The 144,179-nt window shown below is 33.3% G+C and overlaps 7 protein-coding genes and 2 pseudogenes across 8 annotated transcripts; 5 read left to right on the top strand and 4 right to left on the bottom strand.

The window, feature by feature from the left end:
* Positions 1-39,200: 39,200 nt before the first annotated feature.
* Positions 39,201-57,042, top strand: LOC120196801 (anaphase-promoting complex subunit 5-like). 2 transcript variants are annotated; one of them, XM_039198519.1, is made up of 21 exons: positions 39,201-39,204; positions 44,482-44,679; positions 44,772-44,931; positions 45,013-45,134; positions 45,774-46,014; positions 47,761-47,932; positions 48,008-48,101; positions 48,204-48,289; positions 49,819-49,945; positions 50,504-50,536; positions 50,668-50,916; positions 51,486-51,563; positions 51,655-51,917; positions 53,211-53,270; positions 53,382-53,449; positions 53,946-54,051; positions 54,141-54,282; positions 54,784-54,882; positions 55,253-55,517; positions 56,514-56,581; positions 56,810-57,042. In XM_039198519.1, exons 2-21 carry the CDS (start codon positions 44,509-44,511, stop codon positions 56,963-56,965), a joined length of 2,760 nt encoding a protein of 919 aa, XP_039054450.1. In that variant the 5' UTR covers positions 39,201-39,204; positions 44,482-44,508; the 3' UTR covers positions 56,966-57,042. The 2 variants fall into 2 exon arrangements, with proteins under 2 accessions (XP_039054450.1, XP_039054451.1); XM_039198520.1 differs by lacking the exon at positions 39,201-39,204 and having other exon boundaries at positions 44,509-44,679; positions 48,023-48,101; positions 56,810-56,965.
* Positions 42,734-43,742, top strand: LOC120196802 (glutathione S-transferase F9-like). Its single transcript, XM_039198521.1, has 3 exons — positions 42,734-42,909; positions 43,003-43,051; positions 43,147-43,742. The coding sequence occupies exons 1-3, from the start codon at positions 42,766-42,768 to the stop codon at positions 43,599-43,601; spliced, it is 648 nt and encodes a 215-aa protein (XP_039054452.1). The 5' UTR covers positions 42,734-42,765; the 3' UTR covers positions 43,602-43,742.
* Positions 57,043-58,377: 1,335 nt separating the features above from the next.
* Positions 58,378-59,554, bottom strand: LOC120196452 (receptor-like protein kinase FERONIA). The gene has a single exon (XM_039198256.1). The coding sequence runs from the start codon at positions 59,471-59,473 to the stop codon at positions 58,484-58,486; it is 990 nt and encodes a 329-aa protein (XP_039054187.1). The 5' UTR covers positions 59,474-59,554; the 3' UTR covers positions 58,378-58,483.
* A 1,793-nt stretch (positions 59,555-61,347) lies between these two features.
* On the bottom strand, positions 61,348-63,407 carry LOC120196864 (CBS domain-containing protein CBSX3, mitochondrial-like). Its single transcript, XM_039198559.1, has 5 exons — positions 63,253-63,407; positions 62,435-62,546; positions 62,268-62,349; positions 61,707-61,780; positions 61,348-61,473 (listed from the first exon to the last, which is right to left on the bottom strand). Exons 1-5 carry the CDS (start codon positions 63,405-63,407, stop codon positions 61,348-61,350), a joined length of 549 nt encoding a protein of 182 aa, XP_039054490.1.
* Positions 63,408-67,557: 4,150 nt separating this feature from the next.
* Positions 67,558-81,780, top strand: LOC120196862 (annotated as a pseudogene).
* A 6,367-nt stretch (positions 81,781-88,147) lies between these two features.
* On the bottom strand, positions 88,148-89,325 carry LOC120196659 (receptor-like protein kinase FERONIA). Its single transcript, XM_039198408.1, has one exon. The coding sequence runs from the start codon at positions 88,992-88,994 to the stop codon at positions 88,482-88,484; it is 513 nt and encodes a 170-aa protein (XP_039054339.1). The 5' UTR covers positions 88,995-89,325; the 3' UTR covers positions 88,148-88,481.
* A 21,282-nt stretch (positions 89,326-110,607) lies between these two features.
* LOC120196726 (REF/SRPP-like protein At1g67360) lies at positions 110,608-111,404 on the top strand. The gene is made up of 2 exons (XM_039198462.1): positions 110,608-110,814; positions 110,950-111,404. Exons 1-2 carry the CDS (start codon positions 110,632-110,634, stop codon positions 111,097-111,099), a joined length of 333 nt encoding a protein of 110 aa, XP_039054393.1. The 5' UTR covers positions 110,608-110,631; the 3' UTR covers positions 111,100-111,404.
* A 10,602-nt stretch (positions 111,405-122,006) lies between these two features.
* On the top strand, positions 122,007-122,622 carry LOC120196781 (60S ribosomal protein L27-3-like). Its single transcript, XM_039198499.1, has one exon. The coding sequence runs from the start codon at positions 122,088-122,090 to the stop codon at positions 122,475-122,477; it is 390 nt and encodes a 129-aa protein (XP_039054430.1). The 5' UTR covers positions 122,007-122,087; the 3' UTR covers positions 122,478-122,622.
* Positions 122,623-127,485: 4,863 nt separating this feature from the next.
* Positions 127,486-132,126, bottom strand: LOC120196779 (annotated as a pseudogene).
* Positions 132,127-144,179: the final 12,053 nt, after the last annotated feature.

The raw sequence follows: 144,179 nt of genomic DNA, 5'->3' as shown, positions 1-144,179 counted from the left end.
TTTCGATAAAGATGGATAAGGGAGTTAAGGAACACCTGTTATAGTCAATTTCACACAAGAACTCAGGAATTTCATTTTTAGACCGATATTTCAGCACTGCCTTTGTTAGAGAAATTTACAAAGCTTGAACAAATGGAAGATTTCAGAGAACTGAATGGAAGTGTTCCAAAAGTCTAGCGATTGAATATGCTAGTTCTTCCTTTTTTTTTGCATCCACTTAATGCCAAGACGAGAAAAAAGGAATGTCACAAGGTGTACACGGGCGTATAAAAAAGATTGATGAGTATTAATGGCTGAAACCTTAAAAAATAAGAAAGCCAACTAATCAATTTGATATTTATCAAAGAGCTATAACTTTGAAATGTTAAAGAGCAATTGATTCTTTGATATTCTGTGAACTCGTGTTTGTGATTTGATTATGCCTGAATTAAGGGGCAATCCTTTACAAAATATTTTATTCTTTGATTTCTAAAATAAAGAAAGTAGAAAAACATTTTCAAACAGGACAGTCTCAAATGCGAAAGGTCCTTGAAGCATGTGAGACCTATTCTGCCTCTATTGGAGAAAAAGAGTAAGCAGTGTCAGAGTAATGAAGCATTCTCCAATCTCGAAAGTGAATAGTCCGAGAGACCAGAAGAACTGGAGGATAGAACTTGAAGTATTTCCTCATGACATTGTCGGTAACCCAGTAAGAAACAAATGATTGCCTTGTTTGAAAAAGGGCACATATCCCAGTGTATAACAAAAATGCAAGAATATGACCAGTCAAGGTAAATTTGGCACCCAAGTGGAAAAGCCATGAAAATGCCCACTTTGGAGCATGACCAGAAACCTAGATCATGTTGAGATTATAAGATTCAAACCAAAAATATATTGAGAATGAGTCTAATAACTTGGAGTGTCAGGAGCAGAACATGAATTTGAGAGGTTATCTTGTAAAACAAACTAGCTGAGCATTAATTAATGGCAGAGTCCTGAAAAACAACTCTGATGATGCATTTGAGCCAAAGGCATAAAGGAGCATCAAGATCATATTACTGACCATAGCAAGAAATAAAACATTTCTTCTGAAATTTTAATGCAAATGAGGGGAAAAGAATAAACAAACTGCACAATATGATTAGGAAGATCTTTAGAAGTTGCAAACTACTACACCGATATCTACGTAAACCCTAGAGAAGAATGATCAAGAGAAAGAAGACCTAGTTACCCACTTTGGAGCCAAAGGAAAATTGAATCAGCATTTATGAATGCATGAGAACATCAGTTGCATAAAAGAAAATGCATTGCATTCGCATTTCACACATAAACATTTGGTTTTTACAGATCTTCTAAGGAAACAGATTCATGGTATTAAAAAAACCAAGTGAAATCTAGAATTCAAACCTAAAATGCATTCATCATGTTTAAGAATGCAGAATCTGAAGAACAGGATGGGTCCTATCCACAAAGGAAGCATTACTTTGAAGTGGGGCATGTTCCCCAACCATTAAGTTGTTTTATAAGTAAAAATGAAATGAGAAAGTTTCTCATTGAAATCTTAAATTTGAGATTTTGAAGTAAGAAAGGTTCTTACCTAGTAAAATATTTCCAAAATTATAAGTCATTCGGCCATCAGTAAGTCTTTCGAGCATGATTAATCCTTGGGTCATCTTTAAGTCTTTCGATCAAGATGATAAGTCATTCGGGCTATTCATAAGACCTTTGGACAGGATGTTTTCACATGTCTATCAAAATATGAGAAAGGTTTCTCATTAAATCTTAAATTTGAGATTTTGAAAAGTAAGAAAGGTTTCTTCCCTAGTAAATATTTCAAAATTTATAAGTCTTTCGGGCCATCAGTAAGTCTTTCGAGCATGATGCTTAAATCCTTCGGGTCATCTGTAAGTCTTTCGAGCAAGATGATAAGTCCTTCGGGCCATCCATAAGACCTTTGGGCAGGATATTTTCACATGTCTATCAAATATGAGAAAGGTTCTCATTTAAATCTTAATTTGATATTTTGAAAAGTAAGAAAGGTTTCTTACCTAGTAAAATTTTCCAAATTTATAATTCCTTCGGGCCATCAGTAAGTCTTTCGAGCATGACGCTTAATCCTTCGGGTCATCTGTAAGACTTTTGAGCAAGATAAGTCCTTTGGGCCGTCCATACCTTCGGGCAAGATGTTCACATGTTTATTTAAATATGAGAAAGATTTCTCATTTAAATCTTAATTTGAGATTTTTGAAAAGTAAGAAAGGTTTCTTACCTAGTAAATATTTCTAAAATTTATAAGTCATTCGGGCCATAATTAAGTCTTAGAGCATGATGATTAAATCATTCGGGTTATCTGTAAGATTTTGAGTAAGATGATAAGTCCTTTGAGCCATCCATAACCTCGGGTAGGATGTTTCACATCTATGAAATATGAGAAAGATTTTCATTGAAAAATGAAATTTGAATTTTTGAAAAGTAAGAAAGGTTTCTTACCTAGTAACTATTTCCAATTTATAAGTCCTTCAGGCCATCAAAGTCTTTCGAGCATGATGCTTAATCCTTCGGTTCATCTGTAAGCCTTTCGAGCACGATGATATGTCCTTCAGGCCATCTATAAGACCTTTGGGCATATTTTTTCACATGTCTATCGAAATATGAGAAAGGTTTCTCATTTAAATCTGAAATTTGAAATTTTTGAAAAGTAAGAAAGGTTTCTTACCTAGTAAACTATTTCAAAAATTTATAAGTCCTTCGGGCCATCAGTAAGTCTTTCGAGCATAATGCCTAAATCCTTCTGGTCATCTGTAAGTCTTTCTAGCAAGATGATAAGTCCTTCGAGCCATCCATAAGACCTTTGGGCAGGATGTTTTCAAAGGTCCCTCTTTTCTAAGACTTGATATTCCCTGAGTGACAGCAGAACAAGTCTACCCCATATCTAATATTCCCTGAGTGACAACAGAACAGATCCCTTATCATATTTCAACCCATGAAGTTAATCGAACGAAAAATGTATTGTTCGTCTTTGCCCTCTTTAACACAAGAATGGGCAAGAAAGGCAGCTGTCGACACTCATTTTTTGTCTGTCTAATATTACCACTATTATTATTATTATTATTTATTTTATTATATTATATTATTATAATTGTAGGATCCCATAATAACAACCCAATTGGGCCCAATTACAAAAGTTCATCTGACCCAAACCCGGAACCCTACAAAGACCCAAAACTGGAGCCATATCCAAACCTGATTTGACCCCCGAGATGTTTTGAAGCATAGTCCACCGTCTTTTTCTCCACCGAATTCTAGTTGGATCTACCAATAAAAACATAATAATATATATAATTTACTTTCATCATTGGGTTTTAAAGAAAAAGAAAAGAAAAAAAAAAACACAATGATTTCAATCATTGTGTTTAAAGAAAAACAAGAAAAAAAGGAAAAAATCATATTGTAAAAATCGGACTATAACCCGAAGCAAAAAAATGTAACGGGAGAGGATTTTGACAAATATCCACAGCAAAGCAATAAAATCAGATTTCCAAGATAATTTTAGTGATATTTTATTGTTTTATTTATTATTTATTTAGCATTCAATATAAAAAAATATAAATAAAAGAAACGGGAAGAGTACCTCAACTTGTGTCGTTTCTGCGGTGGAGAGATCTGTTCGAAGATCCCAACGGTGAAAGGGAGAAGAAATGTAAAGACCAACAAACCTAAAATCGGTTCGATCCAACGGCAGACAGCGGCGATCAGAGCCTAGGAAGTCCGAACGGTTGGGGAGGCTGAGACGGACCTTTCGATGAAATTTGGTGGCCATCGGCCACCGGAGATGGTGGCGACAGAGTGGCACCACCGGCCGAAATTCTAGAGAGAGCTATCTCTCTCTAAAAAAATAAAACAATTAATGAATCAAAATAACAAATAATGGTATATATATATATATAATTGTGGGGTTAATTGCATTTTAAACCCTCCAATTTGAAGCGTGTTCTACAAAAAAGTCACATATAGGGACCGAATATGTATTATCCATTTTTACGGTTGCCTTAGTTTATTTGGCATAGTATAATTTAGTCTTAGTTTAGGTGTGTTTTGCATGTTAGTCTTGTAGAGATGTTCTGTAATTTACCTGTTATGACTGATATATTTTTAGGTATATTCTTTAAAAATACCTTATATTTGCGCATGTTGTATTTCGAACATCAAATATGTTTTTTATTATTTAATTCATCTATGTAGTGTTAATTTCTTAATTTAGCACCATGTTTTGTTTATTTTTATTTTAGCACTTAATATTGAAAATGTTATTTTAGTCCCTAGATTATTTTAGTTTATTTTAATTTTGGCATAATAGTTTGACTATTTATGTTTTAGTCCTACTTTACTTTTATTTTAATTTTTTCATGTTTGCATATTAGTTCATTTAGTCCTTATTAACTCGTATATTCATAAGCATTCTCTGACTCGAATCATAATAAATTGACTAAAGGTAAAATTCGATCATTTAAATATTGTCGTAAAGTGACTGTCTTAACGTATAAGAAATTTACTTTCGATAATTTTAAAATGAAAGTCTATCCCGTTAAGTGACACCATTAAATTGAATCCATTTTTAAATTCAGGGATTGAGAAAAGATCTATATTTATATTAAAATCGAGAAAAGACTGCTAGATCGAATCTAAGGTCTCGTCTCGAGATATTTAATTAATTAAATATCCTTATTCTCATTAAATTTTGGTAAAATAATGATTAATCAATTGCTTGTAGGCTTTTAATTTGTTTTATTTCTGCATGTGTTTTCAAAGGGTTTTTAAAATAAAAGTTAGATCATAAATAATTAAAAATTATTGTTTTCACTCTTAATTTTTGGTGTTATTTGGAAATTTAAAATGGAATTTTAATATTTTTATTTCAATTAGAGTAAGAATTGATTGCTTCAAGGTATGTTACATTGGTCTTCTCAATAGGAAATAATTAATATATTTCTTTCATTCAAAATTTGAAAAATGTTATTTTAGGAGATCTGAATTGAATTAGACTCGAACTTGAACTTGTAAATTTATTGTGAAGACAATTAATTAATCGACTATGTACCGATTTAGGGCGTGTGGGGTGTTAATCCTTCCCCACACGTAACCGACTCCCGAACTCAAATTTTGGTAACGCAGACCCCAAGTTTTTTAATTAAAATAAATATTTTATTAAAATGGAAAATATATTTTTGGGTGCCCAATCACATCCTAATCAAGGATTGGTGTGACTCTGCGAACTACGTTTTCATAAACTGGGTTCCAAGATTATTTTCGAAGCACCCCTTTTCCCCGGGTAAAAAGACCGTTTCAATAGCTTGATGGATCGTTCTTTAATTCAAGGGGACACACACGAAAATTGAACTCACACATTAACACATTGATTATGTCATGAACATGTGATGCAAACAAAAAGGAAAAAAACATATAAACTAGTTAGTACGAAAAATGATAATAAGATTACAAGAATTATTATAGGAGCAAATAGAAAAATAAATAAATTAATAAGCTAATGCAAAACGAGAATGCAAATGCAAAAGTGTTAATTCCAAAGTGACCACCATAGGACAACCTTCTTTAGAACAAGATTTCATTACACCATGTACTCAAAATACAATTGTGACTCTTTATTTCTTTTTCCTTGAGCCATACTCTTCATGGAATCTAACAGTGTACCCAAAGTTTTTGGTGTACTTTATCACATTTGAAGATGCCCGATGTCCTTAAATTGAATCTTGAAATCTCCATTTTTACTTCCAATGCGAAGTGGTCTTCATGTCTTTGTGAAGGGTCTTCTTGTCCTTGGTATGACTATATCTATCTTCTGAGGGAATATCTTAGCCTTTTCTCCTTTAAATGAAGTCTTCAATCAAGTTCATATTTCTTGATTCATCAGATGTTCTTCTTCATGGATCGCATTTGAGACTGTCCTGTTTGAAAATGTTTTTCTCATTTCTTTTATTTTAGAAAACAAAGAATAAAATAATTTTGTAAATGATTGCCCTTTAATTCAGGCTCACAATCAAATCGCAAAAACGAGTCCACAGAATATCAAAAGAATCAACTACTCTTTAACATTTCAAAGTTATAGCTCTTTCACAAATATCAAACTGATGGGTTAGCTTCAAGTTGGCTTTCTTATTTTCTAAGGTTTCAGCCATTAAGACATCGTAATTCTTTTTTATACGCCCGTGTGAACCTTATGCCATTCCCTTCTTTCTCAGCTGGTATATTAAGTAGATGCAGACAAAAGGAAGAACTAGCATATTCAATCGCTAGACTTTTTGGAACACTTCCATTTCAGTTCTCTGAAATCTTCCATTTGTTCAAGCTTTGTAGACTTCTCTAACAAGGGCAGTGCTGAAATATCAGTCAAAAAATGAAATTCCTAAGTGCATGTGTGAAATTGACTATAACAGGTGTTCCTTAACTCCCTTAGTCCATCTTTATCGAAACTCCTTAATTAGTCAATTTAATTTAATTTTCCTTTGTTTGGCTAGCTGAATTCAGCTTTATTGTATATATATATATATATATTAATTACCTTTGTTCGGCTAGCTGAAGGATTCATGGCGTCACAAAGTCTTTGACTTGACAATCATATGGAGCAAACACCGAATTACCGAGTACCCGTTCGATGTCATGGTTTGAATGTAATCTATTCATAAAGCCAGGGTTTTCAAATTTCCTCTATAACCAATTGTTTTAGCGAAATAGCTCTACTTTATTGTATAAATATATAATTTCATTATAGGTATACATATTCAATTTCTTAAACTTGTCAACGAGAACCTGTTCTAGTTTAGGTGTTGTTGAAAGTCAGAAAATCTCATCCTTAGAGTTCAATTTCCAAGCAACTAACTAAACTAGATTCATCTTCTTGACTATTCCATTTGTGAAAATCATGATCATCATTGAACGTCACCAACAAAAGTAAAAACCAATCGACTTTACAATCTCATGTGCAAGATGTCCCATTTTGTTCGCAACCTTACATACTTGAATGACAAGCCTTCAATTGTCTTTTCATACGTAGAAAGGGCTAGTTCGATCCCTACAAGAGAAATGTATGGTGTTGAGTATATCTTCTAGGGTAAGGTCCAGGGTCATGTTTTATCAGTTTTCAATCTTGGCACTTTGTCAAAGATTTATAACTCTAATCATTTAAGAGTTTTTAATTCAGTTGATATTCAAAGAATTTCAAAATTGCACATTTGATTCAATGCTCACAATCCTTAAAGTAGCATAAATTCATTTAAATATCTTTAGAAGAAAATTGAGAAATGAAAAAAAAAACAAGTTCAAACAAGATACTGCAAATGACATAAAGTTTCATGATGAATGAAATGATTTCTGCATAATTAGGATGCCCCATTACTCATCTGATGCACTGGTATTTAACTTGATCGGGTGTTACCCCCACTCAAGCTCATCATCCATTGTTCCACCAATTTTTGTGTCAACGTCCCATTTTCAACAAGCATCTCTATCTCCTTTAACAGTGGCCTGCAATTCCCCATAGAATGCCCAGATGCCCCCAAGTGGAAACCACAGACTCTCTTGATCATAGCTTGGGTATAAGGTTTGGTGGGACTTTCGTTGGCCTCGGTGAAAGGTATTGACCTTTAATCAAATGGGGGTACAAATATGAGATAGAAGTTTGGAACACCTTCAAAGTATTCTTGATCTCGAGACTTTTTTTGGTCGGTCTGAATGACTAGCTGCTCATTTTCTTTTCGGTTCTCGGGTTTGGACCGACATTCATTTATATCATCAGTCTTCACTTTTTGATCAGTTGAGCTTTTGGAACTGACTTTTAGTTACCTTGCTGATTGCATTTTCAATTAATTCTCCATCTATCATAAGATCCTTGAAGTCCCCTACTGATTTTGCCATCATTAACTCGAAGAATGATATGGGAGAGAATTATAAAACGTATATGATATCTCTTCTTCTAACATGGGAGCTAAACTTGTGGTGCCACTCCTCCCATCTTAAGGCATACTCTTTAAAGCTTTCAGTGGCTTTCATCCTTATTCCCTGAAGATCCTGATGCTTGGATCTAAGCCTTTAACATATCGATATTACCCAAAGGCATCAGCTAGATCGACCTATCTCTTGATTTTCTCGATTTAAATGGTTACCACTATAGCTGGCACATCAAGACTATGCGGAAGTAGTGAACTAGTAGATTATCATTATTTAGTACCCTTCCTATTTCTGCAAAACATTTTCAGATGACTTAGGGGACAACTGGTGCCATCAATATTTTCAAATTAGGCATCATAAATTCATGTGGGATGACCAAATCTGGACCAAGCTTCATAGATGACAATAATATTATAGGAGCAAATAGAAAAATGAATAAATTAATAAGCTAATGCAAACGAGAATGCAAATGCTAATGCAAATTCACAAGGAGTTACCAACATATAACACCTTCATTTAGACAACAAAATTTATTACACCATGTAGTCAAATACAATTGCGACTCTCATTTCTTCATTTCCTTGAGCCACACTCTTCATGGAATCTAACTGTGTAGCCAAAGTTTTTGGTGTACTTATCCATTTGCGATGTCTGATGTCCTTAAATGAATCTTGAAATCTCCATTTTTACTTCCAATGTGAAGTGGCTTCATGTGTTTGTGAAGGGTCTTCTCGTCCTTGGTATGACTATATCTATCTTCTGAGGGAACATCTTGGCCTTTGCTCCTTTAAAGGAAGTCTTCAATCAGGTTCAGATTTCTTGATTTATCAAATGTCCTTCTTCATGGATCGTTCTTTAATCAATTCAAATTTCTCATTCATCAGATGTCCTTCTTCATGAATCATTTGAACATCTTTGAATCTTTCGATTTGACTACATGGTTAAGAATTTCTTGCCTCATTATAACCAACCTTCTTATTATCAATCACTTACGAATTAACCCTTTGGATTACATGAAGATGCAAATGCAATAAATCCAAAATAAAATAGACATAAAGCCAAAATGGGTTAGCACGCATAATATAAACAACAAAATAATAAGTATCTTAAACATCAAATAAAACCTCACATACTGGCTACCCAATCATGCTTTAGTAGATCCTACCCAAATAGGATTTCTACCCACATGTTTTGTTTATCCTAACCTCATGTCATCTAGTTCGCATTCTTATTCAAAAAAAACCTAACCGCATGATCTCTAGTTCGCATACATTTATTCAAGAAATTAAAATTACACTAAAGAATTCTAAAATAAGATTTTCCTTGTGTACTCTCCTCACAAGATTATATGGTATGGGTAAGGTTATCTGGGTCTAAGTTTACAACATGTTGGGTTCGGTTCTAAAGTAAGAGGTCCTCGAATTATCCTTTGTCGATACCCCCTTGGGCTACCGAAAATCTTGGCCCATAACAGGCTTTCATTGAGTTCAATTCGAGGGACACACTTCCTTATGCACATACGGAGGTGAAAACCTCATGAGGACACGTGAGCCCAAGGAGTGATTCACTATCCCGCACGGAGGTGAAAACCACACGAGAGTAGTTTCTCACTCCTACTTAAATAGATAGAGCGGGTTTAGCTCATGTTATGCAAATACAGTTGTGCAGTGTGAGGAAGCGAAACAAAGTAAATAATAACAAACAAAAACTCTGTAAACATCAGCAAACAGATTAGTACAACTATTAGTGGTTAATCAAACACTAATTTAAACCAAACAGGGATCAAATGCCACATTTGAGTGAACTTATAATTTATTTGCAAGACAATTTTATTAATCGACTAATGGCCTGAGTCTCTAAAACGTTTTCCCCAGTGGAGGAACTGATTAAAGAATAATCCATGAAGAAGGACATCTGATGAATCAAGAAATATGAACCTGATTGAGACTTCATTTAAAGGAGAAAATCAAGATGTTCCCTCAGAAGATAGATATAGTCATACCAAGGATGAGAAGACCCTTCACAAAGACATGAAGACCATTCACATTGGAAGTAAAAATGGAGATTTCAAGATTCAATTTAAGGACATCAGACATCGTCAAATGTGATAAAGTACACCGAATACTTTGGGTACACTGTTAGATTCCATGAAGAGTGGCTCAAGGAAATAAAGAAATGAAGAGTCACAATTGTATTTTGACTACATGGTGTAATGAAATCTTGTTGTCTAAATGAAGGTTGTTCTATGGTGGTCAATTTTGGAATTCACCTTGTGCATTTGCATTAGCATTTTCATTCTTGTTTTGCATTAGCTTATTAATTTATTTATTTTTCTATTGCTCCTATATAATTCTTGTCCTTTATTATCATTTTTCGTTTTCAACTAGTTATATGTTTTTTTCCTTTTTGCTTGCATCACATGTTCATAACATAATCAAATGTGTTGATTTGTGAGTTCAATTTTCATACAAAAGAAAGTGTGTACCCTTGAATTAAAGAACGATCTATCAAGTTATCGAAACGGTCTTTTTACGGGGAAAGGGGTGGTCCCACTTTGAAAATGATCTTGGAACGACCAGCTTGTGATTTAAAACGTAATTCGCAGAGTCGCCACCAATCCTTGATTAGGGTGTATTGGGCACCCAAAAATATATTGTCATTTTAATAAATATTAATTTTAATTAAAAAAAACAAACTTGGGGTCTGCGTACCAAAACTGAGTTCGGGTGGGTTACGTGTGGGGAAGGATTATCACCCCCACAACGCCCTAAATCAGTACCTAGTCAATTATAAAATATACAAGTTCAAGTCTAATTTAATTAAAGATCCCCTAAAATAACATTTTTTTGAAATTTTGAATGAAAGATAAAAATATTTAATTATTTCCTATTGATAAGAACCAATCTATCATACCTTGAAGCAATCGATTCTTACTCCAACTGAAATAAAAAATATTAAAATTCCATTTTAAATTTCCAAATAATAACACCCAAAATAATTTTAAGAGTGAAAACAATAATATTTATTATTTATGATCTAACATTATTTTAAAAACCTTTGAAAACACGTGCAGAAATAAACAAATTAAAAGTCTATCAAGCAATTGATTAATTATTATTTTTACCAAAATTTAATGAGAATAAGGATATTCAATTAATTAAATCTCGAGACGAGACCTTAGATTCGATCTAGCAGTATTTCTCAATGAATTTAATATAAATAATATGATCTTTTTCTCAATCCCTGAATTTTAAAAATGGATTCAATTTAATGTGTCACTTAACGGGATAGACTTTCATTTTAAAATTATCGAAAGTAACTTTTTATACGTTAAGACAGTCACTTTACGACAATATTAAATGATCGAATATTCCTTTAGTCAATTTATTACGATCGAGTCATATGCTTATGAGGATATGCGAGATTATAAGGACTAAAATGAACTAATATGCAAACAACATGCAAAAATTAAAATAAAATAAAGTATGACTAAAACATAAATAGTCAAACTATCATGCCAAAATTAAAATAAAACTAAAATATACTAGGGACTAAAATAAACATTTTCAATATTAAGTGCTAAATAAAAATAAACAAAACATGGTGACTAAATTAATATAAATTAAAACTACATAGATGAATTAAAAAATAAAAAAAACATATTTGATGTTCGAAATACAAACATGCGCAAATATAAGGTCTATTTTAAAGAATATCTCCAAAAATAAATATCAGGCATAAAAAGGGTAAATTACAAAAACAGTCTCTACAGGACTAACTTGCAAAAACACGCCTAAACTAGGGACTAAATTAATATTATACTAAATAAACTAAGGCATGCGGAAAAATGGATAAATAACATATTTGGTCCCTACAAGTGACTTTTTTGTAAAACACGCTTCAAATATGGAGGATTTAAAGTGCAATTATCCCCGAAATTATGTCTATATATATATATATATATAGCATTTATTTGTTTTTTGTTATTTTGATTCATTTTAATCGTTTTAAATTTTTTTAGAGAGAGAAGCTCTAGTTTATCTCTAAAATTTCGGTCGGTGGTGCCACTCCGTCGCCGCCGTCTCTGGTGGCCGATGGCCACCAAATTTCACTGGGAAGTCCGTCTCAACCTCCCAAACTCATATTTGTGGTCGTTTGCTAGAGGAGGCTCCGTTTGTCGTAAAAAGGCTAAAACCGTTCAGACTTCCCAGGCTCCGATCGCCGCCGTCCGCCGTTGGATCAAACCGATTTTAGGTATGTTGTTCTTTACATTTTCTTCTCCCTTTTCACCGTTGGGATCTTCGAATGGAGATCTCTTCCGCCGGAAACGACACCGGACGAAGGCAATTCCACCCGTTTATTTTATTTATATTCTTTATTTCGAATGCTAAATAAATAAATAAATAAAGTAAAATAATCACTAAAAATTACCTTGGAAATCTAATTTTATTGATTTGTTGTGGATATTTCTCAAAATCCTCCCCCGTTACATTTTTTTTCTTCGGGTTTATAGCCCGGATTTTACAACATGATGGTTTTTTCCTTTTTTCTAGCTTTTTCTTTAAACACAATGATTGAAATCATAGTGTTTTTTTTCTTTTTGCTTTTTTTTTTCTTTTTCTTTTACTTTGAAACACAATGATGAATGTAAAATATATATTATTATGTTTTTATTAGTAGATCCAGCTAGAATTCGGTAAAGAAGAAGACGGTGGTTTGTGCTTCAAAACGTCTCGGTGGTGCCACTCCATTGTCGTCGATGGTGCCACTCCATTGTCGCCGGTCGCCGCTGTCTTCGATGGCCGATGGCCACCGAATTTCACCAGGAGATCTGTCTCAGCCTCCCCAAATTGGATTTGTGGTCTGTTTCGCGAGTGGAGGCTCCGTTTGCTGTGAAAAGGCCGAAAACCGTTCGAACTTCCACGGCTCCGATCGCAGCCGTCCGTTGTTAGATCCAACCGATTTTTAGGTATGTTGTTCTTTACAGTTTCTTCTCCCTTTTCAACGTTGGGATCTTTGAACGGAGCTCTCCACCGCCGGTTTATTTTATTTATATTTTTTATTCGAATCCTAAATAAATAATAAATAAACAACATAATCACTAAAAATTACCTTGGAAATCTGATTTTATTGTTTTGATGTGGAAATTTCTCAAAATCCTCCCCCGTTACATCTTTATTTCCTTCGAGTTTATAGCCCCAATTTTTATAACATGATGGGTTTTTTCCCTTTTTTTTTTTGTTTTTTCTTTAAACACAATGATTGCAATCATTGTATTTTTTACTTTTTGCTTTTTCTTTTTTCTTTTACTTTGAAACACAATGATAAAAGTAAAATATATGATATTATTATATTTTTATTGGTAGATCCAGCTAGAATTTGGTGGAGAAGAAGACGGTGGCCTGTACTTCAAAACATCTCGGGTCAGTCAAACCAGGTCTGGATATGGCTCTGGGTTTTGGGTCTTTGTGGGTCTTTTGTAATTGGGCCCAATTTGGGTTATAATTGGATCGTGCAATAATAATAATAAATAATAATAATAATAATGGTAATATTATACGAGACGAAAAATGATTGTCAACAGCTGCCCCTCTTTGCCCATTCTTGTGTCAACAAGAATAGGGCAAAGACGAAGAGACAATGCATTTTTCGTTCGATTAACTTCATAGGTTGAAATATGATAATGGATCTGTTCTACTGTCACTCATGGAATATCAGATCTGGGGCAGACTTGTTCCACTGTCACTCAGGGAATATAAAGTATTGGAAAAGAGGGACCTTTGAAAACATCCTGCCCAAAGGTCTTATGGATGGCCCGAAGGATTAATCATCTTGCTCGAAAGACTTACAGATGACCCGAAGGATTTAGGCATCATGCTCGAAAGACTTATTGATGGCCCGAAGGACTTATAAATTTTGGAAATAGTTTACTAGGTAAAAAAAACATTTCTTACTTTTCAGAAATTTCAAATTTCAGATTTAAATGAGAAACATTTCTCTTATTTCGATAGACATGTGAAAACATTATGTCCAAAGGTCTTATGGATAACCCGAATGACTTATCATCTTGCTCGAAAGGCTTACAAATGACCCGAACGATTTAAGCATCATCCTCGAAAGACTTACTAATGGACCGAAGGACTTATAAATTTTGGAAATAGTTTACTAGGTAAGAAACCTTTCTTACTTTTCAAAAATTTCAAATTTCAGACTTAAATGAGAAATATTCTCATATTTCGATAGACATGTAAAAACATCCTACCAAAGGTCTTATGGATGGCCCAAGTGACTTATCATCTGCTCAAAGTCTTACAGATGACCCGAAGGATTTAAGCGTCATGCTCGAAAGACTTACTGATAGCCCGAAGGACTTATAAATTTTGGAAATATTTTACTAGGTAAGAAACCTTTCTTATTTTTCAAAAATCTCAAATTTAAGATTTAAATGAGAAATCTTTCTTATATTTTGAAAGACATGTGAAAACATCCTGCCCGAAGGTCTTATTGATGGCCCAAAGGACTTATAAAATTTGGAAATATTTTACTAGGTAAGAAACCTTTCTTACTTTTCAAAAATCTCAAATTTAAGATTTGAATGAGAAACCTTTCTCATATTTTGATAGACATGTAAAAACATCCTGCCCAAAGGTCTTATGGATGGCTCGAAGGACTTATTATGTTGCTCGAAAGACTTACAGATGACCCGAAGGATTTAAGCATCATGCTCAAAAGACTTACTGATATTTTCAAAATCTTTGGGTAATATTTTCAAAATTATCTACTATCCTCATAAATTTCTTGTTACTGGCTCTAGTGGCTTCTAGCTCAGCATCAACCTCATGCTTATGGCGCTGATATGAAGCCTCCATGTTGGCTATGGACAAATTCAAAATCTGATTCTCGGCTTGACATCTTTCCAAATCATTAACAATTATATCGCACATTTTTCTGCAATATGTAAATCATAAGAGAACTTCTTGGCTCGATCTTCATACACCTTGCAATTCTTTCTCCATTGTTTAGCGTCTTTCTTCAGTTTAGTGACCCCTATTGTCCACTCTTCTGAGGTATTTCATATACCATTATTTTTAAAAGATATATTGATCCTTTGAAAACCATCACACATGGCTTTCATCTCTCTATTTAGTTTATTGTTTTCATTCCTCAAATAACAAACTTGAGTTTCATACTTTAACAAATATTCTTCCTCCTGGATGCCCCTACCGATATCCTTACCTTTGAACACTTTTGGCTCCACCTTAACAGGATATCAGTCACCAAACCCAGTCTGGTGTACTCTCCTTACAGGATCATATGGTATGGTAAGGTTGTATATGGGTTCTAAGTTTAATACATGCTGGGTTCGGTTATAAAGTAAGAGGTCCTCGAATTGTCCTTTGTCGGTACCCCTTTGGGCTACCAAACCCTCAATCCTGGCCCATCACCTTTCAGATTGAGTTCAATTCGAGGGACACAGTTACTTATGTCCATGTGGAGGTGAAAACCTCACGAGGATCATAGGCGTGAGCCCAAGGAGCGATTCACTATCCCGCACGGAGGTGAAACCACACGAGGAGTAGTTTCTCACTCCTACTTAAATAGATGGAGCGGAGTTTTAGCTCATGTTATGCAAATGCAGTTGTGCAGTGTGTGAGGAAAAGCGAAAACAAAGTAAAATAAAAAATAGAAAACTCAAAATCCTGAACAATTATTTACTCTATAAACATCAGCAAACAGATTATACAACTATTTAGTGGTTAATCAAACACTAATTTAAACCAAACAGGGATCAAAAGCCACATTAGAGTGAACTTATAATTTTATTTGTAAAGACAATTTTATTAATCGACTAATGGCCCGACTCTCTAAAGTTTTCCCCAACGGAGTCGTCAAGCTGTCGAAACGGTCTTTTTACCCGGGAAAAAGGGTGGTCCCACTTCGAAAATGGTCTTGGAACAACCAGTTTGTGATAAAACGTTCGCGGAGTCGCCACCAATCTTTGATTAGGGTGTGATTGGGCACCCAAATATAATTGCCATTTAATAAAATAATTTTAATTAAAAAAAAACTTGGGGTCTGCGTTACCAAAATTTGAGTTCGAGAGTTGGTTACGTGTGGAGAAGGATTAACATCCCTACAACGCCCTAAATCGGTACCTAGTCGATTAATTATTTTCTTTGCAATAAAATATACAAGTTCGAGTCTAATTTAAGATCCCTAAAATAACATTTTTCAATTTTTAAATGAAATATATAATATTAATTATTTCCTATCGAGAAGAACCAATCTATCATACATTGAAGTAATCGATTCTTACTCCAATTGAAATAAAAAAATTAAAATTCCCTTTTAAATTTCCAATAATACCCAAAATAATTTTAAGAGTAAAAACAATAATATTTAATTATTATGGTCTAACATTATTATTTTAAAAATCATTTGAAAACACCTGCAGAAAAAAACAAATTAAAAGCCTATCAAGTATTGATTAATTATTTATTTTACCAAAATTTAATGAGAATAAGGATATTCAATTAATTAAATATCGAGACGAGACCTTAGATTCGATCTAGCATCTTTTATTGATGAATTTAATATAAAGAATACGATCTTTATCTCAATCCCCAAATTTTAAAAATGGATTCAATTTAATTGGTGTCACTTAACGGGATAGACTTTCATTTTAAAATTATCAAAAATAACTTTCATATACGTTAAGACTGTCACTTTACGACAATTTTAAAATGATCGAATATTACCTTTAGTCAATTTATTGCGAGTCGAGTCAGACAATGCTTATGAGGATATGCGAGATTAATAAGGACTAAAATGAACTAATATGCAAACAACATGCAAAAATTAAAATAAAAGTAAAAGTATGACTAAAACATAAATAGTCAAACTATCATGCCAAAATTAAAATAAAACTAAAATATAATAGGGACTAAAATAAACATTTTCAATATTAAGTGCTAAAATAAAATAAACAAAACATGGTGACTAAATTAATATAAATTAAAACTATATAGATGAATTAAAATAAATAAAAAACATATTTGATGTTCGAAATACAAACATGCGCAAATATAAGGTCTATTTTAAAGAATATCCCTGAAAATAAATATCAGGCATAAAAAGGGTAAATTACAGAAACGGTCTCTACATGACTAACATACAAAAACACGCCTAAACTAAGTACTAAATTAATATTATACCAGATAAACTAAGGCACGCGTAAAAATGGATAAATAACATATTCGGTCCCTACAGGTGACTTTTTTGTAAAACACACTTCAAATATGGAGGTTTAAAATGCAATTATCCCTAAAATTGTGTCTATATACATACCATTTATTTATTTTTTGTTATTTTGATTCGTTTTAATTATTTTAAATTTTTTTAAAGAGAGAAGCTAGAAAATTTCGGCCGGTGGTGCCACTCCGTCGCCGCCGTCTCCGGTGGCCAAATTTCACCGGGAGGTTCGTCTCAGCCTCCCAACTCGGATCTGTGGTCCGTTTCGTGAGAGGATGGTCCATTTGCCGTGAAAAGGCCGAAAACCGTTCAGAATTCCCGAGCTCTGATCGTCGCTGTCCGTCGTTGGATCGAACCGATTTTTAGGTACGTTGTTCTTTACATTTTCTTATCCCTTTTCACCGTTGGGATCTTCGAACGGATCTCTCCACCGATGGAAACGACACCGGCCGAAGGTAACTCCTCTTGTTTATTTTATTTATATTTTTATTTCGAATGCTAAATAAATAAATAAATAACAGTAAAATAATCACTAAAAATTACTTTGGAAATCTGATTTTATTGATTTGCTGTGGATATTTCTCAAAATCCTTCCATATTACATTTTTTTGCTTCTGGTTTATAGCCCGGATTTTTACAACATGATGATTTTTTCTTTTTTCCTTGCTTTTTCTTTAAACACAATGATTGAAATGATTTTATTTTATTTGCTTTTACTTTAAAACACAATGATGAAAGTAAAATATATATGATATTATTATGTTTTTATTGGTATATCTAATTAGAATTCAGTGGAGAAGAAGACAGTGGCATGTAGAGCTGGGTATATGGGCTAAGGCCCGTGGGCTACCCGTTTAACTCGCGATTCGTGCGGGCTTCTGGCCTCAAAAATTGAAGATCGTTTAAATTGCGGGCTTTTTAGCCCGGACCGTTAAACCCGCGGGTTTAATGGGTATAACCGCGGGCTACCCGTTAAACCCGCTAAAGCCCGCTTAATTTAAAATTTATAAATTTTAGAGAAAATAAACTTAAAGAATTTTATAGAAAAAGAAAATAAATTACCTATAAATATGATGTTACTTATAACTATTGTAGTTCTTAAATTTATTAGGGCGTTTGTCATAATTTTACCGTTGCTTGATATTTTTTTCATTTAAATATACATCATTATCATTTTGGTATTTAAAGAATTTTTTATTTAATTTTGACCTTTATTTTTTTCATGAAGTATGTTATCCATTTTGTTCTTTAATTATAAAAAGTCACGTGATATTCTAATAATATATCATATGACACGTAATATTTGGATTAAAAATAAGAAAGCAAAGTAAAAGAAAAAGTTGAAAACATACTTTTCAACTTTTAAAGATTTTTACAAAATAAATATATTTTAACAAATTATTGACTTATATTTTCAATTTTAGTATGACTGTATCTTTCAAATTTACTCTTATACTGTAGGTATTTTATTTATATTTTCATATTTTTTAGTATTTCCTAAAGTATCCATAAAATACAATTATTAGGAACACTTGACAACTTTCTTGTTAGATTTGTATAATGTTTGACTTTGTTGAATTTTTATGTTTGAATTTCTACTTTCAGACACTTCTGTGTCTTCATATTATAGTCTTGAATAATCGTGTTTTATAAAAGTATAATGTGGTTATTGTTTTATTTTTTTTCAATTTGGTGATATAAGTGAATATTGTTTTTTTTTTAATTTGAGTTTAAGTAATTATATCATTATATATATATATATATATTAATGATTAAAAAATTAAAAAAATATTATTTTATAATATTTCCGGCTATTTAAAATAAAATTTAAATATTATTTATTATTTTGACGGTGCTACCTTCCTTTTCAAGTTGCTCGATCATTTTTAAAGGTGTAGTAAGTTAAACATTATTTTTTATTGCATTTAAAGCATTTAAAATTATTTTTATTAAACAGGCCGTGGGTAAGCCCGTTTAGCCCGCGGGTTAAATGACGGGCCGCGGGCCTTAAAATTCAAAATCGTTTTGAATGCGGCTTTTTAGCCTGCTATGTTTAAGCCCGCACCGTCAAAACCCGCGGGCTAAACGGCGGGTAACCCGTATACCCACTCTAGGCATGTGTTTCAAAACGTCTTGGGTCGGGTTAAATCGGGTCTGGATATGGCTTCAGGTTTAAGGTCTTTGTTGGGTTTTGAGTTTGGGTCATCTTTTGTAATTAGGCCCAATTTGAATTGTTATAAATGGATCCTGTAATAATAAAAAAATTAATAATAATAATAATAATAATATAATAATATAATATAGTGATATATTAAGAGACGAAAAGTGAGTGTCGACATTAATATGATAATGAAAAGAAAAGAAGTGTGCAACGTGATGGCACTAACTGTATCCCGGTATGACTACACAGCAAAAGAAAACAAAGAATATGAAATTAGACAAAACAAAAAGCTGACAGGTCAATTGCAATTACTCAGTTATTTGGCAGCAAATGCTAAAAGTAGATCATTGAATCCACTTGGTACATCATTGGATTTTCCTCAGCGCTTTATACATCTTTATTATAAGCTATGGTGGAGAGAATTTGGAACAGAGGAAAACATGGGATATCACCTTGAAAGGAGTACTTGTCTATATCTCGCAATTTTTCTGTTGCTGACGATGACGACGACGATGGTAATTCCTCGAACGCAAGCCACACTACAATGGGTTCACCAGGCTTATACTATTGCAACGGATCATCCGTGGAATGCTTTGGTGTCAGAATCAGGACGACATTGGATTTGAGTTGTTGATGGAGTCGGAAAACAAGACGAATCGTGCAGCAGAGAGGTGGTAGAACTACAACAAACACGCTTAATTTTGCAAACGCAGCTTGTAATCGTGATAAGATCAAGGCCTACTTATGCACTCCGTCGGCAAATAAAGGTGTTAAAAGATCAGAGAATTGCGGGGGGGAAGGTGTACAATCGTCTCTGCCACAATACCCAGATGAGTTGTTGATTTGCCGCTATTCAGCTATCTACTTTGCAGTGATCTCTTAAGTGTAAAATCCTCTGTTCAAGTTGGATTTTAGACGTTCATCGTGATCGTTTTGCAAGTATCACTATCTGTTGAAAATTATTATGGTGTTCGGATAAGTCTTAATTTTTATATGGTGATTGTTTTATTGAATTATGAGCTATATAAATAAGATAAATTATTTTGTATTTTAGTGTTTATTTTGTATTTTAAGAAAATTCTACGAATAACTGTTCAGATCCAAAATTTTAAGAAAAACTTCAAGTCCGGTCCCAACACCCACATCATCTATCGGGGGTCTTTCGACCCTTTCGTCCTGCAAACAACTCTCGTAACTTTGATAAAATTTTTCAGACACTTGGGTGCAATCTTACCCGTCAATAATGGATCAATGATTTTTTTAAAGGTTCTATTTCGGATTTTTTTCTGTCTTCTTTATAATTTATTTATTTTTTTGTTATTCATTTTCTAAAATATTATTAATTACCTCTAAACATAAAATTATGCATAACATAAAATTACACATTTGTCTATAAATATCTATAACATAATTAAAATCTGACGAGCTATAAATAATGAAAAAGATGGGGGAAACTTCCACGTTAATGTATGGCCAATATATTATTTCCCAAAATAATATACTCATGCTATTATTTCTCCAATGGGGTGTTCGCTACAGAAAAGTAAGATTTCCCAGCGTCTTCAGAGGTGTGGGATTCACTATCGGATATCTCGGCGTCTTCTATATATGTTAGTTCAAAAGATGTTCATGGGAGCTCTCGGCGTCTTCTTATATGTTCGTTCAAAGATGTTTATGGGAGCTCTCGGCGTCTTCTTCAGCCTTGGGGTGGAGTTCTTGGCGTCTTCTTCACCTTGGGGTGGAGTTCTCGGTCGTCTTCTCATCATGCAGTCCACCAATAATGCATGCTAATGAGTTAGTTTTGGAAGCCAATAATTCTAGCAGTTAGAAACCGATAATGCCAAAGGAAATTTTATATAAAAGCATACACTTTATAAATGTTGCAAAAGTATTGGGCCCTAGCAATAAACAAAATCACATGTTTTATAAAAGAAAAGTTTGGTCCCTCGCAATAAACGAAAGCAAGCACATGTTTTATAAAAGAAAAGTTTGTTGTTATTAGAAGAAAATTTATAAAGTATTAATTTTATAAAGTGAAAGAAAGAAAGGTGACAAGTTAAGCATAATGCTTGGAATATCAATAGAAATTTTGCATGGTGGTGTAGTAATCGGAAATCACTCCATAATGTGCGCATGTGAAGTAATAATGGTGTTGTTAATACACTGAATATGATTTATAAATAGGAGGATAGTGGTGTCTGGGAGAGTGAGAGAGTGAGTTCGAGGAGAAGTTAGAAGAGAATAGAAGAAAAAGCTTACATCGAGATTTCGAGAGTTATTCGGGAAAAAAGAGAAAAAGTTTGAACAAAGGAAGAAATAAATCGGATTTATAGTAAGTTTTATGTACTTTTTATAATTCGTCCATTATTTTAATTTTAAATAGAAATTAATTAGATTTTTTTTTTGATTTTAAAGAATGAACTATATTTATGATTTTGTTATTGAGTAATAAATCGAGTATGTTAGTGGGGTTATTAATAATCCATTAACATCTCGTAGGTTGGTGGTTGCAGGTTAAATTATCCATATAATTTAGAATGTAATTTATTCTAAATATCTATATTTTTAGGTGTAGAGAAAATGAGCAACAAATTTTTCATGATTGTCCATTACAATGGACACATGATGGAAAACGAGGCCGGTGTTATTTTTCAGTTTGAAACACCTATAAATATGATGTTTAAAAGGGACATCACATTTGTAGAGATGAAGGCGAGGATAGAAAGAAAAATTCGTGCTACTGTTGATGGTATGAGGTATAGATTTATGGTATGTCCCAATCCGGTCAGGTATGCTGCAGTACCAGTTGTAGAAGATGATGATATAATAACTATGGTTGAATTACATGACTCGACAAATATTCCAATTATTGAGTTACTTGTTGAGTTGTGTAATATATCTAATGTGCCTGGGTTATCGAGAATGCGTTGGAACTTCATCTCAAATGGGTTTTGAGAGACAGTTCGATAACCCGACATATAGGTCGATGAACAGCTTTGTGGCGATGCTGGAAAGTGCAAATGAAGTTGGTGGAACATCTGGGAGCCGCACAGTATGACGCAGAAAAATCGATGGGAAGAAATACTTAAGATTCCAATGAAGATGAAGAAACTGATGAACCTCATTTGGGTGAGGAAGACGTCATGTTCGATGGTGATGAAGCTGATATCAATATTGGTGAATATCCGACACCGTATCAACCTACCCCTCACATGCAGGAGATTGATTATGAAGCAATGAGGGCACCTGAATTCCCAGAGATGCCACATTTAACTTCAGGTTACATGATTGAAACGTCTGATAACTCTGGTGAATTATCAGTTGGGAAGCAATATAGAGGAAAAAAGACACTGGCGATTAAAGAGTATTTCATAAGAGGTCATGTAGATTGCAAGGTTGTAGAGTCCAACCAGAAATTTGTACGTGAAGTGTGTTAAATATGGGCCTGAGTGTAAGTGGTTGATCAGAGTGTCCAAATACAGAGGCAAGATGCTTGGGTCATCACAAGGTACAATGGTCCACACACATGTTTGCAAACTCTATCGAACAATATCACCGACTACTGGACTCCGATGTAATTTGTCAATATGTGAAGGTTTGGTTGAACAAAATCCAAGGATCCCTTGCTCGGTGTTAGCTACATCTATTCGAGACCAGTTCGGATACAACGTAAAATACAAACCTGTTGGCATGCGAAGGAGAAGGCAAGGAGGTTGGTATATGGTGATTGGATACATCATACAATGAGTTACCTGATTTGTTACGAGCTATGAAACAATTCATACCTGGAACCATCGTGAAGTCTCAGACCATGCCTGCATACAACTGAGAAGGTCAACTTGTTATATGGGAAAAGAATATTCCATAGACTCTTTTGGGCATTCAAGTCATGCTAAAAGGTTTTCCATTTTGCAAACGTATGGTCCAAGTATGGCACATGGTTATACGATCAATACAAACATATATTATTGATAGCAGTTGCGTAGGATGGTCAACGAAATATATTCCCAATTGCATTCGCCATCGTTGAAGGAGAGACGACAGAGGCTTGGGACTTCTTTCTGACTAATCTACGTAATTATGTCGTCCGAGAAGAAGGAGTTTCCTTGATATCCGATCGAGGAACAGGCCTTTTGGCAGCAATTGAACGACCGGATAGTCGTTGGACACCTCCGCACGCATATCCCGCATATTGTATCTGTCATATTGGTAAGAACTGTATTGAGAAGTTTCATAACGGCCGTATTCGTAGGGAGATAGTCAGCATGGGTAAGTTTTATTTTCAACATTTGTACCCATTTATGTGTTTGTCTATAAATTGACTTTAACACAATATCTAATTTGAAACAGGATATGAACTACGCCAACCAAATTTCGATAAGAGATTGGAAGATTTGAAGGCCATAGATGAGCGCGTTTGGAACTGGGCGTCGAAAATCGAGCGGGAGAAGTGGTCACAAGCATACGATGGGGGTCGAAGATACGGACACATGACTACAAACCTTGCTGAGGCCATTAATTCAGTACTAAAAGGTACACGCCATCTCCCAATAGCGAGTGTGGTGAAAGAGACATACTTAGGTTGGCTAAAGTTTGGTCTGATAAAGGGAAATAGATCGAGTGTCTATTAATCGAGGTAAAATCTGGGCTCCGACGGTGGTAGAAGCAATGGATATACATATTAGAAGTCCACTACTTCGTAGAAGTCTTACAGGTCGACCGGAATCTACTCATATTCATACCAGTATGGATATACATATTAGAGAGAAAGGCCAACCGAAGAGGTGTGGATTATGTAGAGGTGAAGGTCATTCAAAAAGAAATTGTCCAAACCTTCCACAATACAGACCGCAACAGTAATCTTATTATTTTATAAATTTGTATTATTATATTTCAATTACGATTTAACTTTAATGATTAATAATAATTACTTTAATGATTTAATTTTAATGATTTAATAATAATTACTTTAATGATTTAATAATAATTACTTAACTTTAATGATTTAATAATTGCTTTAATGATTTAATTTTAATGATTAATAATAATTATTAACTTTAATGATTTAATTTTAATGATTTAATAATTACTTTAATTAACTTAATGATTTAATAATAATTATTTAACTTTAATGATTTAATAATAATTACTTAACTTTAATGATTACCTTTAATGATTTAATAATAATTACTTGACTTTAATGATTTATATTTAATGATATAATATAGTAAATATATTCGATTCAATTACTTTAATTTGATACAAATAATTAAAATAAGGATTACAACTCTTGTCGATGTCGGGGTGTTGTTGAGTAATAATGTTGAGGCCCACGTCGGTTTCGTTGTGGTCGTTGCACTTGTTCAGGAGTTTGTTCAGCATAACCAACCTGTCATTCATTGAGGGCATAGGTTCTGGTGTTGTAATATGCCCACCACCACTATGCTCTCCCATCTGAGGACAACACTCGTACTTGTCATCATAGATGTCATCTGATCAAAATCATTTGTTGCCCCAACATAGGAGAACATGAGTGATTGATGAGGAACATGCTGAGGAGTGTAGGGCGTAACACCAGAATCACCAACCACTTGACTAAATGATCTTGTGTGATCAAAAGATTCTGGTGTGATATTATCCATTGTCTCTTGTTCTGCTCTACGGTGAGAAGAACTCCTACTCCCACTCCCACTCCCAGTCCTTCTTGGTTTCTCGGGTTTACCGAATTTTTTCGTATACTCTATAAATTGTCGTCTTGCTTATCGTTGTCAAGAACGGCGTTCCATGTTTCCAAAAATAATTCAGGTAATCCGAACTCTTGAAGTCAAAGTCATCTGCTTGTATGGAAGTGAGCGTTGGCAAGTATGAACCCCTATTGTTCCAATGATTGATATGGTTGGCATGCCTCACCGACCAATCCTCACCGACCCTACCCCGCCCATCTAATCGATGGAGAGCATGATTCTCTGGAATGACTGGAATATGTTGGTGGAAGAAAACTGCCTCAACACTCTATCGGCAAATTGGAACTCCACAAACATGAAATGGATCAATGGTAACGCACACCAATATTCACAACCCTCCCAGACATGTTGCGGTACGCACGGCATAATTTCTTGTTCATCGTACGGCCTCCAAATAAACTATAAAAATAAAATTATTTAATTATTATTTAATTAAATAATTATAAAAATCAACAAAATAAATCAATAACAATATTATAATAAAACATAATAAAAAATAAATTCACTTATTAATTTATATATACCTCAACTTTGCATTTGATGTCAATCTTAAACTTAAACTCTTTCACGTTGTTGTGCGCCAACCCCGTTCTTTCTATTTTATGCCTTCATCTGTATACCAATCAAAATAAAATTATGTAATTATTTTTTATTTACAAAATATTCTTTATTTAATTTAAGATAAATATTTTAAATCAATAAAATTACCTTCCGGCAAGAGGAAAGTCAACTGCAGTTCGGCTAATCGGTGTTAACCATGGAATTCTGTACCACGCCCATGATTGTAATAACATCGTGCATCCACCGATTTCAGTCGTATACGCATCATTAACAATTAATGACGCCTTGCACATCTCGCGATACAAGAATGCCAATATTGCTGATCCCCAACTATACTGACGGGTCATAAAGAAGTTCTCCAAAAACGGAAGATATTGTATATGGACAAGATTACTGGATTTACTGGCATCAAGATTCCGCCGATCAAACGTAATATATATGCGAGTTGCATATAATGTCTCGCTCACTACATTGTGGATCGAGCTTAAACTCATTTGCCAACCAGGATAATCTCAGTCGTGACCCTTTTGCTATATCTTTGTCTGGTACCTTCCCAAGGTAACGCTCACATGTTGCAAGCACGTCAAGATCTGTATTTCCCACCACTGCCATTCCATTTGTAGGAACCCCGAGTTGTAAAGCCACATCCTCCAAAGTGATCGTACATTCACCACAATTAATGAACCGGGGATCAACCGAAATTCTCTTAAAAGCAACATCATAAAAACCCACTGTTTTCAAATTATCAACAATACGTTGATCTGGCATCTCACAGTTGATAAGTCGAAGACGAAGGACTCGTTGTTCGTCATCCTGTAATTTATTAATCCATGAATTAGAATTAATTCACTTCTCAAATAAAAAAATAAGTCGATCATATTACCAATTCTCCAAATGACTCGAAATATGTCGACCATCTAGCCTCAAAAGAACATTTTCTTCTGCCGTGTTTCAACAAATCTAGACAAAAAAATTAAATATTACAATCAAATATTAAGTTGTTTTTTTTTCAAATAACATGTTATCTAATTTAATAAAAAAATGAAAATAAACTTCAAAGATAAATTTCAAATGATAACTATTTGGTTCTCAAATTTTCAAACTTTGCAATATAATCCCTAAATTATAAATTCTATCAAATTGAACCAATTATGCATACTAATACTAAATTCCAGCATAGTATAACAAACTTTAATAATTTACATCTTATTCCTTAAATTCCACAAATTTGCAAAACGGTCACCATAACTTGCAATGTTCCAAAATGATCCAAAGCTTATTTCAAATTATGTAACAACTATAATCATTATTTCAAACTATGTAATGTAATAACATATAATCAAACATATAATCACTAAACCTTAAAACAAGAAGAAAATTAGATCTAGGGCTTGAGTTTAAATTACCTCAATTTTTTTGACTACGATGATGATCCTCTCGCTCTCTTGCTTCTGATATCCTTCCTCTCACTCTCTTTGCTTGTGTTATCTCACAATGAAGAAAGACGCCGAGCCGAGCACTCTTATAAAGATGTTTCAAACTCTTGTGCATGCATTATTATGAAGAAGACGCCGAGACATCCCCTCCCATGTGAAGAAAACGCCGAGCATTCCACCCCAAATGTAAGAAAACGCCGAGTAATCCACCCAAAGTGAAGAAGACGCCGAGACATCCTCTACTTAATCACATGCCATGCCCTATTATCAACTCACCCCGTGAATTCCCTGCTCACCACGTGAATTCCCTTTTGCGTGCATGATTTACTTTTGCATAAAATAGATCCTGTAACCTTTCTTAATGTTTAGTGCTACTTTATAAAATTAATGTTTTTATATAATAAATGTATGGATTTGTTTAATATTAATCATGGGCCTAATGTTTTTGCTTTTGCATAAATTTATAAAATGTACGTTTTATCTTCCCTTGCTTTTGCTTTTTGTTTAAACTAACTCATAAGTTGGAAAGTTTTCACGTTGGACCCTACAACCCATTATCTTCCCTTGCTTCCTGTTTTGCTCAAAAATCTATGGCTGCCAACGAGACCTCCATGTTTGAATGGAACAAGCATGGAAACCAAAGGAAGACGCCGACAGATCGACGAGCATGGAAATAATTTGAAGACACCGAGACCTCCATGTTTGAATGCAAATTGTGTTGAAGACGCCTAGAGATCTGATTTGCATGCAATTGTATTGAAGATGCCTAGATCTCCCTCGAACGAATGAACCAACCTGAAGACGCTGATAAATCTGCTAAAGACGCCGAGAGATCCATGTTCCTGTGTCAATTGCCCCATTTGAGGAAATAATCACATTACAACATTATTTTGGGAAATATATATTCCCCAAACATTATCGTGGCAGTTTTGCCGAAAAAGATGTTTGTGACGTATTATATTCATAAATTGTAAAATAGTCACATTTTTGTTGATATTATTTTCGTGTCTTGAAATTAGATCTATAAATACCACGGCCCACCACTCTTTTACACATTAAGAAAAAAATCCGCTTTGGCCTATCATACATTTACAAGACATCGTAATTTTTGTCTGAGACAAAAATTAAATTATATATAAATTTGATTAAATAATATTTAGATTTAAATTCGTTCAGTTATACATATGTAATTTTTACAAGTTATTAAATTATTATTAATATAATATTATTTTACTTTAATATTATATAAAGAAATAAGTTATCTATTCAATATATATAATGAATATATTCATTTTTTAAATGTATATAAATAAATTAAAATTTAGTAGAAATAATTAAATTTATATATTATTATTATATATAGTTGACCATATTTCCATATGTAATGGGGTAAGGGGGAGGTAGGGTAATAGGTTGCCCCAACGCTAGGTTGAGAGCAACTTCCGTAAAAGACCTTCGACAATTATGAATTGCTCACCGTGGGACTCGATCCCACGACCACAAGGTTAAGAGTTTGCGCTCTACCAACTGAGCTGGACGGGCAATTAATTATATATTATTATTATATGTATAATAAAATTAACCGAATTAACCGACCAAACCGAATTAGTTTGGTTAATTCGGTCGGCCACCGAATTAGTTTGGTCGGGGATCAGTTAATAAATTGTTTAGAATTCGGTTAACAGTTAATTCGGTTCGAAATCGATTAATTAACCGAAATTAACCCAATTAATAATTTAAGATCAATAACTTTTAAACCTAAATCAATATTAATTAATTAAAAAATCCATATAAAATTTTTTTTATAATTATATATTATTTAAATTAATTGTTAAATGTTTTAATTAAAAAATATTCAATCCTTATATAAATTAGAAAATTTAAAAAAATTGGTTAATTCGAAAATTAACCGAAGTAACCGAAATTTATTCGGTTCGGTTATATTTTCAAAAAAAATTCGGTTCGGTTACGGTTAAAGAAAAAATTCGATTAATTCAATTAATAGTAATTCAGTCGGTCGACCACCATTTTAACCGATTGAACACCCCTAGTGGAGAGAATTAATTTCAGTTGCCAAATTCCATGCAAATGCGGTGAAGATTCTTTATATAAAAGAATGGACTAGTGGATAAAGACAATATTATCTTTTTCAAAAATTATGAATTTGAGTAACTGTGCTTATAAAGTATAATTAAAAACATTTCAAACAAACACTATATCTTTTTTTTGAATTATAAAGAAGACTATTACAATGAAATACTAAATGCGAATAAAAGCAGGACCATATAGGTTACGGTGTATATGAGATATAATCTCTTGGGGTTTAGATAGGTTTGTGGCTGCTCATTGTAACAATGGTAGATTTGCAAGGAAATCTGCTGCAACATTGGCTTCACGGTGAATGAGAATGAATTCAATTGTCCACTGTTTTGATATAAGATTTACAATGGAGCGAACTAGTGTTATGAGGCTGTAGTTGGCCGTTGGCGAAGACACGAGATTAAGAGTTTCTGCAAAGTCTGTTTGGCATTGAAGACGTTCAATTTTATGGGATAGCGCCAATTGAAGTCCTTCAAAAATTCTCCAAAGTTCGGCTTGCAGTGGAGTTGAAATTCCAACCGGTTTATTAAATCCAATGATCAATCACCATTCATATTTCGAATGAGGCCACCCACCGATTCGAGAGAGAAAATATTGTGTATTGCTTCATCCGTGTTAAGGGTGTACCAGTCAGCAGGCACGAGTTTCCATTGGATTAGTTTTGGACAAGTGGCAAAAGAATCGATTGGGGAAATAGACTTTGTTGCGATGATATAGAGGGACTAATTTTTACTTAGGTAGAGGAGTTGTTCATTGTGGATGAACAAATCAAAAAATATGAAAGAATTTCTTCGCTTCCAGATCTGCCAAGCTATGGAAGAGAATAAAATTTTCCATGGCAGGTTTGTGCCAGCAAAAAGACTATTAGATTCAAGGTTCATGTGATCCAATCAGTGGCGTTAGTGGTGAAGAAGTCTGGTAAGAGTTGCTGTCGGATAATCGGTTGCCAAAGAGTAGCAGTGTGCTTGCAATCACGTAGAACATGCAACGTATTTCGTTAGCTAAGCCATATATTTGACATAAAAGATCATCAGTAAGATTCTTGCACACGATTAATGTTCGTAAGTGAGCGATCTTATATGAAAGCCATAGAAAATGTTTAATGCGCTTCAAGATAGTCATACTCCAAAGCTTGGTCCATTTGATATCTTTGGAGTCCCAAAGGTCTTTGGTCACAAGATCATAAGCATATTTTACTGTGAACTCACCATGTTTACCATGAGACCAGAAACATAGATCATTACCAACATTCGGATTAGATATAAAACAAACACTATATATGTTGAGTAATCGATCGACAGAATCGGCCAAGAGGGGGTGAATTGGTAATTAAAAATTTCGGTAGAAGCTTTGCAGAAAATTGAAAAGATTTGCACAGTGATTTAGAGTGGTTCGACTTTCTCAATCAAAGTCTACGTCTACTACCTTAGCTATCCACACTAAGGATTTTCCACAAATTCACTAATTGTCTTTCTTTTGAGGACAAAGAGTAACCTTACAAACCCTCAAGAATTATACCCCAAATTCTTGAGAAAAACTCTCTCCCAAAGAGAACAATACAAATTTGCAAACTTACAAGGAAATCCTCACAAGGTAGATTGTTTGCACAATTCTAGAACAAAGAAAAGAACACTCAAGAATAAATACAATTGAGCACAAAAGTGTTCTTGAAAGCAAAATAAATATTGAATGAAAAATAGGCTTGAAATGCTCAAACTTGAGGTTTGATGCTTTCTCTTTGATTCTCTCTTGATTCTAGTTGCTTGATGTTTCTTGTTGTTGATCAATGGCTTCTAAACTTGTTTAAATACTCCTTGAATCAATTCTGAATATTGGTGATAATTAGTGGAGTCAATAGAGCCGTTATTGTGTGAAAACAATTAATTTTCTGGGTGGGAGCATCTCATGCATCGATGCATGACCATTATGCATCGGTGCATCAGTGTAAAATTTCAAATATTTTGATCGTTGGACTCCTAGTGCATCGGTGCACTAAGAGTGCATCTATGCATGAAGTGCATTCGATGTTTGAAAAATAGCCTGGTGCATCGATGCATGGATTGTGCATCGATGCATCAAATGGATTTGATGTTTTAATTAAATCAGAGTGTATCGATCATGGAATGCATTCGATGTTTCAATTTATTCATTGATGCATCGATGCATGGTATTGATGCATCGGGCATGCCTTTGAAAATTGATTTAAGGCTTGATTTTGGTTCAAAATACTTTGTGAAAATTGTTTCAAAAATAGTTTAAGTACAAATCATAATTTTACACATTTAGTAAGGATTAAAATTGATCTTCAAAGAATTGGAGTAATAATTTGATATTCGATAAATTGAATCTAATATAAATTGTAAAATCATTTGTAAAAATCTTAAAATTCATTTAACTTAATTTGTTATATCGAAATATCAAAAATGTTTTTAACAATCTCCCCCTTTTTGATGTAACAAAACACTTGGGAAATTTTAAGATTTAGAAAATTATTTTTGAAATCAACTTTTGAAAAATTACTCCCCCTTACTATGACACACATCTTCTCCCCCTTTTTGTTAAATCAAAAAGACTCTATAAAACGTTTTAAACAAGAATGTTTTGAAAAACTTAAGCCAATTGATTTATTAATTATAAGCTACTAAGATCACAATCAAAAGAGAGGTTGGCCATTAGTTTCATAAATCAATATTCATATAACATGCAATGGATAATTGGTCATATATGTCAAATGATGTAAAAATAAGAAAATTTAACCAAACCAAATATATATATTAAGTTCAAGCATCCATAAATATAAAATAAGTCCAAACATTCAACAATCAATCAAAGTCAAAGTATCCAAAAACAAACAAACCAGAAATATCAAAATCAATCCAAGTTTTAAATTTAAGAAAGCATGACAAGAAATACAAATCTACTCCATCGGAAAATCGGGAGGAGAAGGATAATGAGCTCGAACTTCTAGAGTCAGAGCATCCATACGATCACGCATCTCCCTCTGAAACTCAGTAATCTGAGACTCCATGGAAGCAAATCGTAGATCAAATGCCTCTAAAAAAGATCAGAAATAAGGTGGTGTTTGATCTTCTTGCCTAGCGGGTTCCGGTGCATTAGCTGGATCGTCAATATCTTGAAATATCCCTTGAAGCTCGGGATCAATATCCGCAGCCGGAGGAGGAGGAGAAGCACGAGAAAACTAGCTCCCGGAGTTTGTTTATTTGGTCGGAAGACCCAAAAACCGGTGTGTTCATCTTGAACCAATCCGCTTTCTTTAAAGAAATGAGATTGATTTGATTTTGGAGAGGAATGGGAGTGTCGAGAGAAACGTCTAGACCAAATTTGATAAACGTGTTACTAAGTAGACATCCGTAGGCTAATGTTTCAACATGTTTAGAAGGAACAATGTTTACGATGTCTACTAGTTGACTAAAAATGACCTGTGGAAGATTTATTTTGATTTTATTTTAATACAATATATCCACCATAAATCCCTAGCACGTAGAGTGGAGTACCTACTAGCAGAAGAACGAAACCACCAAGAAATAATAAAATGAAGGAAACGGTCGTGATGGGTTCGAAGGGTACTGACACTAGTATTAGGAGTATAGGGATAAGCCACAGATTCTTTTTCGTCAAACACACCATCATCATCTAACCCGAAATGAGAAGCAATAGTTGCGGAATCAACAACAATGTATTGTCCTAGAAGATAGGATCTAATTCCGATGGTTCCACATTGGGTTTGATTTTGAATACAGACCGCATTGGAATAGAAAATGCGGACTAATTGGTGGAAGACGATAGGTTGAAGCGAAAAAAGTTTATCAAACTTCCATTGTTTAAGAATTGGGAGGTATTCAAAGTCAATTTTGTTCATGGCATGAAGTGAGGGAATACGTTCTTCCCGAATTCTATAGGAATGAAATGACTCAATGTATCTATTGTAAAGGTCGTTTCTACGACGCTCTGGCATATTGAAACATGAACTCAATAGGCCACTAGAAGTTTGAGGAACGAGATTAGGAGGTAGAGGAACGGAAGGACGATGTGAACGACTAGAGGAAGTCCTAGGACGTTTAGGATTACACATGGTAAAGGAGTCGGAATAAGAAATATAACCTGCAAATTGAAAACACATGTATGTGCAATAATCAATCCCAAAACTCAATTGAGTCCTTAATAATTCAAGGTTCTCTAAACCGAATCCTAATGGGCAAGGTTTTGAAAAACTATTTGAAAATAATGTTTGTAAAATTATAAGATGTATCAAAAACATAAATTTAAAAATTAATTTCATAATTTCAATTTTTTTTTATTTCAAAAATTAAAAAAAATCTTGAAAATTTGTGAGTTTTTGATGAAATTAGTTGTAAAATTGAGTTTCTAATCATCAAACAATCAATGCCCGATATAATGTTCATCCTAGAACTAATCAGAACTAGTTCTAAAATCAAAAATCAATAAAGTAGAGGTTTTTGAAATATTACCTTGAAAATTTCGGATTGAGAGGGATGAAGAGATATTTTGCACGATTTGATGATAAAAGCAGGTTTGGGAGATGAAAAACTTGAAGAATCCGACGAAAAATCGTTGATTTTGAGCAAGAATCGAGTTTTTAGATAGAGAGGGACGAACGGCTGAGGGAGTGTTTAAAGGGTTTTGAGAAAAATAAAGAGAATCAGTGTTTTTAACCAAAAACCTGACAGATGCATCGATGCATGGTCTTGTGCATCGATGCACATTCAAGGCATGCATCGGTGCATCATGCGGATGCATCGATGCACATTCAAAGGGATGTATCGATGCATTGTTAAGTGCATCGGTGCATTAAGCACAAAAATGTCAAAAATCCATTTTAAACACTTAAAATGCTAAATTATTTGGCTTTAGTGGTATTGGCAACTCATATCAAAATTAATTATGTTCAATCTATCAAATTAATCTTTAAACTTTATTTGAACATAATTTTAATTTTTACTAAGAATCATAAACTCCCTAACTGATAGCAAGAATGTAATCAAAGATTATTATAAGCAATTTTCAATATTTATTAAAAGTGCTAAAACTATTTTAAACACTAAGTGAAGATAGGTCAGTTAAACCTAATTCTCTCCTAAGTGTCCAAAATCTTTCCTTATCTAAGGGTTTTGTAAAAATATCCGCTAATTGGTGCAAAGTATCAACAAATTCTAGAGCTACATCTTCCTTAGTGACATGGTCTCTAATGAAGTGATGTCTAATTCAAATATGTTTAGTTCTAGAGTGTTGGATGGGATTTTTAGTGAGACAAATAGCACTAGTATTGTCACACTTGATAGGAATAGTACTTACTTCAATTCCATAATCTAAAAGTTGTTGTTTTATCTATAAAACTTGTGCACAACAACTACCAGCTGAAATGTATTATGCTTCAGTGGTAGATAATGCAACACAATTTTGTTTCTTTGAAAACCAAGAAATTAGCATATTTCCAAGGAATTGGCAAGTACCGGAGGTGCTTTTCCTATCTAATTTGCATCCTCCATAATCCGCATCTGAGAAGGCATGCAAGCTAAAGCTAGAGTCTCTAGGATACCAAAGTCCTATACTAGGAGTGTCCTTAAGGTATCTAAAGATCCTCTTAACAGCTAGTAAATGTGATTCTTTAGGACATGATTGAAACCTAGCACACAAGCAAACACTAAACATAATATCCGGTCTACTTGCGGTTAAATAAAGCAATGAACCAATCATGGATCTATATAATTTAACATCCACACATTTACCTCCTTCATCCAAGTCAAGCTTTGTAGAAGAACTCATTGGAGTGGCATAGGGTTTCCCATTTTCCAATCCAAATTTCTTGAGCATATCCTTGACGTACTTAGCTTGATTGATGAAGATGCCATCTTTTCTTTGCTTGATTTGGAGTCCCAAGAAATATGAGAGCTCCCCCATCATGCTCATCTCGAACTCACTTTGCATTAGCTTAGAAAATTCTTGGCAAAGAACATCATTAGTAGAACCAAATATATATCATCAACATAAATTTGAACTACTAATAAATCTTTACCTTTTCTCTTTAAAAACAATGTAGTGTCAACCTTTCCTTTTGAAAAACCTTTTCAATTAAAAAATTTGATAATCTTTCATACCAAGCTCTAGGAGCTTGTTTTAAACCATAAAGAGCTTTTGTCAATTTTAAAACATGATCCGGAAAATTTGAATCTTCAAAACCTGGAGGTTGTTCCACATACACTTCTTCTTTTATAAAACCATTTAAAAATGCACTTTTAACATCCATTTGATATAATTTAAATTCATTGAAACATGCAAATGCTAATAACATTCTAATTGCTTCCATCCTAGCTACGGGAGCGTATATTTCATCATAATCTATGCCTTCTTCTTGAGTATAGCCTTGAGCAACAAGTCTAGACTTGTTCCTCACTATATTACCACTTTCATCAAGCTTATTTCTAAATACCCATCTAGTACCTACAGTAGTTTTATTACTAGGCCTTTCAACTAATGTCCATACTTTACTTCTCTCAAATTGATTTAATTCTTCTTGAATAGCCATAATCCAATGTCATCTTTTAATGCTTCTTTGATGTTCTTAGGCTCTATGCATGAAATAAATGCAACATAATTACAAATATTTCTAAGAGAAGATCGAGTAGTTACCCCTTTAGATGGATCACCTATAACTTCACCATCCTTGACATAGTTGTACTCTCTTGGATAAGATACTTCCCTTTCTTCAATGGTTAGATTCTCGATGGGATCATGAGTTTCCTCATCCTTTGTTTCTTCCTTTGATGATGATTCTCCAACGTCATGTCTAACGTCATTTGTATTTACAATGCCTACATCATCATTAACACAAGAATCCTTCCTCGGAAGGGGATTATCATCGAAAACAACATGAATAGACTCTTCTACAAAGTTCTTTTATTAAATACACGATAAGCTTTAGAATTAAGGAATAACCCAGAAAATTCCTTCATCACTTTTAGCATCAAATTTGCCAAGGCTTTCTTTACCGTTGTTTAAAACAAAACATTTACATCTGAAAGGATGAAAATAACTAATGTTAGGCTTTTTATTTTTGAAAATTTCATATGGAGTTTTCGTTTAAAATTGGCCTAATCATTACTCGATTTATAACATAACAGGCGGTATTTGTGGCTTCCGCCCAAAAATATTTTGGCAAATTATTTTCACAAAGCATGGTTCTAGCCATTTCTTCTAAAGTTCGATTTTCCTCTCAACAACTCCATTTTGTTGAGGAGTTCTAGGTGCTGAAAATTATGGTTAATACCATTAGAATTACAAAATTCAATAAATCCAAGATTTTCAAATTCAATTTCATGATCACTTCTAACACTAGTGATAGAGTAACCTTTTTCGTTTTGGATAATTTTTGAAAATGTGATGAAATGTTCTAATGCTTCATCTTTTGTACTTAAGAATAGAACCCAAGTATATCTAGAGTAGTCATCTACCAAGACAAATGCATATTTTTTTCCACCCAAGCTAGTAGTTCTAGTTGGCCCAAAAAGATCTAAATGGATCAATTATAAAACTCTACTAGTTGATACATCATTAATGGATTTAAAAGAAACTCGCTTTTGTTTTCCTTTAGCACAAGCATCACAGATTTTATCATTATCAAATTTAAGCTTAGGCAACCCTCTTACTAGGTCTCCTTGAATTAATCGTTGCAAAACACTCATACTAGCATGTCCTAGTCTCCTATGCCATAACCAACTATCATGCTCATCCTTAGCAACTAGGCATAAATTAGTCATATCAAAAGAATCAAAATGCACCATGTATATGTTTCATATTCTATGACCAACAAGCATAATCTGATTAGATGCAATGTCAATGACTTTACAACCATTAATTTCAAATAAGACATTGAATCATTTATCGCATAATTGACTAATACTCAATAGATTATGCTTTAATCCATTCACATATAAAACATTTTTAATTTGTATGGAAGAGGTATTACCTATTGTACCAATACCTTCAATGTGACCTTTTGAATTGTCTCCAAATGTCACTTCTCCTCCATTTTTGGCGTTAAGCTCAATGAACCGGCTTTTGTCTCCGGTCATGTGTCTTGAGCATCCACTATCAAGGTACCATGGATTTGAATTTGTTTCTCGTGCCTTGTAGCAATGCTCCTTTCCCTACAAACATAGATTAATTTTTTATTTTTGGTACCCAAATTCTTTTGGGTCCATATTCATTAGTTTCCAAAATCCTAGTCCCCTTAGGTATCCATTTGTGTAGGATATCTTTATCTTTAGTAGTAATGAGTTTTTTAGGAACCCACATACTTCTAAGGATTTTTCCATTAGAGGTTCTTGGGGATCTCTATGATTGTAGTTTCTAAAACTTTTTGTAACAAAGTTGGATTTTGAATTTCCACCTTTTTCAAAATGTTTTGTTCCAACTTTATCAAAAGAAATTTTAAGATCATCAATTTTCTTTTGATGATCATCATTGATCTTTGAAAGCAAATTTTGCAAATCTAAATTTTTCTTTTCAAAATCTTCTAGTTTGATATGCAAATCTTTGATTTTACTTTCAAGATCGTTGTTGGTTTTGGATATGAGTTTGTTTCATTTTTCAATTTTGAAACATCATTTTTATATTTTAAAAATAATTTCTCATAATTCGAAGCCAAATATTCCTCTAATAACTCATCATAGGATAAATCATCAAAATCGGATGAGTTAGAGGTTACCTTAGAATCTTCCCCGAATGCCATCAAGCACAAGTTAGCTACTTCTTATTCCTCTTCATCGGAACTTTCTTTATCGCTCCATGTAGCCACATGAGCCTTGTGCTTATTCTTTGATTGACCCTTTTTCTTCAATTGTGGGCAATCATATTTGACATGCCCGGCTTTTTGCATTCATAGCAAATGATTAGGTCATTCTCTTTCGGTTCATTTTTGAGGCCTTCATTTCGTTTGAATTTTCTTCCTCGATAAGGTCTCATCATTTTTCTGAACCGTTTGGCAAACAATGCCATTTCCTCGTCATCGTCATCGTCATTCGAATCACTCTCATCTTTTGTGGATTTGAGAGCAACTCCAATATTTTTCTTCTTATCATTCTCCTTTGGTGTCTCGTCAATCTTGTCGAGGTCCACCTCATCTTCGAGCATCATTTCATGAGTGATGAGTGACCCAATTAGCTCTTCAATAGTTAAGGACGTTAAGTCCTTAGACTCGATGATTGTTGTCTTCTTTGATTGCCACGATTTTGGGAGGGAGTAGACAAACTTCCTCACAAGCTTTTCATTTGAAATGATCTCTCATATGATTTGAGACCATTGACAATCGTTGAAAATCTATCCGTCATAGCTTTGATATCTTCATTTGGTTTCATCCTAAAATTTTATAGCTATGTGTTAGAATACTAATTTTAGATTTCTTTACCTCATCGGTACCTTCATGAGTGACTTGAAGTTTGTCCCATATTTCTTTTGCGGTTGTACACGATGAAACTATTCCGTATTCATCTGGTCCAAGAGCACAAAAAATGATATGGATGTCTTTGGAGTTGAGCTGGAACATTCTTGTCTCTCCTTCACTCCACAACCTTGGATGAGTGAGAGGTTTGATGTATCCTTCTTCTACGGCATTCCATGATCCCATGTCACTTGCATGAATAAAATACATCATCCTATTCTTCCAATAGGCATAGTTAGCTCCATTGAAGAAAGAAGGCTTGTTGACGGGCATCGAATCGAGACCGGAGTCGAAATTTGAAGCGGAGGCCATTGATGACTTAATAATCGATGTAACTCTTCCCGAATTGACTCAAGAGGCGATTAAACCTTCAAATGAGTAAGGCTCTGATACCAATTGTTGAGTTAATCGATCGACGGAATCGGTCAAGAGGGGGGGTGAATTGGCAATTAAAAATTTCGTTGGAAGCTTTTGCAGAAAATTGAAAAGATTTGCACAGTGATTTAGAGTGGTTCGACTTTCTCAATCAAAGTCTACGTCCACTACCTTAGCTATCCACACTAAGGATTTTCCACAAATTCACTAATTTGTCTTTCTTTTGAGGACAAAGAGTAACCTTACAAACCCTTAAGAATTATACCCCAAATTCTTGAGAAAAACTCTCTCCCAAAGAGAACAATACAAATTTGCAAACTTACAAGGAAATCCTCACAAGGTAGATTGTTTGCACAATTCTAGAACAAAGAAAAGAACACTCAAGAATAAATACAATTGAGGACAAAAGTGTTCTTGAAAGCAAAATAAATATTGAATGAAAAATAGGCTTGAAATGCTCAAACTTGAGGTTTGATGCTTTCTCTTTGATTCTCTCTTGATTCTAGTTGCTTGATGTTTCTTGTTATTGATAAATGGCTTCTAAACTTGTTTAAATACTCCTTGAATCAATTCTGAACGTTGGTGATAATTAGTGGAGTCAATACAGCCGTTATTGTGTGAAAACAATTAATTTTCTGGGTGGGAGCGTCTCATGCATCGATGCATGACCATTATGCATCGGTGCATCAGTGTAAAATTTCAAATATTTTGACCGTTGGACTCCTAGTGCATCGGTGCACTAAGAGTGCATCGATGCATGAAGTGCATTCGATGTTTGAAAAATAGCTTGGTGCATCGATGCATGGATTGTGCATCAATGCATCAAATGCATTCGATGTTTTAATTAAATCAGAGTGCATCGATGCATGGAGAGTGCATCGGTGCATGGAATGCATTCGATGTTTCAATTTATTCATTGATGCATCGATGCATGGTATTGATGCATCGGTGCATGCCTTTGAAAAATTGATTTAAGGCTTGATTTTGGTTCAAAATACTTTGTGAAAATTGTTTCAAAAATAGTTTAAGTACAAATCACAATTTTACACATTTAGTAAGGATTAAAATTGATCTTCAAAGACTTGGAGTAATAATTTGATATTCGATAAATTGAATCGAATATAAATTGTAAAATCATTTGTAAAAATCTTAAAATTCATTTAACTTAATTTGTTATATCGAAATATCAAAAATGTTTTTAACAATATCTAATCTTCATATACTATTAAAAAAATTTATACGAACCAAACGACTTTAATGGTTAAAAGAATGATTATTATTCTTAAAGACTTTAGGTTTGAGCATCAGTAACATCAAGATATTTAAATATTCATTATCAAATAATTAAGTGTTTTTAAAATAAATACTACAACTCTTAAGAATTCTATATTAATAAAAAAAAGTTTTTTTCATAATATTTATATTTGCAATTATATTATAGGACAAAAGAAGCCACCTTACTTTTCCTGATTCTCCCATTGTAAGTAATAAAGTCAAGTGGCCGTTCTTTCATTGGAGTAGTAACCTCCCAAACGTTACAAAAGAGTGGGCGTTACTTTTTAGGTTAAATATACAAAAAAGTATTCAATGTATGTTTATTTTTTCAGTCTAGTACTTTACATTTTTTCGTTTTAGTTTGGTGTCTAACGTTTCATTTCGTTACTCAAAATGGGTCATATCGTGACGGATCGTTAGTTTTCTCCGTTAAGTGACACGTGTCATAATTTGATAGTTTTAAAAATTTATTTTTAAAAATAAATATTAAAAATATTATTATATTTATAAAAACCCATTATTTCTTTTAAATTAAAAAAGCCCAAATTCTAACATCGAAACTTACCCATTGCGGCGGATAGGGAGAACAACGACTACGATGTGACCCACTGGTTGGGTTTTGAACGGACGACGACGAGGAACCTAAATATGGTGGCGGTGAGGCGAACGGAGGTCCGAGGCGGCCGGGATCGTCCAAAATCCAAGGTGTCGGGTGGGTTTTCAGCGAAACTTCAAGGGCTCGATTCCAGTGAACGGTGACGACAATCCACGAATTGTTTTGGGGGCTTTGATCATGACAGCGAGGTGCTTCGATTGGGTTGGGCGGTGATAGACACGGACGAGCGACGGCGGCGGTCGGTGTGGGTTTAGGGGTTGAATTGAAGGTTTTTAAAGTTTTAGGGTTATTTCGAAATTAATGTGTTTTCTTTTTTAAAAATATGTATAATTTTTTATTTTTTAAAATATATTTAACTGAAAGACGATTTATACGTAAAAATATACTCTAATCAAAGTATTTGATTTTAATCCAAAAATTTATAGTAAGTCGACTGATATTTCAGACTTCAAAATTAACTTTAATTTCTTATTCAAAATTATTTTTATATAATTTTGAAGTTAAATATAAAAAATAACTTCAGACTTTAAAATTATTTAAATATTTAACTGTATAAAAAGAAATTAACTTTAATGCCGTGAATATTTAAATATTTTTTATATTTAACTTTGAAAATATATAAAAATAATTTTGAATAAGAAATTAAAGTTAATTTTGAGTATGAAATATCAATTGACTTACGATGAATTTTTGAATTAGAATCATATACTTTTTTATTTAAAGTGTCTTTTTACGTATTAATCGTCTTTCGGTTACATCTAATTTTAAAAAAAAATTAAAAATTATATATTTTTTAAAAAAGAAAACACATTAATTTGAAATAACCCCAAAACTTTAAAAACTTTCATTTCAACCCCTAAACCCACGTTGATTGCCATCGTCGCTCGTCCATACTAACCACCACCCAGCCCAATCAAAACGCCTCGCCGCCATGATCAAAGCCCCCAAAACAATTCATGGATAGTCGTCGCTGTTCGCTGGAATTGAGCCCTTGAACTTTCGTCGAAAACCCACCCCGACGCCTCGGATTTTGGACGATTTCGACCGCCTTGGACCTCCGTTCCCCTCATCGCAACCATAGTTAGCTTCCTAGTCGCCGTCATCTCAAAGCTCCCAAAACAATTCGTGCATATCTGTCGTTGTTCGCTAGAATCGAGCCCTTGAAGTTTCGTCGAAAATCCACCCCGACACCTCAGATTTTGGACGATTCCGACCGCCTCAGATCACCGTTCGCCTCAACACCACCATATTTAGCTTCCTCGTCGCCGTTCGCTCAACACCACCATATTTAGCTTCGTAGTCGTCGTCCGCCGTCGTGGGTAAATTTCGGTGTTAGGATTTTAGTTTTTTTTTGTAATTAAAAGAAATAAAGTTTTTTTATATAAATATAATAATATTTTTAATATTTATTTTTAAAAATAAATTTTTAAAATTACCAGATTGTGACATGTGTCACTTAACGGAGAAAACTAACGTTCCGTCATAGCGTGACCCATTTTGAGTAACAGAATAAAATGTTAGACACCAAACTAAAACAAAAAAACGTTAGTCATTAAAATGGAAAAATATGCATACGGTGAACACTTTTTGTATATTTAAGTCTTAATTTTTCAACAACCAAAATCCTCTCCTATACTTTAAATTACCGTTTTAACACTCAAGTTGTAAAATATGAGGATTAGCCATCTAGTTCCCACCTACAACAATGGGGGCAAAAAGGGGAAAACGAAGTATCACTGCAGCAGTCCAGTTCTATATAAATTGAAGACGCCACAAACTCTGGTAACATGCACTGAAACAGTTCAGATACAACAACATCAACAACGATGGTGGTGAAGGTTTACGGCCCAGCTTTTGCTTGCCCAAAGCGAGTTCTTGCATGTCTGATCGAGAAGGAGGTCGAATTCGAGGCTGTGCCACTCGATTTTCTTAAAGGAGAGCACAAAGACCCTGAATTTCTCAAGTTGCAGGTTACCTTTTTTCCCTTTAATTTTTTGTTGAAAAGCTCCATGTCCTCACTCAATCATCTCCATTTCTTATTTTTTTTCTTGTGTCCTTTGCAGCCTTTTGGAACAGTTCCTGTCACTCAAGATGGAGATTATGTTTTATATGGTAATTTAGATTATAGCTTCTCCCTAGTGTTCATAACAATTCATATATAGCAGGAAATGATGATTTGTGTTTTTTTAACAACGTGGGTATTGCAGAATCCCGTGCAATCATGAGGTACTATGCAGAGAAATACAAGTCACAAGGGACTGATCTGCTGGGGAAGACCATAGAGGAAAGGGGACAAGTGGAGAATTGGGTTGAGGTAGAGGCACACAATTTCAACCCACCAATTTTCAACCTGACCCTTCATGTTATGTTTTCGTCCAAGCTGGGGTTCCCTCGGGACGAGAATGTGATCAAGGAGAGTGAGGAGAAGCTGGGGAAAGTGCTGGACATTTACGAGGAGAGGCTGTCGAAGAGCAAGTACTTGGCGGGTGATTTCTTCAGCCTCGCCGACCTTACTCACCTTCCGTTCACTCAGTACCTGGTAGGTCCGATCGGGAAGGAACACATGATCACCAGTAGGAAGCATGTGAACGCTTGGTGGAACGATATCAGCAACAGACCTTCATGGCAGAAGGTTCTCCAGCTCTATGATGCTCCTCTCTAAGAACTTATCAAAATGATGCACAATTTCGGTTGGGTCATTCGAATAAAATGTTTATGTTGTTTAACAGTTTGCTTTCAGGTCTTGTTTCATCTTGTCTGTTTTAAAGACAACTTAATATGGTGCTGAAGGCTGTTTCTACCATTACACTCGTGTTGTCTTATGCGTGATGTTTTGAATGTGATTTTAAGGAAATTAATAGTATTGTTGTTTAAATTATAACTATATTGTAAAATTTTAAAAGTTATTAAAATTATAACTATGTGAAAATAATATTTAGAAAATGAAAATGTGTGTTTAACATAAAATATATTTTTTTGTTCATTTTTAATTTTTATCGATATTTTCTTAATCAATAAACAATTTAAAATTGATTATAATTTAATTATGTAGTATATAGACCAAATTTATCCTGCACCAATAAAGAGGCAGAAATGGCATTCAAATATATAAATGGGAGTTAAATGATTTATATATTTTTAAGAGTCGTATTAATTTGACAAAGAATATCAACTTAGTACTCAAATGTGCCATATCAAACTTTTGTGATTTTGATAATAGTTATTAACGGGTGAGTGATTGATTTGTTTAAAAACGATAATATTAGTGATATTTCTATTATTTTTAAAATTTTAATGCTGAAAAATGAACTTATTCATACTTTTAGTGACCATTTATGTAGTTTACACTATTTTGTATTTGTTTCGTCGATCTTAAGCGAGAGTGATTGTCAAGAGAAGCGTTGGTGCGGTAAAATTTAGGCGGCACTTTTTTGAAACCCACCCGAAACCTAAAATACTACTGCTGAAAGGATTTGGGTTTAAAAAAAACCCAGAAATAAACATCTTCCCTGTCTCACTCGCTTACTAACTCGCTAACTCAGTTACAGATTTGTGGAAGTCTATTAGAAATGGCAGGGGCAGTGAAAGCACCGGGTGTCTTTGCCATAACTCCACACAAAGTTTCAGTGTGCATTTTGGTTCATAGCTATGCTTCTCCTTCTCAAATCTCCGTCCCTTTCCCTTTCTCCTCCGTTTCTCAGCACAGCCGCCTCGGGTTGTATTTGTTAGCTCTCGCCAAGGTATTTTCCACCGTTTCCCCTCATTTTCTTCGCTTTTGTATCTATATTTTGCTTTTCGAACCAAATGGATGCGTCGTGTTTGCGTATTGCAGTCATGTGATGACATTTTGGAGCCGAAATTAGATCATCTCATTAACCAATTGAGAGAGATTGATGGTTTAATGGATGATTGGTTAACTGATCATGTAACTAGTCGGTTATCATCTTTATCATCGCCTGATGATCTGTTCAATTTCTTTAATGAGTTGCGAGGTTAGCTTTTTATTTATTTGTTTGTTGTTTACTCACTTTATCATCTTCCTTTCCGCTGCCATTATTGTTTTTTTTTGGTAGAAACACTTGGGGGACCTGATTCAGGAGTAATGGACGATGACCAGGTTATTTTGGACCCAAACAGTAACCTGGGGATGTTTCTTCGCCGTTGCATACTGGCTTTCAACCTCCTGACTTTTGAGGTATTTCTTTATTGCCTCGTAAACTATAAATATCATGTATTGAATTGTAATTATATGCTTTTGTTGGAATAATCGTTTGTTTGCTATGCTTAAGATATACATTAAATTGTGGGCAAGAATCATTATAGAGATAGAGCATTATTGTTGGTATCATCATCACCATATGGTCTTCATGTTGGACATTGAATTGAAGTATAAATCTGCCGTTCTTTACCCTGATATTGATGTTTGGATGCATATGTTTATAGAAGAATTTGGGAATTTAATTAACATTATACTCACTACTGGTCAAATGAAATGAAGTACATACCTGTCATTCCATATCCTGATATTGATAGTTGGATGCATATTCTTAGTAAAGAATTTAACGGTTGGGAATTTAATCAACATTCTACTGCTGCTGTTCAAGTGGAATTTAATTAACATTCTACTGCTGCTGTTCAAGTAGAATTTAGTTACATTCCTCACTTATGTTATACTTTGTTAGAAGCCCTTGTTCTGTGCTTTTCTTTTAAGTATCTATTTTTTTTCCAGTTAATTTTGATTCTCTTTAGGTGTAAACGGAAGGTTGAATGTAGAGTATGATGGGCTTTTGTTTAAGCATAGATTATATTTATGGCACTAACCTTGTCAATGCAGGGTGTCTGCCATCTTTTGACTAATATAGGGATCTATTGTAAAGAAGGCATTTCGAGTTCGTCTTATGAGCGTCGGTTAGACTACTCTGGCAATGACTTGGAATCTTTATCTGAGTATGAGAATATGGATCTCAACCTTGTTTTCAAAAAAATAAATGAAGAAATGGAAGCAAGGAAAAGAGCCACTGATCAAGTAACTTTTCATCTTCATCTTCCGAAGGACCTTTCAACATTGGTAGAAGGTAGTTTTGTTCTTGTAAATATGTTTTTGTGTTTGTAAGTTATTAATTACTCTCTGTTTGAACAGGAGACTAATGGTTACAGTTGTGATGATGATATGATTCTACTGTAAATTTTTGTGGACATATTGCAAACAATATATCTAGATTACAAAAATTGTGCAGCAGAAACCAATGAATATAGTTGTAGATTCGATTTAAGGGATCTTTTTATGGGAAATGTTTAACAATGGGAAGCTGATAAGTAATTTTTTTTTTTGATAGGAATAGGAGGTCTCGTTAAAAACCTCCGTCATCGTTGCCTCTTTAAAAGAGGCAACAACCTGAAGGAGGAAAAGAGTACCTCAATTTTATTAATAAACCGAATTACATAAGATACACTTTACACTGACAACTCCTAACAGAAACACAACATACCAACGATGACACTCAAAACGTTCAACCTATCCCCTCCTTAGCTAGCTTGTCCGCCTCACAATTACAGCTCCTAGGGACCCATCTAACCAAAATGTCCTTAGCAGAAACTAGGGCAGCAATGTCCCCGACCAAAGTTCTGAAAAAAGAGGGTGTCAAAATAGGCCTCAAGATCCAATCCACTACCTTAGAACAATCACTCTCTATCACTAATCTACCTTTCCCCGCCCAATGAGATGAAAGAAAAACAACAATTCCCTCTTTGATTGCTTTCAACTCAGCAAACAAGGGCGGACCAGGACCCACAGCAGTAGAGAAGGAGATAAGCTTAGAGCCGTTCGAGTCTCTCAGAATTCCCCCTATTCCTCCTTGTAAACCATCAGACCTTACCGCCCCATCCACATTGAACTTAAAGATATCTGGTGGAGGGGGGTGCCAACACGTATCCTTCCTCAGCTTAGGAGGGCACACTCCAATAGTGTCAGCAAGCCTTGGATCCCCTACCAATAAGTCGACCTGGATATTTGCCTTAGGATATTTTGCTAAAAACCAGTTCGCCAGCCTGAATTTGGAGATGAAAAACAGTAAAGCCAAGTCAAGTTTACCGTTTTCGAACACCACCGAATTCCTAGCTATCCAAGTAGACCATAAAACAACACCGGGGATAAACTTCCAAATAGAAGACGAAGCCATAAGATGAGGCCAAGAGCACAGTAGAGACTTAGGGTCCTTAGGCAGAGCAGTTACTACATCCCAAAGACAAAGGAACCTGCTCCATAACTCCCCCGCAATCGGACACACAATAAAAAGATGTTGAATTGTTTCATCAGCCTTAAGACATAAAGGACATAAAACATTATCCAATGGTACCCCTCGCTTTATCAGCTCTGCTCTAACAGCCACTTTATAATGAGATACCTGCCACAAAAAAGTTTGAACCTTTGGAGGAGCCAAACCAGACCACACCCAACTGCTCCACTGGAAATTCCATCTAGATCTGCCCGAGATAGTCAATCTACATGATTTAGCCGAGAACTGACCGTCACCAATCCCAGACCAGGCCAAAAAATCATCGACTGACTCCAACAATCCAATGATGTCCAGCAAGGACATTAGGGAAATCCACTGATCAAGTTCCCAGTCACATAAATTAGGTCTTTTGTTCTGCTGTCTATACTTTTCGCTTAGGAAAAGTGTCTTGAACTGGAGTTGTTGATTTTGAAATTTGCTTTATTTATCAAAGTTGAAGGATTTTGAAGTGATTTTTTGGTGAATTTATGTAAAATCTGTACCATTTTACTGCTGTTACTTAGCTGTTCTGAATTATGCATGCAGATGTCGAGGTTTTTGCTGATCCTAAAGCAGAACACAATGACAAAGGCAGAGAATCTTCTTCATATGCTTCTGGTGATTTATTGAGAAATGTTGATCCCGATAATGGGGTATTTTTGCGCACCAATTGGCAAATACAAGGTTATTTAATGGAGCAAGCTGATGCAATTGAAAAGTAAACCACTTATCGACTTAAAATCTTTTGCATTCAACTTTTGAAATGCCCATTAAATTGAGCTAAATTGCTTGGGTCTTCTTGTGGCAGGCATGGCAGTTCTTTCACTTTGAATGCCTTTGAACTGACTCTAAGGCAGCTTCAGAAGTTGGCTCCTGAGTTCCATCGTGTAGGTTGACATGCTTTTTCAACTTGCACATACTGTCTTTCATCTTGCTTTGAGTTGGTAGTATGACACATTACTTTTTGCCACTGGTTCCTTGTGATGCAGGTTCACTTTTTGCGTTACTTGAATAATCTATATCATGATGAGTATTTTTCTGCATTGGAGAATCTTCATCGTTATTTTGATTACAGGTGACTTGAAAATCTTTTTCTTTTTTTTGGAGTGTGTGTGGGGGGGGGGGTTAAAGGGCAAATTTGCCACCATTATAGGTGGATATTGAAATTTGGCACTTTATTTTACTTTGATTGATATTTTTCATTGTACTTCCGAGATTAAGATTAAGTTTATTTAATAGTAACTCATCATTGAATTTTGTCACTTTTTATGTTTGATTGAATTTTTACACTTAACTTTGATTTTTTATTGAATTTTGCCAGTTAACTTTAATATATTTTTTGGACAATTACTTAACTTTAGTTTAGAATAGTTTGATGACAAAATTTAATATATATTTTTTCAAATATTTTATGCTAATAGTTAACTATATTAAACTAATTAATAAAATATTAAAAATGAACATAGAATGTGTCGTAAAAATATATTTTATTTTTTTCTTTTAGTTTCTCATTCAATTCAAAACCGAAATTTAGCTGCAAAATTAAATCAACTTAAAGGAGAGGTAAATGTAGACTGTATCTGTGTGTAATTAGTAATTAGTATCCTAATTAATCTGTAACAGAGTTATTTATTATTTAATTTGTACTGTAGATCCTATCTAAGAAGAAGACTTGAGAGGAAATTGACTAAACCAGTTAACCTCTATTAGGACTCTAAGCTAATATCACTTTAGAACTGTATCTCTATTCTACTCTTTTGTAATCTGCCTATATTAAGGCTTAAACCTATGTAATTGATGACGAAGAAAACTCAGAGAACAAGAACAATTTCTCTGTTCCAGAACTCTTCTTAGTTTCTACAGTAAAATTTTCCCAAATATATTTGCCTTTTACCTGTTTATATACGAGTGTTCCACATGATGAGTTAGTAACACTTTCTAGCGTCCTGTACTCCTTGATTTTTATTACCAATTAGAATATTGAGTTTTTGTCCAACTATATTTGGCATCCTTCTATTCTGCTAACACTGTTATTGTATTTAGGATATGTTGTTCTTTGGTCTCTTATTTAAGAACTGGGTTCTGTTACTTGCAATGACTCGTCACTATGAAGCATCTTTGGGCTGAGATATAGTTTCTTAAATTATGTGCATAAAAATTAGAGCTTCTTATACAAATTAACATCTTTGGATTTGCATATGGGAATAGTACGCAGAATCCTGTTTCTTTAGGAGGTCAAAGAATCTATACTCATCAGTGCTTTTGATTGAGGGATAGCTAAACTTGTAGAAATGCATGTGAAAGCCATTATTGGCTTTTATAATTTGTTTTGAATAGGGTTGCATGAGCAATAACATTATCTGATGCCTTAAAATTTTGTAAGAGTTCATATGGGTTATTCTCCTTAATTATTGAACCCTTTTTTGTTTTCCTTCATGAATATCCACCAATATTGGTATGGTCCTCAGGTTCATATATGTCTGAGAATGTGTTTCTTTTCTGACTTATCTATTTTTTACTATTCTCTTGGCTTCCCAATATGATCTTGGATGGAAGAAGCTACTTGCTTGAAATAAACGATTCTGATAAATTTTGCCACAATAGTGCAGGAACCGAGGGATTTGATTTTGTTCCATCGGCTGGTTGCAATGATTCCGGAAGATTTGAGATTGCTCTGTTATGTTTGGGGATGATGCAGTTTCATTTTGGGCATCCTAAGAAGGCCTTGGAGGTAACAGAAGAGGACTTTTTCCTTCACAATATGCTTGGCTTGCACATAAACTGGCAATTATGAAACAATAGTTATGGCAAGTAGGGGCTTTCTCCTTCACAATATGCTTGGCTTGCACATAAACCGGTCATTATGAAACAATAGTTATGGCAAGTAGGGCTGTCAATTGGCTGAGGTGACTAAGGCTTGTCCATCTGTCCTGTTTTTTCGGGTTGTGCATTTATTAAGTTGAGGGGGGGGGTTGAGTTTGTCAAAGATATTTGTTGTAAATCAACGATGCCTAGTCTAAGGTTGTCTCAATATACTGCTTTGAGTCTCAATGCCTGGGCCAATCAGATTTGCTGATGTTATTGCTTTTGGTCAAAGAACTCAGTTGAAGTAGAAGATGACAATTGAGATGCCTGTGTTTGGCAAGAATTTCTTGTCCCAAGCATATTTGTGAAGACCATTGTAACTTGCCCCAACCTCAAACTTAGCCCAGACTTTCTGACAAGATCACTAGAAGCTAACTTTCTTGCTATATTTCTTTTGAAATGGTGATTTTTTGTGATGATTCAGGTCCTTACTGAAGCTGTTCTTGTTTCCCAACAGGTTATTTCATCCTATCAGCTTGATGGTTTCGGATTTTTTTTAGAATAGCTTGATGGTTTTGAATGTTAACATGCCATATATTTTCAATTTATTTTCATACTATTAGGCCTGATGGTTTTGAATTTTTGCAGCATTGCAATGATACTTGTCTGGCATACACTTTAGCTGCTATCTGCAACTTGTTGTCTGAGATTAGTTTCTCAACAGCTAGTGGAATACTTGGATCACCATTCTCTCCTATGACCAATGTAGGCACTTCTTTGTCTGTTCAGCAACAACTGTTTGTTCTTTTGAAAGGATCTCTAAAGAGAGCAGAGAGTTTGAAATTGAAGCAACTAATAGCTGCCAATCATCTTGCAATGGCTAAATTTGACTTGACGGTAAGAATGTATCCAATTGCTTTAGAAAATTTTCTTTTACGACTTAATTACACAAGCCCCTTTCTATATATGTGATTCATGTTTGTCTTTCATACTACCCTCGGTTTAAATAAAACTATTTTCTTAGAAACGAGTTTTGCTGCAGCTATGTTCTTGTCTAAATTGAACACCAGTTTTACACTTTCTTTGTGCATAACAAATTCTCTTATTAGTGAACTGTTCCTAAAAGCTGAAATGTTCTGAATTATATAATTTCTTTATCTCAAAGATTCCTGTTCAAGACAAGAGTGAACTTCCTTGCATATCATCAGTCTGTCTTTACCAAATTAGTAGCTGCTATGTTTTTGTTGATGGGGTTCATATAAACCTAGATGATATGCAAGGAATCTGTTAATTTCTGTTGTACGTAAGGCTTTTCTCTCCCTGGGTTTTTGCTCTCTTAATTTTTGAATCTTTTAATTTCTAAATCTTTTTTTTTTGGTTCTAAGATATTTAACCTAATTTTTTAATCTTTAATTTCTATTTTTTTTTGGTTCTAAGATATTTAACCTTCTTATTGTCGCATGCAGCATGTGCAGAGACCTCTTCTGTCATTTGGTCCCAAGACTTCCATGAAGCTCAGGACATGCCCTATTATTGTTTTCAAGGTAAAGTCACGTTGTTTATGGCATGCTTGTTTCTTGTATAAATGAGGACTACTGCAATTGAATTTTATTTCATATGATATATTCTTTGCAGGAACTAAGATCAGGTTACCACTTAATCAGTGATTTTTGTTGTGAAGGCTCTACAATGACAACAGATGGTGCTTTTAGTACTGCATGGCTTAAGAACTTGCAAAAGCCCATGGGTTCGTTAGTGATGTCTCAAGATAGTGGTTCTAGGAACAATTCTAACCCTTTTCTATTCTTTTCACAACCAATTTCAATTCCTGGATCAGTTCTGCAGTTAGTAGGTTCTTCATATCTACATCGTGCTACTGCATGGGAGATGTATGGAAGGTGACATTTGGCACGCACTTGTTACATATTCTTTTTTTCTTTGTTGCATTGCTGACTTAAGATCATCCCACTTTGACTTGTCATTCTTGAACCCCTCCTGACAATTCGTATATTTGTGTGTGTTCTTGTTTCATAATCATAATTAAGTTATTTTATATTTATTTATTTTTGGTACATAGTTATTTTTTATTTATTAACTTGTGACAAGTTAATAGTTTGCATTATATAGATTTTGGCATGCTTGTGTATTCTTGTTGTTTTCGTGCTGTGTTCAGTATCTTGCTTTAATTGTTTACTGTGTCATGTTTCTGTCGTTCAATTGTGCTGTGTCAAGCATTGCCAGGCCGGTAATTCTTTTATTGCAGACATTCTTTCCAAGTAATTGACATCAAGGAATTCCTTTTCTAGAAGTGATTGTTTTAGACACCGTTTGATAAACTCAATAAACTTATTATTGAAGATTTAAGTGCTACATTTTTCATTCTGAGAATTCTAAGTACTGAGCAGATATAAAAGTTGTTCGATATGGTATTGAAAATTAAAATTGTGTTAGATTTTTCATATAAAATATGTAATTTCCAATTTGTAAAACTTCAAAAGGAAGCAATTAGTAATGGAAGTAAATAATATAAGCTCAATATTCTTATAAAAAAATATAAGCTCAATATAATTGCATACAATTTTCTTCCTTGAATACAATTTTTTTACATTATGTATCTGGAAACTACTTAGTTATTTTAACATTTTTCTTTGAAAATATTCCATCAAGTGATTTCTTAAAATGATTTACAAATGCATTAAGAAAATTGAAAATTTTGAATGGTTTATCAAGCATACCCTTAGTCTACAAGTACAAATTAATCCAATGATGTAACCTACTGGTTCTTTTGGTAATACTGTCAGTGTTCTTTATGCTAGCTTGATCCTTTGGGCGTCTTGGTGTTTCACGATTTCTTTTCAACTTTCTTTTATTCATTGTATATTCTTGTGGCAAGATCATTAAACCTAATAATTTTCTCTTTGCATTTATTACCCTCATCGCTCTTTATTTTGTTCACTATTTATTTTACTTAATTACCTCTTTTTGGTTCCTGTCCCCACTCTTTCTGCATTTTCTGAACACGCAATGTAGCCTCACTCTATCATCTGTTGGTACGATTGGCTAAAGCAGGAAGATACATATTTGAATTATATGATTGTGTGTTTAATTCCTGGTCTTGCTCAAATAATCTTTTAATTGCTTTTTACAACTGATTGCTTGATGTTGTTCTTTTTATTGTCTATACTTGTTAGTGCTCCACTTGCTCGGGTGAATGCTTTGGTTTATGCAACTTGTTTTGCTGATGCTTCAAGGTAATAATCACGCTAAGAATCTAGCATTTGGATAGGTACTATATATTTATGTTTTTGCAATATTACTGAGTCTTTCTTAACTTGAGGTTTACCAAATGTTGGACATTACAGTTCATCTGATGCAGCATTAGTGCATGTGAAGCTTATTCAACATCTGGCAGTTTTTAAAGGCTACAAAGGTCAGAGAAAATGTTTGAATGCTTTACCATTTGCATTACATTCCTGCATTTGTTTTCCCTACTCGGCGTTTTGCTTTTTTTTTAAATTGATGATTGTGTATATGTGGTTCCAATTTTACTGGATATTTGTGACTTGCTCCCTACTTAATATTTGCAACTTGAAATATTAGTTAAATATCTGGTTTTAAATAATATTCACTTTAGGCAGAGTACATGGATATGCTATCCAGATATGTTTGTCTCGCGTTCATCGTGTCAACGAGACATAATCATGAGTGTCAAATGGATAGAGAGAACGAAGTGAATTGATCTATCTTTGTTTTTGATAAAAGTGAATTAATCTATCTGATTATTCCGATTTTGTTGAAATGCTCGTACTTCTATAGAAGTTCTTGATAACAACCATGTGCACCTTCTGTTGTTGTCACTGCATTTATTTTCACATTATTTATATATTTAATTTTTATATTTACTTAGTATTTCTATACGCTTCTAGAGGCTTTTGCTGCTCTTAAAATTGCGGAAGAGAAGTTTTTATGTGCATCCAAATCACGGATATTGATACTGAAGTTACAGCTGCTCCATGAGCATGCATTACATCGGTAAGGTTGCATAGTAAAATTTATATATGCAGCATTTTCCCCATATTTATTGCAAGTTTTCTATTGCTTTCATTTTAAAATGATACTAGAGGACATCTCAAGCTTGCCCAACAAGCATGTGATGAGCTTGGAGTTTTGGCATCATCTGTCACTGCTGTCGACTTGGAGCTGAAGACAGAGGCAAGCCTTCGCCATTCTCGTACATTGCTTGCAGCAAAGCAATTTAGACAGGTTTGTGCTTGATATGCATATAACATTCTTGTGTGGAGCTAAGTTGCTCTATTTTCAAAATAGAAGTATATATTATAATGCAATCTGGTCATTCTTTGATTAAAAGTAACTATAAGTTTGTAAAGGAATGCAAACAGAAGCAAATCCCAGGGCATGGGCTTTCTGATGCATATTAGTCCTCGCGAAAAATTTCATTGTTATGTATATTTAAAATCATGCAACATTCAGAAACCTGTGAGTTAATAAAACTGGACTCAGGAAAATATCGAACGGAAGTGATTTGAGATTTTATTGAGTATTTATCGAGAGTTTGACAACTTAGGTGTCAGCAAAGGTAGAGAATACCAAATGCTATTCATAGTGAACAATAATAATTGATTGATTTTTCTGATTTTAGTGTTATTAAATTTCACAGCCATTTTTCGGGTCCTTAATTTCTAATACTGACCAATATATTCTGCCTGTTTCTGGATTTCCTTCTATTATCAATTATCGGTGCAGGCAGCTGCGGTGGCGCACTCCCTTTTTTGCATGTGTTACAAATTCAATCTTCAAGTTGAAAGTGCGACTGTTCTTCTTCTGCTTGCTGAAATTCACATGGTATGATCATGCATGTGATAGTTAGACATGCAATTTGAGATGGAGTATAGCTAGTATCCCTTTATTGTACTATATAAACCAAGGAGAAATTGAACACCATACTTTTAAGGCATCTCTTTGTGTCACATTCATTTTGATTATTTGGCCTTCCTTTCTTCCAGCGTAGGTATCCATCATTTTGTGTTCATACTATCCCTACCTTCTACAAGCATTTCTTTCCCTAGAAACCAACAGATTATTTTATACGATCCTTATCTCTGCTATATGTGTCCATGATGAGTACCTTGGGGAAGAAAAAATGGATTATTGTATTGTAGACTAAACGTCAAAGCGTTGAATTGTTTAAATTTTCTTTATTTGGTGTCACTAGAAATCAGGAAATGCTGTCGCAGGCCTTCCCTATGCATTAGCAAGCCTTTCGTATTGTCAGTCATTTAACTTGGATCTTCTTAGAGCATCAGCAACTCTTACACTGGCTGAGTTATGGCTTTCACTTGGATCCAATCATACAAAGACTGCTTTAACACTGTTACATGGTGCTTTTCCAATGATTCTTGGCCATGGAGGTTTGGAACTCTGTGCTCGGGCCTATATTACAGAAGCAAAATGTTATCTCTCTGATCCAAGTTTCTCAGGTATTATTTTTATCATCCCCGTCATGGCATTTATACCTTTTTTTTTAAGCAGAGCAAGTTTGATATACTTTTTTCCCTCCCTCTTCTTCCATATCAAGAGATTGAGATGTAGGACAAGTTTATCTTCAGTTCATGGCTTGTTATATTGAAAAGTATTTGGCTTGTTTACTTTTCACCAATTCCTGTATGAGTTGACTTCTCACTTTTGGTAATTTAAATTAATTTGATTAGCGTTGAGTGTTGTAGATGTGTGGAATAATTGCTTTTTGATCATTATAGAAGATGCACCTAAGAAATGCAGTAACAAAATAAGGATTATTCAATTGAATTTGAAATTATGAGAAGGAAATAAAATGGTTTTGATTTGTCTGGTTTAAGTTTTAACAATGAAAAGGATGATGGTAAAGGCTGTGAGAATCAGGTTGTTTCTTCAACTTTTATTAAAGATACGCTTACAAAGAGCTGAATAGTCAAACATGATGTAATTAGATGTCCCGATAAGATGGATTATTAAACCAGTCATTTTTCCAACTACCTTGTATGGTTTAGGGTGGTACATAAAGTGAGAAGTCTTGTCAAAGGCACTGGTTTACTGCTCCTGGTCAGATGGTATTAGTCAGTGGCAGGTATATTAATAGGCCATTCTGAATTGAGCTGCAAACATATTGTTAGAAGTGTTTTAGTTCATATTCTTTCAGAACAGACTTTGAAATAGTCAAAAGTAACTTTTTTATATATGAAAGGATGCTACAAATCACTAAATGTAGTTCATCTGATCAATATTTCAACAAATAAACAATTATCATTTCAAAGTACGGAGTTCTTTTTTTTTTTGTAGAAGACACCAACTTTTAGGATCGGATGAAATTGACCTACAGTTTTTTTCTTTTTCCTCCATTCTGTATCGCTTTGTATCCTCTTTTTGTTAAGCTTGTTTGAATTGGAAATGTTATATACTTGCTCACACTGCACTAACTTGTTGAGTTTCCTTATCAGTTTCCGACAATCCAGAGCTTGTACTAGATCCCTTGAGGCAAGCTGCAGATGAGCTGCAAGCTTTGGAGGTTAGTGAACTTTTGATATGGAATGGCTAGATTCTCTTTCTCGGGCGAATTCATTTTGGAACTAGATTCAAATGAAACAAGAACATATGCATTTCATTGAATTTTAAGTGTATTCATATGATCCAATTATGGGTAGAATAGCAGCAAATCATCAAGTTTGCTTACTTTTGTTCTCATAGCAAATATTGGCATTGTTATTAATGGGATGGAACTTGTTTTGATCCTCAGTATCATGAATTAATGGCTGAAGCTTTCTACTTGATGGCCATTGTATATGACAAGCTGGGGCAACTAGAACAGAGGGAAGAAGCTGCGTCCTCATTCAAGAATCACGTAATGGCTCTTGACCATCCTCATGATGTGGATGATCCAATCCTCTCTTAAACACCTGAGCCCTGAGGAGTATAATTAAAGTAGGGTAAGCGGGTGTTTCTCCATTCTTTATGATGAATTAATTATGTATTGTGCTTAAATTATGCGATTGCTGAAAATTGGATGATCTTTCAAGTGATTGGAAAAAAATGTTAATCATATATCGTAATTAGATTATTGTGTTTGCTTAGGTGATGTTGGTCATCTATTGTCATGGATTTGCTTTGCGTTTGAGATTTAGTTATTAGTATTAGTATCTTTTTAATCGTCTTTTTAATATGGTATTAAATGTAATTTAGTACAAATATAATTAGGTATCTAATATTTTTAATTACACATTAAAACACACTAGTAATTTAGAGGTGGATACTATACCAATCGAATTAAGCTTTCTCCGTATCTTGTGTTAACTCTTTAAATACTGATTTTAGTTCTTTTATTTAAAGATCACGTAAAGCATTTTAAAATATGAAAACATAATAAATTGTTATATGTGAACTTTTATGAGATGTGAAGTGTTGATTTTCTTTAATTTTAAGGATATAATTTTAATTTAACTTCGACAAATTACTAACAATAGGTTCGTTAACTGAACACCATTTAACATTTATATGTAACATATACAATTGATTATATTTATTTAATACGAAAATAAATTGATATATTTATTTCTTTAAATGTGTATCATTGAATTAAAATTAATTTTTCATGTGTAAAATTACAAATTAAATCAAAATTCATGTCTAAGGTGTTTATTGAACGATTTGATCGTAAGTCAAACATTGCTCGATTTGTGTTTGTTAAAAAATTTAGTATCCGACTCGTTTGTTAATCTTGTTAAAATTTTGTCAGCTCTTGTTTCGTTAAAAAATGTTGTTGTTCAACTCAACTCATTGCTTGACTCATTGATCGTGAATAATTTAATAATATTTAATAGTTAATAATTTAGTATTTGGGTGTAGAAAATTAATAATTAATAATTTAATATTTTTCTTGTTGTTTATTAGAAAATTAATAGATTAGTAGATTAATATTAATTATTAATTTACTATTTTTTATTATATATTAATAAATTTGTAATTGTTATTTAGACTTTTTTTAATGAAATAATTTTTTACGGTAACTACTAAAATATTATAAAAAATTTAACGAATTACTCGTGAATTTATCGAGTCAATTGACCCCGAGTCGAATATTGATCGAGTTTTGACAAAATCAAATACGAGAGTTGCTCAACTCATTAAGCATCCATATTCGTGTCTAAATTTGATATTTTAAATGCATTTATAGTATTTTACACCTGATTAACCACCCATATAACTAATTCAAGTACGAATTTTAATAGAAGATAAATTAAGATTTTGGTTCCTTATTATAGAAAAATTTAGAAATTAACCCTTTTATTTTTTAGTATAACTATTTTAACATCTATTTTTATTAGTTAGTCATATGCACCGGATCGGAATCTGCTTTCTGTTGCAGTTCCAAAGCGCGTTCCAGCATCACCTCCACTTCACCCATCTCCGGCCGTTAATCTCCAACCACACGAGTACAGGAACCGGCGATGTCCACGAACAACTTGAAGCACTCCGGTGCAATCCTCCCCTTCAAATATGGATCAATCATATCATAAATGGTTCCTCCTTTAATCGACTTACATGCCAAATCAACTAGAGTCGTCGTCTTCATCTCCCCATCATGCTCCACAAATGGCCTTCTAGCACACAAAACTTCAAACAAAACAACCCCAAATGAGTACACGTCGCATTTTTCCTCCAGTTGCGCTGTTTCTAAATACTCGGGATCCAAATACGCTAAATTACTCTGCACTAATGGATCTATTCTTTCCGAAGCTTTCGGCTTGCAACTGCGACGGGGACGCAGTTTGGAAGTCCGGAAATCGGAAAGCTTGCAACCCCATTTTTTATCCAAAAGAATGTTTCCGCTCTTAACGTTACCGTGAACTATGGCTCGCTTTGCTCCAGTGTGAAGGTAATGCAATCCGCGAGCTGCTCCGATGCATATCTCCAGCCTCTGCTTCCATGGAAGAGGATCATATCCAGAACCATAAAGACGATCGGGCAGTGTTCCGTTTCTCATATCTCCCATGTATTCGTACACGAGGATCATCTCGCCCATCTCAAAGCAGAACCCTATAAGAGGTACCAGATGTTGGTGGCGCAGCTGGCAGAGCATCAGCAGTTCAGTTCGGAACTCTTTATAACTTGCACCTGGTTCTGATTCCAGTTTCCCTCGTTTGACGACAGCCGACTTCCCGTCATTGAAAAACCCTTTGTACACAGTTCCAAAACCACCTTCACCGAGAATCAGATCTCGGTGAAAATTGTTAGTTGCAGCCTTGATCTGGGGTAAAGAAAATTGGTGGTGTATTTCTTCAGGAAGAGCCACTGGATTTTGGAATCTAGTCTGCTTTTTTCCATTACTTTTTCCTTTCTTAAACACACCGAAGAAACTTGAGAGAAAACGTGGAGGATCTCCCATGGTGGACTCAGACAGCATCAAAGGAGTTGGGGAGGAGCAACTTTGGACTTGGTTGGTATTTGTGGTGTTAATCTCATCGGCAAATGGAGCTGACCTTGACTTGATTTTGGCTTTTTTTTAGGCTTAATGCGAAAGTAGTGTAATAATTATATTGGGTCATTTTTCGTTAAAAATATATGTTTAAAGTTTTATCCGTTATTATTTTAAGTGTTTAGATATTAATTATAATTAAAATTCTCTGTTAAATGATACATGTCATGTTCTATAATTTTTAATAAAAAATTCTTTGAAAAAAGTATATGTATTTTTCACTAATTTTTCACTGGAAAAAAGTAACACCCTACCTAAATTTATTGAGAAAATTGACACTTGCTAACTATTTACGAAAATAACATCAAAGTGTAATAAAATAGATATATATGTTATTTAAAAAAATAGATGTATTTAAATTAAATGATATCAATGTTTAAAAATATTGTTATTATTCTTTAAGATTTTAGATTTAAGCATCGCGTATGTTGAGATATGAACATATGATTAAAAGTTTTTAAAGAGATATTATGATATTTATTTTTTTTGTTTTTCAAGCATGTTCTGTTTTTTGTAAAATTATATTTTTAAAAGGTACAATCGACGGACGCGTCTGTATCTTTTATGGTACTCTCAGACAATATTTAATTTTTTTCATAAAATAAGTTATTAAAAATATATTATTGTCCTTTATCGCTTTCAAAATATTTAGTTTTTTCTTACAATTTTAATTTGCTTTGAAATCTGGTGGTTTAAATTTGAAATATTACGACGTTTATAAAAAGAAGAGAGCCGTTGGGTAAAATACAAATATTCTCTCTGAATTGGAGTTGGACTCATTTCTAAAATTAAAGAGTTGGTAGATTCTAGAGTTGAGAAATAATCTAAATTCTACACAAGAATCATACAAGTGTTAGTATTTATTTATTCATTTTAGCATTCGTTCCTTAATTTATTATGATATTAAAAGTGTATATATTAGTAATAGTGGCGTAGGCTATTGTATGGATGTATTATTTTTATTATTATCATAATTTTTTATGTTTATTAGATAAAAATATTCTCGAATAATATTATTAATTATTATATGATTTATTTGTTATTGGACCACCTTGAATGCGTGACACCTTATGTATGTATTGTTATACTATATGATTTTTGCCTGTAAGCATATTCTGTATTTTGTTATATGTTATGCAAGCATGTTCTGTATTTTGTTACGGTTGTTATTTCGTCAATAAATATAAAATACAGAGATAAAATATTTGTTAAAATAAAATATTTATTTTATCACAAAAAGTAAATTTTGTCACAATTAACTTAAATTATGAAATCAAATAAAAAATAATTTGTTATTGTGAAAGAATATTACTTCGTCACAATTTTTTATATTGAGAAATTAATATTTATTATAAATTGTTATTTTGATTAAATAAAGTTGTCACAATTTTTTATTTTAACAAAATATTGTGACAAAATAAATTTGACATAACTTTTTATTTTGACTAAATTTACCATGTTATTGTAACTAAATAAATTTGTTACAATTTATTATAGTGATGGTGAAAGAATGTTATTTGTCATAATTTTTTTATATTGAGAAATTAATATTTGTTATAAATTGTTATCATGACTAAACAAATTTGTCAAAAAATAACATAATTGTTATTTTGAGAAAAATATTATGACAAAATAAATTTAACATAAATTTTTGTTTTGATTAAATTTAATATATTTTTTATTAAATTTAATATGTTATTGTGACTAAAATCACCATTTTTATCCATATATGCATTAAAAAAAGAAAGAAATCAAATACAAATTTGGGACATTTAATGCCTAGTAATAGTCCCAACAATGACTCATGAGTAACCCCAACAACCAAAAAGCACACCAACAATCTTCCTCTCCTTGCCACGCATGCAACAATAGTCCTTATCTGCTTTAACAATATGTGCATCCAATGCTGGTGTCCATGCCCTTTGCTGCTGGTGACCATGCTCTCGACGTAATTGTCAGCAAGTTTCTCACAAGCAAACTAGAAAAGAGCAGAACAAAGAGAAGCAAGTCAAAGGAAGAAAAAAAAAAGATTTTTCATTTCATTATTTGATTTTTTTGTAATAGTAAGGGGTAGGCTCTCCCTTGATTAAAAAAAGAAAGGAATACAAATAGCCATATATGATGGAAGTAAACCTATGAATGTACTTGAAAAACCCAATACCTCTTCAGTCATGATGTCCCCAACTTTAGTTGACTTGGATGATCTTCCATGTACTATTATCTTCATAAGATAATCTGCAAGTATAACATCAAACAGCAGAAATAAACCAAGAATCAAAACTGTGTCGCACCACAAAATCCTTCAAAATCTCTTCTTTGATATTTAAGAAACGCAAAATAAAGCAAACTATAATCTTAGCAGAGCAGAAAGAATTTGATGGGCACCCTACATTTGGTATATGCAATGCTCAAGAAAAGGGCAGTATGTGATTGTTTGACATGAAACAGCAAGAAGAAAAATCTGCACCAAAGTTTATAACTACATTCAATGGCAAAGGTGAAGGGTGACATTGGGTGGAACAACCTAACTATCAACATGCTTTAGCTTATAGGTTCTAAAATCTACTTCAATCTTACAGAACTTAGTTTTGCTTGATTGAGATCAACAAATAAGCGACAAATAACACAAAAGTCCTAGCATAAGTATACTAAATCCATCATTCGTTTAAAATTTAAAATTTTGGTTCCAAATTGATTTTATCAAGGTGTACTAGTTAACTACCTCGCTCTGTGATGATACCGGCAATTGATTTATGCTCTCCAGGTTTTACCATCATCAGGGAACCAACATTGTGTTGAGTAATCTGAAAAAGCTTGAACTCAATAAGCATGTAAATCAAGTATTCTATGAAGAAGCCGAGAATCTACGAAAATTGTAAAGATGCATACCGACTTCACGGCATCATAAACAGTGTCATCTGTAGTGGACCAAAGCCAGAAGCCATCTGCAGCTTTACCTTGGGCTTTCAAAACGTCTAATGCAGTTGTATTAGAATGGACACTTCGAATGGGAAAAAAGGTTTAGACTTTTGTTAATGTGATCAATGCCAATGATGCTAGTAATTTGAAGGTAGATAAGTAAATCCGAAAGTATAGTCTTGGTGAACATATATACCTTATGCACTAAAAAATGGGGCTAATGGCTTCTGTTAGTTCATTTCTTTATTAGCAAATTTTGATTTCCTTACGCATAAAAAATAAGTTCTAAAACAGATACCTTGGTGGAGCCTTTGATGTGGAGTCTCTTGCGGAGAATATCTTCTCGGGCAATTTGCTGGAAATCAAGCAATTCTACTGCATGTATATGACATTACTAACTCTTCTGATCACCTGATCATTTATGGTCACCAAGATCAAGGTGGTTACTTGGCTCTGTTGTATGAAAGCAAGCTCGATTTCGGAGATCGGTTCAAGAAGCTGTTGATTTTATAAGTTCTTAGTCGTTGGCTTTTTCGAGCAGATATCATCAGAAGGCACCGACTTCATGGACAGCGCTGACCACTGCATTCTTATTCTTTGTGATCTGCTTATTAGTTGGATATATCCTATATGGTTCAGCTATACACATTGTTAAAGTTGAAGACGATTTCCATGAAATGCAAGAACTGAAGGTTCGAGCCGAAGCTGCAGACGTTGCCAAATCACAAGTATGTTTTTCAAGATATATCTTTAAACACATTGTTGATTACCGATTTCTGAGATAAAACTAATAGCAATGTGTTCTTGTTGCAGTTTTTAGGCTTTCAAAACATCTGGAAAACATAACGGGTCGCATAACCGGATTGACAACCCGAATGCAATGCAATACCGCATTTTTTACGGTGTTTCCATGCACCGAAAAAGGTTGAACCGCTCGCTGCATTCTACCAATTACAAGTGATGTTCTAATCTTTTTAAGGTTAGGGTTGGCAAATGGTAAAAAAAGAAAAGAAAGAGGGGAGGGGAGGGATGCGGTGCACAAAGAAAATAAATGACCAAGTGAAAACAACACGCGTGAAAGGTTAGGGTTTTTGTGTTCTCCTAAAAGTTTTGGTCTAATTAGGAAACGGGTCCTTGTATTATTTCTTATTTTCATATGTGGTTTCTTGTTTTCTGTTCTTCCAATTTAGTCACTGAATGTTTCTTTACTATTTCTGATCGTGGCTCACTTTTTTGTTTTAGTACAATTTAGTCATCATTTTATGCTATTATGTTTTGTTTTTAATTAACTATTGCCTTTTTATTTTATTACATTTTAATCCCTTTGTTCTTTTTATTTGCATTTAATTTTGTTGGATAATTTATATTCCTTTCAATGTACTCATAGAATCTTAATTTTAGATCACATCCTTAGGTTTAGATTTCTTTTAAACAAATCCCTACTATAGTAATTAGACATAATATCAAAGAAAAACTCGTTGTTTTATTTTTTGACTTCACGATGAAAGAAGAAATATAAAGTTGGAATAATGGTCTGATACAATTAAACTGAGGGTTTAAAAAAAGTATATATGAAATAAATACAAATAAATTTCTCTAAAAACTAGTTTCCCTTTAAAAATCAATTTCCTTTAAAATAAAATAGAGGGAAACTTCCCTCCTAAATAAAACCTAGGTACCCGTATTTTCGGGTCATCGATACACGATTAATATTTATTTCATTTATATAAATTTTCAGAAAAAAGATACCTAAGGCTCTTGTACATTTTTTGAAAAAAATCAATTTGGCCATCAAATTACTGTTGCATTCAATGCGACCCTCAAGCTTAGGGAAAAAAACAATTAACATGACCCTTTAACCAAGAACTTCTATTGTTAACCATTATGAAACTATATAATAAAAAATATTAAAAATAATTATACAACTAAGAAGAGTATTGTAGTGAATATAACATGATAAACGGAAGTAAACTTTACCTAAACTTAATGTAAAAATTTTAATAGGAACTTTGCCCAACTATGGTTAATATATATTGTTCAAGACTTACACGGACCACCTTACCTAAGGGCTTAACTTAGCTTGTTCATTCCCAACTCAATATATTTATATTTCAATTTTTTAGTAATTTAATTTTCATTTTTACTATTTTTATATTTTATTTTTTGTGTGTTTGAGATTTTAAATTTAGAATAATGATTTTTTAATAAATAAACAAGCCCATGAACTTTTTGATAATATATTTTGTTATTATATTTTATTTGAAAATGCCATTTAATTATATATATATATTATCAGTAAAAATTAATTTTTTGAACATTTTATTTTTTATAATAATAATTATATTTTCATTATAATTAAATATATAACTGTAAAATAATTTTTTTTATAAAAAAACTTGAATATTTTATTAATTAAAAAAAAATTATTGTGATAATTTTTCTATAACAATAATTATTACATATAGTTACAAAACTTGTCACTATATAACATTTTTGCACCAAAACATAGGGAGAAATATTTCTAATAGTATAAGTTTTCATAATGATTAAAATATATAACTACAAAAATAATTAATTACAAAAAACTTAAATTTTATTAATTATAATATATTTTGTTACTATATAACATTTTTGACACTAAAAAATAGGGAGAAATGGTTATGATAGTATAATTTTTCATAATGATTAAAATATATAAGTACAAAAAAATTATTAAAAAAATTGAATTTTATTATTTGATGTGATAATTTTTTTCTATAACAATAACTATAAATTATAATTATAAAAATTTTCAATATAACTTTTGAAACAAAAAAGTGGAGAAAAATATTTATGACAATTAATATATGCTATAGTTAAAATTTATAACTACAAATATATTTTGTCACAAAAATGTGAATATCATTATTTTTTGTGACAATGTTTTTTGTAATAATTATTAACACTTATAGTTACAAAATTTGTTACTATATGACTTTTTTGGCTCAAAAAAATATGGAGGAAAATCTTTGTGAAAATATATTTGTCACTATAATTAAAACATATAACGACAAACATTATTTTTTTACTAAAAACTTAAATCTCATTATTTGTTGTGACAATTTTTTTTGTAACAATAATTATATTTTATAGTTACAAAACATGTAACTATTTGATTTTATTTTTGTACCAAAAATTAGAGATAATCATTTGTGACTATACATTTTGTCACTATAATTAAAATATATAATTACAAACAAAATTTGTCACAACAAATCTAAATCTCATTATTTGTTGTGACAATTTTTTTTGTCATAGTTACTAAAACTTTTAGTTACAAAAGTTGTCACTATATGCCTTCAATTTACCGCCAAAAAATTGGAGGAAAATATTTGTGACAAAAATTAGTAATAAAATTTATTTTGTCAAAAGATGTTACACATGCTTGTTAATTGTGACAAATTATTATGACGATTTTAGATTTTGTCGTAATTTTATATCTTTTTTTAATCTAATGTAACAATTATTTATTTTGTCACCAAAAAGCTACTAATAGTGACAAAATTAATTTTGAGAAAATTAAATTTATTACAATAGTAGAAATTTCTTGTAGTGGTTGAAGGTGTAGTCTCATTATTGTGGAGTCTAAGAAGGTAAGTTCTTGTTCTATCCTTTTCTTTCAGATTATTCATATGTAAAATTGATTTGATAATCGAAGGTGTAGTCTCATTATTAATTAAAGTATGAAGTTGTGAACTTTCTAAAATATAATTAATTATGATATGTATTCAATTTATATTATATGTTTATTTAAATCTTAAACAATTCAAACACTTAATTTATTTTTACAGGTTATTTCGGTGATCAATATAATCTTTACGATTTGGTCATAACTTCTAAACCAGATTGTTGGGTTTAAAACTTTTCTCGTGTAATATTGATTCTAAATTACTTCTGGTTCAAGATACTGTTTCTATATGCATTAATTCACCATTTATAAAAGAAATATCTTTTATTCCTTTGTGTTCCTTTCTATATATATTAAATTTATTCATGAACATCTATTCTTTACTATCAACGTCTTATTGTAATGAATATCCTTGATCTTTTATTCACGTCTTTTTTATGAACTTAACCAGGTGTAATTTGATATATAATTGAAGGGACTAAACCACCTTTTAAATCTCTAATTAATACAACTCGGTAATGAATCTAACAAGACAATCCATCAACTCATTTGTCGGGATAGTATTAATTTTCTTTTATTACTTGTAAACTATGATGATTCAATTGATTAAATCAACAAATTCTTTTTTAGAAAACAATGATGTAGCTACAGACTTCCAATCAAATGAAAGAAACGATAATGATCTTGATTATGCTTCAATGATAATCCTGGAAAAGGTTAAGAAATCATTGTATGATCTAACAATCCATGTATTTGTACATATTTTTTTAGTGTTATATCTAAGTATTTTATATTTGTACAATTACAGCTTACTACTTTATAAGAATGAGAAGATATTGTGCAATAAATACAACTAAACAACCAACAATATATGTCCAAATACTAATGAATGAAGAGGGCCACAATCTATAACAAACCAGTAGTTACTCAAATTCAAAAGGTTTCATTATGCAAAAACTATCAAGTTAATGATGAATCTGTAACCATATGCGAAACCTAATTTACTCTTTGCTTTTGGAATTTGTGAGCAACCATCCAAACCTTATCAGTTTTCCTTATTTCATGATGCACATATCTTCTAACAGCTCCCTTGAATTTATGGTAACAACAAATAATGAACAAAGAGTAACCTTAACCCACGTGATTTGACACAATGGTTATCTTCTCGACTTTGCAGTCTGTGTAATCATTCATGGTAAGTGAATCCCCACATGGTGGAATTTCGAAGTTGTAATCTATTCCCATTCCCCACCTTTTCTTTTTGAAGTCAGCTTATCATAACAACATCGACAACACTTTTCACCCGTGTCCTGCGCTCTATTTGTCCGCTCACAAACTTAAAATTCAGAGATTCAATGCCAGCTTAAGAGAGAGTTTCTCCACTCTTTGTTCTTTGTCCTTCACCATTCACTAGTTGAAAAAAACAATGCATGTTGTGGCCGGGAAACTATTTTTTTCCACCATGCCTATAGCTCTTATAATCATAAACGTTGTACTATTTGTCAGCTCATCTCAACAACATGTGAATCCATTGGCAGCCCTAGAAACAATGAAGAAAACATTCTTAAGGTGGTACTGTATATTCATGCTCTTAACTTAGAGGCTTTCGATTAATGGAGTTTAATCCTCTTTGAAATCACCATGTCTGGTGCTTTATTTTTTTATCTGGTTGTGCTGTTTACACAGGTGAGTCGTAAAGTGATGTTTGAGATTGCAGTACATGGAATCATCCTTTGGGCATCAATGGGGTTTCTGGTACCTGTTGGGATACTTGCTATCCAAATGTCAACAAATAGAGAAGAATGTGGGAAAAGACAACAAGTTCTTTTTGTTGAATGATGGAGTTAGTAGTTGATGAGTGTGGTTAGTTGTGTAGTAGGAAGTTGTTATATTAGTTGTTGTGCAGTTACACGGTTACATAAGTTTGTTGTAAACTCTTGTATAAATAAAGTATTATAGCTCAATAAAGAACACATATTCTGGTTCAGTTCTTTGTTATTGTAGATGCTTTCTCATATGGTATCAATCGCCATAAGCTCCTGGAGCCATGAGTTTCTTGCTGCGCAACTCAAGGTGTGTTGATTAAGCTTAGAAGGCAGTTGCTTAGTCGCCTGGTATGGTGTTCGTGGTTGATTACCATATCCTTAATCGTTTTCTTGTTCTTTTTCTACTAGAAACTGTGATTCAATGTTTACTAACAAGAAAATCAATGTGGTACTCGATGAAACAAATTTCTTTTGTGGAAACAACAAGTCTTGCTCACTGTTCGCAGTCATAGGCTTGAACGACTCCTCACCGGTGTATTGCAGTCTCCGCCAGAGATGACAATTGATAAAGATGGCAACTTGGTTCCAAATGAAGCATATGATGACTTTGTAGCTCAAGATAGTGCATTAGCATCTTGGCTGTCTACCATTAGTCCACACCTCCTATCTCAGTTTGTGGGAGCTGAGACAGCTTCATCGATATGGGTCACGGTGTTGCAATATTTTTCAACGAGGTCTTCAACCTCGGTAATGAGTTTACACTGCACACTACAGTCTCTCAATAAAGGAGAAGACATTATGAGAGTTTACATTGCTAAAGTCAAAGAGATTTGTGATGCTTTGGCCTCGTGTGGGAGCTCGATTGCACTTGTAGGATATATTACTAGTATTTTAAAAGGGCTACCCCATGAATATTAGCCATTCATGGCTGTTATTACATCAAGTGGTGACATGCTGCCCTTGGATAAGGTTTGCACTATGTTAATAGATGCAGAAACTCAAATTGTTGGCTTCGTTGCTCAAGAAGAAATGGTGATGGCTGCGACTCATGTTGCTCGTGGGGCTAGACCAAATGATCACTCCAAACGGTTCTACTTGAACTATGATAGAAACCATGTGACCACTGCTCGATCAGGTGGCAGAACAGGCGGTCGTGCAGGTCGAGGGCAAGGTAGACCACGGGTTCAGTGCCAACTTTGTGGTAAAATTGGACACCTAGTTAACAGATACTGGCATCGTTATGATGAGTCATTTCAAATAGTCAGTAACGCTCAGTTGAGGTATGATGAAGAATCTGACCAAGCTCACATTGCTGCATATGACAAGTGTGCATGCATGTGTTCTTCGAAGGGGTCTCAATTACATGCTTCAACCAGTGTTGATAACTCTGTAGCTGAGCAAGATCAGTGGGTCATTGACTCCGGCGCCACCCACCATGTTACCCCAGATGCGGATGTTGTAACTTGCGAAACTGGATGTAATGGTCCAGGTAAGTTAGTCGTGGGTGATGGTGTTTCATTACCTGTTGGTTTAGTTGGCAACACAGTAGTGAAATCTGCTTCTAGAATACTTCTGGTTAATGAATTGCTTCATGTACCTGGCATAACACAAAACTTGTTGTATGTGTCCAAGTTTGCTAGGGACAACAACGTGATGTTTGAATTCTATGCACACGGTTGTTGTGTTCGTGATGCAATTAATGGAGAGGTGATTCTTCAAGGAAGAATGCAAGACGGGCTCTATATGTTTCCTAATACGACTGTCTCAAGTTCTTGTAAAAATGTGTGTGTAAATATTACTTCAGCTAGTGATACTTACAATCTTTGGCATAGAAGGTTAGGACATGCAACGTTTGAAACAGTTGCTAGTGTATGCAAAGCTATGGATGTACAAGTAAGTAAAAATATGAATAAAGTCTGTGAAGCTTGTTGCATTGGTAAAAGCCATAAACTGCCATTTGTTACTCTAAAACTGTATATATTAAACCCTTTCAACTAGTATACACTGACATATGGGACCAACTCATGTAGCCTCAAATGGTTTTCGCTATTACTTATCTTTTGTTGATGCTTACTCAAGGCACACTTGGGTCTATTTTTTGAAAGATAGATCACAGGCTGCACACACATTTAAGGTATTTCAACAGATGGTGACAACCCAATTTGGGCTGGCTGTGAAGGATGTGCAAAGTGATTGGGGTGGAGAGTATCGCAGCCTTTCAGCTGTGTTGCTAAGAGAAGGAATTGCTCATTGTGTTTCCTGCCCGTATACATCTGAACAGAATTGTGTGGTCGAAAGGAAGCATCGACACATCATTGAACTTGCCTTGGTTTTGTTAGTACAAGCTGTCATGCCCTTGCGTTACTGGTACTATGCAACTGTTACAGATGTATTCCTCATCAACCGACTTCCTACTAGAGTTTTAGAAGGACTTTCACCCTATGAAAAGTTGTTTGAACAGAAAACAAATTATGATTTCATGAGAGTTTTTGGTTGTAAATGTTTTCCTCACCTAAGATTGTTTCAATAGCACAAGCTTGTGTTCCATTCCCAGCCTTGTACATTCCTTGGTTATAGCCCTCAGCACAAAGGCTACATGTGTTTAGCAACTAGTGGTAGGATATAAATTTCCAGACATGTTATCTTTGATGAGTTTACCTTTTCATTTGCAGGAACTAGAGGATTGGGTGATATTAATCAAGTCAATAAACTAAGGTCTGCAGAACTTGAAGTTGTTGCTGACATGAAACAATTTCGAGATAATGCAACTGGTCCAGGCTCAAGAACAATAACTAATGATATGAACCTCATCGGCTTAGCTGAAGCAGTTTCGCAAGAAGTGGCCAGTACAGATGGTGATACTGTTGGTGAAAACTCTGGCCACACTGACCAAAATGTGACGACCTGGGTGAATCTTCACTAGAAGCTACTGCTCATGAAGATATGCATGAAGAAGGTGGCACGACTGAAGCTGTTGAGTCAGCAAATACAAGTCAGCCTGTGGCAGTAACTGCTCTAGTTGATAATATTACCTCCTCAAGAGATGACAATGTTGCTAGTGTGATAAATCGTCATTCGATGATGACGAGGAGTAAGTGTGGGGTATTTAAGCCTAAATTATTTGTGGCCAGTTATGCTGACATGAACCCCTTAATGTTCATGAAGCGTTACAGTCACCTCACTGGAGAACAGCTGTGCATTCTGAATTTGAAGCATTAAGGAAGAATGACACGTGGTCATTAGTAAAATTACCTGACGGTCGCTCGGTTGTGGGGTGCAAGTGGTTGTTCAAAGTGAAAAAGAACCCTGATGGCTCTATTAGTAGGTATAAAGCCAGGTTAGTAGCTAAAGGTTTCTCTCAAATACCAGGACAGGATTTTGGAGAAACGTTTAGTCCAGTTGTTCAATTTACGACGTTGAATGTGGTGCTTTCAATAGTTGTTACCAATGGCTGGAAATTACGCCAGGTTGATGTGAACAACGTATTCCTGCACGGTGATATGTATAAAGAGGTTTTCATGTAGCAGCCACCAGAATTCGAGCAAGTGGCGGCTGACGATAGTCCTTTGGTGTGCAGATTAGAGAAGGCCTTGTATGGTTTACGCCAAGCCCCTCAGAATTGGCACGACAAACTGAAAAATTCTCTACTTAAGTTCGGTTTCAAAGAATCTTCAGCAGACACCTCTCTGTTTATTTGCTGGGAATGGGGATACTGTGTTTACATACTCATATGTAGACGATATAGTTCTGACTGGGAGTTCAGTTATACATATTGAAGAAGTGGTGAAATTCCTTGGCAGGGAATTTGCACTGAAAGACCTTGGTGAATTACATTACTTTTTGGGTATAAAAATTAAACGTTGTGGTAGTTTGTTAATTCTCAGCCAAAGGAAGTTTATCCTTGAATTACTAATGAAGACCAAGATGAGCACTGCTAATCCTGCTGCTACACCAATGCTTGCATCTGCCAAGTTGAGTCATGATGCGGGGGCGCTGCTTCAAGATGCATATGAGTATCGAAGCGTTGTAGGTACGTTATTGTATGTGTGTCACACCCGCCCAGACATAACCTTCAGTGTCAACAAGGCAACACAATATATGCATGCTCCAAGGCAAGAGCATCTTGTTGCTGTTAAAAGAATGTTGAGGTACTTAGTGGGAACAATTAACCACGGCCTGGTCATTGCACATGCAGGAGCAGGATTCAATGTAGTGGCCTTCGCTGACGCTGACTAGGCTGCAAGTACTAATGATCGCAAGTCTATCTCAGGTTATGTGTGTTTGTTGGTGACAATCTCGTGATGTGGAACTCTAAGAAACAAAAATCAATTTCCAGGTCGACTATGGAAACTGAGTACAGAAGTGTAGCAGATGTTACTGCTGAAACAACATGGGTGGATACTCTTCTAAATGATTTGGGCGTTACAAGGTAGAAAACTCCTATAGTTTGGTGTGATAACAGCAGCGCTGTAGCCATGTCAGCAAATCCAATTTATCATGTGAAAAGTAAACACGTTGAACTCGATGTTCACTTTGTTCGTGAAAGGTAGCATTGACGTAAGTGTTTGTAAACTATGTGCCAAGAAGTCACCAAGTTGTTGATAGTTTCACAAAGCCACTAGCAGCTGCTCGGTTTGAGGTGTTTAAGGCCAAGGTGAATGTACAGCCTTTTCTTTGGGAGGAAGAAGAAGAAGTAGGGAGAATATTGAATGATGGAGTTAGTAGTTGATGAGTGTGGTTAGTTGTGTAGTATGAAGCTGTTATATTAGTTCTTGTGCAGTTACACGGTTACATAAGTTTGTTGTAAACTCTTGTATAAATAGAGTATTATAGCTCAATAAAGAACACACATTATGTTCAGTTCTTTGCTATTGTAGCTATTTTCTCATACTTTTCTATGTTCATGCAGTTTCACAGGCAAGCTTAGTTTGGATAACCCTTTTAACTTTTATAACCATAACAATAAAGAAACATAAGATGTTTCCTAGTTTCACAATAATATACAGTACAATGAATGAGGTGGCCTTATCATATATCATGTATTGAACAGTTAATTTATGTTTTGCAGATACTTTTTGTGCTTATGGTCACAGCAGGAGCAGTACTCATGTCTATCAAAAACTTTAATAACTCATTCAACAATTATCACCAAAGACTAGGGGTAGCTTTATATGGTATCATATGGGTGCAAGCTTTGACCGCCGCTCTAGGTTCATTCAGGTAAACCAATATATATTTATGACTCAAGGCCCAATTGATTACTTAGTTACTAGTAAACCTTGAGATATAATATGGTGTTTTGTGTACAGGGGATCCAAGGCAAGAAGTGTATGGTTTTTTACACATTGGTTAGTAGAAATCGCGATGCGCATTTTAGGTGTAATCAACATTTACATTGGACTGAGAGCCTTGCATGAAAAGACATCGGCAAGCACAAAGCTTTGGACCATAATTTTGACAGCACAGATCAGTTTGATGGTTTTCATTTATCTGTTTCAAGACAAATGGTTGAGTTACAGTTGCAAAATCAAGAAGAATAGGTTCTCCGCTGTGAACCTGTAAGACCCTACCCCTACAGAATAAGACAATACGCATCAAGAATCAACTACTGTGAAATCAAATTCATTAGTTCTTTTTAACCATTATTTTCCAATACATGGATTATCATCATTCATATGGGTATGATTTGCTTACGAATATTGTAAATCAAACGATGATATTAAACTTGCATTAGGTATTAATGAATAAAAAAATAACGGAGGGTGGTGTTATAGCTCGAGAGAAATAGACAAGAATTCGAGAAAAAGGTAATAGGAAGAATAAGAGAATTCAGAGAAAAAGAAATTCATTCATTCATAGCATGAGGAAGAAATGCCTTAAGTCAGGTATTATTTAGTTACAATTGTTGTACGGAAAATCTAAGGATGCCAGGTGGCTGTCATTCTTAACAAATTCTAACAGACTCTGCTTATCATTTCTTCTCTTATGTAGGTATTGGGCCTTCAACTCGGGTTGCTCCAACTCTTCCTGGATCCGCTTAGCCTGCTCCAACTCATCCAGAAGTTAATCACCTGCCCTTCATGTGCTTCAATTCCCAATTCCTCCTCTTCAATCCGTAACCCTCGCTCCTCAGTCCCCAAATCTTCATCGTTGTCTCCAAGGATCAAACATAGGAAATTGGCCTTTTAGAACCGAATAATCTTCCCAAGTATCATTTGCTTCATCCAAATTATCCCATCGAACCAAAAACTGAGTCACGGGTTTGCTGTTTCGATTAACGATACGTTTGCCCATTATTTTTAAAGTTTTGATTCTTAACTGTCCATCTTCATCTACTGTAGGAGGATCTATTACAGAAGTTGATAAGTCCCCGATGAATTTCTTCAAGAGGCTAACATGGAGTACTGGGTGCAGTCGCGATGTTACTGGTAAGTCCAATCGACCTACCTATTTTTTCCATAATTTTGTATGGACCACAATACTTGGCTGCTAATTTCAGGTTCTTTCGCAGGGCAAGTGAAGTTTTCCTGTAGGGCTATAATTTCATGTAAACCATGTCCCCAATTTCAAAAACTCTTTCTGATCATTTTTTATCTGCATGTTGCTTCATTCTATTACTAGCCAATTCCAGCTGTTGTTTGATTAGCTTTCGAATTTCCTCTCTGCTATTCTTCATACCATTCACAGTTTGTACTTGAGTGTCTTTAGGCTAAACCATAGTTGGGGGTTTGTATCCATATAGGGCATGAAAAGGGGTAGTCTTAGAGCAGTGTGGTAAGTGGTGTTATACCATCACTCTGCATGGGGTAGCCATTTAGCCCATTGTTTAGGTTAAAAAAAATTAGAGTCCTCGGAGATTCTTTTCCAAACATTGATCGACTCTCTCTATTTGGCTATCTGTTTCTGGATGATAAGCAATGTTGAATAAGGTTTTAGTGCCCAATTGTTTCATCAATTCCTTCTAAAAGGCACTAGTGAAAGTCTTATCCCTGTCTGAAATGGCCATTTTAGAATGGCCATGTAATTTATAAACATTGTCTAGGTAAAATTTAGCTACCTCAGCTACAGAATAAGGATGAGATAGTGGCAGGAAATGACTGTATTTGGTAAATTTATCCACTATCACCATGATGCAATTTTTTTCTTAGGGAAGTAGGTAGTCCCTTTATAAAATCCATAGTAATTATTTCCCAGGCTTGATTAGGAATAGGCAGGGACTGTAGCAAGCCAGGCTTTTCTATATGTTCCACCTTAGTTTGCTGACAAATCTCACAACACCTCACATAAGTAGCTACTATAGCCTTAAGTCTAGGCCAATAAAAAATTTGACTTTATCCTGTGATATGTAGCCTGTGCTCTTGAATGACCTCCTTGAGGGGAGTCATTCAAGGTTTGAAGGATCTGTAATCTAAGACTTCCAGTAGTCCCAATATACACTCTTCCATTGTATCTGAGGACACCCTTTGAATATTTCCATCTAGTGTCAACAGTAGGATTGATAGTTAGGACTGAAATCCAATTCTTAGCTAGGATATCCTCCTTATAACTGTCTTTTACCTCTTGAACCCAACTAGGTATTAATAAGTTACCCCTAAGCAAAACATTGAGCTTGATCTTCCCATTTTCTGGATAAAGCATCTGCAACTACATTTGATTTTCCTTTTCTATATTGTATAGTGTAGTCCAATCCCAAAAGTTTAGTCAACTCTTTCTTCTGGTTGTCAACTTTTGCTCTAAAAGATACTTTAAGGGTTCATGGTCAGTCTTGATAACAAAAGGTCTGCCTTTCAGATAATGTCTCCACTTTGAGACAACTAATAGGATAGCAAGATATTCACGTTCATAAATGGAAAGTGCAGAGTGTCGAGGGCTAAGAGCTTTACTCAGATAGGCAATAGGTCGACCATCATGTGAAAGTACAACCCCTATTCCACCAGAACTATCATCTGTTTCTAAATAGAAACTTTTAGAAAAATCTGATAATGTTAAGATTGGAGATGAACACATAGCTTTTTTAAGGTCTTCAAAGGCAGTATAGCTTCAGAACTCCACTTAAAATAGTCTTTCTTTAGCAGTGTGTCAAAGGCCTGCTAATAACTCCATAGTTTCTGATAAATCTTTTGTAGTACCCTGTTAAACCTAGAAACTCGTGTAAAGACTTAAGGGTTTTAGGTCTAGGCCAAGTCTGCATTGCTTCCACCTTGCTGGGGTTAATAGCCACCCCTACAGTCGAAATGATGTGGCCTAAGTACTTCACCTGAGTCTGTCCAAAAAAATATTTGGATAATTTTGTAAATAATTTATTTACTCGAAAAACTTTTAAAATCTTCTGCAAATGATTAGTATGTTCTTTCATACTACTGTTGTACACCAAAATGTCATCAAAGAATACCAAGACAAATTTTCTAAGAAAAGAACTAAATAATTCATTCATAAAAGCCTGAAATGTAGCAGGAGCATTAGTAAGGCCAAAAGGCATCACCTTAAATCCATAATGACCTTGATGTGTTCTAAAGGTTGTCTTGTAAATGTCCTCTGATCTAATTCTAATTTGCCAATAGCCTGATCTCAGATTAATTTTTGAAAAGTAGACTGCCCCATACAATTCATATAATAAATCTTCCACCATAGGAATATGAAATTTATCCTTTATGGTCATGTTATTTGACTGCCTGTAATCCACACAAAATCTCCAAGTGTCATCATTCTTTTTAATAAGAAGGCAGGGAGATACAAAATGGCTCATATTAGGTTGTATAATAGAGGAAGAGAGCATGCTTACAATATGTTTTTCTAACTCAACCTTCTGATTGTGAGTAAACATGTAGGGCCTTAAATTAACAGGTGTAGAATTAGGCTTAAGTGGAATGACATGGTCATGACTTCTCTGTGGTGGTAGACCTTCAGGTTCAGCAAAGCTGTGTTTGTACTTCTCCAATAAATGTTGGATTTAAGTAGGAATAGGATGAGGATTCCTTGTCATGTTTAATAGAATAATGTGGTCCAAAATATCTGAATCCCATGCAGTCATTTTTAGTAATGTAGTCCCTGAAATCTGTTATAGTTCTGTAGAGGGTTGTTTACCCTGAATAAGAATTTGCTCTCCTTAGTGGTCAAATATTAATGTCATATTGTTAAAATCTATTAGTATTGGACTAAATAACTTCATCCAATCAACCTCTAAGACCATGTCACTTCCACCCAATTTAAACAGTCTGAAATCATGATAAAAGTGTGACCTTACATTTGTCATTCAAATTTGTTGCATCTAGCATAACTAAAAAGTTATTGTCCATTAGCTAAATAATGGCCAAAGGGTAAGGTGTAGTGATTTGTATGCCAGCATCAGCCCATTTTTGGGTTAAAAAAACTATGTGTGCTACCACTATCAATTAAAATATTCAATGGTTTACCCTGAATAGTTCCTTGAATTCTCAATGTATTATGGCCAATGCAGTCAGTAATAGCATTCATATAAATTTCTAGGTTCTCTTCTTCTTGTTGTAGAGGTTGATCTGAATCAGTAGGAAAAACCTTTAATGGAGTAGTGGTATCTTCTTTAGTAATCATGTTTAGGTGCCTTGGTTTACACTAATGACCTGGAATAAATTTCTCACCACACTTAAAACATAGGTTATTTTGCCTTTTATAGTCCATGAGGTTCTGTTTTGGTGGTAGTAAGGATGTGGTCTTGAGAGGTAATGGCAGTGAATTTGTCTTAGAAGTATTAATGGGGTTGGGTAGGGTGGGTTTTTAGAAGAATGTCGCATTCTTCTGTTCTCAAACTCAATAGATAATTCATAAAGCTTAGCTTGTTTGCATGCTTCATACAGGTTTTTAGGATCTAGAGATTTGACCTTATGTTTGATGTCTTCCCTAAGCCCACTGATAAAAAGTGATACAAAGAAATCCTCACTTAAGGTAGGATTTTGTAATAGCATGTGAGGTTGTAACTCTTCAAATCTTTCTTGATAATCCTCAATAGAACCTTTCTGAGTCAACTTTGTGAATTCCTCTAGTATATCAGAAAAAGACCGATCACTAAATCTGTGACAAATATTTGCTTCAAATTCATGTCATGTCACATAGTGTTTCTGCATGATATATCCATCGAACCAAATCTCTGCTTTGCCTGTTAGATACATAGTGACTACTTCTACCCTCTGATCTACATGAACATTACAGAGGGAAAAATATTTAAGACATTTTTGAAGTCACCCCCTAGGATTGATCCCTTCGAAAAATGGTTGTAACACCCCAAAAATCATACTAGTGACTGAAATGAAAGTTTTTGAAATTTAGTGAATAATTTAAGAAAAATGGAAAAGTTTAGGGACTTAAATATGAGTATTTTGGTATTAGATTAAATAGTAAATATGGAAGGAGTGAAGGGCATTATGGTAATTTTATCTTAAAGGATATTTTATCTCTTTTATTAAGAGATAAACACATGGGATTGAGAGAGATATTTGGAAGCTTATTTCTTCTTGCTTTATTCTTCTTCTCGTTTACTCCAGCTCCAAAGGTGAGTTAAGATTTAGTTGTTTATTTCTTGGATTTTAAGTTGGGTTTTGTTCCTTGAGTACTATTTAAGCTTAAGGAAAGTTAAGTGGTTTAAAAATTAAAAGATGAAGGAGTTAGGAATGATTAAAAATAAGAAGTTTATAAGTGAAATATTGAAATAGAGTTAGTAAATAAAGTTTGAGACTAGAATTGACTTGTCATCAACTTATTTAAGAAATATAAAGTGTTAGAATTGATATTAGAACATGTTAGAAATTTGGTAGGATTCTTAAATTCAAGATATATGAGGAGATTTTGAAGATAAAGATGTATTAGATGAATAGAAATTGATTTGAGTATGTGTACTTGAGTTAAGAGTATAAAAGGGAATAAGACATGAAAGATTTAAGTTGATATGGGTTAATTTTCGGGTTTAAAAAGTGAAATATGGGCTATGAGTATCGGTACTGCTTCATTCAATACTGATACTTTAAGAGTAAAATAGTGATTTTTGGTATAGGGGTATCGATACTGGTTGAACAGTAACGATACCATAAACCTGAATTTGACAAAGACATTCACGGGGTATCAATACTTGGGAATGTAGTATCGATACCAATGTTACCAATGTATATTTATATAGATATGGATCGGAAAAAAAGTTCCGACAAGTCGCCAAAGTAGGAATTTTTTAGAGAGCGGTCAGAGATTAATATTGTATAGTGAGACCAAGGTGAGTACATGATTATATAGTTATGTTAGGGAATTAAGATTTGCAATGAGTCTAATTCCAATATTAGATTACATGAGTATCGAATACAAGCATGTAGTGATATGATACTTATGTATACCTGAGTATATGCATATGTCTAGATGTTAAGTGTGTATCCATATGTGATCTATGTGAATGCATGTATGTATGATAAATATGTGAATATGATCCAAGGGTGAAAATAAATTATATGGATATAAGAGATAAGATATATGATAAAATATATGTGAAAGGGATATATGTGATTACATGTCTATATAAATACAAGAAAATGTAACATGACATATATGTTATATGAGATTCTACGAGAATGTTACATGATATATGTGATACAAAAGTATGAACTTATATGACTATGTGATATGAATGTGCATATGTGACAAACATAAAAGATAATGCCCATGTTATTTGTTATGAGAGCTAGGGGTATAGTTTGCATGCCAAGAGTCGAGGGTTCTACGTGGTCCTTCGGGACATATATGTAATCCTTTGGAACATATATGTGGTACTTTGGTACACCTATTTGGTCCATTAGAATATGTATATAGTCCTTAAGGAGTGGTCCTTCGGGACATATGTGTTATATGTGGTTCTTCGGGAGATCTATGTGGTCCTTCGGGACATTTCTATGCAGTCCTCTGGGACAAATCCTATATGCCCCTAGTGGGAATTATACGAGCTGTGGTGACAACATTAATGCACAACCTCTATGTACTCACATACCTTAAGTTCTCAAATGTATACATGGGCTTTAAATAAAGAATAAATAAATAAGCCTAGTATGATGTTATATGTGTTTATTTGTCAAAATAATATATGTGTTTTATGATATATATAGAAGTGATAAGTACAAGATCATATAATAAAAGGAATGAATGATAATAATGATATTTGTGCATATAAGTTTTTTTGTTGCATGAAACGTACATGCATTTATTAAGTAGTTATAGTTTCCATTATTTATTTACATGTCTCACTAAGTTTATGACTTAGCGTGTGAGTGTTTCACACGTAGGATCCGAGAAGTTCCGTAGAGAAGATAAGTAGAGGAGGCAGCATAACTTCTGCAAAGATCAGATCAAAAGAATTAACAGTAGGTTTTCTTGTTGTATTATAGTGTTGACATGTATTTAAAGAATTAAATGGTAGAAGCTCTGAACCGTTTTGTAAATTGTTTTAGTAATATATGTAAATTGTTTCGTATCTTTAAATTATATATAAATTTTCCTCTATTTTTTTATAAGAAATGGTTTGAAAGGTTAATGTGACATCTTAGACTCGTATTCGGGTCGGATACGGGTTGGGGTGTTATATTTAATGGTATCAGAGCTAAGGTTTAGCCGATTCTAGATTTAAAACGAAGTCAAAAGTGTTTTAAAATGTGTACATGCCAATAAAATGTGATAGTTTCTGATCTGATAGAGTCATGAGTATGTTGTCTTCTAATAAAGTTATGTGGTTATGTCTTAGATGTCTGATCGTGAGAGTTATCGAAGTGAAAGGATAAGTGATAGACCTGAAGGTATTAGCAATTCACCTGCCCTGGCCAGGTAGAATGAAGATCGAACACCTCCAATAGTACCAGTGCGAGATCAAGGGTTGTTTTTTGAGACGTTAAACACTATTTTGTCACATTTTCAACCTCCTGCTTCCTCAGCTCCTCGAATGAATATAGCTAAGGAATTGAAAGGTTTAGGAGCACACGAGTTCAAGGGGGAAGCTAAAGAAGATCATGTTGTTGTGGATCTTTGGTTGAACGATGTTAAGATAATGTTGGATGGATTCTACTGTTCTGACATGGAGAAATTAGATGAAATAGTTTCGCTGTTACGCGGTCAAGCTAGAGTTTGGTGGACAAATGTCACCATGAGATTGAGAAGTGATCAAGTGACATGGTTATTCTTCTTAGAATAATTCAAGCATAAGTATATTGGTGACCAGTTTATTAGACAGATGAAGCAAGAATTTCTGAATATGAATGTGAGTTTAACAAGTTAAGTCGTTTTATTGCTGAGCTTATTCCGACTGAAAAAAGATGTATGTGACTGGTTTGTGGAGGGCTTGTTCCCTAGGCTAAAAGAGTTATTGCTAGCCTTGAATTTATCATCATTTCAAGAGGTGTTCAATCGAGCTAAAGCTCTAGAGAGAGCTCAGAATGAGATATTTAAAGAACAGAATGTTTAGAAGTCTAAGAGAATGGGTACTTCGTCGAGTTCCTCGCTACCAAAGAAAAGTATAGATTTGGACTCTCAAACTCAGACTATGTTTGAATCAACTACTTTTTTGGCTAAAAGATCAAATCTAAGTCAATCCAGGCAATGTTCATATTATGGAAAGAATCATACGGGAGGATGTTGAGTGATTTCAGTAGCTTGTTTTAGATGTGGTGATGTTGAAAAATTTATTCGAGATTGTCCGTTCATGATTGATGAGACTGTACAGAGATATATCTATTATGGTATCTCAGAGAAGTAGAGATAGAGTTCGTGGAAGAAATCAATCTGAGTCATCCACTCAACATGATATGCATCCAACTGCACGAGTTTATAATTTAAAGATAAATGAAGATTTTGAGGATCCAGAGATTATTGCAGGTAAATTTCAATAATGTAGTAAAGTAGTTTTGGTTTTAATAGATTTGGGATTTACATAGTGATATGCTAGTGGCAATTAGAATGAGAATTGAAAGAATTGATTTGAAACGATAAGTAGCAAACTGCTAGAGATTTGTTAGTATGGCATGATTTTTTAGTGAATAAGTTATGTTGAATTAGTATATATTAGAAGTAGAAGTTTAAAACCAGATGTTGTGCAAGTAATGGCAATTATTGTCACACCCCCAACCCGTATCCGACCCAGATACGAATCTGAGGTGTCACATTGACTATTCAAAACATGTACTTTTATAAAAACCACAGAAAATTTAAAACTTTCATTACTATAAGGTTATTCTTTTACACAAACATGTTCAAAACATTAACAAACTTCATCAGAGCATACACACTTAATAACTTTGTTTACATGCCAACATGCTAAATTACATAACATGACATACTTTACAAAATATTTCTGATCTGATCTTTGAGTGGAGATATGCTATTCTGCTGGTCCTAAGCTTGATCCTCTTACTCATCAACACCTACGTGTAAGACACTTACACGCTAAGTCATAGACTTATAGAGACATGTAAATACATAATGAAAATATAACTAATTAACAAATACATGTACATATCATGTAACATAATGCTTATGTACATACCTAAATCATCATTAATATACCTATCATTGCTTATATTATTGTCTCTAATTTCTTGTTATCATATAAGCATATATATATACTTAACATTTCTATACACATCATCGAACACATATGTCATTCCACAAATGAGCACATATATAATGTCATACCAATTGATTTATTTATTCTCTTTAAAGCCCATGTAGACTTCTGAGAACTTAAGGTTGTGAGTACATAGAGGTTTTGAACTAATGTTGTCACTACAACTCGTATAATTCCCACTAGGGGCGCGTAGAATTTGTCCCTAAGGACCACTATGTCCCGAAGGACCACATATCACATATCACATATGTCCCAAAGGACCCCGTAGAACCCTTGACTTTGGCATGCCAACTATACCTATAGCTCTCATAATACATAACATGGGCATTATCTTTTATATCATTTCACGTATTCACATAGTTTACTTTCACGTAGCACATTTCCATATAATTCACATTCACGTATCACATAGCTTCTCACATTTACTTGTATTCTTTTTCACATAGCTCATAGTCATGGGTCTTATCTCATAAACATATATTCACATATACATGTTCTCATCTAATTCATATCATTTCTTATACAATCACATAATTCAATTATATCATTTAATATAGCTTATTACACTGACATGTATTCAGATAACTCATTAAACATACATAGCATAACATGTCATTCTAAGAGAGTCACATCATTTATCACACATACATACATTCACATAGACCACACGTATATATATATGCACTTAACATCTAAACATATGCTTTTATTCCTATACATCTAACATCATAACACTACATGTTTATGTTCCAGTATCCATATAGCCTAAAATCGGAATTAGACTCATCACAAATCTTAATTCCCTTACGTAACCAAATCTTAAAATCATGTACTCACATGGGTCTAAAATGACATTACTAAGCTCTTGTTCCCTTACGCGAATCTTACTCTGACGACCTATCCGAACTTTGCTTTCGATTAATATCTATACGAATATAGTTCAATTAATATCGAGATTGAATTACTTGACAAAATTTATATCAAAACAAACTAAATAAAATACTAATTTCCATTTTCATGTTTTGAAGTATCGGTACTACACTAACAGTACCGATACTACCCTTCAAGGGTATCGATACCTTCACATGGTACCGATACCAAAATATCATTCGATGTTCAAGGATATCGATACCTCTTCAAGGTACCGATACCAATCTGACATTCGATGTTTCAAGGTATCGATATCATTCTTCAGGTATTGATACTACCCCTTACAGTATCGATACCTCTTCAACAGGTATCGATACTACCCTTTCAAAATACTCCTATTAAACCCAAGAGGTATCGGTACTGTTCATAAGGGTATCGATACTCGAAGTCCAGAATTGCTATTTTCACCCCAAAAATTCTCCCAACTCTCTCATCTACATATACCTTAAGCTTTTGAACTCATCTTTACACTTCCAAACCAACTTGTACCCATTTACTACTCTTAATTATCCAAATTCCCGTTTGAACACTTGGATATGAAAATCATACCAAAATTTCAAACATATTATTAACCAATTCTAACCCTCCCAACTCTTAATTTAAAATATTGACAAGTCAAAAATCTCATCAAAACTCTGAAAACCAAACCATATCAAAAATTCATCTTAAAACCCATTTTACAAATCCCTTCCTAATTCACTCATCTTATTGTTTAAATCCTATATAAGCTTTCATTAAGCTTATATAACACCCAAATAATCAAAACTCACCTAGAAATCCAAGAATTAAACAACAAAATTAAACTCACCTTTTAAAGCTGGAGCCAACGTGAAGAAGAAAGCAAGAAGAAGAAGAGAGCTTCTAGATAACTCTCTCATACCCACATGTTTAACTCTTAGTAAGGGAGAAAAATATCCTTTAAAAGAAAAGACCATAATACCCTTTCAATCTTTCCATAATTACAATTTAATCCAAAACTGAAAATATTCCTATTTAAGTCATTGAACTTTTAAATTTTCCTAAACTGATCCCCAAATTCAAAAAATTCTCATTTTAGTCACTAACCTGGATTTTGGTATGTTACAATTATCAAGGTATCGATACTTGGACAGTATCGATACCATAAACTTGAATTTGACAAAGACATTCATGGGGTATCGATACTTGGAAGATAGTATCTATACCAATGGTACCGATACCATTAAGTCAGTATCGGTACCATTTTTGAAACGAGGATTACAGAATACAAAATGGGTATTGATACCCAGGCTTGGTATCGATACCACAGCTAGGGAAGTATCGATACCATACCTTGGGTACCGATAATACTTCAAGTGGAAAATAGAATTAAGCCTTTCTTTTAGTTGAATTATTAAGGATCGAATTATGATATTTAGAATGCTGATGTGAGTATCCAATGTATATTTATGTAGATATCGATCGAAAACAAAGTTCCGACAAGTCGCCAAAGTAGGAATTTCCGAGAGAGCGATCTTAGATTGATATTGTCTAGTGAGACCAAGTGAGTACATGATATTAAGTATAAGTTATATTAGGGAATCAAGACTTGCGATGAGTCTAATTCCAATATTAGATTACATGAGTACCGAATACAAGCATGTAGTGGTATGATACTTATGTATACTTGAGTATATGCATATGTCTAGATGTTAAGTGCATATCCATATGTGATCTATGTGAATGCATGCATGTATGATAAATATGTAAATATGATCCAAGGGTGATAATAAATTATATGATCATAAGAGATAAGATATATGATAAAAGATATGTGAAAGGGATATATGTGATTACATGTCTATATGAATACAAGAAAATGTGACATGACATATATGTGATATGAGATTCTACGAGAATGTTACATGATATATGTGATACGAAAGTATGAAATTATATGACTATGTGATATAAATGTGTATGTGTGACAAACATAAAATATAATGCCTATTTTATTTATTATGAGAGCTAGGGGTATAGTTGGCATGCCAAGAGTCGAGGGTTCTACGTGATCCTTCGGGACATATATGTAATCCTTTGGAACATGTATACGGTACTTTGGTACACCTATTTGGTCTATTAATATGTATGTGGTCCTTAAGGAGTGGTCCATTGGGACATATGTGTTATATGTGGTCCTTCGTTACATCTATATGGTCTTCGGGACATTTCTATGCGGTCCTCCGGGACAAATCCTATGTTCCCTTAGTGGGAATTATACAAGCTGTGGTGACAGCATTAGTGCACAACCTCTATGTACTCACATACCTGTGCCCTAGTGGGAATTATACGAGCTGTGGTGACATCATTAGTGCACAACCTCTATGTACTCACATACCTTAAGTTCTCAAATGTATACATGGGCTATAAATAAAGAATAAGTAAATAAGCCTAGTATGATGCTATATGTGTTTCTTTGTCAAAATAATATATGTGTTTTATGATATATATATATATATATATATATATATATATATAGAATGATAAGTACAAGATCATATGATAAAAGGAATGAATGATAATAATGATATGTGTGCATATAAGTTTTTTGTTGTTGCATGAAACGTACATGCATTTGTTAAGTAGTTATAGTTTCCATTATTTATTTGCATGTCTCACTAAGTCTATGACTTAGCGTGTGAGTGTTTCACACGTAGGATCCGAGAAGTTCCGCAGAGAAGATAAGCAGAGTAGACAGCTTAACTTCTGCAAAGATCAGATCAGAAGAATTAACAGTAGGTTTTCTTGTTGTATTATAGTGTTGGCATGTATTAAAGAATTAAATGGTAGAAGCTCTGAATCGTTTTGTAAATTGTTTTAGTAATATATGTAAATTGTTTCGTATCTTTAAATTATATATAAATTTTCCTTTATTTTTTTATAAGAAATGGTTTGAAAGGTTGATGTGACATCTCAGACTCGTATTCGGGTCAGATACGGGTTGGGGTATTAGAATGGCAGTTCAATCTTAGGTCGATGCCATAGACCCTGAACTGTTAAAGGAACCCCTGGGCATTTTTTTCTACTTCAGAACCCAACAAAATATGTCTAGATTCACTGTTTTCACCCATTTGATTCTCGGGTTTAGAACTATTCTTAAGGGCTAGACAATCATCAGGTTTAGCTTTCAAAATCTCAGGTTAACAGTTTTATAAGTAAATTTGGACTCATCATTAACCACAGTAACCAAAACAGGTTTCTTCCATTCTTTTTTAGAAGTATTAGGAGTACTTGTTCACTAGCAAAAATCTCTTGATCACCATTTCTGCCTGTTAAAATCTTTAAAAGCTCCTCGACATAGCTTTAATTGGTGGACATCCTGGATTTCAGTGAATTAATATGGTTTTCTTGACTTTCCCACCATTTAGGTGGATTAGTTTCTTCTTAGGCTTGTTTCACCAACATAGCTAATTCTTCAATCTGTTTTTGCAGCACAGAGAGGTCAGCTTCAGCCATATTCTGATTCTTCTTTGGCATACCCACTGAAAACTTGTCAGGAATGGAGGCTCTCGATACCAATTTGTTATAGCTCGAGAAATAGAAGAATTCGAGAAAAAGGTAATAGGAAGAAGGAGAGAATTCGGAGAAAAAAGAAATTCATTTATTCATAGCATGAGAAAGAAATGCCTCAAGTCAGGTATTAGTTAGTTACAATTGTTGTACGGAAAATCTAAATGCCAGATGGATGTCATTCTTAACAGATTCTAACAGACTCTGCTTATCCTTTCTTCTCTTCTGTAGGTATTGGGCCTTCGGATTCGGGCTGCTCCAACTCTTCCTGGATCCGCTTAGCCTGCTCCAACTCATCCGGTAAGTTAGTCACCTGCCCTTCACGTGCTTCAATTCTCAATTCCTCCTCTTCAATCCCTAACCCTCGCTCCTCAATCCCCAAATCTTCAGCGTTCCCTCGTCTCTCTTCCTCTCCTACTGTAACATGTGGTTTTTTTGTTCTTTCTGTTCCTATAACCTACATTTTTACTGGACATGAGGGTGATATTGTCACCGATTAGTAGATAATATTAAAAAAAACACTAAGCAATGTGTAGAACTAACAATCACGATAAAAAAAAAAGTGAAAAAAGTAAAAGTACATCGCAGATGTCCTTTTGTTTCATTAAAAATAGCTTTATGTATTGAATGATTTAAATCGTCATGCCTCAAAATTGGGGTTTAAACTTTTATTTGACTTAAATTGAATTATTAATTTGCTTAATTTGAAATATGGGACTAAACTGGAAAAAGATAGACGAACTTGGGAGTAGAATTCTAAACTTAAAAATTTTGGAGTGTTCTTTTTAAGAAAAATATAAAAATTTGTGATTTAATTTGCTGCCAGTTGCACAACGACCCCAAAAGAACCAAGGAAAGGAAAGCAGGCAAGGAGAATAAAAATGGGCGAGTTGGAGCAAAGTTGTTTGGTGATGTCGAAAGAGAAACAAAAGTTTCTTGAGGCTCGTGGGTAGGATCAATGGCAGTCTGGTGATTGGGATCGGCAGCAGGTAAAAGAAAACAATAGAACATTTTTTTCATAGATCAACTGACTCGAGCATATCCATGAACACATTCGCACATTGCTTTCCTTAATGAGGGCACAAAAGTCCTGAAATTTGAGAAAAAAGTTTGTATATACATTGCAAATTCTGTTAACAAATTCAGAGATGGCATACCAGCATATGAGTAAGATCTTCAATAGCAATAGAAGAAACTTTCGACTAAGCAAACAGAACATTGCATAATTACAGCAGACATCAACAAAAAAATACATATATGTCGTATACCTTCATTCTTCAATGGCTATTGAATCCTCAATTGTTGTTCTATCAGTGCCAAAATATTACATCTTTATACATGAACTCTCCATGAGGAATTATATACTTGCCATTTTGGAGTCTGATTTCTTTTGCAGTTCCAATGCAAGCTCTAGAGTTACCTCCACTTCACCCATGGATGGTCTTTCATCTCCAGTATCAGAGATACAACACACAGCAATCTCCATAAATTTTTCGAAGCACTCCGGGGCTATCTCCCCTCTAAGAATGGATCAATGTTTTGATAAAGGGTTCCATTCCTGAAGCACGAAGTTGCCCATCCACCCATAGATCCTACCTCACTAGTCATCTGATAGAATTTTGCTTGATCACAAATTACTTCGAGTAAGACAATGCCGAATGAATAGACATCTACTTTTTCCGACAGGTACTTGGTGCGATGATATTCCGGATCGAGGTATCCATAAGCACCCCCAATCAAAGTTTTTGACATGCTACGAGATCCTAACTTGGACACAAAGAAACCAGAAAGCTTAGGAATCAATTCATGATCTAAAAGAACAGTATGACCGGTCACAAAACGGTGCATTACTGCATACTTGGCTCCGGTATGAAGATAATGTAATCCACGAGCTGCGCCAATGCAAATTTCTAGCCTCTTCTCCCAAGGAAGTGGATTGGCATTGATACCATTACCATTAAGACAATCGTAGAGCGACCTATTGCACAAGTATTCATAAACAAGGATTTTCCCCCTTTTCATCGCAGAATCCAATTAGAGATTCAACATTTAAGTGACTCATCTGGCAAAGAAAGATCACCTCAGTTCGGAATAAAGTAAGACCAAGATTCATGCGTCTGATAGCAACAGTAGTGGTCCCGTCATTTATGATCCCTTTATATACAGATCCAAAATTACTTGTACAATAAGAAAACCTTTATGGAAGTTTCCAGTAGCAGCTTTGATCTCCGCTAGTGAAAATTCACGAAGTGATAGTCCCTCTGGAAGAGTGGAATACGATTTCCCGGAAGATTTTCGTCCACTTTGTCGCGCAATGAAGTCAAACGTCTTTCTAGAGATTTGAAAGAAACGTACACTAGAGCTTGAAGTACCTGTCATTATGGAGAATGAAAATGAGGAAGGCGATATACAAATTTTGATTTACGGGTAATTCAGACAGCAAAATTTCGCATTTTACGAATTTTGACTTTGAGCACTAAAACCCTAGCACGGCTGAATTTGGAAGAGGAAACGAGATTTCAATTTTCATTTCGGCTGACTTGCAGAATTAGGATTTTGGGTGAATTGCCAAAACCCAGATGGGTATTGATTTATCGATTAGTTTTGGGGTTAACTACACAGATGGTACTTTATGTTTTCTGTTTATTTGATTTTAGTTATAAATTTAAAAATTAATTGATTTTGATCTCTTATTGTAACACCTATTTTCGTATGATTTTTATTTATATATACATATCTATATATTATATAGTTTACAAATGTTTTAAAATACATATAATATATATAATTTTGAGAATAGCTTTTTGAAAAGTATATATTATATGATATATATTTTTCGAAAACATTTTAAAAATATATATAATATAGTCTTTGAAAACATTTTTTTGAAATATATGTATATAATATATATTTTGAAAATATATAATATATTTTTGAAAAACATTTTGAAAATTTATATGATATATAGTTTTGAAAACATTTTGAAACATTTAATATTATTTTTTTAAAAATATTTTAAATATATAAAATTTTTTTTAAACATTTTTAAAATATATATTATATAATTTAAAAAAAAAATTGGAAATTATATATTATATTTTTTAAAAATTTATATATATATATATTATATTATTATATTATTTATTATTTATTATTATTGTAATTATTTTATTTATTATTATATTTCTTATTTAATTATTTTGTTCTTGTTTTTCTATTCAGGGTCCAGAACAAGGTCCAAGCAGATCAGGTGGGCCTGACCCAACCCAGTTGCCAAGCTAGGGTTTCTAAACTTAGTCCCAGCGCCGCATAACTTACAGTCGTTAGATCAAGCAGTGATCAACGGCTCAAATCACATGATAACTAGGGTTCTGAATCACTAAATATTTCATCAAATGAGCAGCCAGATCTGGACCGTTGGATCTGACCCAATCCAACGGCCAGAAGCAATTTCAACGGCCAGAAGCATCAGCCGTCACCGGAAATGAAACCGGTCAAACATGCAACAAACACGTTCCATAACAGAACGCAAATATCGCAAGAATCGAGTCACAACAGCTCAGTCTCCCACAGGCCGAAAATCGCGCCACCACACGGGACTGACCCATCCTGTGAAGTTCGGTAACGCTCACCGGCCGAGAGAGTATAAATACCCCCAGACAGAACAGGACAGGGGGACATGAGGAGAGAAGACAGAACTGAGGGAGAACCCACACGGAACCACAGCACCGAACACCACACAGTACACTACTGGAGAAACACAAGCATCATCGAGAGATACCGAGAACCATCGACCACAAAGCCGGTCTACACAGAACAATACCCAAAACCATAAACACAAAAAACAACAAAAACCAAAAGCCAAAGCAGCAATCACTAGAAAAATCACAGAAAATCGAGGGTTACTCGGTTTTGTTCATCGAGAGTACGCAAGAGCCTAGCCATAACCGAGGAGTGGCCGGAACTCAAGAGACACATGTTTTAAAGGGTAAAAAAACCGAAACTTACACTTTAGATCTGCGCCATTTTGGGGATATTTGTGGGATTTGGACTTTGGATCGACGCTCGGGATATCAAGGAGAGTGTTCTGGGCTTGTTTAGATTTTTCGGCCACCGCCGGCGGCGGCGTCTGACGGTGGCCGGAAATCGCCTGGGTGGAGAATGTCTCCCGTTTGAGAGAGATGAGGCTTCTGAGAAAATGAGAGAAATGAAGTGTAATGGGGCTCATTTGGGCATTTATATACGAGGGACCATAGTGCAAATAAAGGATTTTTAAATCCTTTCCGCCATCCTTGAACGTTTGAATCGTAATTCAATTTGGTCACCATCTGTAAATTTGCCTCCATATTTCTAATTTAATCAATTTGGTCCCTGCTTATATTTTTATATTTTGTGAATTGGTCCCCTAACTTTTTATTTGTTCTTTTGCAGTTCATTTTCTAATCCATTAAGCCCAATTTGTTCCAATTTGGTCCTAAGTTTTTTATTTATTTTACTTTTAAATATTTTTTTTTAAACTTAACCTTTTGTTTATTATTTTTTATTTTATTTCGTTTCTTTATTTATTTATTATTATTTTTTTGTATTTTTTTAATATTTTTCTTTCATCTCTATTATCTTTTTTATCTATCTTTTATTATCATATTAACATTTTGTTTTCGTGTTTATTTTGTTTTTTTCTTTCTAACATATTTTGTTTCAGTCGTAATTTTAACCGATCAAAGGGTAAGTAATTCGGATCGAATAATTTAAATTTTAATTTAAATTCCAATTTTCGCAATTAAAGACAATCGATAAATTAATTGGTACCGAAAGGACGATTCAAGGGTGCTAATCCTTCCTTGATCGTAACCGACTCCCGAACCCGACACGTTTCTGGTAAAATACAGATCAGGTAAGATGGTGTCCGACCCACCTAAATGTTTTTTAAAATGGTCGGTGGCGACTCTAACCACATTTAATCTAAGTCGAAGCCCAATTTTGAGGCCCACCGAAAGACGGTTACGACAGCTTGGCGACTCCGCTGGGGACAGGTAAGTGAGTCAGGCCGAAATTAATTTCTGGTTGTCTTTTTTAGCGAAAATTACAAGTTTAAATTTTAATTTATTTATTCGATTCTTATTATTTATCGTTGATTTTTTTTTCAAATAAATAGTTGTACTAACGTTTTTTTAATGATTTCAAATATTTTTCAAAATTGTCATCTCTGGCTCTATACCCGAGCTCCGAACCCTTTTAAGTGGGGGCGAAAGCGACGCCTTCGTGGGAATTTATTCTCCGTATGGGCCTAGCAAGTAACCTTCGGGATTCATATACCTTATGTCTTCGTGTGAATTTATTCTCCGTATGGGCATAAGGGAATGTTTCCTCTCGAGTTTAACTTAGTCCACACAAACCTGTGATGGGTTTAGGACTAAGGGTCTGGCAAGCCCAAGGGGGCACCAGCAAGGAGAACTCGAGTACCATTTTTAGAACCTAAACCGGGAAAGTGCAGGGAATTAGAGCCCACCCCAAAACCTCATTCCAAACCCTAGGCTATTTTATTTCCTACTTTATTTTCTGCTCAAAAGCATGCGAACTAGACAAACATGCGGTTAGGATTTGTTTGAAATTAGCATGCAGGGTAGAGATCATGTCCGGGTAGGAATTAAAGCATGTGGGGTAGATATCATGTGGGGTAGGATTTTTTCATTTTTATTATTGTTTTGATTTATCTCACTAACTCTTTTAATTTTTTGTTTTCTTTTATTCTGTTTTCATCATTCGCATCATTTAAAACGAGGTGTTGATCCACCAAAAATGTGTTTGTTAAACATGAATAATCAGCATTAATGAACAAAAGGGTTGTAATACAAGAGATGAAAATACAGAGGACAGTCTACAAGGCGACTATGTGTCACCTTCAATCCAGATGATGTGGTGCCCGCAATTGAAGAGTATATCATCATACTGCATTATAAAGGACTCAATGAACCGGGTCTACATTAAGCACAATGAAATTCCATCTTTGAAGAACTGACTGGCAGAAGTTGTAGGGGCAAGATGAAGACCGCTGATCTTAGGATTCACTTCAAAGACGACAATGGCAAAACGATAGCTGGAATTGGAGACCATTGCTGACAAATTCAAACAAATGACTTCACGTAGTTCCTATCAATTGGGGGCTCCAATAACGTATTCGTTGGGAACATTTCAAATTCCAGAGATGCAGTCATTCGAGACTTCTTAGGCCAGTACAAAAAAAGCAACTCGACATTTGTACGGTTCACCCAAAGAAGCTAGAGCGGTTCGACAGGTTATTCAATCGGTGACAGACGAAAGACTAGTCGATATATCAGAAGCTGTCAATTTTTTTTTGTCTCTTAAAAGATAAAACACTTTTGTCCCCAATAAGGATTATTTTTAATAACAGATACATTTTTGGATTAATGCCTCGATCATTTCATGAATCATGCATTCTTGCATATTTCGCATAGTTTTCCTTTTTTTCACTGCATTCACATGAACTAATAAGATATTTTCATAACGGAAGGGTACAAACACTGGACATACATCCACAAGCTTCGAACACGTGTCATCCTCATTCAAACCGAAAAGAAGATGGAAGCCAGAATTACTCAGATCGAAGAGAACATGTTGAAGCTCCAGAGAGAGTTAGAAGAAAAGATAAATCAGAATAGCCAGAGTACCCTAGATGCAATCACGAAAGGCCAAGAGTCCTTGATCGATCAGATCGTTGCCAAGTTAGTTGGCTTACGTCAGACAAGTGTGCCTGGGGCAGGCTCATCGGAAGGGGTAACCATGCCACCTACCCCGCAAGTGGTTGTCTCACCCAGAATCTTACCAGGACTTCAAGATAATTCGGATGGTTATCGCATTCCGAAAGTTGAAGAAGAGGTCAAAACAACGAGGGTAGAAATTACCATTAACCCAGGAGGTAGAACGGGTGGAAAGCCTCCCCTGAAGAAGAAAGAAAGAGAGATCATCAACATTTCAAAGTCGTTTCCAGTCGTACCCTTTTGTAGGCAAAAACCAAGGAAGAAAAAAGAGCATTTTGATCCATTCCCATGACGTACAAGGAGCTCTACCAACAACTGTTTGACGCACATGTGGTGTCACCCTATCCCGAGACACCTCTAAAGCCCCCATACCCCAGGTGGTATGACAAAAAAGTGCATTGTGAATATCATGGCAGTGTTCCGGGGCATGCTATCGAAAATTGCCTCCCCTTTAAGAGGGTTATCCAAAGAATGCGCAACAGGGGTTGGATTCATTTTAATAATTCAGAATCACTCCACATTGCACAGAACCCCCAACCAAATCATGAAGAGAATAAGGAAAGTGCAGTTACCGAGAAAAAAGGTAAAAAGGCCAAAACCAGAGTTTCCGAAGTGAAGTTACCTCTTGCTTGGGTATGGAGGCAAATGATAAATGAGGGGTTTCTTGCACCACATCTTAGCACATCAGATTCCAAAAGTGACAGTTATTGTTGTTATCACAATGAAGATGGACATGATGTACAAGAATGTGCCGAATTTAGAGCCTTGATCCAACTAATGATGGATAGGAAAGAGCTGGAATTTTACGATGAAAGCAATGACACTCCTAAAGCAGAAAGAGTCATGGCAAGTGGGGCATCCTGATGAGGCCTTATTCAATTTTGAGACATCTTGTTTGAATTTGTTTTTGATTTTTTTTTCTTTTCATGTTTGGGACTTGTTTTTTAACTTTCTTTGGATATTTGAATAAATTTATGCTACTTTAAAGATTATAAGCAATGAATCACATTTGCAAACTTGCAATTCTTTGAATATCATCTGAATTAAGAAACTCTGTAAATGGTTCAAAGTTGCAGATCTTTGACGAAGTAACATGATTTAAAAACAAGGACTTTGACCTTACCCAGAATATACACTCAAACACCATACCCTGCTCTTGCAATTAATCAATAAAACATTTTTCTTTCATATGGTGCGGAGAACATGGGGCATCCTTCTGCATATGACATTACAATGCTTTTTATTTAAGACGTTCAATGATGATCACGATCTTCACAGGTGGAATAGTCGAGTGGGCAAATCTAGTTTAGGTCAGTTGCTTGGAAATTAAACTCTAAAGATGAGATTCCTTGACTTTCAAAAACACCTAGACTATAACAAGTTCTTCTTAACAATCTTAAGAAATTAAATCCGTAAAAACTGAGCTATTCCGCTAAGGCAATTGGTTATAGAGGAAACTTGAAAGCCCTGGCCTTATGAGTAGATTACGTTCAAACCATGACATTGCTCGGACACTTGGCAATTCGGTGTTTGCTCCACTGCTCTTGTCAAGCTGAAGACTCTGTGATGAGATGAACCCTTCAGTTAACTTGATAAGAGTGATTATAATATTAAGTTGTCCCTCTAAAGCAATTGGATAAATGCCCCGGCTTTATGGATTCAGCTAGCCAGATAATGACAAGTTAAATCAAATTTATCTAAGCAAGAAATTTTCGGTAAAATGGACTAAGGGAGTTAAGGAACACCTGTTATAGTCAACTACACACGAGCACTCAAGAATTTCATTTTTAGACTGATATTTTTTGCACTGCCTTGGTTAGAGGAGCTTGCAAAGCTTGAACAAATGGAAGATTTCAGAGGATCGAAATAAAAGGTCTAGTAATTGATTAAGTTAGTTGCATCATTTTGTCCGCGCCTAATTGAAATGCCAAAGCATGGTTCGATATTTCAAAAAATGACATTTTTTTACCAAAACCTTAGAAAGGAGGCCAAACTAAAGCCAACCCATCCATTTGAACATTTGTCAAAGAGCTGTAACTCTGAAAACGTTAAAAGAGCTATTGATTCCTTTGATATTCTTTGAACTCACGTTATAATTTGATTCAATTGCGAATAATATTTTACAGCATTTTTATCATTTTCTCTCCTGAAACAAGAAAAATGAGAAAAACATTTTCAAACAGAACAATCTCGGATATGAAATGTCTGTAAAGCCCAAGCTCGAGAAGCAAATGGGGCACGATCGATTCCATGGACCAGATTGGCAGACAAAGCACGAGACTCCATCCAAGAAATAACACATAATTTATTCATGTTGCATGCATCTTAGACATACTTAGGTGCATCACATCCATCATTTTAGCATGCATAATTTTGCAGCTTTCAGAGTCAAGCTTCGACTTCAGGATGAAGGCTACTCGACTTGCAAGCACCTTTAAAGAACGATGGTGTAACTCAGCAGCAAGAAGCTATACCTCAACCGACTTTACATATCTACAGATCTCAGAACCAATTTCAGATGGGTTCGAGAACCAATTCAGATCAAATTCAGTTCAGCTTAACTCAACAATGAGCAACATGTTTCCAGTTTATGTCTTCAAGCCAGATTTCAATTCCACAATGGAAGATATTTGATTGTCAGAATTCATCAACGGGCTTCCCCATAAAATGGGAGTCATCCAAAGATTGTCTTACTTGGTTCTCGCTCAGAGGAACCACCTGAAGAATCATGACCGGCTTCGACCCGTTAAGGGAAGCCATTTTTTTAAACAAACTATTTGCAGCATAGCTTAAGTCGAGAAGGGCTATCTGCCAAAGACCCCTGAGTTCGATTACACTCAGCTTCGAGGGCACATCATTTACAGCATAACTCAAGGCTAGAAGGGTTATCTATGACCAAAAGACCTTTGAGTTCGACTACGATCAGCTCAACGGCACATCATTTGCAGCATAGCTTAAGTCGAGAAGGGCTATCTGCCAAAGACCCCCGAGTTCGATTACACTCAGCTTTGAGGGCACATCATTTGCAGCATAACTTAAGTCGAGAAGGGTTATCTGCCAACCAAAGACCTTCGAGTTCGACTACGCTCAGCTCCAAGGCATATCATTTGCAGCACAACTTAAGTCTACAAGGGTTGTCTGCCAACAAAAGACCTTTGAGTTCGACTACGATCAGCTCAACGGCACATCATTTGCAGCATAGCTTAAGTCGAGAAGGGCTATCTGTCAAAGACCCCCGAGTTCGATTACACTCAGTTTCGAGGGCACATCATTTGCAGCATAGCTTAAGTCGAGAAGGGCTATCTGCCAAAGACCCCCGAGTTCGATTACACTCAGCTTCGAGGGCACATCATTTGCAGCATAACTTAAGTCGAGAAGGGTTATCTGCCAACCAGAGACCTTCGAGTTTGACTACGCTCAGCTCCAAGGCATATCATTTGCAACACAACTTAAGTCTAGAAGGGTTGTCTGCCAACAAAAGACCTTTGAGTTCGACTACGCTCAGCTCAACGGCACATCATTTACAGCATAACTCAAGGCTAGAAGGGTTATCTGTGACCAAAAGACCTTCGAGTTCGACTCCGCTCAGCTCCAAGGCACATCATTTGCAGCATAGCTTAAGTCAAGAAGGGTTATCTGCTAAAGACCTTTGAGTTCGATTATATTCAACTTAGAGGCAAATCAAGCTTACAGAATAGCTCAAGGCAAGAAGGGTTATCTGTCAATAAAATTGTCGAGTTCGATTCCAATCAGCTCGATGACACCTCAATCACACTATTGTCCGGCTGCAATCAAGTTTTTCAAGTCGAGAAGAACACCTGGGTTAATCGTGCCTTAGTGACAAAAAACCGCTTTTCGACAGCATAACTTAAGTCGAGAAAAGTCATCTGTCGACGATGACCTTTCGAGTTCGGTTTTATTCAGCTCAAGGGCCTATCAATCACATGGTGGAGTCAAGGAACTGCTTTACAGTCGAATTTTTAACCAATGTCTTTAAACCGAGAAGAAGACCGAGGTTGACCACAATTGGGCAACAAGAAGCCGCATCCGGATTCAAATTTTAAACTACGTTTCAATTCCATATCATTTCAAGATGAACTCGACTTCGTGACGGAGGAGCCATCCGCAACCCAATTCGACAGGCAGTTATTCTTCAACTCCACCGAACGAAAATTGGTGTATTTTCTATCTTTGTCCTATTTTTCGTTCCACGAAAAAGAACAAAGAGGGGCAATTGTAGACACCTATTTTCGTCTGATTTTTATTTATATATACATATATATATTATATAGTTTACAAATGTTTTAAAATACATATAATATATAATTTTGAGAATAGCTTTTTGAAAAGTATATATATGATATATAATATGTTTTTTTCGAAAACATTTTAAAAAATATATAATATATAGTCTTTGAAAACATTTTGAAAATGTATATATATATATATATATATATATATATATATATATATATATATTTTTGAAAACGTATATATATAGTTTTGAAAAACATTTTTGAAAATTTATATGATATAGTTTTGAAAACATTTTGAAAACATTTATATTATATAGTTTTTTAAAAAATATTTTAAAAATATATAATATATAATTTTTTTTTAAACATTTTTTAAAATATATATATTATATAATTTTAAAAAAAAAAATTGGAAATTATATATTATATGTTTTTTAAAATATTTATATATATATATTATTATTATATTATTTATTATTATCATTTATTATTATTGTATTATTTTATTTATTATTATTATTTCTTATTTAATTATTTTGTTCTTGTTTTTCTGTTCAGGGTCTAGAACGAGGTCCAAGCAGATCAGGTGGGCCTGACCCAACCCAGTTGCCAAGCTAGGGTTTCTAAACTTAGTCCCAGCGCCGCACAACTTACAGCTGTTAGATCAAGCAGTGATCAACAGCTCAAATCACATGATAACTAGGGTTCTGAATCACTAAATATTTCATCAAATGAGCAGCCAGATCTGGACCGTTGGATCTGACCCAATCCAACGGCCAGAAGCAATTTCAACGGCCAGAAGCATCAGCCGTCACCGGAAATGAAACCGGTCAAACATGCAACAAACACGTTCCATAACAGAACGCAAATCTCGTAAGAATCGAGTCACAACAGCTCAGTCTCCCACAGGCCGAAAATCGCGCCACCACACGGGACTGACCCATCCCGTGAAGTTCGGTAACGCTCACCGGCCGAGAGAGTATAAATACCCCCAGACAGAACAGGACAGGGGGACATGAGGAGAGAAGACAGAACCGAGGGAGAACCCACACGGAACCACAACACCGAACACCACACAGTACACTGCTGGAGAAACACAAGCATCATCGAGAGATACCGAGAACCATCGACCACAAAGCCGATCTACACAGAACAATACCCAAAACCACAAACACAAAAAACAACAGAAACCAAAAGCCAAAGCAACAATCACTAGAAAAATCACAGAAAATCGAGGGTTACTCGGTTTTGTTCATCGAGAGTACACAAGAGCCTAGCCATAACCGAGGAGTGGCCGGAACTCAAGAGACGCCGGTTTTAAAGGGTAAAAAAACCGAAACTTACACTTTAGATCTGCGCCGTTTTGGGGATATTTGTGGGATTTGGACTTTGGATCGACGCTCGGGGTATCAAGGAGAGTGTTCTGGGCTTGTTTAGATTTTCCGGCCACCACCGGCAGCGGCGTCTGACGGTGGCCGGAAATCGCCTGGGTGGAGAATGTCTCCCGTTTGAGAGAGATGAGGCTTCTGAGAAAATGAGAGAAATGAAGTGTAATGGGGCTCATTTGGGCATTTATATACGAGGGACCATAGTGCAAATAAAGGATTTTTAAATCCTTTCCGCCGTCCTTGAACGTTTGAATCGTAATTCAATTTGGTCACCATCTATAAATTTGCCTCCATATTTCTAATTTAATCAATTTGGTCCCTACTTATATTTTTTATATTTTGTGAATTGGTCCCCTAACTTTTTATTTGTTCTTTTGCAGTTCATTTTCTAATCCATTAAGCCCAATTTGTTCCAATTTGGTCCTAAGTTTTTTATTTATTTTACTTTTAAATTTTTTTTAAACTTAACCTTTTGTTATTATTTTTTATTTTATTTCGTTTCTTTATTTATTTATTATTATTTTTTTTGTATTTTTTAATATTTTTCTTTCATCTCTATTATCATTTTTTATTTATCTTTTATTATCATATTAACATTTTGTTTTCGTGTTTATTTTGTTTTTTTCTTTCTAACATATTTTGGTTCAGTCGTAATTTCAACCGATCAAAGGGTAAGTAATTCGTATCGAATAATTTAAATTTTAATTTAAATTCCAATTTTTGCAATTAAAGACAATCGATAAATTAATTGGTACCGAAAGGACGATTCAAGGGTGCTAATCCTTCCTTGATCGTAACCGACTCCCGAACCCGACACGTTTCTGGTAAAATACAGATCAGGTAAGATGGTGTCCGACCCACCTAAATGTTTTTTAAAATGGTCGGTGGCGACTCTAACCACATTTAATCTAAGTCGAAGCCCAATTCCGGGGCCCACCGAAAGACGGTTATGACACTTATGTTTTATCGATTTGTTCGATTTTAGTCTTTTGGCCGTTAACTCTCATTAACCCCTAACAAAAGTCAGAGTTGACAATTAAAAAAATCCAACACCTTTCTTCTTCGAAAAAAGTTCATACATTTCTTATTTTCCTCCTCTTATGGTCATACGGGCTCATATATAATCTAATTAGGCTCATATTTTGCCTAACGATTTTAATCACATAATCACATCGATCTTTAGATCTCTCGGGTCAGCTCACATGCATTGACTCAAAAAATTGAGGTGTTAGAACCCTCCTCTCCTAAAAGAAAATGTTATCCTTGAAATTTACCTAAATCAAACAAATACAGATATTGATGTCACATAGACTCTTCTAAATCTCATTTAGGTTCCTACTTCCTACGCTTCATGGTTTCTCCACAATACCTTCACCGGCGAGACTTATTTCTTTCAAAGTTCTTTAACTTATTTAGAAACGATGCTTGATAACTCTTCCCCATAAGACAAGTCCAGACTAACCCCAATATGTTCAACTGAAATAATTAGGATGAATCTGAATGATACCTTCTCAGCATCGACCTATGATAAACATTATAGATGTACTCTATATCTAATGGTAAAGTCAATTAATAAGCTACGAATTCAATATTCTCTAAAATCTCATATGTCCCAATGAATCTCATATTTAATGTTTCTTTGCATTCAAAATACAACACCTTCTTCCAATGTGACACTTCAAGAAAAACCTTATCTCCCATCTCGAACTTAATATCCTTACACTGCAAAGCAACAAAAGACTTATGACGATCAAAAGCTACCTTTAACCTATCTTAGATCAATTGAACCATCTCTTCATTTTCCCTGAACAAGTCTGGTTCAATAAGCTTTTCCTCGTTAATCTCAATATAACACAAAGGAGTCTTACACTTGCGTCGATACAACACCTCAAATAGAGTCATCTAAATACTAAATTGAAAACTTTTAATGTAGACAAACTCCACAAACGGGAGATTTTCTTCCTAAATACCCTCAAAATCAATTATACAACAACATAACATATCCTTTAGGATTTGAATAACTCTTTCACATTGATCATTAGTCTAAGGATGATAAACAGTATTAAAGTGTAATTGGGTATCCAAAATTTTATAAAGTTTCCTCAAAATCTCCAAATGAATTAGGGATTTTTGTCAGACACAATTGAAGTCGACACACTATAAAGTCTTATAATTTCCTCAATGTACAATCGAATCAATCTCTTAAAGGTGAAATTCATACGTACCAATAAGAAATGTGCGATCTTAATCGATCTATCTACAATCACCAAATCTCTCGACTTAGCTCACCATGCTTTTCACCTTTTATCACCAGAAGGCAGAAACATGAGTTACTTCATTTATGATATTATTTGAGCTTAATCTCCTAGAGTATGCCGCAATGAACACAAATTGACCATGGATAATCACTCACGTGTTTAACCTAGTCCAAATAGTAATAACGACACAAGGGAGGGGCTCTGTTATAAAAAGCGTATTTATGATTAAGATTATGATGTCATGACCAAACATCACAGTATATTTTCTTCAGTAAACTTCTTGTTCACTTTCATCTTGTTTCTCAAATATGTATTACTATGCTAAATTCTGCAGTTCGGAGGTTTTGAGTACTCCCTTGTCTTCTAACTTGGAGATTTCTATTAGCATAAAATTACTTTAATTTAGATACCTTTAAAAACTACCAAGTATTGTATAATAAATTTGAACAACTAATCAGTTCTTCCAACAAAAAAATACTCAATATATATACATATACATATTCAAGCCTTGTAATTTTAGCCCATTCAACTGTATTTACAAAGGAGGAAAAAGAAAACAAATAAAAACAATCCTCTATATATATCTTGTATACAATCTATATTTACATCGAACAAAAAAAACTATTTTACAACAAAAACCATAGAAATCCAATGAAGTAATAAATATATAGGGTAGCATTCATATAAGTCCAAATAACTCATACTCATAAATGCTCACCTCCTGCTGAATTTCAGAATATACATGATTGAAAGAACCAAAACATTGCTCATCCACATGATCAAGCTGTAAAAACGCCTGAAGATCCTCATATACCGATGAATTCTCCCGCTGATTATTCATGAAAACATATTCAGATGAATTCGTATCATCGAAAGGCAAAGCTAAATCGTCGCAGGCCCGGAATGACTCGACCGATGCGTCAAAGGATGATTCCATGCTACTTTCAGGGTTTCTAGGATAATCTTCGATCTCAATAACAGGCACCGATTTCTCAGAAATTTGGGGTAAAGACGACGACGACGATGAAGAGGGTGATGAAACAGTGGTGGCATTGCCAGTGAGCTCTTGAACAAGGTTTTTGAAACTGGAGTGTCGATAATGTAAACCTTGGGACGCAACACCTTTATCAAACTGTTCAATGGCTTCTTTTCGCTACAGCTGGTCTTAGTTATTTTCGCTTTCGCTTGACTTAATATCTTCTTCCCCATAATTTCAAGGGTTTTTTTTTTAACTTTATACTTGGATTTCGAGCTGTAGCGGAGCTTCCCAAGATCTTATATATGAATTTATATGTGAAGTTTTACATTCATTTAAAGAAACATAAAGAAATTCGAAAGAAATGACAATTACGTGAAGTAAATGATAAAGATAGGGTGATAATGATGTTAATTACGTTAATTGAATTTGTTAATAGGAATCCTTGCCCACCCACCAACCTATTAATTAATTAATTAATTAATTGTATAAGGTTAAAAATACTTTTAAAATTCGATTAAATAATATTTTAATTTTTGTTTGAGTATTTTGACGCTCAATATTTTATTTTAAGATAAAAATATTTATTTAAGAGCTTTAATAGTTTGTTAACTAATGATTTTTACGAGAGACCTTTTTATCTTAAAATAAAATATTATAACTGAAATACTTCAAATCAAAATAATTATTTTATAAACTATTAAAGATATTTTTTTCGTTATACCTTAATTAATTAACAATTATTTATTTCTTTGTCCATCATTTTCACAGTATGACAGAGAAAATGTGCAAGGGCTTGTATTCACACGGTGCTCTATTCAAAGAGACTTTTAGAGGGTATAAAGGTATAAATAAATTGAAAATAATGCTTAATTTAAGATTTAATAAACCAAAATAATTTAATTAAATGAATAGGAAATTATATGAAAGATGTATATATACGGTAGAAGGGCATTGATGGCACGCTGTCTACTATTGAATGATCGTCGTCTTCTGCTTTCTATTCCTTCCATTCACATCAAATCCATGTAATTTATGAAGCAATTATCACCAAATATTCGAAAAGTAAAATAATAATAAATTAAACATCAAACCCATAATTATAGGGTTAACGATTAAACTTGTTACTGTTTTATAAATGGCTATTGAAATTATGCTATCAACTATAATATTAGGATAAATATCATTTGAATAATTAATAATATTTGATTTATATGTTATAAATTCATATAGTTTTATTATTAAATAATACATTACATATATTAATCGTATTAAATCTATTAATTAGGCACAAACTTTGAATTGAAATATATATAGAGAGATAGAATCTTGTTACATAAAGTAAAACTCTTTTAGTTTTACATAGATTTAGGACTGTTGGATGAGTGAAAATATGTAGTTGAGATTAACAATAGGAAATGAGAAGATATTCACTGGAAAAAAATGAGTTAATCTTAGTCATATATTTTCACTCATCCAACGATCCTAAATATGTGTAAAACTAAAAGAGTTTTACATTGTGTACTAGGATCATAATACTCTCTTTTTTTTTACTTAGTGAATATCTTCTCATTTTCTATTGTTAATATATATATATATATATATATATATGGATTATGATCTACTTACACAATGTAAAACTCTTTAGTTTTACACAGATTTAGGACCGTTGGATGAGTGAAAATAGATGGTTGAGATTGACTCCTTGTTTTTTTAGTGAATATCTTCTCATTTCCTGCTGTTAATCTCAACCGTCTATTTTCACTTATCTAACGATCCTAAATCTGTGTAAAACTAAAATAGTTTTACCTTGTGTAACAGGATCCTATCCCTATATATATAGGGTTATGATCCATTTACACAACGTAAAACTCTTTAGTTTTATACAGATTTAGGACTGTTGGATGACTAAAAATAGGGAGTTGAGATTGACTTCTTGTTTTTTTTCCAGTTAATATCTTATCATTTCCTACTGTTAATCTCAACCATTTATTTTCAGTCATTCAATGGTCCCAAATATGTGTAAAACTAAAAGAGTTTTACATTGTGTAAGTAGATCCTAATCCATATATATATATATATATATATATATATATATATATATAGTAGGAAATAAGAAGATGTTCACTATTAAAAAACGAATTTTAGGATCCTATTACACAATGTAAAATTCTTTTAGTTTTACACATATTTAGAATCGTTAGATAAGTGAAAATAGATGTGAGATTAACTCTTTTTTTCTAGTGAATATCTTCTCACTTCCTACTGTTAATTTCAGTCATCTATTTTCACTCATCCAACGATCTTAAATATGTGTAAAACTAAAAGAGTTTTATATTATATAATATGATCATATCTCATATATATATATATATATTTACACCTTTTTAGGACCGTTGGATAAGAAAAATCAAATGTTGAGATTAATTCATAATTTTTTCAGTAAATATCTTCTTATTCTTATTGTTAATCTCAACCTTTGATTTCTCTCATCTAATGATCTTAAAAAAGTGTAAAATTCTTAGTTTCACACGAGGTGTAATTAGATATTACCCTTATATATATTTCATAAATTATCAATTTGCTATGTTGCGAATTTCTTGTATTTGATTCATAAAATTGTTTATATTTGTATTATTGTTCTATTGATCTCTAAATTTTATAGTATCATTTGATTTTGCTGCTCAAATTATATATACAATTTCTCATAATAGTTATTAATACTCAAATATATATATAAATTTTATAGTGTCTATTGTTTATGTTTTGTAATGTTTTAATGTGAGAATAAGATTTAAAAAGGAAGATGTAATTTTCAAAGTCCACGTCTCGTATTACATGTCAAATCAAGATCTTCAAATTTGGCTGTGGCTGTCTTGGATTAGATGGAATGATTTAACCCAATTGAGACCGGATTGATTTAAGGGTTTATCTGGTTGGTTTAAATTGTTGTTATTAGAATATATCAGGTAGCACGTTAAGTTTACGAATTTCTAGGGCAAACTATATATTTAGTCATTTAATTATTTTTATGGTTCAGTTTTGGTCATCTAACTATTTGTTCTAAAATCATATTTAAAGTTACGTTTTGATAATCTGTCATTAAAAAATAGAATTGCTAACATGATAATTTTTTTATTTTTTAATGATGGTATGACATCACCTTATGGTGATACATTAGTTATGTGAACAAAACGGAACTAAAACCTAACTTTAGATATGTTCTTGAAAAACAAATAATTGAATGATCGAAACGAAACAATAAAAATAATTGGATTACTAAATACAAAATTTACCCTAAATTTTAATATTTGATCCCATCTAGAAATTTCAAGATTTATTATATACAGTTTTGATCGAAGTTTATGTTTATACTTTCCGTTCCTCTAGTTTTGTAGTTGAATTTGAAAGGGGAAAAACTAGAAATATGAGTTAAAATAAAAAAGAGTATTTTTAAAATCGATTGAGTTTGAATAAAACTTTTTCACAAGAAATAAGAAAAAAAATTAGCTAACACTATTCTCATATGTAATGGGGTAATGGGGTAGGGTAGTAAGCTGCCCTAACTCTAGGTTTAGAGCAACTTCAGTGGAAGACCTTCGGCAATTATGAATTGCGCACCGTGGGACTCGATCCTACGACCCCAAGGATAAGAGTCTTATGCTCTACCAACTGAGCTGGACAGACAATTATTTTCATAAGAAATAAGAGTGATACATAATTAAATTTAAAACTTTACTTAATCATGTTTAAAAGTAATACAAATCCTTTTATCATTGAAAAATTTTATAATTAATGAATGTTATATACTGATATACATCATTAATTTTATAGAATAAAACTCATAAAATGATCACTAATTTATATTAAAATATTTTTTATATTAAATTTTCAAAAAGTATATAATGAGCATTAATCTTCCATTAAGGAGTGACGTGATATGTTAAATTAGTGAATAATACCTCATTTGGCCCTTCAAATCAAATAAAAATTTATTTTACTTTTTTAATATTTTTAAGTAATAATTTTAGAAAAATTAAAAAACATTTAAAAGTATATGGAACTTCACAATTCAGTTTTAAAATTATAGAAATATTTTTTAAAAATTATAATTTTTTAATTCATTATATTATTTATTTATGATTATATTTATAAAATTAAAAATTATAATTTTCGAGATCTAATCATTTCAATTATCAAAAAAATTATTAAGAAATATGATTCAATTATTTAACTTTTTATTTAAGAAGTTTAAATAAAATTTAAAAGTAAAACATCTAAAAAATTATAATAACACAATAATAATAAAAATATATCCAAACTGAAATTAAAATAATCAAAACAATCCTTAATTTTTCATAACATAATTAACTTATTTCAATGCTATAATTTTACAATTTTCCGAAGACAACACTTCAAAACCTTCAATTCAAAAGAAACGATGCATCACTAATCTTACTTACTGACTGTACCAAGATCATAGGCCAATAAACTTGTGCCTCTTCCAGGTGGCCTGGAGTATGCCGGCTTTAACTTGGACAAAGATATTTGCCACCCTAAAGCCGGCCTGCTGGACCTTTCAACATTTTTTCTTACTATTTCTTTTTTGGGTAATGTATATTTTTATAATATTATGTTCAAGCACAATATCGACTTGTATGTGGGTTCTAAAATCATGTAATCGTTCAGGTTTCAATCGGATTCTGTCAGGTCAGGTTAGGTCAAATCAAATACATGTTGAGTCAGGTAAATTTAATAGTTCAATTCGAATCAGGTCGGATTCATGTCAAATCAATTTGGGTTAATTTCATGTTAATTTGACATCAGATTCAGTTCGGGTTTAGGTTGGGTTAATTTCAGTTCAGATTGATGTCAGTTCATGTCAAAACAGTTAAATACCATGTTAATTCAGGTTCGGATGAACTTCAGTCAGATATCGTTCAGATCGAGTCACATCATTAGCAGAAAAAATTCAGGTCGGATCTTACCATATATGAATTGACTTCTAGTAGGGTTATTTTTGGGTTAATTATTTTTCGTCTTTCAATGTTTCATGAACGTGAGTACGTCGAATTGTAATTTGTAATTGCATATGATTTAGAATAAATTACAAAAAAAATATAAATGATTATAGGTTAATTCTGATAAAAATATAATTTAAAATACTAAGTTGAACAAACATGAAATTAGAATAAAAACATTCATTTCAAAAGTTGATGAAAAAAATGAAACAATTATAATATATATATATATATATATTGTACATTATACTTAATTATAATATATATAATATGTATGATGAATGTTATGATAATATGATGCATGTATATATAATGTACATTATACTTATGCATACCTTATAAGTATATATATACTTATATAGTATAAGTATAAAGTATAAAGTATATATATAATAATATAAAGTGTATATATATAATATAAAGTATAAGTGTGTATATATAAAGTATGTATGTATACATATAGAACATGTACACATAATATTTACATGTATGTATGATGCATGCATGTATACACGTAGACATGTATGCATGTTTATCATATGTACATACATGCATCAATTATCAATATCGTACATATATACATACATGCATCAATTATCAATATCATACATATATACATACATGCATATCATTATCATAAATACACTTTACGTACATATCATTATACATTATACATAGATATCAATTCATAATATATCATACATACATTATACATTAATTAATTATAAATACATATATATATATATATATACATACATATATATATATATATATATATATATATATATATACATACATACATTATACATTAATGAATTGATAGTTTTAATTTAATCAAATTAAATTAGTTCAACCCACAAGAATCAAATTGAAATAATTATAAAATGTAAAGTTGGAATTAATATTAAATTGAACTAAACCACATTCATCATAAAAGTTAGTGAATAAAGATTTAACGTTTTAACCAATATTTTTATATAAAAAAATATTATAAAAACTTGGATAAAGTTTAACGTCAAAATTGCTCTAAATCCTCATCAGTATTCATGTCGTCTGTCCTTATATTTTTGAAATGGTGGCAGAGAAGTGAATGTAATTGATTTTGCTTTTGATTGATATAAAAATGTTGATAATACTAGGGATTTGCATATCTATTAAGGCGCCAAATATTTGGAAAATTAGAGGTAAAATGAATTAAGGCGTAAAATATTTTTTCTTATATTTTTTGTTTATGTTTAAATCGCTTAAATTTGTTAATTTTGGGGCATTTGGCGCGGGAATGTACGAAAGCCTATTGTCTTTTTTTTTTAATGGTAAACTACTTTTATTGATCATAATCACTAAGCTTTTAAAACTTTCCATTTTAACTAACAAATTGCAAAAGAACATTATTTTAGTCACTAAAATTAAATTTCATTTTCATTTCAACCACGTATATTTTTTTAATATTCTAAGATAGGGCTGTTCATTCGGTTAAAACTGAATCGAATCGAACCGAACCGAATTAACCATAATCGAATTAAACGAACTTTTTTTTCTTTAACTGTTAACCGAACCGAATTGTTTTTCAAAAATATTAACCGAACCGAATAAATTTCGGTTAATTCATTTAATTTTCGAATTAACCGAATTTTTTTAAATTTTATAATTTATACAAAAATTAAATATTTTTTAATTCAAAAAAATTATAATTAATTTAAATAATATATAATTATAAAATAAAAATTTCAGATAAATTTTTTAATTAATTAATATTGATTTAGGTTTAAAAGTTATTGGATCTTAAATTATATATTGGGTTTTAAATGGTTTGGGCTTAGTCCATATGTTATATATAATATATATAATATTTTTTAATTAAAAAACAGTTTACAATTAATTTAAATAATATATAATTATAAAATAAAAATTTTATATGAAATTTTAATTAATTAATATTGATTTAGGTTTAAAAGTTATTGGATCTTAAATTATTAATTGAGTTTTAAATGGTTTGGACTTAAGCCATATGTTATATATAATATATATAATATTTAAAATTTAATTTCGGTTAATTAACCGAATTCGAACCGAATTATCCGTTAACTGAATTCTAAAAATTTTCTTAACCATTAACCGACCGAATTAATTCGGTAACCGAATCGAATTAACCGAACTAATTCGGTTCGGAAGGTTAACCGAATTAGTTCGGTTATTTGAACACCCCTATTCTAAGGTGATTACAAGGGTAGTATTTGTTTAGATTTTTCTTAACCTATTGACAAAACATACACCTTGCAGACGTCGTTATTCGAACTCATAACCCTTTGATGTCATCATCCGGATAAAATGGGTGATGACAAGAGCATAAATTTTAACATAAATTTGTTTAGTTGATTTTATTGTGATTTTAGTGTATTAAAGTGTAATAAATTTTATTTATTCATTTATAAATTATTAGTTTTAGTATTTATTATGTTATTCAAATTTTCAATCTCAAATAAATTCATTTATATATATATATTAAAATTTTAAATTAAATTATATTTATAATATTAATCAATTTTTACATAAAAATAAAATAAACTTATAAATATTTTAATTAATTTTATATAATCTAATAAAATCATGTTCAATAACTAAATTATATAATAAAATTAAGGGTAAAGTATAGTAATGGTCATTGAACTTTTCTAAAGCTTTCATTTAGGTCCTCCAACTTTTAAAATTTGCAATACAGTCTCCCCAACATTTAGTCCGTTTGCAATATGGTCCCCCAAAAGTTACGTCGGGACAATATTATAAATGGACTAAATGTTGAAGGATCATATTGCAAACGGACTAAAGTTGGGGGATTATATTGCAAGTTGCAAAAGTTGAGAGACCTAAATGAGATCTTTAAAAAAGCTTAGTGACCATTAGTATACTTTACCCTTAATATTATTATGTTTTAGGAGGTAGAGTTTGAGAACCGGAAACAACACCTGAAGCACGTAGGTTGGATGAGGGTGACTGCGATCCGTTTGCTGGTCTGTGTGTCGAATCTTTACGAGTTTCTTAAACAGAATTCCGGTCTGTTACGGTCCACCATCGGCATCGTCGAGGGTGCCGTCACAACCATAATTGGCCCCGTCTATGAGAAGTTTAAGGACGCTCCGGGTCATCTTGTGTTTCTTGATAGGAAGGTAATGTATATTTATGTTTAATGGATTATAGTGTGTAATTTTGCGAACTGTCGGTCAATTGTAAAATTTTCTGTTTGGATCATATTTTTTTCAATTAATTATGCGAACCAGTTTGTTCTTAAATTAACTGCGCAGGTAGACGAGGCTACTCACAAATTTGACGAGCATGTGCCACCAGCAGGCAAGGAAATGGTGAACCAAGCGCGATATTTGGTTCACAGGGCTGCACAAAAGGCTCAGAAATTAGTCGACGAGGCTCGACCTAGCGGCGCTACGGCTCTTTGAACTACGCCGCGAGTGAGTACAAGCAGTTCGTCCTGGTGATTTCGACCAAGTTGTGGGTACAAATGAACCACAGTTCAGCTTTCCACTCGGTTGCGGAGATGATCATTTCCACGGCGAAGAATTTGTCCTAGAAGTAAAACTGCTTGGTTAAGGACATGAGCGGGAAACGTTACCCTGTGTTCAAGTATTTGCCATTGACCCGTTTGCCGAGTTGAGTAAAGCCGTCAAACAAGCTGAAGCGAAGGACAAGAAACACGTCGACGCTCGTAAATCGGATTCCGATTCCGGTTCTGGATCGAATTCATGTTAGGGATGTTGTCTTTTCCTTTTTCTCTCTGGTTGTCTCATAATGATTTGCTTTTGCTGATAAATCGAAGAATTCATATTTGATATTTGCAATGTATAATCAAAATATGAATTAGGATATGGAGGTTGAGAGATTCTCGTTTTGCTTCATTATCTGATTCAATACCTTTGGTTTGTGGCGCAAATTTACAAGCGAAAGATATGGTCAGAATTTCTTAACCATTCTTAATACCCAAATTTCCAGATTTCTTGTTTCTGGAAAATTCAACGAAAGCAAATCTTCGAATAATAAAGGGTAAAGTATAGTAATGGTCATTGAATTTTTCTAAATCTTTTATTTAGGTCCCTCAACTTTTAAAACTTATAATATAATCCCCCAACATTTAGTCTGTTTACAATATGGTCCCTCAACATTTAGTCCGTTTGCAATATGGTCTTCGATGTAACTATTGGGGGACCATATTGCAAATGAACTAAATGTTGAGAGACTATATTGTAAGTGTTAAAAGTTGGGGACCTAAATGAAAGCTTTAGAAAGGTTAGTGACTATTAATATACTTTACCCTAAAATTAATTTAAAGATTATAAATAAAATTTATAATATAAGGATTATAATTAATATAGAAATTAAATTTATTAATTTAGTTATCATCGCTAACAATTTATTTTAAATTTAAAAAATTAATCATATTAATTTAATTATCACAAGTTTATCATAAATATAAAATCTCATAATTGCATCAATTGTAACTTATTACTAATAAGTCAGGTAAATATCATATTAGTTCAATAACAAGTCAGATAGAAAACATTCCTATGGCTAGTTTGCAAAGGTAAAATTCTGACAAATGCAGAAAGACTTCGACGACATCTTACAATTGATGGTAATTGCCCAATCTGTGTGACACAAACAGAGGATATTAACCATATTTTTTGACACTGCATTACCGTGACCCCTATTTGGACAACACTGGTGAAAAACGAGAGATTACAGAACTTTCTAACAATGGACATAAAGAATTGGGTTGAAGTGAATTTAACAAGACCAAACATGTTTGCTAAAGAAAGTAAAGATTGGGAAATCCTATTCGGATCGGTATTATGGAACATATGGATCATGAGGAATTCGATTGTCTTCAACAATCCTATGGAAGATAACATAGGAATATTAGAACGAAGCCGCAGGATGACAAACTCAATAAACAATGCAAATAGAGAAAGAAACCAGGCAAACAAATCACAGCCAATTGAATTGGTTGGTCCAACAGTTTGGCTACCTCCATCAGAGGGATGGGAAAAACTTAATACAGATGCAGCCCGTAGAAATACAGATGGAAAAGCAGCATGTGGAGGAGTAATCAGAGATTTGAATGGAAAATTGAGGATCGACTTCAAAAAATTCATAGGAATATGTTCTACAATGGAAGCAGAATTATGGGGAGTATATACAGGGCTAAGATGTGCATGGGAACAAGGAATCCAACAACTCATAGTTGAAGTAGATAGCCTCGAAGCAATACAGACACTGAAGAATAGCACAAACAAAGAAGGAAATATTACCATAATACCGTACATAAGGGAACTGATAAACCGGGATTGGAACGTCAGATTGCAACATGTCCGAAGAGAAGGGAATAAAATTGCTGATAAACTAGCAAGAAGCGTCAATTTCGAAGATAGCCAAACCAGAATCTTACAGGAGCATCCTGCTGATATAAGCCAACTCGTGATTGAAGAATGCAATTAGGTTTAAGTAATTAGGTAGTTTTCATTTTCTTACCAAAAAATAAATAAATAACAAGTCAGATAATTTATAAGTTGAGTCAATTACAGGTCAGATTCATAGAATGTCAGTTGATAACAGGTAGGGTAATACCAATTATTTACCAAGTTAATCTATGGTTCGAGTTCGTATTAGTCATATGCAGGTCATGTTTGATTATCATATTATCGATTTAATTCGGGTTCAGGTCGTTCTCAGATCGAGTGTAAGTTTGGTTCAGATCCATAATTTTCGGGTTCAACTCGGTTCAGATCCACAATTTCCATGTCCAACTCGGGTTCAGGTCAATGATAGTTCAAACTCGAATCGGTTTCAAATCATATCCACCCGGATCACAAACAGTTTTAACTCAAGTCGGTTTTAATTAGTTTTGCAAGTAGGGCCAACTTTTTATAACCCTACCTAGTACAATTTTTGTAGATAATGCACAGATCATAAATACGAATATGGGTTTTAATTAATGTATATAATTATAAAGAAATTAAAAAAATAAATTAGAAAACCTTGATAGCAGGACAAATCTGGGTAATCTCAAATCATGAATCTTTCCTCAACAATACTAAAAAGAATTCAAACAAATCAAATAATCTTATTCATTCAAAGTTATATATAATCAGAAAACGACTCCTTACAAAAAAAATGAAGACCAAAACTAACAACGAAAAAAACACACAAAGAATACAAATAGAATCATATGGTTACCTTGCAACCATCTAGGTTAATTTAAGAAGAAAGGGAGCAATGGAGGAAGAAAAATCAAAAGTGGCAGCCACAGCAGAGATAGAAGAAGCAGAGAGTGGAGACGAGAACGATGGCTTCCACAACGTAAACAACTCTGAATACCAAATTGTCCACTATCTTCGCCTGCAGATCAATAGGTTTCTTCCACTTGAATGCCGATGAGAGCTTCCAGCTGCCCCAAAACCTCTCCTTTTTCTTCATTGATGTCCACTTCATCATTTCTCCAATAATTTCCAACCAACGGACTTCTCTGATTGATATCGCCCTCTGCTCTCAGATGCTTCGAAATGTATAAAAGCAAATGCTTAATGAATGCGCGTGTATATATGTGTGTGTGTGTGTGAGAGAGAGAGAGAGGTGAGGGATCAGATTCACTTTGGCTTCGTCAAAATAAAGGCGTTTGCTGGCACAGGCAGGCAGGCTGGGAATTTTTGGGTGGGGACTACCTATTTTATTGCTGGATTTAGGAGAATACGATTAGGGATGTCGATCGAATGTTAAGGATATTTGATTTGATTCGAAAATTAAACTTATTTATCGATATAATATATTTGACATGATTTAAGATTTAGAAGGGTATTCGGTCTATTTTTTAAGTCAAAACTCATATTCAACTTATATAAATATATTCATCTTTATTACATAAAATTAAGGATCTAATTTAAGAAAATAGAAAAGAGTTTGTTGTAATTATCTCTAAATATATAAAAGATAATTATAATATTATATCAGATTGGATCAAATATTTTTATCTTAAATCTAAACCCGACCTTACTTGATCTCATCTTTAAAAGAAAAACTCGATCCAACCTAAATTAAATATAAATTTTCAAAATTAAAAATCAATCTAATCAAATTGGATCCAATTGAATCGAAACTCGTCTATAGGTAAAATATCCATCCCTAGATACGATACACCACACCACGAATACGATGCTATAATACTTTCCAGAAAGCAATAGCATTAGTAAATTGTAGAGCATAATGAGAATAATACATATGGCAGTGCCACAGCAAATTGTTAAAATCAAAGCAACTATACAACAGGCTTGCACTTTTAGAAAAGGGTAAACTCGTGTGTAGTATTTAAACTTTCACTTTTTCTAAGACTATGTCTAACATTTAGTTTTTGTTTTATTTTAGTACCTTGTCGGACAGGCTCACCTGCCGCCGTATCTACAGTCGTCGACCGACTTATCCGTTGACCGATGAAGCCAAAAATTTCCAGTTCGCACCTTTTCGACCCCTAAACATAATTATGGCTTCTGTTTCATTGTGAAACGTCTCAATCTCATCCTTTGATCTTCATGGTCCATTGTCTAATGAGCCTAAAACGGAACTATGTCGGTCGATTCGTCATTCTCTCATGGTCCACTGTTCAGATTGGTCGTCCATCCATCGAAGTTATGCCACGTTAGCCTGTCCGTTAAGTTTTTAACAGCATAATACTAAAATAAAACAAAAACTAAATGTTAAGTATGATTTAAAAAATGAAAATTTAAATACTAAATAAACTCAAACTGATAGTTTAAATACTCAATGAGTAATTTATCCTTTAGAAAATCAAAACATTTTTTATAAACAATTATACCATTAAGTAGTATACTACAATATTGTATTTTTATATTAAAAAATGTTATTCCGTAACGGCTGATTTACAAAGTTGATATTATGATCTACAACTATAACGTCAACACTGAATAAAAAATTATAAATTACCACCAAACGGTCATGACGTGCTAATGTCCGTTATCTTTTTGTCGCCTTTTTCTTTTTCAATCTACTTTTTATAAAGGCGTTCACAACGGCTACAACATCCTGAATTAATGAAACTAATGCCTAGTTTACGAAAAATGATTATACTGACCTGATTCCTCGGGTCATCTGTGGGCAAAAATGTCAGAATAATGTAACCTGAGAAAAAAAAATTCCCACAATAATGTGGTTCCAAAAATTTTTCTTCATCTAGGGTATTTTCTACAGCAAAAGATCTCAAGATATCTCGGCGTCTTCAGACTAAAATTTTGCATGCATAATTCATAGGGATTACTCGACGTCTTTAGTTAAAATAGATAAAGAAAAACCTCTGATTTCTCGACGTCTTCAGCTCTGCATGGATTCTTTTTCTGCTGTAGCTGTTGCATTTTGGGGGCGGGGCAGGATTTCAACGATAACAGCGATCGCCCATGGGAGATTCCGTCCCTTCTTCTCACATATCAGTTCATCAAGCTCTGGGTGGTGGCTTAGGTCTCTTGTCTCTCCCTCTCCTTCTCTCTCACTTGATATATATATATATATATATGTTTCACTTTATTTCCGGGTGGATCTATTTCACTTCCATTAGCGCTTCTCTTATCATTTATATGAATTGATGATGTTGGGTTTTTTTTCAATTACTAATATTTTCGGAGTTCACTTACAGCACAAATAATGCGTTAATTATATTATTCAACAGCATGCAGCAGGCAGAATCTCACGTTCTCGGCCCCCATGCAGCAGCAGAGTTGATGCCATAGGAAGTAGAAGACGTTGAAAAATCCGGCCGCCCCCTACATGCAGCAGCAGCAGAGAAAGAATGCATGCAGAGCTGAAGACGTCGAGAAATTAGAAGTCATTTTCTACCTATTTTAACTAAAGACGCCGAGTAATCCCCATGGATTATGCATGCAAAATTTTAGCCTGAAGACGCCGAGATATTATGGGGTCTTTAGGCGTGTACTATAAAAAATACCCTAGATGGGGAAATAATTTTGGAACCACATTATTGTGGGAAATATTTTTCCCATACTGCATTATTCTGGCATTTTTGTCGTCATCTGTGATCTAAAATAATAAGATCTGATTCATCAGGTTATATGTAATCTTAAACAATAAAATTTATTCATATAATGTTTTTAAGTGAGTCTTCACTTCTTTTTTACATGTAAATAAGGAGTGTGTAATTATTTGGAAGTTACTTTAAGATAGATAGATTTTATTGACTGAGACTACAGATGACGTCGTGAACCAGATCTGTCTAATAATTTCTCCTAGTGTATCGAGTATATGAAACTTTGAATAGAAAAGTTTTATAGACAAAAAATGTATTGAAAGACACGAATCAAGAGATCTTAGTAAATAAATAATTATTGTTATTTTCAATGTTTTGAGTTCAAATACAATGTTTGCAAGGTTTATGAGTTTTTATTGTCAAATGATTAAGAGTAGGGGTGAGCAAAATTCGACTCAAAAAATCATTTTTATTTCAATCTAGTTATTTGAGTCGAGTTATTCAAATTATTTGAGTCAACTCAAATTATTGAGTTGGTTTTCGAGTTTGAGTCAAGTTGAAAGTTGAAAATTTTGAGCCACTCGAAAAGTTTAAAATTTGGCTGAGTATTTTGATAGTTTTGCGATTTAGTCCATGATTTTCTTATTCTTTCAATTCCTCATTCATTATAAGTCATTTTTTACCAAATTTGAACCATATGCTCCTAAACCATCGTAGAATACCTATGTACTTTTAATTCCTCTTTTTGATGACAAGTTTTCTATTTTTCAATTTAGTCCATCAACTTTTCATGATCTCCTTATTTCTTCAATTAATCATTCATTTCAAGTATGTTTTTGACCAAATTTGAACCACATGCTCCTATACCACTATAGAATATCTATATAACTTCAATTCCTATTTTTATTAAAAATTTACTCACTTATTTAATTTAGTCCCTTAACTTTGCATTTTACTCAATTTTGTCTTTTGATTGTAATTGTTTGCAAATTCTTTCTTCCCATCAATTCATTGACTCTTTTATGCTTTGATCAACACTTTACCCTCAAAGTATCTTCTTTAAAATATAACATTGTAAATATATTTTATAATTTTAGATTGTATTTAATATATTAAATAACTTTATAATGTGAAATAATATGAAGAAATATATATCTTATATAGTTAGAGAAAGTAAAAAAAATGGAACCAATTCGTACTTTAATAATATAAATACTTATAATTAAATTTGTATAAAACTTGAACAACTCAAATCGACTCAAAATTGTAACACCCCAACTTGTACCTGATCCGGATACGAATTCGAGGTTTCACATTAATGTTTCAAAACATTTACTTTTACAAAATAACTAAAATTCAAGTTCACATGGAAAACAAATATGAATAATTTACATTAATTACAATCGTACGATTTTACAAAACCGATCAGAGCAAATCTTGTTTAAATCTTTATGTATATGCCAACTACTTTCATTATAACAAAATACATACAATTCCATACTTTTTTGATCTGATCTTCGGAAAGAAGAAACTGACTTGTCTTATCCCTCTTTGCTCCTTAATCCTTTCGGAACCTACGTGTAAAACATTCACACGCTAAGTCTATGACTTAGTGAGGCATATAAAACACATACTGGAAACTTTTATTATCTAATAATGTATGAACATTTCATACCATGATATAACACAAAACTATAGAAAATTTCATATAGCAAAATACATATATACACATATCTCATCATTATCACTCTCAACCTTCTTATAGTTATCAATATTACTCTCATTAATCGCTTTTATCATCAAATCTTGTACTTAACATTTATACATATCATATCTTACATTTCACACATCAAAACACATAACATCACATAGAATTTATTTATGTTATCTCTTTTTAATAGCCAATGTACACTTTTTGAGAACTAAAGATATGTGAGTACATTGAGGTTCTCCACCAATGTTGTCATTATAGCTCGTATAAATTTCCACTGAGTGGCATATAAAATTGTCCCGAATGACCACATATATGTCCCGAAGGTCCATATAGAACTCTAGACTCTTGGCATACCAACTATACCCTTAGCTCTCATATCATATAACATGGGAATTATTATTTATTTTTAGTACATATTCACATAGTCATCCAAATCATCACATATACATGTACTCATAGCTCTTATCATTTCTCGTGTAATCACTTATATCATATCATATAGCTTATACTTTGTTCTCTAATGTTCACATATATCATGTAGTATATATAGTCGCATATCACATGAACATATAATTATATAAGTTATTGACACATAGCTTATATCACATGTTCATATAATCCCTTATGTCAACAACACATAGTTTATTTTACTACTTCACTTAGTCATATAATGTTATTATATCAATTCATATAAATTATCAGACAATCATGTACTCATTTTCATATAGTCCATATATTAATACCTTATAGCTTATATCCTAGGTTTACATAATCACTATCTCATATTTCTTATATACTAATTTCATATATTCCATTAGTTCTGTTTCACCTAACTTATCACATAAGAATATATATATATTCTCATAACTTATTATCACCTAGTTCCTATAACATTCTCATATTATCATATAGGTTCATTATACTCAGCTTATCTCTAATTTCATTTAATCACATAAATCAATTATACCAGTTCACATAGATCTAATTCATATAACTTATACATTGTTATCATATATATATATAATATATATTATATATATATATATATATATATCTCATAACTTATTATCACCTAGTTCCTATAACATTCTCATATTATCATATAGGTCCATTATACTCAGCTTATCTCTAATTTCATTTAATCACATAAATCAATTATACCAGTTCACATAGATCTAATTCATATAACTTATACATTGTTATCATATATATATATATATATATTCACCTAGATCATTATCACGCAAGATCATGTATAACACACAGTTACCATAAATATCTGTATTCATATAGTACCATGTAACACATACAATAGCATATAACACATACACTCATATTTAAATACTCAAGCACACATAATGATCATATCAAACACATACTTATATTCATGAATTCTAATATAGGAAATAGACTTGTAGCAAGTCTTATTTCCATAACACATCATATACCAACTAATATGCACTCATCTTAGCCTCACTAGTCCAAATCATGCACTTATCTCTTTCTTGCTCAATTTTTATCTCGTTGACTCATCAGGTACTCGCTTCCAATTAATACCTACACAATAATACGACTTATATGAATATTGGAGTTCGAATCGCTTATAACTAATCAATATAACTTATGTTGAAAGAACCACTTAGTTTAGCATTTTAAGCTTAATAGTATTGGTACTCTTACTATAGTATCGATACTATCCTCTTATGGTATCGATACCCCCAGGTACCGATACCATTTTGACATTCTATATTTATAACTCGATAATGGTATCGATACTAGACACTTGGTATCGATACCCCCTTTAACCAGTACTGATACCGCTCTTTAGGTATCAATACTTCTTAAGGATTTTATCCGATTTTATCTTATGGTATCGATATTGTTCCTTCAGTATCAATACCCCAAGCTCAAACTATACTTATTTTGCTTTGAAGTATCGGTATTGGATGAACAATACCGATACCCCAAGCCAGAACTTATTTATTTTACCCAAAAATTTACCAAACTTACTTAAATCTTCTACTATAACCTTCTTTTAACCCTTTAGGCTTAACTACACTTATTCAAATCAACTTAGATCACTTTAATTCATCCTAATATCCAATATCTCACATACACACTTGAATTCAATAATTAGACCAATTTATCAACATATTCCAAATTCATTTCTAACACTTTGAATTTCTTATTTCTACTCATGACAAGTCAAATTCAGCTTCAAAATCCATTTACTCCTTCTTTTTCAACAATTCACTCAAAAACTCATTTTACTTAATCTCTCATAACTTGTAAATCTTTTAGTTTCTAATTCTCTTTAAGCTTCCTTAAGCTTTCCTAATGCTCCAAGAATCAAAACCAACCTTAAAATTAAAGGAATAATCACTAAGAAGCATACTCACCTTATGCAAGACCCCCACAGTGGAGAGGAAGAAGAAAGATAAAGAAGTATCTGGATATCACTCACTCTTCATTTCCCTTTTTCACACGTGTATATATAATACCCCACTTATGAATTTAAATTCATTCCGGCTAAAAGAACTTTTTGCCCTTCCTTCTTTCATTCTTTCCAAATCAGTAACACCTAAGAAATTACAATTAAGTCACTGAACTTTTCAATTTTTTGAATTCAGACACCAAGTTTCAAAAACTTACGTTTTAGTCATTAGTCTGGTTTTTGGGATGTTATAAAAAAAATTTAAGTCAACTTCAATTCATAAAATATGACTCATTAACTCGAATAACTCAAAAAAAATTAACTAGACTCGGTCGAATGCTCACCCTTGGTCAAAAATCTTTTGAACATATACATACCTTGTATTCAACGTATATTAATAGGAAAATGTATTGGAAGAGCTTGTTTTTTTATTAAAAATTCAATCTTATTCAAATTCTGATATAATTAAACTCAATGTGGTTATCAATGCAAATTTTTGGATTCGATCTAGACGTTACAATCGAATCTCGAACATCACATTTATCCTTGAAACCATCCAAAATGTAGTATAAAAATTGAAACTGATATAAAAACAGAATTACACATAATTTATTCAAGTATTATAACAAAAACAATACTATTCTATCAATTTAGTCTTAACTTTAATAAATTTAACTTTCTAATTGAATGGTGACACGTGTCGTGACACCTATCACTAGGCACGTGTCACGTGACACCATCATATTCGAGAGTTAAATTTATTTTAGTTTATTAAAAATAAGACTAAATCGATAGATTATATAAGTAACATAGACCAAATGTATAATTATACCAAAATATTTAACTGTCACGTCACCTTATTCGTTAAATGTTAACGACAAGTGACTTGATTGAAAATAATTAAATAGTTTAATTGAAAAAATTGAAAGATCAATGGTCAAAGTAAAAAAAATACAATGGTTAAGTGATCACACATTATACTTTACCCTAGATTTATTCATAAAAATCTGTTACTTGATTATTGTTTAGAAGGTAAAGTGGGTTGGACCGGGCTCATTCAAACACGAACGTAACTGTTAAAAATTGGATTTTCAATGCCCAATGAAACCTAGAAAATACAAAAAAAGGCTAGGGTTTCACTCGTTCATAGTCTATATATACCTCTTTTTGATTTTTCCTTTCTTTCTCGACTTGGGCTTTTGCGTGCAGAGAACCGGAGGAGCAGCTGCTTGTTGTCGCCATGGTGAAGTTTCTGAAACCCAACAAGGCCATCATCGTCCTCCAAGGCCGATACGCCGGTCGCAAAGCGGTGATCGTGAAATCCTTCGACGATGGCATCCGCGACCGCCCCTATGGTCACTGTTTGGTTGCGGGGATAAAGAAGTACCCCAGCAAGGTTATCCGCAAGGATTCCGCCAAAAAAACAGCTAAGAAATCACGTGTCAAGTGCTTCGTCAAGCTCGTCAATTACCAGCATCTGATGCCCACGCGCTACACCCTCGATGTGGATTTGAAAGACGTGGTTTCCGTCGATGCTCTTCTAACCAAGGACAAGAAAGTGGCTGCTTGCAAGGCAACCAAGGAGAGGTTTGAAGAGAGGTTCAAGACTGGAAAAGGTGGTTTTTACTAAGCTTAGGTTTTGAGGCTCTTTTCGTTTTTGTGTTATCATCTTGAGAAAGGAAAGTTTGGTGTTCAACCTAGTGCTTCAAACATTTTGCATTTAAGGGCGGATTTGAATCTGTTTCTATGATATATTTCTGGGTTATTTTGTTATATGATGCTGCTGTGTTAGTTACCCATTTCTCTTAAAAATTCGTGATTGCTTTAGGGATTTATATTTGATGGAAGATGTTAATTGAATCTTTGAATTAGTACTCTTTTCAATGTTTGGCCTGTAGTATCATTCCTACTTAACTGTAGTTGTTTGGCCTGCCTGCATGAGAATTTGATGTGCTTCAGCTTGAGACGCAGGTTGTTGTTCCTGTTCTACTTTTGGATTGATTCTTATTAGATTTTAAAACCTGTTTTCGATTTAGTTCTGCATCAACCATTCGCTTTTCATCTAATGGTGACTATTTTTCTGTTGATTACTGATTAGTTGGTTTGGCTTTACTCTTGCACTTAAAATTTGCCTTTTATTTTTAAAGTGCAAACTAATTTACGAGTATGCAGTCTTCTGTATTCTAGTTAGAAGTTGGGTTTAGGGCTTGATTATCCTTGTGTTTTCCTTTGGCTTGAAAGTAATGATTGGGTTCTTGTGCTGGTTTTTGGACGTGTTTGTTGCTAGTGTTGATTGCGGGCATGTTCTTGATACACATTTTAAGAAAAACGAGAATCCGACTAAATGTGTTTCACTTTGTCTCTGTATGTTGTACTTATTTTGGTTTCTTTCATTCTCTCAAGTCGAGTCGGATTTTTACTTGATGGCAGTCATATGATTGACAGGGTTCATGGTTTTGCTAAGCTCGTTTGAAATTGCCTAAAATATTGTTTTAGAAATTATCATCCGTTTTTCATTTTTGTAATTGGGTGCGTTGGTAGTCTATGGGTATTGCCGTCCCTTTCTTTACCTGAGCAAAAGTAGGTGTTGGTGCGCTAGCTCATATTGTTTTTGCTTGGATCATGCATTTATGGGATTTATATTTGCCTATGATATATATGCATTTATGGGATTCAAACTTTTGTTTCTTTCATGTAGGGTGAGCATTCGATCGAGTTATATGAGTTGACAAGTCATATTTAATAACTCGAACTTAACTTGAATTTTTTTCGAGTCGAATTAAGTTTGAAAAATTCGAGTCAATTTATTTGAGTTTTTATACTAATTTTATTATAATTATTCATAGTATTATGATAAGGATTGATTCTAATTTTTCGACTTTCTCTAACCATGTAAGATATATATTTCATATTCTTTTCACATATAACGTTATTTAATATATCAAATACAATCTAAATTTATAAAATATATTCATAATATTATATTTAAAAAATGTATTTTGAGGGTAGAAATGTTGATGAAGGTATAAAGGAGTCAAGGAATTAATGAGAAGATGCAAACAATTGCAATCAAAGATCAAATTGAGTTTTGGTGAAAAAATAAAATTAAAATACATGATGAATTGAAGAAATAAGAAAATTATTAAAAATTTAGGGATTAAATTGAAAAATAGTAAACTTGTTATCAAAGAGAAATTGTTATATATTTTACAATAGTTTAGAAGTATGTGATTCAGATTTGGTAAAAAGTGACTTAAAATGAAAGAAAAATTGAATAATGGAATTAGGGATTAAATCGTAAAATTATCAAAATACTTAATTAAATTTTGAGTTTTTCGAGTAATTTGAAATTTCAAAAATTCAACTAGACTTGAACTGAAAAATCGAATTGATAATTCAAGTTGATTAGAATAACTTAAAATTAAAAAAATAATTTTTCAAGTCGAGTCGAGTTTTACTCATCTCTACTTTTATGTAATTCATATTTTTTAATTTATTTTATACATTTTTTGAAGTTTGGTTGGCCTAAAGTTGGATAACGTAGTTCTCTTTGCAATATTGATAAAATGTTTTACCGTTAAATTTTCGGCGTAAAATAGCTATCCCATTTTTTTTCATACTCTGTTTTTCTTTGGGTTAGTTTTACCGTGTGACGGAATAATTTAAGGTTAATTTGTGATAATTTTAACTTAAAAAGTTATTTTGTCTAAACTTAAAAGTTCTATAATTTATAATAATTTCAGTTACAATTGAAAATTTTATACTTTGATAGGTTTTAACCTAAAATTTTACATGTCCAACTTAAAAATTTTCTTGACGATAACTTTTCAGGTTACAATCATAATTTGTAAGGGAGAATATAAGTTTTTTGGTTACAATTAATTTTTGTTATATATTAAACTTATATTAGCAAGTTGTATTTTAGATTATGTGTTTATTGAGAGTTACTTTCTTTTTTTTATTTATTCTTTATCTAGTTATAGTTTTTTTAAATCTCATTATTTCTTGATTTATTCAATGGATGGATGGATGGATGGATTGCATACACGAACACGATGACACGAATATAATGATATGTGTAAATGTTAACATCAATTATTTAATAAGAGAAAGTATAAAGATTATATTTAAGTATAAAAAAATAGGATAAACTATATAATTGATCACTTTCGTTCAAATTTTAAATAAATTTTTATATTAAATTAAAAAACATATTATTTTGTCACTTTCTTTTTATTTAATTAAGATATAGTTAGTGAGGATTAAGTGTCGTTTAACTGCTAACAAATTACATAAATGATCACTAATGTTTGGATAAACTTTCGTTTTTCCTATAGAAGTTTCAAAGTAATAAATTGGTCATTAGCACATTAAATAGGTTATTGAACAATGATTTTATATCTAATTTATTCCAAAAGTTTTCTAATTTTTCAATTTTCACATATATACACTTTTTATATTTTAATAGGCCCCAATCAGCATTAAAAAGAAAGGATTACTCAAGTGAATAAACCCCAACCAGCATTGCCCCAATTGAAAATCTGTCAATGTGAAAAAAGAAGGAAGTACCAGCAATGGTAGCATTATCCCATCCCTGCGAAAAGTTACCAAAGGTACCAGCAATAGGTACAAGAGCAGCACCTCTGATATTTTCACCCACTATTTATTAATCAAACAGCTTGTTTATCTGCAAGAAGAGAAGAAACCCATATCACAAATCACTCGATCCACCATCATTATCCCTAAACTTGTCATTTGATTGCATAACATCAAAAATGTTCAATCCCAAATACCAAAAATATATAATCCAAAGGAAAAAAATGGGATTTGTACAATAAACTAGAACGACAGTCACCATCGACAACGAAAATATATCGCACCTGAAAGTTTAGAACTGTCAGTAGATGACCTTGTATGAACCAAAAAAGAGAAGGTGAAGCTTTAGAGGCAAAGTGACTTTAAAGAACAAAAGAGGGAGTAGAAGCAACCTAACTGAAACATACCATTTTACGAACGTTGAAAAAGTATATATATATATATATATATATATATATTGAGAAAAATTAGAAAGATTTTGAAGTAAATTAGATATAAAATTATTGTTTAAAGGTCTATTTGATATTTTAGTGATTAATTTGTTATTTTTAAAACTTTAATAGAAAACAAAAATTTACTCAAACATCCATGATCATTTTCGTAGTTTATCATTTTTTATTTATAAATTCGTTATGCCACGTCAGTAATCAGTTAAAGGTCTAATGGTATTTAATTCTTAGTGGTCACATTTTAATAAAATAAAAATGAGAGTGACCAAATATTTTATTTTTTAAGATTTAGTTAGAAAAAAACATACAAAACTTAAACGGAAAAAATATGTGCACGTGTACGTAACACGTAAATGTGTGCTCTTTAAGGCGATGTTCTTGTAAGTTTTATTTTATTGATAGATTTTTGTTATTTTTCTTTTCTTTTAGGCTTTAATTTTTTTTCTTTCTTTTCTTTTGAATTTAGCCATGTTTATCACTAAAGTCGTTAATAGTTACTAAGAGTCACGATTTTGATATTAATTTTTTTTAATCTCAATAAAGGGTAAAGACACCCAACACTTAATTTAGATGTTATAATTGAATAATTGGTCACAACAGTCATCAAAACGACTTAAAAAATATTTCAAAAACTATAGATTGAATGAATATAAAATCATACGTAATAACAAGTAAGATCATAGTCATGCCATAATTCATATACAAATATAATGTTTAGTTTGTACCGAAAAATCTTAACCCTAAACTCTAGACCCCATATCCTAAACCCTAAAATAAAATAATACTGAAGTCATACAAGCTAAACAATAATCATATATCACATACAAAATACACAACAAGTTATCAAGAGAGCCTCGCCGATGATCCCACACATTTTTGTACTTCTTGACCGCAATTGGAATTGAGGCCGATGGACTTTGCTAAGTTAGCTTGGAACTCTCCAGTTGGCAGTCGAAAATTTCATACTCCACCTGCTGCCATTGCTGATATACTCCAGAATGAGAAACTGCTGTTCCAGTCCACGCATAATGGTTGCTAAGGTGCTTTACACACGAATGTTGTTTGCTTAAGTTTTATGCTAGCTCTTCATTACTTTGTATTAAAGAAAAGGGGAAAAAAACAGATGCATAATATCATATACGTTATGCATGATCAACGTAACGATTAGTAAGCTCTGATTACCCAGAATACTTTTAATCACCAAAATGATAGAGTTCCTTAGGACTCGACCAACGTTACATCAGAGCAGGATAGAACGGATCATCCCAAGACAAACACGATGAGCTACATCAGACATCTCATGTTTTCACATACAACACACATAGAAAACTTGAACAACAAACAATCAACAATATAATGGACACAAGAATGATTATCAAAGAGATAAAATTTATTTAAACGAAAATGGAAAAAAAAACACAGCAATTCATTTTTACAAGGTTTATGATTCGAGAGAGGAAATCTTCCTTTTTCGGTAACTGATATGGTATAATTTGATCTTAGGGATTAATTAAATACCCTTAGAAAGTCAGAAGTAAGAACACATATTAGTAATAGAGGACTACAAATTATAATCAAAGGAAATAAAATGAATTTTAGAAATCAACGTGCCAAATCAATAATCGGATCAAAGTCAATAGGGACCGTCGTTATACAAAAGAAACCATATTTGTTTTGACAACAAGCAAGGGAAGGAATGAAAACATGTTCCTCCATCAACAAAAGAAAAGCATACACAAAATTAAGCTTTCACTCTGCGGTGCATACCTTATATTTATGTAGTAGAACCAATATCAATGAAACTAATAACGCTTTCCTAATATAACACCGATGATCACCGACACCAAAGCTACTCCCACTATGAATTTCACGGTGCTCAAAGGAGAAGCAGCCTCCGTGTGGGTAATCGACGAAGACGAAGAGGATGGAGTTTGCTTTGCAACCTCTTCCAACTTTTCTTGCTCTTCCTTTCGATAGTGCCATAAAGTTAATCACCACTATCCCTGGATTTCACCTCTATTCCATCCTTCGATTCGGCTGAACCGCCATCACCCTGCAACACGGGATCAGGAGTAAGCAGAAAATTCATATTGAGGACCCGAAGTATACATGAAAGGACTGGCTAAGAGCCAAGAAGAGATTAAAATATGAACTGACCTTCACTTTAGCTTCAGCTAATTGCAGTTTATCTTCCAACTCTTGACCTTCTTCTCAAGTAGTAGTGCTTCTTCCTTTTTGCTTCAAGCTCTTCAAGGCACCGGTTTAAAACCGCTTCCCGCTCCAACTCTTCCGGGAATCTTTCTCTTTCTGTTTGTTGACAATTGAAAAAAAAAACTAACGGTTACTCCACATTCTTTGGAACGGATAATTTCAAACATGACAGTGATGAGAAATCTTGATTCAAATTTCATCTTGCAAACAACATAGCAGTTAAACTAGTATAGACTATAAATTTATCGTACAGAAAAAAAGCACTGCAAAGATGCATAATCTTTTAAAAAATGTAGTCTAACCTGTTGATTAATGGTTCTCAGGGCAAGTTGTAAATCTCTTTGAAATTGAAGCACTTGAGCATTGATAGAATCTCTATCACCAGGATCTGGCATGGTGTTCTAATTCTGAGGTTAATTCTGCCAGTCTTAGATTGTTAACCTACAAGTGACAAACTAATGGTTAGAACTAATTACTTGCAAACAAATTTGGAAAAATAGATTCAGTTTCCTTATTGATTAACAGTACGGTACCTCTTCTTTCAGTTGAGTTTCGAGCTTCACCAACTGTTCTTCAAGCTCTTTATCACGAGTTTGCATCCTGGACTTCTCTGCAATCTCATCCTTGAGATTTCTAATCTCCAATATCAGAGAATTTTCGTTTTCGTTTTCCTTTTCTTTTTTCAATTGCTCTTCAAGCTGTACTATTACAGATTGAAGTTCCTTCTTTGTGTCCTGATGGGTTTTATTAAGCAGATTATTCTCCTCCATTAGTGAAGAAATCTGTAACATCAAAAAGGAAAACAAAACACAGGTGTTTCTATTACAAAAATGGAAAACCATCATTCTGTTTATTCAGATGCTAGGAAAGTTTTCATCCAAACCTGAGATTGAAATCTCTGCCCTTCAGAAGTTATTTGCAGTGTTAAATCTTCTATGGCCTTCTTTGAAGAGTGAAGTTGTTCGCAGTTTCATCTTCTCTGTCAGGGCAGCCGCCAGCTTGGCCTCCAAATCACTGAGTTTTGACTCGTATGTAGCAAGTTCCTGAGTAAGCTTCAAATTCGCCCCAGCTAGCCCTCCATTCTCGTTTTCAAAGTGAGATGACTTGGTTTGCAGCTCCTCAACAAAGCTCTCCAACTGTTTTAATTTAGCAAGAGTTTCTTCCACCTCGAATTTTCTAGATACGGCAATTTCAGATGCTTCATGAGCTTGTTCTTCATATGTTTTAATTTGGCTTCAAGTGCTTTCATCTTTTCAATCAGCTCATTGGTTTCTGATTCTTTCTTGGCGTGTTTCTCAATAGCTTCATGTAAACGTGCTTCTGCTTCCACAATTCGGGATTCGGCTTCAGCTCGAAGTTCTAATGCTTTGTATGCTGATCTGATAATTCACTAATTGTGTACGTATGAGAAGCAATTTCTTGAGCAGTTACTTCCTTCTCAGAAACAGCCGAATTAAACAATTCCTGAAGCTCGTCAACTCGGCCTTGAGTTGAATGTTTGTCTGAAGAAGAAGTTCATTCTCTGATGAAGACTGAAGAACTTTATTTTCTACTTCCAACATCTCTTTCGTAGTTGTCATTTGTGCTTTCCAACGAGGCAACTTTTTAAACTCTGATCCAATTCTTCTTAGAGTTGCAGACTGTCCGGATGCTTGAGCGACCTGATCTTCAAACCTTTATCAGATCTTCAAAAGATTTAAGTTTATCAAACAGAGATTTCGCCTCTGAATCCTTGTTGGTGAAGTTTTCCATCACTTCTCGGAGCTTAGCCTCTGAATTCCTTGCTAGAGATTCAGTAATGACTCAAGCTCCAAGTTCCTTGTACTAGCTTGCTCTAATACTCTTACATGTTGCTCTAGTTGCTCTTCAGCGGCTTTAAGCTTTTCCGTTGCCTCACTTTCTCTCAAACCAGAAGCCTTAAGATCATTTTCAATGCTTTCGATTTCTGTTGTGTCATATTTAAATCATCCCTCAGAATTTCCACCAGATTTCGGCTTCAGCAAGCTTTTCACTGGAGCCTCGAGAAGCCTCTTCTAACTTTTTCTTCTCACCGGTTGCTAAATTCAAGCAATCTGTCAATTCCTTCTCCTTCTCATTGGCCATTTTCAGTGCATTTCAAGGCTTGATGTTCTAGCTTGGAATGCCTCAAGTTCGCACGCAAGTTCAGATATCGGAGTATCTAGTGGACTCGGCCTCTGCTCTCACATTTCTTTTCTAATTTGTGATCTGTTCTTCAAGTTCTTGAATCCTGTATTTCTCTGCTTCAAGCAACAGCTCCAAACTCATTGACCTTTGTTTCGGCTCCCTCTAATTTGGAATGAGAAGTCTGGAACAGATCCTCTAGCTCAAGGCTGCGCTGATGACTCATATTAGCTCGGTCTTCATGTTGAGTACTTCTCTCGGCAGCAATCTTCAATTCCTCCGTGAGCTCTGAGTTTTTAATTGCCGACTATTTACAGCTGATTCTAGCTGGTTTGCCTTCTCCTGATATTCCTGCATTGATTGTTTAGCAGTTCTTTTCTTCCTCAACCTCTCCCAATTGGCAGTAAGTTCAGATATTTCCTGAGAATTCCTTCAGTTCTTCTCAGCTTCAAACCTTTCAGTTCTATCAAATTTAACTGTTGTTCAAGCTCCACGTTCCTCTGCTCAGCTATAAAAACGTGCTTCGAGCTCCCTCAGTTTCAATTTTGCATCTTGCTGCTTCATTTGATGCCTTGAGTATCCTCTAGCTCAAGATTCTTTTCAGAAGCAGTCTCCGTGGCACCTCCGGATTCACTATGGAGATCTTCAAGAGATTAGTTTCTGTTCAAGCTCCTCGTTATTAGATAGAGCTTGAGACAAGAGAGAATCAGTTTTACAGAAATTTCATTCGAAAGTTTCATTTCTTCGAGTTCGTTGCACAACTCCTCCTTGCTGCATTGCTGCGAGATCCGACAGGCTATCTCTAGAGCATCTTTTTCTTTACCACTTTACTTAACACTTCCTGCACAACGCCGATCTGAATTTCTCTGTCCTTCAGCCTTCTTCGACCAATTCCCTTGCTTTATTTCCTCGTCCACCTTCAACTTGGTATCTTCCAACTCAGAAACCTTAGCTTGAAGATCTTCTTTGGTTGCAGCAAAAATATTCTCAAGATCTGAATATTTCCTTCACCCTGGTTTCTGAAGCTTTTTCAAGTCCAACTCTTCAGTCAATTCACTAATAAAATCTTCCTTCGAAGCAAGTCTTTGCTCCAAGTCCAGTACTAGTGATTTAGAAAGTGCCAAGTCCTCCTGAGCAACAGAAAGTTCAGCTGTTGTGCTTTGAAGTGCTGCATTAACCTTCTGATTTTCAGCAACCTTTTCATGCAGGCCCTTGACTTCTTCCTGGAGGGAAGCCAGTTGATCTTCCATTTTTGCACTAAGTTTTGCAGTTTCAAGCAATCTCTCGAACTCCAAAGCCCTTTTGTGCTCAGACTCAGCATGCAAGCCGCTTTGTTTATGCAATTCTTCAAACTTCCGTGCCTCTTCCGCTGAACTCTGCAGATCCTGCTCCAACTCTTGCTTCCTCTTTCTCGAGTTTTCAATCTCAATGTTGAGACTATCAAATGCTTCCTTCACTTCAGTGACTTCCTTCTGTTTAGCCTCTTGAGCTTGCAAAGCCTCTTGCAAATCGGTTAGCTGAGAACTGTATCTCTCTTCAGCTTCAACGATCTGCGCCTGCAATTGTTTATGACTGAGATCAAGTCATCATACTTCTTTCCCACTTCATCCAACTTCTCCTTTGCAAGCAAGCCTCATCCTTCAGTTCGTTTTTTTCTGATTCCGAATGCTTTAATTCTTCACTCACTCTTTCCAGTTCAAGCTCGAGTTCCTTCATCTTTTCTTGGGCTTCAAGTAGTTCTCTACTTGAACTGCTTATTCTTCTTTCTGTGATCGTCGACTCGTTGTCCAGCAGGGGCGCTGGCCTAGCCACATGAGAGCCATCCTTCATATCTAGTGCTTCCTTCTCTACTTTAATGAATTCTCCCCCAAGGTGGTTTCTTCATCTCTTTGATCCTACCTGCGGTAAGCCTCCGTTAGAGGCCGATGATGTATAATGCCATAACCATTAGTAAGGACTGGCTCAGCCTCAAATATGTGAAGGTGTAGAAGTTCAACCAAGAGACTAAATTGCTTTCAGTAAAGAGGAAAACATATATGCCAGATTCGACCGAGAATAACTTGAACTATTTCTGGAAATAATGTATAAAATGAACCAGAAATGGTAATTTTAAAGTTAGTATGCAAGGAAACTGAAATTGAAAATGAACATATTATAATTGCAAATAAAAAAAATGCAGAGCAGAAATATGCTCTTACATTAACAGCTTCCTCCTTAGCTGGATTTCAGTAATAGCTAGGTTCTCTTCTTCCATAATTGAATTAATATAACTTCTGGCTTAATCACTTGTTCACCTGTGATCACTAGAATTCACGGTTCAGATTCAGAATGAAATGGAAAAAAGAGAGAAAATACGTGGTCCATGAATTTAGTCAGTTAAATTCACATCCACCAACACAAACACACAAAATGGGTTTAAGTTGAAAGGTTTAAATATGCCAAAGCTCCCTGTAGTGTTTCAAAAATTAAAATTTACTCCTTATGTTCTTGCAAAATTAAGTATATAAACTAAAGAATCCAACGTACTTAAACCAAGTTGAAAAAAACAGTTAGCTACCAAAATGAATATATATATGAATTATCATATTTCTAAAAGAAAATGAAAACATGTTTTTACAAACCAAAACAAGACCTTATATTTTCATATTCTAAATGATATAAAAAGCATCCCCCAATTTTCCCATTAGTGGAGGCAGAAGATAGTGAAATAGTACTAGTATCTTATCGTGGTCTTGTAGTTGCAATTGATATTTGTGAATTGAAAATAAAGCAGTTTGTATAAGCCAGACAAAGATGCCATTGTCAATTTGCCAGCTAACGACGACAATCATATGTGTTAACTAAGGGCAAGAATTGATTCCATCACATTCCCTTCAAAGGTAATTTGTGACTTTTTTTTTTAAAGATTTATGGGTACAATTTCTACTTTCTTTTTAATTTGAACTTTAAAATTACTTTTTAAATGATATTTTTGATTTCAGTTTTCTTGGGGAATCTTCCAATCCTCGGTAGATGTGGAAAGGAAGATGAAGACTTATCACGCTTTTTTCTCTTTAGTTTGTTTGATTTTTTAATTAATAAGTTTTTTCAAAATAAAGTGAAAATATTTATATGAAGTATAAAGAAAATATTATATTTTTTATTATTTTTATTTAATATATATTATAAGATTTTTATACAAATAATTTAACATACTTATATCAGTGTAAAAATGTGTTTATTTCTATATTTCTCTTAATTTTTTCATGTTTTATGTATGAGTTGTACGACATAATATCATATCAAATTAAAAAATACACCAAAAATAAAACTTGAATCAAACACATGCATGATAAATATCAAAATAAAATAAAATTTTGATGTATTTTTTACGTTTGATTTTAAATGCATCTTATTATTTATAATAAATATTAATAAAATTTAGAAACATAATTAAAAAAATAAAAAGAAATAAAATAGATTTATACTCGTACATTTTGTACAAAATGAATGATTATTTTGAATAGCCCTATTATTTAAAAATACATTTTTATCCTAAAGAGAGAATTGTCTAATGCCTAAGAAATGAAAGAGAATGCTATTGTAAAGAAAACTTCATGATCCTTGAAGAAATGTTCTTAATTAAATGTATATAGTTTCAAAAAAGATTATTAATGATAATTTTTTCTGTAGATCAAACGTTCTGTTGTAAGAGAATTGAGGCTTTTAAAATGTATTAGTATAATTTATATATATATTTATTTTAACTTTTTTAAGGGACGAATAGCATACATTACAGTTCTAGTTTCGATTAGAGGAATTTTTAATTCTTTTAAGAAAATCTTTGAAATGTTCTTCGTCACCTAATTGATTTCTATTATTTATTTTATTTTAAATTTTAAGAGATGAAAATATATATTTTAAATTTATTTCTATTGAGGGTTATTTTCCTTGGTGTTAAGTCTTTGAACTTTGTATATTAGATAGTTAATAGCATTTCATATTTTGTCATAAAATTGTTTGTGTTTAGTTTTAATCCCAAATTTATTTTTAATCACAACCCAAAGACTTCACCTAAAAGTTAAAAAAAATTCCTTCAACAATTTCATTCTTTATTATTTCTTATTCATTTATATAATTATTATTTTTATATTTCTATATTTAATTATAACCTTAGTTTTTTAAATGACATCTATAACTTTTAAAACTGTAATTTCTTTACACATATAACATCATCATATTGTATTTATCATATTTAACATACGCATTATTAATTACATAAGAAATTAGGCAATAGATAATTAAGTGAGCAAGTAATAATTTTTATTTAGCATCTGTAAATATATTATCAATTTTTAACAATAGTATCGTTTGATTTTAAATTTAAATAACTTAATTATTTTTAAACTTATAATTATCCAACAGATTGTGACTTTAAAATTTTTTGTTTAATTGACCAACAAACATTTGTGTGAGGATACATTGCAAAGTATAAAGAGTTTAAAAAAATTAAAAATATATATATTAGACTGCAAAATTTAGTGGTAATTAATCCAATTGTTTTCGATATTTATACAAAAATTAACTTCTTATCTTCATTTCTCCTAATTTGGAAGACCATCCAACACCGTTCTCATCATCATTCATCGACCATGTGAGATCAATAACTTTATGGGACCCGAAAGAGTCCATATCAAAGTAGGCACACCATCTCTTTAGCTTAATTTTGTTCTAGGTGCTAAAGCTAAAGCTAAAGCTAAAGCATATCCGAATCTAAAGGTCTTTTTATTTAAATTTTTATTTAAAAAGAAAAATAATAATAATAATAAAAGCGTGACAGCTAAATTTACTAATGAATACTGAAGCCCATCCCCTACCCTACCCTCCGTCAATTCATCTTTTTGATATTTGGATATCCATTACCTCCTATAATTATTGCGTCGAAAATGACAAACTTTTAAAAGTTTTCAACCGACTTACTCAACGATTTAGAAGTCAATTCGAGTTCGAGGAATCAACAATCGTTGCTGCAATCGGTCAAATATTGTTTGCAGATAGTCAATTTTACTTCAGTTTTTCAAAAAAGGAAAATAATTAAAATTAGAAAGGAATCGGATACGCTAAAGTTTCCTTTGGGATCTGGAACACTTCAAACTCTAAACCAGTAGAAAATTGAAAGACTACCTAAAGGAAGAAAAAGAAGGAATCGGTATTATGAAGAGGATCATCTTGTGATGATCAAATTCGATAGTATTCCAAACAAATGACGAAAGAATTGCTACTTCCCACCGTGTCTCCAGAAAACTCGAAAAATCATCCACCAAAAATGATCTAAGCTATATCTCATCGTGAAGATCGATCATAAATTTGAATTTGATGTAATCATACAAGAATGGGGAGAAAAAAAACACAGAATCATTAAAAGAGATGAAAAGAAATTCTTGCCTGATAATAGAAATAAGGTTGATTTGCTTTGGCCTGCCTTGCTTACTTGTTTAGCGCTGGGAGAAGTTCAGAAACAGAAACGGTGAAATTCTCAGAAAGAGAAGGATGAAGATGACAATAACATATGAAAAGACAAAAATACTCTGATATAAAAGACAGAGGGGTAGCAACTCCATTTATAAAAAGGAAAAGAAAACTATAATCTATTAAAAAAAATAATCATTAATTTGGATTTAATTCTATGTTTAAAAAATTAATTTATTTTTTAATATAAAATAATGATATTTCAAAAAAAAATTCAAGTCATACGAAGGTATCAACATTTTCGAAAATAAAATTATGCATTCCATTATAGTTGAATTAGAGCAAAATCAAATGGTTGACATATTTTTAGAATTAAAAAATAAATTTTAAGCTTATTTTAGTACATTATTTACTGACACTTATATATTTTATTAAGAGGACTACAATATGATAGTATATCCTTTTCTTATTGTTTTATTTATATTTTAAGATAGAGAGAAAAAGCATTATATTTACGCGATTATTACGTAAGAACATTCTGATTAAATGACAATCATTGCTCTCATCTAAAAGTTATTGCATATTCCTTCCAAGAAAAATGTTTGTTACATATTAAACATCGTTTTATGTAATTTACACGTTATAAAATTAGGTTGATTAAATGATAAATGGTCCCTTAAACAGTATTATATTTTAACTATATAATAGATTTAATAATATAATTAATAAATAAATTTAGAGCTTGGTCCCTGGACTCTCCTTAGGGTTATGAGCTTGACCCAAAACTTTTGAAAGTTGCAAACAGTCCGTAGGAACTTTATGCACAATTCAATCAAGTCCAGAAGTTTTATTAATTACTGATTTAGTGCTCAAGTTTGAATTTATTTGGTTAAACCTTAAACATTAAAATTTAAACTAATTAAAAGTCTGATTTAATAAGATAAGAACTCTAATCTCAAGTTTGGGATGCGATAATATGTTTTGAGAAATCAAAATGTGGTGTAGGATGAAGTTATCTATTCATTTTCTTGAAATCTTTTGGGGGGAAAATTATCTTTCACCTTTTCATCATTTTTAGTGTTTTTTTAGCTTTTCTTGATGTTTCCATGGAGATGATGATGATTCTCATTTTTTAAATGTCTTGAAGGGTTGATTTTAATAAAAAAAAAGATTGCTTTCTTTGGTGTTGGGATTCTAATTTTAAGATGAAAAAGATAAGAAAAATGTCAAAGAAAAGGAAACGCCTTAAGACACGTTGAGACCACTTTGGTGCAGCCCTTTTTTTTTCTCTAATGGTTAAATTGCACCTTTGCTCCTCCTGATCAACTTAATTCAACCTTAATCTGTCATTGCTAAGTGAGCTAATGTGTTGATTGTAATCCATTAAAACAAGTGGGTGACGCTATATCATTAGACATCGATATAGTACAAATATTAATATAAATTACACGTGATAGTACAAATTTTCACTTTGAAATTTATGATTATAATATTTTTTAAATAATTTGGGATGATTAGATGGTACTGAGAGTGTTTAAAATCGAGTACTATAATTTCGGATACCCAAAATACCGAGTACCTAAGACTTCCGGATATCAAAATGTTGGCTTGTGTCTCGACTTGTTAAGTTCAGATATTTGTAAATCGGATACCTGTAAAATCCGGATACTCATGTTTTCAAGTCACAATACTCAATTCCTTTTTTTAAAATTATTCTTTAAATTATATTGCTTTTAAAAAATCATATAAAATATAAATTTAAAAATCTACAATATATAATCCACTCATAAAATTTAAAATTTTAGATTACATAATTAAAAGATAAATTTATTAAAAAATTAAGAAATACAATTAAATTTAAAATATTTGAAGTTAAAATAAATAATTTGAAAAATAATTTAGAAGGTTAGGGTGAAAAAATTTAAGAAATTATGAATTTAAAAGGTTAGAATGAAATAATTTAGGTATTAAGAATAAAAAATTAATATAAAACAAAAATAACAAAATATATAAGGGATATCGGATTGAAGGGCATCCGATTAAAACATTATTTTATGACATGGGCTCGACCCAAAAACCCGTCAAAAATAGCGGGCTGGGTACCCAACCCGAGAAGTCGCATATTTCCACTATAGATACATGGTAATTTTAGACCAAGTCAGTAGGTCGAAGGGTCGAGTAACTCATGTTGGGTATTTTTGAACATCCCTAGAACTTACATAATAAATGATCAAATTTTTGTTAATTATTGATAAATACATACACATTTCAATCGTAATTATTTAAATTCAAAACTTATAAGAATAACAATATTGTTATCACCTCTAAGGTAGCTTAACTGATCCATGGTAAGCATAAGTCTGGCATTCCTCACGTGGCTTTTATTGTATTATTATTTGGATAAACCATAACTATGAATGCTTAATTATTATTTCTTCATTTTTACCATCTATCAGTTTTATCAATAAGACCATTAAATTATTTAACTGTTTCCAATCACGCGATTAACATTTAACGATGGAAGTGACGTGATTGTTAATAAAATTGTATAATTATATATTTAGTTTTTATTATTTATATATTTTATCAATTTGATCTTAATTTTAAATTAATTCAATAAATTTAATTTCTTGACGAAAACACGTCCTCAACAGGAAATAACATGCTTCTACCACTGACCTAGCTCCCATATTTAGTTGAAAGTTTACATGACCGGTGAATGGATTATATTACTTCTTTGGTTGCATTACTTCCTCTACTTTCCGATTTCCCATGGGCATGGTGATGTTGAGGGCCACCCTCTCTCTCTCTCTCAATAGGCTCCACCATGAACCAAAACAACACCCCACGTTCTTTCTTTTCTCCTTCTCCTAAATGACTCAAGATTTAAAAGCCTGCACTTTGATCATACTATTTTCCAATTTTCTGTCTCTTTGTGTTCTTCCCTCTTATTTCACCTTTTTTTCTCTTCGATCCACTATCTTAACATATAATGCATTAGGATCTGTAAATGTTTGTTAGACTTTTGAGCAACTGTCATCTTTGAATGATGTGGACCCCGAGGAGTGATAACCAGAAAATCATGAACTTGGGAACACGTTTCTGGCCTGCTGATATTTTTATGTGCCCACCAGCTACAAATCAACTGCTACATTGTAAGCAGTTATGAAAGCTGAAGCCTGAAGATGCTATTATTATTTTCGGCTAAAGCGGATGATTTTTCACAATATGTGGACTAGTAATGCTAGTGGTATAATAGGACCGGTTTGGTCAAGTTTCAAAGCTGGTTTCAAAATAACTTTTTGGCTTGTTTTTTATATAGCGTGAAACAACTGATTTTCCTCTATAATATTGTACTTCAAATAATTCAGCAAATACTCTGAGAAGACAAGAATACGTGTTTGGAAACTTGGAAACGAAAGAATGTGGGTAGCTAGCGTTACGAAATCTGGGTTTTGCTTTGCATGGTTTGAGAGAAGTGATTTGAATGTACAATTAAGGAGTCGTCAAAATAAATGTAGGGTAAGGGAGAGGATGGTATAACCTCAATTTCATGGTAAAATGTGCCTTTACGAAATTTGGGCTTTGCTTTGCATGGTGTTGAGAGGAGTGATTTGAAAATGCATCAAAGAATTAATGGCCAAAAAAACCAAGAAAATGTTGAGGGGATCAGAGTTTTTCTCGATGTCGATGGGTCTAAGTGTCACACCCCAATTTAGGGGTCAAATTATAAGTTTTCGAAACTTATAGTCAATTTTAGAATGTGCAGAACATTCAGGGACCGAATCCTGAATTTACCCATTTTTGTTAGATGTTGAAAAATAAAACCCCTCCCTCGAGTAATCTGGTTTTCTCTAGAAGCTTACCCCAATTTTCTTCTCCTTCAAACCCCCTTTATCGCCCTGATTCTCTACCGTCCGACCACCGTTCGTCGCTCTGACACCACCATCAAATAGTGAACAAAACTCGACCTCTATCCCGTCGTGAATCGGCGCCGTTCTTCGTAAAACTCAACGAAAACTTTCGGTTTCAACTCGATCGTCGTTTGTTTTCCGTCGATTCTGGTCGATCCGTCCACCCGTTCATCACACCGCCTGCACCATCAAACTCACTGTCACCGTGAGATCAAAACCCGATCGAAATCATCGCCCTATTGTTGTTCCGACATCTTCACTTGTCGACCATCGTTGGAGAAGTTGGTACGTTTTAAAATTCTGCAATCCGTTATGTTTCGTTGAAAAATAACACTTGCACGAGAATCTCGAGGTCCCGATCAAGCAATATGGAAAATTTCACGCCAAACCGACGACCGGAGCCGCTGCACGCACCACTTCATGCACGTGGGCTTCGTCTGGCAGCCTTGGGACTGGTCTGAACCAAGCCGACCGAGCCGAGTTGACCAATGTTGACTGTTGACCGGCATTGGACTTTTTCCGGGTACACCTATTCTGATGTTTTTGACGTCCTGAGTCCGTTTTTTATGTCCATTTTGCCAAATTTGATCTCGGTAAGATGTTTTTCACTGATTAACTACTTGATTTGATCCGTTTTTCACAATTAAGATTCGTTTCTAATGAAATTTCTATTGTTATGTATTTGAGGATTTATTGGAAGCTGATTTCAAGTTTGAGTGTGATCATGTAACACCCCCAACCCGTATCCGACCCGGATACGAGTCCGAAGTGTCACATTGACTTTTCAAACCTTGACTCTTAAGAAAAATCCCGGGAAATTTAAAACTTTATTTAAAACAAAATACAGACTTTATCAGAGTGCTCGTACTTAATGACTTATTACATGCCAACACTTTATACATAACCAAAAACATACTTTATCAAATATTTCTGATCTGATCTTTTGGTAAGGAACTCTGACCTGTCTTGCTCCGCATCACTCCTTACTCTTCTCGAAACCTACGTGTGAAACAATCACACGCTAAGTCGAAGACTTAGTGAGGCATAACAACTTATAATGCACTTTAAAACCTATATTGATACATGCATGTTTTGTTCTATCATGTTACAGCAAGTTCATGCATTTTTCATATCGTATAAAATCATATCAGATTAATTGCAGTAAATACATGCATATACATAATTCATCATTAACAGTTTATCATATAATCACATACTATTTCAATCAACCACTATACACACACAACATCATATCATTTCTATAGCATTTATCATACCACTAACTTATATTTTGTTCATATCTCTGGATTAGCCCATGTACATATGTGAGAACTATCGATATGTGAGTCTATAGAGGTTGTGCACTATGCTGTCACCACAGCTCGTAGAATTGCACCGAAGTGCCCGTAGAATTGCACCGAAGTGCCCGTAGAATTGTCCATAAGGACCACGTAGAATTCCTTAAGAATCATATACATATACTATGGATCAAGTATGTGTCTTTCAAGACTTCACACAGGTTCCAAAGGATATACATATGTCCTAAAGAACCGAATAAACCCTCGACTCTTGGCATGCCAACTACCCCTAGCTCATGACACATAACATGGGCGTTATCATTTATTTCATTTCAAATATACACCTAAACTTGTAATTCACTTTCACGTATCACGTATCACATAGCTTCTTTTCATATGATCACATAGTCACGTAGTTCACTTACCCGTAGATCATTTCCATATAATTCACATGTCACATATGTCATGTTTTCATATAAGTTCTATCATTTCTCACCCAATCACCTTTATTCATAAAAACATACTTATCATCTACTTCATATAATATATATCGAAACACCTAGAACCCTTTCACGTAGCTTATAGTCATAAGTTTTATCTCGTAACATATACTTTTTTCACATCTATTTCCTATCAATTCTTATACCATCACATAATTCCTTTAACATACATAACATATCATATAACATTATAATAGCAATACTTATAATTATATCACTTAACGCACATATACTTATAGTCACATTGCTTATATCTTAATCGTATGCCTTCTCTTAAACATATATATTCACATGTTCAGGTAATTCACCATTTCATCACTTAATTGGGTATTCATATAACTCATTTCATTTCATTTCATATCTATCTATATATATATATCCTCAAGATTATCCTAATATAAATCATATAGCACTTATATTTCTTATTCATCTAGGGCAGACTTATAATATCTCACTTCTATTATTTCTATATATAATCTAATCTGTTACTTAATTCAATTCATATAGCTCTTATAATCTTCTCATATAACTTCACAAATTCTATCATTCAACCCATGTGTTATAGTTTTATTTAAACCTATGAATCTTCCCATCTAGCTTATCTTATACGTTCATCTTATCATTTATGTTCAAATCCCCTAGTTGGTGTACTATTTTCACTTCATCCTATAGATCAATATTATCCAGTTTATTTCACTTATCATGTAAAATGTAATTATATTTTACTATGATCACATAGTTTATCTCTCATACTTTGCTTTCTCATATTCACCTATATTATCATATGGCTCATATCTTTCTCATGCAGTCACATAGTTCAGTTTCACATATGTATATATATATATATACCTTATATAGCACATACTTCTCATAACATTACATTCAAAAGCATATCAACACATATATTCATGCATTCTAACATAGGAAATAGACTTGTCGCAAGTCTTGTTTCCATTTAGCACCATCAACTACTAATATGCACTCACCTGGCCTCACTAGCCAAATCCAATCTCTTATCTTTCCCTTGATCGATCTTACTTGCCAAACGTTCCGGAATTTCTTTATGCGTAGAATCTACATAAATGTACATTTCGAGACCATCATTAGATACCTACACCTTGTAATTGGATACTAGCAACTTAAACTAACTAATTAAACCCATATTCCCAATTTTCCTTTAGGGGGAATCGGTTCCCCCCCCCATGGGGGTATCGGTTCCCCTATGACATACTGGAAATTCTTGTTCGTTTGAAGGGGTATCGGTTCCCCTTGAATGGGTACCGATTCCCCTTGCCCAGAAATCATATTTTGAGTTCGAAAATCCTTCATTTTCAGTTCAACACATCATACTTCATTCCCTTTAATATTCTTAACTTTCATACACATACTTAAACTCATTTCTACTCCATAATCACTTCTTTAAACTCAAAATTCTATCTTCCATATAAGATTCAAAAATCATACCAAATTTTCAATGTGTTCTAATTCCAATTCTAACACTTCCTACTTCTTAATTAGATTAATGACAAGTCAAATTCATCCATAAAACCTCAACAACCATACCATATCAAAATTTCATCTTAAAACTCATATTGCAATTTCCTTCATAATTCCTTTATCTTATTGTTTAAATCCCATATAAGCTTTCCTTAAGCTTATTTAATACCCAAAGAATCAAAACTAAGCTTAAAACTTAAGAATTATCCAACTGAAATTAACTTACCTTTTGTAGCTAGCCCCACGTGAAGAAGAGAAAGCAAGAAGAAGAAAGCTTCCAGATAGCTCTCTTCCCACGTTTTTCACTCTTATAAAAGGGGAAGAATATCTTTAAAGGAAAAGACCATACCCCTTAATTTCCTTCAATAATTACCAAATAACCTTCCCTATATAATTTCAAATAATTATTGAATTATTTCATTCTTCTACTTTAGTCACCAAATTCTAAAACTTTACGATTTGATCACTAACCCGGTATTGAGGATGTTACAGATCAAATGGAGATTAATTGGTCGATCGATATGAAACGGAAATCGAGGTAATACACTACTACCTTTTCATGCTTTATGGAACATGTTGGCATTGGTGAATGCATGAATAAAAATGTTTGGTCATATGGGTAGTTAAATAATTCCTACTATCTGAATGTGGTAAAAAGTCGGTAACTGAATAAAATTCTGATGTCATGTACAAGAAATTAGAAGTTTGATAAGGAATAATTTCGAGTTCAGAGTTTATTCAGAAAAACAATAAACCATAGGATCTCTAAATTCTATTTATCATTGTTAAGAGTTCTAATACTGAAATTACTTGGTTAAGAAATTATGAAAATGTCATTGAGAGATAAAAATAGTCCGAGTTGACCCTAAATGAGAAAGTACCATGAGAATTCGTACCTAACCCGATAAATTACTGATTTAATTGTTAAGATCCTACTTTGGTAGAGAAAATTCTTGATAATTCGTTTGTAACATTTGAGAAGACAATTGACCCAAAAATCTTCGAGTTATGAGTAAATATCTGAAGAATAATTTATCGAGGGTGCTCTTTTGTCAGAATCGTTCGAAATGACTGAAATAGATTATAAGTTTGAATTAAATAAGATCAGACAAAAGGAAAGGACTGAAATATCATGGATCTGTAAAATGATCAAAATACCCTTGGAATGCAAATGACCCAAAAATATCACCAAGCCCAAGAATGATTGAATACCTTGGAAGGGCAATGAATTGATAGGTTGAAAAGTATCAATTCTGGGAATTGTTCAAGTCGAGTTG

This window comes from Hibiscus syriacus, unplaced genomic scaffold (assembly GCF_006381635.1).
Source record: "Hibiscus syriacus cultivar Baekdansim isolate YM2019G1 unplaced genomic scaffold, ASM638163v2 tig00117034_pilon, whole genome shotgun sequence".
Lineage (NCBI taxonomy): Eukaryota > Viridiplantae > Streptophyta > Magnoliopsida > Malvales > Malvaceae > Hibiscus > Hibiscus syriacus.
The sequence above is the reverse complement of the archived record's forward strand: the minus strand, read 5'-3'. Positions and strand labels throughout refer to the sequence as shown.

What these genes read in the sequence shown, in the direction of transcription:
- LOC120196452 (XM_039198256.1), bottom strand. Translation starts at nt 59,473, where the DNA reads ATGCTGTCTGAGTCCACCATGGGAGATCCTCCACGTTTTCTCTCAAGT.
- LOC120196781 (XM_039198499.1), top strand. Translation starts at nt 122,088, where the DNA reads ATGGTGAAGTTTCTGAAACCCAACAAGGCCATCATCGTCCTCCAAGGC.
- LOC120196802 (XM_039198521.1), top strand. Translation starts at nt 42,766, where the DNA reads ATGGTGGTGAAGGTTTACGGCCCAGCTTTTGCTTGCCCAAAGCGAGTT. An exon ending in CTGAATTTCTCAAGTTGCAG is followed by an intron (nt 42,910 to 43,002) that starts GTTACCTTTTTT and finishes TGTCCTTTGCAG; the next exon opens with CCTTTTGGAACAGTTCCTGT. An exon ending in TGGAGATTATGTTTTATATG is followed by an intron (nt 43,052 to 43,146) that starts GTAATTTAGATT and finishes TGGGTATTGCAG; the next exon opens with AATCCCGTGCAATCATGAGG.
- LOC120196726 (XM_039198462.1), top strand. Translation starts at nt 110,632, where the DNA reads ATGAGGGTGACTGCGATCCGTTTGCTGGTCTGTGTGTCGAATCTTTAC. An exon ending in TTGTGTTTCTTGATAGGAAG is followed by an intron (nt 110,815 to 110,949) that starts GTAATGTATATT and finishes TTAACTGCGCAG; the next exon opens with GTAGACGAGGCTACTCACAA.
- LOC120196801 (XM_039198519.1), top strand. Translation starts at nt 44,509, where the DNA reads ATGGCAGGGGCAGTGAAAGCACCGGGTGTCTTTGCCATAACTCCACAC. An exon ending in TTTCTTTAATGAGTTGCGAG is followed by an intron (nt 44,932 to 45,012) that starts GTTAGCTTTTTA and finishes TTTTTTTGGTAG; the next exon opens with AAACACTTGGGGGACCTGAT. An exon ending in CATGAGCATGCATTACATCG is followed by an intron (nt 54,052 to 54,140) that starts GTAAGGTTGCAT and finishes AAATGATACTAG; the next exon opens with AGGACATCTCAAGCTTGCCC.
- LOC120196659 (XM_039198408.1), bottom strand. Translation starts at nt 88,994, where the DNA reads ATGAAAAGGGGGAAAATCCTTGTTTATGAATACTTGTGCAATAGGTCG.
- LOC120196864 (XM_039198559.1), bottom strand. Translation starts at nt 63,407, where the DNA reads ATGCAGCGAGCGGTTCAACCTTTTTCGGTGCATGGAAACACCGTAAAA. An exon ending in TTTATGATGCCGTGAAGTCG is followed by an intron (nt 62,350 to 62,434) that starts GTATGCATCTTT and finishes AAGCTTTTTCAG; the next exon opens with ATTACTCAACACAATGTTGG. An exon ending in CGGTATCATCACAGAGCGAG is followed by an intron (nt 61,781 to 62,267) that starts GTAGTTAACTAG and finishes TTATACTTGCAG; the next exon opens with ATTATCTTATGAAGATAATA.